At 40.0% G+C, this 144,179-nt stretch overlaps 1 long non-coding RNA gene across 1 annotated transcript; it reads left to right on the forward strand.

Annotated features, from left to right (window-relative positions):
• Positions 1-28,685: 28,685 nt before the first annotated feature.
• On the forward strand, positions 28,686-114,216 carry LOC134738611 (uncharacterized). Its single transcript, XR_010124474.1, has 3 exons — positions 28,686-28,818; positions 42,579-42,769; positions 114,034-114,216. It is a non-coding gene; the product is annotated as an uncharacterized LOC134738611 (long non-coding RNA).
• The last annotated feature ends 29,963 nt before the right edge of the window (positions 114,217-144,179 follow it).

Consider the following 144,179-nt stretch of genomic DNA (forward strand, 5'->3'; position numbering starts at 1 on the left):
TCCTTTGCAGTGGAGCTTGCTGGCCTCAACTGTTATGAATTCTGAATGTGGGAGACTGTATTTTCCAAGTATGTCCATAGTAATATCTCCTATCCCACATTTCCTTTCTACAAAATGGCCTTGGCAATTTCATTTGTGGGAGTCTAGTTTCCTTCTCTTGGCAATTTCATTTGTGGAGGTCTAGTTTCCTTCTCTTGAATCTAGTTTCCTTCTCTTGAATCTTGTGACCATAGTAGAAGTAATTCTATGGGACTTTAGAGACCAGGTCATAAAAGGCAATACAGCTTCCATCTGCATCTGTTGGGATGGTAACTCTTGGGACCCAGCTGCCATGCTGTGAGGAAGCACAGGCAGCCACATGGAGTGGCTTTTCGTAGGTGTTCTAATTGACAGCCCTAGCTGAGGTTCTCACCAACAGGTAGCATCAACTCCAGATGTGTGAGTAAAGCAGCCTTCATAGGATTCCTGCTCCTACTATCAAGTTACCCCAGCCTGAATCTCCTAGCTGAGGCCTGAGACACTGGAACAGAGACAAACTGTACCTGCTATGCCCTTTCCCAATTCCTGACCTAGGGTCTATGAGCACAATAAGATGGTTGCTGTTTTACACCATCACATTTTGGGTAGTTTATTTCACAGAAGTAGACAACTGAAACAGGTACTTAGTGTCTTTATTGTCAGCTGTGGGCACTGCTGGTCTCTTCAGGCACAGGAGGATGGTACTCAAGTTCTAGTACGATTTGAGTTAAACAAGTTAACCTAATGGAATCCCAGAGACATGTCCTTAACCACCAAGATAAACATGCAGGCTAGACCATTTAAAGAGCCAAGCTGGGTGAAAAAGAGGCAGATGATTCCACTCCTGTGCGGGCCTCACTGATAGACAACCAGTGAGCCAGCCTCTAATGTGCCTGCACTGTCTACCCACTGGCCTTCATGATGGCTTTGAGAATGTGACCCCTCTTCCATATGTCCCCTTCACAGAGCTGAAGACAGGCATCATCTTCTTATGTCCAGTATTAGGTCATTCTCGCATTGCTATAAAGAAATACCTGAGCCTGGCCGGGCGCAGTGGCTCACACATGTAATCCCAGCACTTTGGGAGGCTGAGGCGAGTGGATCACGAGGTCAGGAGATCAAGACCATCCTGGCTAACATGGTGAAACCCCGTCTCTACTAAAAATACAAAAAATTAGCTGGGTGTGGTGGCACGTGCCTGTAGTCCCAGCTACTCGGGAGGCTGAGGCGGGAGAATCGCTTGAACTCGGGAGGTGGAGGTTGCAATGAGCCAAGATTGTGCCACTGCACTCCAGCCTGGGTGACAGAGTGAGACTCTGTCTCAAAAATAAATAAATAAATTAATTAATTAAAAATACCTGAGCCTGAGTAATTTATAAGAAAAGAGGTTTAATTGGCTCATGACTGTATAGGCTGTACAGGAAGCATGGTAGCATCTGCTTCTGGGGAGGCCTCAGGGAGACTTGACTTGTGGCAGAAGGCAAAGTGGCAGCAGGCATATCACATGGTTGGAGCAGGAGGAGAGAGCGACAGGGGAGGTGCCACACACTTCTAAATGACCAGATCTCACGTGAACTCCCTCATTATTGTGAAGACAGTATCAAAGAGGATGGTGCTCTGCCACTCATGAGAAATCTACGTCTCACCAGGCCCCACCCCCAACACTGGGGATTACATTTCAATATGTGATTTGGGCAGGGACACACATCCAAACTACATCATGATCAAACCATGCTATTTTACTTGCCAGTCATTGAGAATAGTCTGCAAAGGCCCCAACTCAAAGGATCTGTTCAAGCTATTTCTGCCCACGCCTTAATGCCTGCACACAAGTGCAGCCTCCCCTCATAATCCCCTGTGCAGTTTATAGCACAGAGATTAATAACATAGCCATGGGAGATATTCTACCTGATTCAAATCTTTACTCAGCAGCTTAATTGATCATGAGTACATTACTTAAAATATCTAAGCTTCAAGTTTCTTATGTATAAAATGGAGATGATAGTACCTATTTCATGGCAATATTGTGAGAATTTAAAAATGAATTAATTTGTAAAAACATTCAAAATAGGATCTGGCTTATAGGAAGCACTATAGTAAATAAATAAGATATACATTTATATATAATATATAGGAAATATATAGAATAGGCATACATAGTTATAAATACCTATATAACTATACATGAGATATGTATATACAATATATGCTTATATATGGTAAATATAAAGTGTGTGTGTTTATATATTTTGTTTTTCTTAAAGCTCTTGCTACCCTCAATATTAATTGTATCATAGCCACGTGGTTATACATATTCTTTACCTACCCTGAAAATTCTTTGATATGAGTAAAGCAGGTCTTAGTCATGGTTGTTTTAACTTGGAACCAGTGAAATACTCTGCCTCCTCTCTCACCTCTGTGTGCAGAATCCAGCACAGGCTTGTCCACTGTAAGAACTCTATAAATATTGCTCGAACTAATGAATGGCTAAGGGATCCATCTGGGATGTGTCAGAGGATGTGCAGCCTAATGCTATGATGTTGAAAAATCAATCCCTTCTTCCATGAGCTCTCTGAACGTGCATTGTCTCAAGTGGCAGAAGGTCTCAGACAAGCCCCAGTGATCTGGCATGTCAGCCTCCAGGAGGGAGCCAAAGTCAGAGAAATTTGAGGCAGTCATTAAACAAGAAGGGAGGGCTAAAGCAACAAGACCTTCTCCTGTGCTGTGACATCATCTTCTATCCATTTATATGGGTGAAAATGGTTTACCAGTGGTCCTGGGAATTTATAAAAAAACACCTCAACTTCTCCATACATTTAAGAATATTAACGGCCCCAGGAAATGACTTGGGTGCTGAGGTCATTTCCTAGATGGGCTTGCAAATTTCATTTGTCGTCAGTTTCAAGGCAAGTGCAAAGAAACTGGAAACTGGATGTGAATAGTTCTGGGAAGTGAGGGGGACATGGACACCATGCATACCACCCAGGGTCCAAGGAGGAACTTTTGAAACATGACATCATACGCCTGGGACCAGGTCAGGCTTCAGTGATAAGGCACTTGAATGTGGAATATGAAAAGAGAAACTCTCTCCCAAGTGAAGTGCTATGATGTGTGGTCGTGTAATAGATTCACATTCATTTAAATATTTTTTAATACACACTCTCTGCCAGACAATTCTGAGGACACAGAGATCAATACAATCTCTGTCCTCAGGAAACTCACTCTTGTGAGACACCAGCATACAAGCAAATAATCACCAAACATGTTCTAAGTGTGATGAGAGAGGGAAGCAGAGGTGCTGAGGAAGCACAAAGGAGAAGCTGGATCAAATCTGCCAGCATGAATAGTGACTGCCAGTGTGGAAGAGGGGGCTTTGCTTATGATATCCCACACATTTGCCAGGGTGATTTTTTAAAACTGCAAATGTGGCCATGTTGTTTCCTTCTTACAATGCCTTTTTTAAATGATAATTTCTATTCACTAAATATTTGTGTCTCCCCGTAATTTATATTGAATCCATAATCCCTAATAAGATGGTATTTGGAGGTGGAGCCCATGGGAGGTGTGTAGGATGAGGCCAAGAGGGTGGATCCCCTGTGATGGGATTGGTGTCCTTGTAAGAAAAGACGCCACAGAACTTGCACTCACTCTCTCTGTCTTTGTCTCTGACTCCTCACCATGTGAGGACACAGTGAGAGGGTGGCTGTCTATAAAGCAAGAAGAAGTCCTGCACCAGAACCCAACCATGTAGGCACTCCCTCTCAAACTTCCAGGCTCAGAACTGTGTGAATTAAATTTCCGTGGTTTGAAGTCTATGGTATTTGTTATAGCAGCCCAAGCTGACTAAGACAATCATTTAAAGTAATCATTGCTATCTCGAGTTGTCCCCCCCACTTCCGGATTGAACCAACGTAAATCTTACATGTATTGATTGATGTATTATGCCTTCCTAAAATGTATAAAAGCAAGCTATACCCCGACCACCTTGAGCACATGTTGTCAGGACCTCCTGAGGCTGTGTCACGGGCTCGTCCTTAACAATGGCAAAATAAATTTTCTAAATTGACTGAGACCTGTTTCAGATATTTGGAGTTCACAAGGTGTATCAGTTTTCCTTACAAACCATTCAACGTTCTTCGTAGTGCACCTCTGGCCATTGCTCTCCTGTTTCCTTTTCTACCACTTCCCCATGTGAACCTTGCCCCACAGACATGTTCAACTGCTTGCACTTTCCCTGAAGAAGACTGCATGCTTTGGCATCTGCTGTTCTGTCTGCTTTCATGGTGCCTTTCTGCACCTTGTCAGCTAGATCTGTTCCTAGTCATCCTCCAAGTCTCAGTGGACCGGAGTTTCCTCTGGGAAGCTTTTCCTGCTCTCCAGGACAGAATTCACAACCCTGTCCTCCGGGCCTTTGCTTATGCCACTCTAGTGTCCTGAAATGCTCTCTTTCTGGTTGTCATCAACTAATCTTTCAAAACCCATCTCCAGAATTATCCCAGGTGTGAAGTTTTTGCTGACTCCTCTGAGAGAAGCAGCCATGCTTTCCTTGATGTTTCCACTCAATAGACTTCCCTTGTTCCACCTGTGACATGGAGCTCTGCGCTCCTTGAAGGCAGACGCTGTGATTCTGTCTCCAAATCCTCAGCCCTTGGTACATGTTTGGGAAATGAATGGATGGATGCATTTATCACATCACATTGTAATTAGCCTGCCTGTGTAACTTTGTATACCACTGTATATCGTGAGCCCCTGAGGGCAGGGATTTGTTCCTCTAATTTATTCTATCTTTTCTTTTTCTGTGTTTTCTCTCTAGCACTGCTATCCACACAGACTAAGTAAAAGGCAATGTTTGTTAGATGGGTGAGTAAAGGCTCAGGCAACTCATCTGGCTGCATTTGTGTTATTTTTAAATCTTACACTAAATGAAGTGACACAATTAAGAGTCCATGCTGAATTCAAAAGAACACCTTATAAGAAACCCTATGTTCTGACCTTTATATCTTTATATCCAGAATCTTTACTCTGACCTTGGCCAGTCACTCACTCACTTTGAATCTATTTTCTTGGAATGACTTATCAGCTAGACTAATAATATCTAACACACAGGATGGTTTTGAAGATTAAACAAGACAGTATACACAAAATGCTTGGCACTTGAAGGTGCTCAATGTTCATTTCCTTTTACTTGGTTAATGTCATAATATGGCTTCAATTCGATTAGTTCCTTAAAAGCAAAATTCTGTAGGTCTTTGAGAATTATAGACACAGTCTGGGTTATGTCCCCCAGTCAGCTGAATGTTAAATGGTGCCCTTGAAACCTGACACTAGACTTTGCCAGGAAGATATTAACCTACCTCCGACTCATGCTATTTTGGGATTTGATGGCTTTGGAAAGAAGATAACAGCTGACTTTTATGCAGATAGAGGATAGCTGTGTTCTGAAAGAAAGTGCCAAAACCTCAACTAATGCCACTTGGAAAGAACTCAGCACACTCTGAAGTTGGGCATTCAAAGGCTATTATTTGTATGCCAACACAAGAGTATATTCAGGAAGTTGCAAAAAAAAAAAAATCAAATCTAGTAGCAGTGGACTCCAAGGGAACTGGAAAATTCTTTCGCCCTGCTGCTCGTATGTGTTCAGCAGCCGTGAAGATGGAAATAAGGGTATATTTGTTAGAATAGTCTATGTTATGTTGTAGTTACAAATAACTTCAGATTTCCAGTGACTTGAAGCAGCAAACATTTTATTTTCTTTATGCTACATGTTGCTTATGTGCAAGCAGGGTTCTGCTCCATGTTGTTCTCACTCAGGAGTTGAGGCTGACAGAGGCTCTACCAGATGTAAAGCCCTATTCATTGTGGCTGGGGGTATAGGCCATGGTGAAGCACACACTGAGTTTTACAACTTCTGCTTGATAGTGACATCTATCCTATTAACACAGGTTTCATTGCCCAAGCCAGTCCAGGATGATGTCTTGATTCCTCATTTTGATGATGGGGTAAAGATGGTACAATCCACTGAAAAAGATATAGTCAGTTTGGGACATGTTACATTTGCTCTGCCTGAAGACAAACAGGAGCATATATCAAATAAGCAGTTGAATGTATGGATGTGGAGCTCAGGTGAAAGATATAAGCTTGAGATAAACATTTGGTGGTCATCAGCTCAGAAGCGGTAGACGGAGCTAAGGGAGAATGGATAGAGTAAAAAATCAATAAGAAAAGTATGACAGTGTCATGTATTGGTAAGGATGTCAATAATTGGAATATTTATGCAATGATGATGAAGTACAAATTGATACAACTATTTTGAAACACAATTTTCAATTAACTATTAAAGATGTGCAAACGCTCTCACCCAGCAATACCAGTTTTGGATATATAGCCTAGAAAATTTCAGAGAAGATACGGAAGAGACGTTTATAGCAACAAAAAAAAATTGGAAACAACCCAAATATTCATCAACAATAGAAAAGCTAAAGAAATGTGGAGTATTCATACAATGGAATAATCCAGCAACAAAAAATTGTAAGGCAGAGCTGCAGAAACAACATGTATGAACCTTATGAACATAATGTTAAGTGGAAAAATAAAGTTTCAGAAGAGAATATCCAGGATGATTCTTTTTATATAAAGTTCAAAAGCTTGCAAAACTAAACACATGTGGTAAAACTTATAAGTGAGGAACTGATAAGCACAAAAATCAGGATAGCGGTTGTCTCTGTTGGGAAGGGGTTGGGGATAGGAACCCAACAGTACACAGGAGGTTTCAAAGATGAGTGTAATATTCTATTTCTTCAAAAGGGTGGTAGGAACAGGGGTGTAAGTTGTACATGTTTCCTTTATATCCTACGTGTATTTCACAAATGTTATTTTGCTTCTACTTAATACTTGTTACCACTTTATTTTTTAAAGTAACATTCTAAAATGTAAAAACAAACAGACGAAAAACAAAATAAAGGAGGATTAAACCCTCAGGCATAATACATTTTAAATGGTAACCAGAGGACAAGGAACCTTTAAAAGGGACTCACCCAATGGCCAGAGAGACAGCCAGGACGGAAGAATGTCTTGGAAATTAGAAGAAAGGTAATCATCATCGCTATCATTGATGAAGCATCTTCTATGTGCTAGACACTTGGCTAAGCACATTATAAATATATTTCACTTAATCTTTTGACAATACTAAGACATAGATATTATTATGTTCTCTTAACATATGAGGAAAATAAGAAACAAGAAAGTAATTAGTCCAAGGTCTTATATCTGTATAAGTGGCAAACTTGGATTGGAACAATGTCTCTGATTAAAAGTCTGTACTCTTAACCACAATGTTATGTCCAAGGGAATGAGGATTTTGAGAAGGAGGAAGGAGTCAGAAACATCAAATGTTGCAGATAAACCAAAATAAAATGGAGCAGAAATGCTTCCACTGGATTTGAAAGTGAGGAGGTTATTGGTTTCTGTCCACAGGGTCAGCAGTGATCATGGAGTAGTGTTAGTGAAATTCAAATTGTATTAGATCAAAGCATGAATTGGAAGTGAGAAAGTAAAAATAAATCACATAGAATATTCCTCGAAGGAGAAAAATAGCCCTAATATTCCTCAAAGGAGAAAAATAGCCCTAAGCAAAGGTCATCTTACGTTGATGATACTAGAAATTTGGGTAAGAAGGAAACTTATAAGTGGTTTGCAGAATCAGGGACCTGATTTGAGTCAGGAAAGCGAGGGAGGGGAATATGTGAGCAAGAGGGCCACAGAGTAAAAGACCAGGGTAGACAGAATGTTTTCACTTTCAGCCCTGATCAGGTAACAAGACATGAACTTAACCTGCTCATAAACAATAAACAACGGGATCAATTATGTGAAGGAACTGATTTCCAACATTGGACAATAGGTAGTGCAGGGCTATGATCCTTAAAAACAAGTAAACAAATAAGGTGAGCCCTAAAGCGGCTCCAGCTTTCTGCCTGCAGGTAACTTCTAAACTGTGAACTTAGAGAGAACCTGAAAGGAGCCTGGAGACCCCACTTGAGGACCATATAAGAGATGAGGAAATTGAGATATTCAAAGTTTCTGTGGCAGAGCTATAGAAAGAATGGATCTAGGTAAAGAAAGATCCCCAGAAATCTGCATAGGGTCCCCTTAAGTCTTTGCTGAGTAAAAAAAGTCACATTTGTATAGAGTGAGGTGGCACAAAGCCAGGCAAAGAATGACCAGGAGTTGTAATCAGAACAATTCCCAGAGGTCCCAGAAGGCAGAGGAACATTCAAACTTCCACCAGTCAAATTGCAAAAGCCTTGGTGATCATCTGGGACATTCAGTGAAAACCCCAGAGAAATCATACCATAGTCATAGGCTGAACAACCTCAGCAATAAAGCCTGTTCTGGAACTGCACCAGAAAATCTTACAAACAGGTCTCTAAGGAATCAAACTGATCCACAAATAGTTTAACTACTTGTCAAAATAAAGCACAACACTCTTTCAAGGAAAACAGAAAACTCCAGAACCTCATTGACATAATAGTCAAAATGTCTAGAATCTAGTAAAATATTTACAAGACATAACAAGAAAGAAGAAAATATGACTTTCAGCTGGTAGAAAAAAAAAATCAAACAAATGAACACTAATCCATTAGTAGAAACAGACCCAGAAATAACAGAGACAATTATGAGCTATTAGAGAAGGACATTAAAATAGCTATTATAAGGGCCAGGCACGATGGCTCATGCCTGTAATCCCAGCGCTTTGGGAGTCTGAGGCCGGCGGATCACCTGAGGTCAGGAGTTCAAGACCAGCTTGGCCAACATGGCAAAACTCCCATTTCTACTGAAAATATAAAAAATTAGCTGGGTGTGGTGGTGGGCACCTGTGTTCCCAGTTACTTGGGAGGCTGAGGCATGAGAATCGCTTGAACCTGGGAGGCAGAGTTTCAGTGAGCCAAGATCGTGCCACTGCACTCCAGCCTGGGTGACAAAATGAGACTTGGTCTCGAAAAAAAAAAGCTATTATATCAACGTACAGGTATTAAAAGGCAAACATGGAGTTAAGCAGAGAAAGAGAAGATATAAAATAAGACCCAAATGAAATTTCTAAAAGTTAGAAAAAAAAATCCCAATATCTAAAATGTAAATTTCAGTGAACAAGATTAATAGCAGATTAAATATTAGACAAAAAAGATGTCAACTTGAAGCGAACTTGAAGACATAGCAATAGAATCTAAGTTGAAGCACAGAGAGAAAAATTCTCTGAGGAACAAAAATCAGAGTGTTAATAAATTGTGGAGTATTATTAAGTAGGCTAATAAATGTGTAATTGTAGTACTGGAAAATAAAAGGTGGGGGGAGGGGGAGGGACAAAAAACGTGAAGAATAATGGTCAACATTTTCCAAATTTGATGAAAACTCTAAATGTTCAAATTCAAGAAGATCAAGGAACCCTAGCACGTGAGCACACACACACACACACACATACTCACACACACAATCACACCAAGGTATATAATAATCAAATTGCTCAAAACCCAGAGATTAAAAAAATCTTAAAAGCACTGACATGAAAAGATTCTATGTATATAGGAACAAAGAACGGCAGCATACTTCTTTTCGACACCAAAATATAGTGCTATGTATTTTTAAGTGTTAAACAACATTTTTTAAATGTTAAAAGAGAAAAAGTAGTAAACCTAGAATTCGATGTTGAAAGTGAAAATATATTTCTTTTTTTTTTTTTGAAAGAGTCTCACTCTGTCACCCAGGCTGGAGTGCTGTGGCACAGTCTCGGCTCACTGTAACCTCTCTCTCTCCTGGGTTCAAGTGATTCTCCTGCTTCAGCCTCCCGAGTGGCTGGTATTGCAGGCGTATGCCACCATGCCCAGCTAATTTTTGTATTTAGTAGGGACAGGGTTTCACCAGGTTAGCCAGGTTGGTCTCGAACTGCTGACCACAAGTGATCTGCTTGTCTCGGCCTCCCCAAAGTGCTGGGATTAAAAGCTTGACCTACTGTGCCCCTCCCTGAAAATATCTTTCAAAAATCAAGGTAAAATTTTAAAAGTTTTCAAAAATCAAAAGCTGAGAGAATTTATTAAGCAGTAAACCTGCACTAAAAAAGTCAAAGGAAGTTCTTCAGGGAAAAAGGTATCAAGTGGTGGGTAACTTAGATCTATACAGTGAAATGAAGGATACCAGAAATAGTAAATATATAGATATATATTACATACATTTTTTCTTATTTTAAAAATAGGGAAATTGAATATGAAAAACAACATGCATGACAATAGTACCATAAAGGGAAGGGTTGGGGATGAAACTAAAGGTTTAAATGGTCTTGACGTCATATACTAGGTGGTATATTACTTGTATGTAGACTACACTATGTTCAAGAAATATATTGGAAACCCTAGTTAAAATATTGAAAGTTAAAGAAGTTTAGCTAAGAAGCTAATATTGATTATAAAATAGGATAAAAATCCCCAAATTATTCAAGGAAACCAGGAAAATAGGGAAAAACAGACACAGAAACAGAGAAGAAAAGTAGAAAACAAATAGCAAGATGGTAGATTTAAACCCAACAGTATCAATATATGTAAATAGTATAAATGCTACAGTTAAGAGGCAGGGATTGCCATAGTGGATAAAAAAACAAGACACAACTATATGCTGTTCACAGAAATCCACTTAAATATCAAGACACAGATATTTAAAGAATAGATGAAGATATACCATGCAAATACTAAGCATAAGCAAGCTGGAGTGGCTATTTAATATAACGTGAAGAAGACTCCAAAACCAATACTATTGCTGGAGAAAAGAGGCATATTATGGACTACATGTTTGTGTCTGCCCCAAATTCATACGTTGAAATCTAATCCCCAGTGTAATGGTATTTGGAGGTGGGGCCTTTAGGAAATTATTAGATCAGGACAGCGGGGGGCCTCATGATTAGTGCCCTTATAAGAAGAGCCTGGAGCGCTAACTCCATCTCTTTTTATCATATTCATATACAATGGAAAGTCAGCAGTCTGTAACTTGAAAGAGAGCCTTCACAGAACCTACTGTGCTGGCACTCTGACCTCAGATTTTTAGCCTTCAGAAGCGAGAGAATTAAGTTTCTTTTCTTTATAAGCCACTCAGTCTACGGCACTTTGTTGTAGCAGCTTGAACTCACTAAGACAGGGAATATATGAAAAATTTACAGCTATGTAAAAGTGTAAGACAACGCTTGCCAACCAAGATTGGGAATGAACAGTGAATACCCAGTCTTACCACTTCTATTCAGCCTCAGATTGGAGTTCCTATACAGTGCAATAACACAAGGAAAAGAAAAGAAATAAGAGGCATACATATTGTATAGTAAAAAGTAAAGTGTCTTTATTCATACAGTATATGATTGTCTATGTAGAAAATCATAAAGAATTTACAGAACTAAAAGGTAAATGTATCAAGAATAAAAGATCAATATAAAAAAGGTATGTATTTCTATATACTAGCAATGAATTACTGGAAACAGATTATTAAAAAGGAAATCCATTCACAACTGCATTAAGAAAAGATGAAATACTTATGGAGAAATTTAGCAAAATATGCATAAGACCTGGACAATAAAAAATATATTACTGAGAAAAATTAAAGAAGACCTAAATAAATAGAGACGTCAAGTTTGTGGAATGGAAAACTCAATATTGTTAAGATATATATTTTTTCCCAGATTAATCTATGGATTTAGCACAATCAATCACCCTAGCAGGCTTTTTATCAAGATTGACAAGCTAATTTTAAAGTACCTATAGAAATGCAAAGGACCTAGAATAGACTCATATTTTATAAAAAAGGTGAGCAAAGATGGAACATGTTACTCAATTATATATATATTTTTTCTAGATTCATGGGGTACATATGCAGGTTTGTACATGGGCATATTGTGTGATGCTGAGGTTAGTAGTAAACATGGTACCTGATAGGTAGTTTTTCAACCCTTGCCCTCCTCTTCTCCCCCTTTTCGGAATCCCCGATAGTTATTGTTCTCATATTTGTGTCCGTGTATACCCAATGTTTAGCTCCTACTTGTAAGTGAGAACATGTGGTATTTAGTTTTCTGTTTCTTCATTAATATGCTTAGAATAATGGCCTCCAGCTGCATTCACATTGCTGCAAAAGACATGATTTTATTCTTTTTTATGGCTGCATAATATTTCACAGTGTATATATACCACATTTAAAAAAATTCAAATCACTGTTGATGAATACCTGGGTTGATTTCATGTCTTTGCTATTATGAATAGTGTTGTCTGTAATAAACATATGAATGCAGGTGCCTTTTTGGTAGACAATTTATTTTCGTTTGTGTATATACCCAGTAACGGGATTGCTGGGTTGAATGGTAGTTCTATTTTTTTTTTTTTTCCCCGAGACGGAGTCTCGCTCTGTCACCCAGGCTGGAGTGCAGTGGTGCAGTCTCCGCTCACTGCAAGCTCCGCCTCCCAGGTTCATGCCATTCTCCTGCCTCAGCCTCCCTAGAGGGAAGCTGGGACTACAGGCACCCGCCACCATGCCCGGCTAGTTTTTTTGTATTTTTAGTAGAGACAGAGTTTCACCATGTTAGCCAGGATGGTCTCGATCTCCTGACCTCATGATCCTGCCACCTTGGCCTCCCAAAGTGCTAGGATTACAGACGTGAACCACCGCGCGCGGCCGGTAGTAGTTCTATTTTTAGTTCTTTGAGAAATCTCGAAACTGCCTTCCACAGCGGCTGAACTAATTTGTATTCCCACCAACAGTGTATAAACTTTTCCTTTCCTCTTCAACCTCACCAACATATGTTACTTTTTGGCTTTTTAATAATAGCCATTCTGTCTGGTGTGAGATGGTATCTCATTGTGGTTTTAATTTGCATCTTTCTGATGATTAGTTATGTTGAACATTTTTTCATGTGTTTTCTAGCCACTTGTATATCTTCTTTTGAGAAGTGTCTGTTCACTTTGCCCACTTTTTAATGGTGTTATTTGATTTTTTCTTGTTGATTTGTTTAAGTTCCCTATAGATTCTGGATACTAGACCTTTGTCAGATGCATAGTTTGCGAATATTTTCTTCCATTCTGTAGGCTGTCTGTTTACTCTGTTGATAGTTTCTTTGGCTGTGCAGAAGCTCTCTCATTTAATTAGATCCCAATTGTGAATTTTTGTTTTTGTTGCAATTGATTTTGAGGACTTGGTCATAAATTTCTTGGCCTAGGCCAATCTCTAGAAGAGTATTTCCTATGTTTTCTTCTAGGATTTTTATAATTTGAAGTCTTACATTTAAGCCTTTAATCCAGCTTGAGTTAATTTTTGTATATGGTAAGAGGTGGGGTGGGGGTGGGGGTGTAGTTTCATTCTTCTGCATATGGTTAGCCATTTTTCCCAGCACTATTTATTTAATAGGATATCCTTTCCCTACTGTTTATTTTTGTAGACTTTGTTGAAGATCAGTTGATTATAAGTGTGCAGCTTTATTTCAGGAGTCTATGCTGTTCCATTGGTTTATGTGTCTTTTTTTTTTCTTTCTTTCTTTTTAACCAGTACCCTGTTGTTTTGGTTACTGTAGTCTTGTAGTATAGTTTGAGTCAGATAATGTGATGCTTCTGGCTTTATTATTTTTGCTTAGGATTGATTTAGCTATTCAGGCTCTTTTTTGATGCCATATAAATTTTAGAATAGTTTTCTTCTAGTTCTGTGAAAAATGATGAAAATTTTATAAAATAGCATTAAATCTGTAGATTTCTTTGGGCAGTATAAACATCTTAATGATATTAATTCCTCCAATCCATGAGCATGGAATGCTTTTTTATTTGTTACTGTCATCTATGATTTCTTTCAGTAGTGTTTTTTAGTTCCCCTTTTAGAGATCTTTCACCTCCTTGGTTAGATGTATTACTAAATATTTCATTTTATCTTTGTGTGACTATTGCAAATGGCATTGTGGTTTTGATTTGACTCTCAGCTTGAACGTTATTGGTGTATAGAAATGCTACCAATTTTTGCATATTAATTTTGTATCCCAAGTATTTGGTGAAGTTGTTTATCAGGTATAGGAGTCTTGGCAGAATCTTTAGAGTTTTCTAGGTATATAATCATATTGTCAGTGAAGAGGGATAATTTGACGTCCTCTTTTCCTATTTGGATGCCTTTTATTTATTTCTCTTGCCTGATTCCTCTAGCTAGGACTTCCAGTACTATGTTGAATAGGAGTGCTGAGACTAGACATCCTTGTCTTGCTCCAATTCTTAGGGGGAATGTGTCCAACTTTTGCCAATTTGGTATGATGTTGGTTGTGGGTTTGTCATAGATGGCTTTCATTATTTTGAGGTATGTTCCTTTGATGCCTGGTTTACTGAGGGTTTTTTTTTTTTTAATCATAAAGGGATGTGGGATTTTATCAAATGCTTTTCTTCTGTACCAGTGGAGATTATCATATATATGGCTTTTGTTTTTAATTATTTTTAAGTGGTAAATCACATGTATTGATTTGTATATGTTGAACTACCCTTGCATCCCAGAAATAAAGCCCACTTGATTATGGTGAATCAACATTTTTATATGCTTCTGGATTTGATTTGCCAGTATTTTGTTGAGGATTTTTGCGTCTATCTTCATGAGGGATATTGGCCTGTAGTTTTCTTTTGTTGTGTCTTTGCCAGGTTTTGGTATCAGGATGATACTGGTTTTGTAGAATGAATCAGGGAGGAGCCCTTTCTCCTTGATTTTTTGGAATAGTTTCAGTAGAATTGATATGAGCTCTTCTTTATATGTGTGATAGAATTCAGCTGTGAATCCATCTGGTCCAGGGTTTTTCTGGATGGTAGCTTTTTTTTTTTTTTTTTTTTTTTTTAAATTATGGTGCAGACTCAATTTCATTACTCATTATTGGTATGTTCAGGATTTCTGTTTCTTCCTGTTTTAAACTGGGGAGATCCTTTGTTTCCAGGAACTTATCCATTTCCTCTAGATTTTCTACTTCGTATGCATAGAAATGTTCATACTAGTTTCTTTCAAAAACCCAACTTTTCATTGTGTTGATTCTTTGTATAGTATTTGGGGTCTCAATTTCATTTAGTTCTGCTCTGATTTTAGTTATTTCTTTTCTTCCGCTAGCTTTGGGATTAGTTTGCTCTTGTTTTCTAGTTCCTTTAGGTATGAATTTGGGTTGTTAATTTGAAATCTTTGTATCTTCTTGATGTATGTGTTTAGCAATATAAACTCTCCTCTTAACATTGCTTTTTCTACATGCCAGCAGTTTTGATAAATGGTGTCTCTATTTTCATTTGCTTCAAATAAGTTTTTTATTTCTGCCTTAATTTTATTGTTTTACCCAAAAGCCATTTAGGAGAAGTTGTTTAGTTTCCATGTATTTGGGCTTGAGGGTTCCCCTTGGTATTGATTTCTATTTTTACTCCACCATGGTCCAAGAAATGCTTGTTTTTTTTTTTTTTAAATTTGTTGAAACTTGCTTTATGACCAAACATGTGGCCAGTATTGGAGTATGTTCTATGTGTAGATAAGAAGAATGTATATTCTGTGGTTGTTGGGTGGAGTATTCTGTATTCTAGTAGATCTAATTGGTCAAGTGTCAAATTTAAGACTAGAATTTCTTTTTTAGTTTTCTGCCTTGATGATCTAATATTGTCAGTGGGGTGTTGAAGCTCCCTACTATTATTATGTGACTGCCAAAGTCTTTTCTTAGGCCTAGAAGTAATTGTTTTATATATATGCATGCTTTAATGTTGTGTGTTTATATATTTAGGATAGGTAAGTCTTCTTGTTGAATTAAACCCTTTGTTATTATTTAATAAAAAAAATTATTTGTCTTTTTTTTTTTTTTACTGTTGTTCATTTAAAGTTCATTTTATCTGATACAAGAAGAGTGACCTCTGCTCTATTTTTGTTTTCCATTTGTATGATAGATCTTTCTCCATCCCTTTACTTTGAGCTCACAGGTGTTGTTATGTGTGAGATGGGTCTCTTGAAGACAGAAGAAGAATAGATCTTTTGATTTTTTAAGGTAATTGTCCACTCTATGTCTTTTAAGTGGAATGTTTAGGCCATTTATGTTCAAGTTTAATATTGTTTTGTGAGGTTTTGTAATGTTGTTAGCTAGTTGCTTTGTATTCTTGATTCTGTAGTTGCTTTATAGGATCTGTGGGTTGTACACTGGCATGTGCCTTTATGGTAGAAAGTATTGTTCTTTTGTTTCCATGTTTAGAACTGCCATAAGCATCTCTTGTAGGGCCAGTCTGATGGTGATGAATTCCCTTAGTGATTGCTTGTCTGAGAAACACTATTTTTCCTTAGTTTATGAAGCTTAGTTTGGTGAGATATGAAATTCTTGGCTGGCATCTCTTTTCTTTAAGAATGCTAAAATGGGCCCTCAATTCCTTCTGGCTTGTAAGGTCTCTGGTGAGAAGTCTGCTGTTAGTCTGATGGGTTTCTTTTTATAGGTAATGTGACCCTTTTTTCTAGCTGCCTTTAAGATTTCTTCTTTCACGTTGTCCTTGGATAATCTGATAACTATGTGCCCTCGGGATGGTCATACTGTGTAGTATCTCATAGGAGTTCTTCAGATTTCTTGTATCTGCATGTTGACCTCTTTAGCAAGGTTGGAGAAATTTTCCTGAATTATGGCTTTGAATATGTCTTCCAAGTTACTTACTTTCTCTTATTCTCTCTCAAGCATGCCAGTAAGTCACAGCTTTGTTCACTTCACATAATCCTGTATTTCTTGAAGGCTTTGTTCATTTTTAAAAATTATTATTATTATTTTTATTTCTGATTGGGTTGATTTGAAGGACAGGCTTTTGAGCTCTGTAATTCTGCTTGCCTTAGTCTGTTATTAAGGCTTACAACTGTATTTAAAAATTTCTCTCGTACATTTTTCAATTCCAGAAGTTCTGTTTTGTTCTTTCTTAATACAGCTATGTCATCTTTCAAATCTTGAATCTGTTTTTTGGCTTGTGTTGGATTTCAGCTTCCTTTTTGATCTTGTTTTCTTCATTATCCATATTCTGAATTCTGTATCTGTCATTTCAGACGTTTTATTCTGGTTAGGATCCATTGCTTGGGAGCTACTGAGATCCTTTGGAGGCAATGACACACTCTGCCTTTTTGTATTGTTGAAGTTCTTGTGCTAGTTTCTTCTCATCTGAGAAAGCTGACACTTTTTAAAAATTTGATATCGTTTGGATGGGGCTTCTTTATTTTATTTTATTTATTTAGTTTTTCACTCATGGGAGTATGGCTGTGGTATATATTTGCAGGATTGATTGGCTTCATTTATGGGTGATTTCAAGGTACCAATGCTCTGCACAGGTTCCTTAGTTGCAAATAAGTTGCAGTGGCTTTCTCTAATGCATACCCTCCCCCAGGTATGCATTTGCCTTCAGTGGGGGTGGAGCCACTGGAGAAGCCTGAGAAGCAGTCTCCTTTAGGCTACACTCCCCAGGCCCTGACAGGAAGACCCAATACCAAGTCTGCAACAGTGTACTGAGGAAGGGGCTGGGATATGAGATATGACCCCTCTCCACATCTTCTCCTGGGCTTTGGTGGTGCTGCCTTCAGTGGCTGATGCCATGCTCGCCTTTTCTTTGACCTAAGGAGGGCTTTGGCAGGTTGTGTTCCCCTGTCCTTAGGAGCAGACTGCATTGAGGGTTGGATCTCCAGGGGAGTGGGGCCCCTCCTTCTTCTCAGAGCTGCTGGGGCCCTGTCCCTCAAAAGAGCTAGGGAGCAGTCTGAGGCCCCCAGCAATGACACCCACAGATGGGTTCCAGGTCATAAAGCTGTCCCTGGCTGCAGGTCTTACTGCCCAGGAAAAACAGCTTCAGCAACTCTCCTCTTGCTCCAGTCCTGTGATGGACAGGCTTTTGAGCTCTGTAATTCTGCTTAATTTCAGCAGCTACTGCTGGGCCACTCTCCACATTCCCTGCTAAATTCTGGCTATGGGGGCCCTTCTACCATTCCAGAGCAAGTTCTCCAATCTCTGGCCCAAGACTAAAATGTCTGTTGTGGCTGCTGCTGCCAGGTGGCCAAACAATATCTCTAAATTCTCAAAACAGTGCCATATGTAGGCTTGTGACTGGAAAGAGTGGGGCCCTTCTCAGGTGGAAACAGCATGGGCAAGAAACTGTGTGGAGTGTGATCTGTTAAAGTCTCAGTCTCACAGCAGCTCCTAGCAGGATGTTGGGCATTGTCTTATGTATGCACAGGAGAACTTGGCTTCCCGGTCCCTCCTTGGCTGGGTGGTGGTTGCAGCCGTATCAGCTTAAACTCAGGCTGAGGGTTGTTCTAAAAGTAGTACCATGAGCCTGGGACTGGAGAGGGTGGAGCACCACACAGACAAGCAATGTGAACAAACTGTGGGGAGTGTGTTCCATTAATGTCTCATCCTCAACAGCAGGTCATAGCAGGGTGGCAGGGACCCTCCAAGGGTTGTGTACAAGTGCCTGTTCTCTTCTCTCTCTCCTTGGAGAAACACAGTGGCTGCAGCCATGTCTGTAGATCACTGGTATGTGAGGACTCTCAAAATGGCACCTGGCTGAGGCTGCCCTGGGCTTGAATACCTGTGGAATTTTGTGTGGGTTCTCTTTCTGAAGCAATGTCCCTGTGCAATCTTTAGGCAGCTCCCTATGTCAGAAACAAAGGCCTCTTGGGTTTAGGGTCTCTCCCCGAGTTGTGGGGATTCCTCTTTTACTGTTTTCCTGTGTCCAGGAATACATATCTACATCGTAGAATAATCCAATCTGGGTGGTTAGTGTATCCATCACTTCATGCATTTATCATTTCTTTGTGGTGAGAATATTCAAAAGCCTCTCTTCTAGCTATTTTATAATATACAATATTTTGCTGTTAACCATATTCACCCTACTGTGCAATGGAACACCAGAATTTATTCATCCTACCTAATCGTGACTTTGTACCCACTTACCAACCTCTCCCTATCCTCCCCGCCTCTCACCACTCCCCATCATCTGGTAACTACTGTTCTACTCTGCTCCTATGAGATCAACTTTTTTTTTTTTTTTTTTAACGTTCCACATATAAGTGAGATTATGCAGTATTTGTCTTTCTGTGTCTAGATTATTTCACTTAACATGATGTCCTTGAGGTTCATAAGTGTTGTTGCAAATGACAGGATCTTATTATTTTTTATGGCTGAATAGTATTCCATTGGGTATATATATCACATTTTCTTTTTTTTTTTTTTTTTTTTTGAGACAGAGTTTTGCTCTTGCCTGGGCTGGAGTGCAATGGCACGATATCGGCTCACCGCAATCTCCACCTCCCAGGTTCAAGTGATTCTCCTGCCTCAGCCTTCCCAAGTAGCTGGGATTACAGGCATGCGCCACCAAGCCCAGCTAATTTTGTATTTTTAGTAGAGATAGGGTTTCTCCATGTGGGTGAGGCTGGTCTCGAACTCCTGACCTCAGGTGATCCGCCTGCCTCGGCATCCCAAAGTGCTGGGATTACAGGCGTGAGCCACCGTGCCCGGCCCACATTTTCTTTATCCATTCATTTGTTGTTAGACACTTAGGTTGATTCCATATCTTAGCTATTGTGAATAGTGTTGCTTATAGACATGGTAGCGCAGGTATGTCTTTGACACACTGATTTGATTTCCTTTGGATGTATACCCTTGACACACTGATTTGATTTCCTTTGGATATATACCCAGCAATGGGATTACTGGATCATATGGTAGTTCTATTTTTAATTTTTGAGGTAATCTCTATACTGTTTTCTGTAATGACTGTATTAGCCTGTATTAGCCTATAACTCTATCTCTGTTTTCTGTAATGACTGTATTATCCTACACTCCCACTAATGGTATCCTTTTTCTCCACATCCTTGCCAACACTTGTTTTCTTTTGTCTTTTTGGTAATAGCCATTCTAATTAGAGTGAGGTGGTATCTCACTGTGGTTTTGGTTTGCATTTTCCTGATTATTAGTGATAAGCATTATCTTGTATACCTTTTGGCCATTTGTATGTCTTTTTTGAGAAATACCTATTAAAGACTTTTGTCTGTTTCTTAATTGGGTTGTTTTTGGGTCTTTTTGCTATTGAGTTTAAATTTCTTGTCAAACTAGGCTTGGGTGCACAAAGGTACAGCCAGCCTGGCAGCTGTGGTGCTGTCTCTCTGGGGAGGCAGGGCTACCACTAAGCTGGATGTTGGACCAGGTGGGTGTGCATGGGTGCATGATGCTAGATAGCCCAGTGGTGGTCTGTCAAGAAAGGCAAGGCTGCTGCTGACCAGCTGTTGTGCCATTGTGGTGTTGCAGGGCTAGGTGGCCATGTGGCAGTCTGTCCCGAGGGTGAGGGTGATGGCTGGACTGGCATTCTAGCTAGTCATGGGCACACATGGACTGGGTGGGCTGCCTGCCTGTGTGGTGTGGGTGTGGGCAGGCAAGGATGCTGCCTGGCTGTGTGTTGGCTTTTCCGCTGTGCAGGTCCGCCTTGTCCCTGGGGTGGTGGTGTGCTGCATCAGTTTAGACACCAGGGTCTTGGTCATTATATCTGGCCTAGGCTCTGGGCAGCCAGCAGGCAACCATGTGAATGTGATGGAATGACAGTGGGGCCTCAGGGATGGAGACAGTCAGTTGCTACTAACCCCCAGGGAAGGACTGATGCTAGTAGTGGTTCCAGTTTCAAGATGGTGCCAAGCTGTTTGTGGCAGCTTAGCTTATAGGGTGGGAGATGCTCAAGGCAGGCTCCTACTATGATGCAAGGCTGCTGCTTGAACTCCTGGCTACCCTCCAGATGGAATTCAGTGCCTGCAAGGACTGGAGGACTCTCCTATAGTAAGGTTGGCTGGTGTTGGTAGTGACAATGAAGACTACTGGGGATCTCCAGCTTACCATTTCCCTGTAAGAAGTCCCCTTAGCTCTGAGCCTATCCCAATGGAGGAGGCAGTGTGGGCAGAGGCAGAACGCCTTGCTCCCCTCTCCGTGGCACTGTCCTGGGTTTCCTGTGCTCCACAGTGATATCAACTTTCCCCTAGTGCTCTCCAGCATGCTTTCTTAGTCACTCTGGTGACTAAGAAAGCATGAAATATAGTTGTTTATTTGTTGTTTTGGTCTCGTGAAGGGGATGAGCACCAGGTAACCCTAATTAGCTATCTTGCTGAAGTCTGTTCTCCTTTCAGTCAATTTTTTTATAAAGGTGCTATGGTAATTCAATGGGAGAAAAGATAGTTTTTTCAATAAATGGTGTTGAAAAAATTTTTCCTCATGTATTACCTATATGAGGAAAAGTTCACCTCGCTCTTTTCATTATACCATACATAATAACTAACTGAAATGGATAAAAACCTAAATGTAAAACCTAAAACTACAAAACTTCTAGAAGAAAGGAGAACATTTTTTCAATAGGATTGGCAATGGTTTCTCAGGAAATAAAAAGCATGACACTTAAAAGGAGAAATTAGGCCAAGTGCAGTGACTCACACCTGTAATCCCAATACTTTGGGAGGCTGAGGCAGGAGAATCACTTGAGATGAGGAGTTCCAGACCAGCCTGGGCAACATAGGGAGACCCTGCCTCTACAAAAAAATTTAAAAAATCAGTTGGGCATGGTGGCAAGTACCTGTGATCCCAGCTACAAAGGAAGCTGAGGTGGGAGTATCACTTGAGCGTGGGAGGTCAAGGCCACAGTGAGCCATGATTGCACAACTGCACTCCAGCCTGGGTGACAGAGCAAGACTCCATCTCAAAAAAAAAAAAAAAAAAAAAGGAGAATTTAATTTCACTAAAACACTCAAAAACACTTAAGAGTATCTCCAAAAACACTGTTAAGAAATGAAAAGGCAAGCCATAGACTAAGAGAAAATTATTACAAAACATATATTTAACAGAGGCCTTGTATCCAGAACAAAGAACTTGTGCAATTCAATAATATTATTACCAATTTAATTAAAAAGGTGAGCAAAAGATTAGAGAGGATTTTTCATAAAACAAGGTGTACAAATGAGTAATAAGCACAGGAAAGGGTGGTCTGCTTCGGATTCACTTTTCACATCATCCTTCATGTGTTATTCCAAGATTTCTTTGCAAGTCCTCCCAAGTTTTCTAGTCTCTACCACAGTGTCTTGCAAAAACACAACATGAGTGAAGCAGTATCATGTGAGTGTTGAGCTATAGTCATGGATCTTACCTATTCAGTCAGTAAAAATTTTTTTCTCATGTAGTTGTTAAAACAGACAAACTTATAAGTAATTAGAAAAACATAAAACAACAATTAGATACTACAACACACCAATTGGAATGATTGTAATTCAAAAGATTGATGATGCCTAATGTTGGTAAGGAAGTGGGGCACTGGAACTGTTGTCTATTAGTGGCTGGAATGTAAAATGGAACGCCTATGTTGAAAAACAATTTGACAGTTTCTTGTAATGTTAAACATATGTTGCCAACTAGGCAGTTCCACTCCTGAGTATTTACCTAAAAAAAATGAAATCAGGAGGCTGAAGTGGGTAGATCACCTGAGGTCAAGAGTTTGAGACCAGCCTGACCAACATGGTAAAACCCCATCTCTACTAAATATAAAAAATTAGCTGGGCATGTTGATGCATGCCTGTAATCCCAGCTACTTGGGAGGCTAAGGCAGGAGAATCACTTGAACCCAGGAGGCGGAGATTGCAGTGAGCTGAGATTGCACCATTGCACTCCAGCCCGGGCAACAAGAGCGAAACTTGATCTCGGAAAAAAAAAAAAAAGAGAGAAAAGAAATCATAGCTCAAAGACTTGTACACAAATGTTCATAACGTTTCTATTCATAATATCCCAAACCTAGAAACAATCCAAATATCCATCAGCAGATGAATGCATAAACAAATTTTGGTAAATTCATACAATGAAATACTAGTTAGCAATAAAAAGTAAGGGACTATTGAGGTATTCAACTCAACATGGAAGAATCTAAAAATCATGCTAAGCAAAAGATAATGTACACAAAGGACACATACCGTATTATTCCATTGATAGGGACAGAAAGAACATCGGTAGTCACATGGCATGTGGGAGTGGGGCATGTGGAGGGAACAGGGTAGGAAAGTTCCTCATCTTGAGGGCCTGGATTACAAGGGAAACTTGGAAAGGGCACAGGTCAACTGTTTGGGATTATGGAAATATTTTATACCTTGGTTGTGGTGATGGTTTTATGAGTTAATACACTTGTCAAAATTCATCAGATTGTGTTATTCAAATGTATGTTTCATTGTATATAAATATCTCAATGAAGTTGATTTTTTTTTTAAAGGTCAGAGTCTAGACTCCAGAGACTTCCATGATGGATAGGTGACAAGGCAGATACTGAGAATTAAGTTCTCCTCCTTCACTTCAGATAAGATTCCTCTTCTTTCAGGACCCATATTTTCCCAGGTGAAGGCAAGGTACCCTAAAATTCTATGTGTCCCACTGCCAGCACAGGGCTCATTGTAAGTGCTCAAGATGTATTAACAAATCCAGAGTGATGCTGAGAGGCTAGCCATTAGCTTCAATTTTGCTTTTTGGCAATTGTCTCTTGGTTTATTAAATAGTTTTATTTGTTAAAACTTCAAAAATTTCTCTTCTAACAGAACAATTTAACTTAGGATCCATCATGAATATCAGTCAATTTTTAGAAACACATTATGACTGGAGAAGAAAACTATCTCAAATCAAAACACTGTTAATTCCTGAGTCTCTGTGTACATAATTATATCCTAAGATAATAAATAATAACCCGCTTCTCAGGTCAAGTAATTTAGCTCCATGGCTTAAAACTCTTCTGTGGTTTCCTATTGTTTATGAGATGAAGTCCAAACTCCATGGCCTGGCTCCTTAGATCCTTCATGATCCAACCCTTGCCATTCTGTTCCATCTCATTACTTGCCACCTCTCTCATCAGGCTTTAAGCTTGTGGTTTTCTATGCACAGCACTCTGTCAGCTCTATTACTACTCCATGGAATATCCCTTTCTCATTTGTTAACCTGGCAAAGGCATACTTGACTTTTAAGACTTAAGTCACATGAGAGCTCCTTCCAGAAGCCTTTCTGACCTCACCCTCCTACATTCCCACCTCCCTAGATCTGGGATACATAAGGCTTGTTCAGTGCTTCCACATACTCTGTGTCAGGGGTGTTCAATCTTTTTGTTCCCTGGGCCGCATTGGAAGAAGAATTATCTTGGGCCACACATAAAATACACTAACACTAACAATAGCCGAAGAGCAAAAAAAAAATTGCAAAAAGAAATCTCATAATGTTTTAAGAAAGTTTACCAATTTGGGCTGGGCTGTACTCAAAGCCTTCCTGGGCTATGTGTGGACCGTGGACCATCGACCGTGGGTTGGACAAGTTTGCTCTTTGTAGACCTTGATTGCTGCATTTCTTTAACCATGTGAAATGATTTCCTTCTAATCGTTCTTCTTCATCTTGTGCACATGGATTATTCATCTCTGGATTTGTAAAAAGATAGTTATAATGATGTATTATCCAACTCCTGGACTCCTCACTTGAGTCCAGGAGTTGAAGGATGCAGTGAGCTATGAATGTGCCATTGCACTCCAGCTTGGGTGACAGAGTAGGACCCTGCCTCTGAAAAAAAAAAAAAAAAAAAAAAAGAGTGACAGAACCAGAATTTCAACTCAAAGCTGTGCAACTCTAAAGTGTATCAGTTCATGCCCTGCCCATTTTGCCTCTGCTCCAAGAATCAATAGCAAGAGCTGGTTTGGCCCATTGCTCACCAGTTGATACCATGTACATGTGTTTCACTGGTTAAGTTTTGAAGTGAATTGTTTCTCCCAGCAGTCTTGTTAAGTGACCAAGCTAAATTTGAAGTCAAGTGTCTTTGGTGTCATGAGAAGCTCCAGTCCAGCTGGTCTCTGTAAGAGTTCTTCCTAGAACCTCCTCCCGGACTGGTCTACTACAGGAGCCATGAAGTGCATTGGTTGGCACCTTAGTGGATACCATTAAATACTTGTTGAATGAGCAGACCCAAGAATTACATACTTTATAGCTTACAAAAGGAAACCTCTCCCCAAACTATTCTTCAATAGAGTGAAATACTCATCTATACCCTCATCTTGTTTCCAGTATTTCATGTAGAGTCTTGAACAGAGAAGGAATTTAATTAATGTTGGCATCTTTGTTGAAACGTACATTTATGATAAGTTGTCTTTAATAATTCTTTTTCTTTTAAAGTTAAAAGACTTTAGTTTTAGCTTTGGTTCTGCTATCCTTGTGAACTTAAATAAGCACTTTCACCTTTCTTAGCTTCACTTTCCACATCTAAATAAAGGAAATGATAAAACTTACCACAGAGGATTATTTTGAGAATGAAATGATATATCATCTAGATCAAGAAATGTGGCATTCGAAATGGTCAGGGAGGTCTTTCCTAAAAGGTGATATTCACAATTATTCAGAGATGGCCAAATCTGGAGAGCCTGGGGATGCTGGCTCAGAAAGGCTGCATGAGATATTTAGTCAGTTTTGGGGCCGATGGCTGAAAGATAATCTTGAAAAATCAGAATGGATTGTGGTACAGCAGGGAGAGGCCATAATCTTTTCTTGCCCTCTTTCTTGCCTCTGGAGACTTCTATCCACATCTGGCTTAGGTCATCAGGCAAAATTAATGTGTTGGTTTCACCCTACTGACATCTGTTTCTGTCAGTGCAAGCCCTCAGCAGCTTGGGTGCAAATGAGCACAGGTGTCAGCCCTTTCCCCAGGGAGACCCAAACAATGTGCCTGAATTGGGAAGGAGATTTGGGCATGAGTGATACACCATTTCATGATGCTGTCTGAAAATATATTGAGGCCACTAAAGGACAAAATTTGGGCAAGGGCTACTTCTGCATTTTATGGCAAGTGTCAAACCTCTTGCCTTGCAAATAGTAACAAAACAAATCAAAGACAAATGCTTTGGTTCCTTTCTTATTTAAAGTGGAAAAAGTTGGATGAAAGATTATCAATGATGGTCGGGTGCTATGGCTTATGCCTGTAATCCCAGCACTTTGGGAAGCTGAGGTGGGCAGATCACCTGAGGTCAGGAGTTTGAGACCAGCCTAGCCAACATGGTAAAACTCGTCTCTAAAATATAAAAATTAGCCAGGCATGGTGGCTCATGCCTGTAATCCCAGCTACTCAGGAGGCTGAGGCATGAGAATCACTTGAACCTAGGAGGCAGAGGTTGCAGTGAGCTGAGATCACGTTGCTGCATTCCAGCCTGGATGAAAGAGTGAGACTCTGTCTCAAAAACAAACACACAAAAAAACTGTCAATGATAATAACTATCCTGTTACAAATGTACGCACCCTTTTTCTCTGAAAGTAGCCATTCATTTTCTCATTTGATCCTCACAGCAAGTCCTTGGGGGCAGATAGGGCAGGTTTTAACCCTATTTCATAGCTAAGAAAAGAAATACTTAAGTTCACGAGGGTTAAATTCCTATCCAAGGTCACCAGCTAAGAAGTAGGAGATGTGGGTCTTGACCCTAGTCTTCTGATTCCAAATCCTCATTGAGTGACGCAAGCTGTTTTCTCCTCCACGTCTTTGCTCATGTTGTCCCTTCTGCCTGAAACAACTTAAAGCAAAGAAAGAACTTTCCAACAGCCACATTATCCAAAGAAGGAATGAGGTAATGAGCTCCTCATTGCTAGAGAAGGGTAAGCAGAGGGGAAACCAATTGGCAGGGATATTGTAGATGAGATCCAACTATTGAATTGTAGATTGGACTTGACAGTCCTAAAGTCCCTTCCAAACCTGTGATTCAGTATCATTAGCCTAAAAATACTAAAGCTAGCATATAATCCCTGGACATGGAAGCCAGGCTGAGAGAGCAGAAGTGTGGAATATGGATTCTGAACCAGAGGGAACCCTTCAATTCACATAATCTCAGAACATCATAGCCAGAGGGGGCCTTGGCTCAGGTCCCTGGGTCAACTGTCTAACTCCCCTCCCAACAATTACCATTGTGCTAATTAGGACAGCCCCAGCAATCTGAAAAAGAAGAAGTTCAAGGACTGTTCTGGCTCTGAAAATCTGGAAAAAGGTGCATCTTGATGGCTCCTGGAGTAGACCAGTCTGGGAGGAGGTTCTAGGAGGGACTCTTACAGAGACCAGCTGGACTACAGCTTCTCTTGACACCAAAGACACTTGACCTCAAATTTAGCTTGGTCACTTAACAAGGCTATTGGGAGAAACAATTCTCTTCAAAACTTAACCAGTGAAACACATGTACATGGTATCAACTGGTGAGCAATGGGCCAAACCAACCCCTGCTACTGATTCTTGGAGCAGAGGCAAAATGGGCAGGGCATGGACTGATACACTTTAGAGTTGCACAGCTTTGAGTTAAAATTTTGGTTCTGTCACTGTCTTTTTTTTTTTTTTTCAGAGACAGGGTCCTTCTCTGTCACCCAAGCTGGAGTGCAATGGTGCATTCATAGCTCACTGCATCCTTCAACTCCTGGACTCAAGTGATCTTCCTGCATCAGCCTCCCAAGTAGCTAGGATTACAGGCATCTGCCACCACACCTGGCTAATTTTTTAATTGTTATTTTTTGTAGAGATGGGGCCTTGGTGTTTCTCAGGCTGGTCTCAAATTTCTGGTCTCAACCAATCCTCCTGCCTGGCCTCCCAAAATGCTGGGATTACAGGTGTGAGCCACTGTGTTCAGCCTCTGACACTGTCTTGTAAAGTGACTCTGCAAATTAGTCACCTGTCTTTCCCTGTTTTCTTATCTATAATTTGGGAAATATGTAGGCACCCCTCTAAGAGAAATGAGTAAAATAACGTATATATATTCACAGGGTACAAAATAGGTGTTTAATAAATCCCAATTTGTTGACCAAGTGCTGTGGCTCACGCCTGTAATCCCACCACTTTGGGAGTCCAAAGCGGGTAAATCACTTGAGGTCAGGAGTTTGAGACCAGCCTGGCCAACATGACAAAACCCCGTCTCTACTTAAAATACAAAAATTAGCTGGGTGTGGTGGTGCATGCCTATAATCCCAGCTACTCAGGAGGCTGAGGCATGAGAATCTTTGAATCTGAGAGGGTGGAGGTTGCAGTGAGCCGAGATTGCACCACTGTGCTCCAGCCTGGGTGAGAGTGAGACTCTGTCTCAAAAAAAAAAAAAAGAAAAAAAAAAACCCAATTGGCTGCTCCCATCCCAGATAGTAACAGCATGTCCAATTACTAAAATATAAATGTTGTATAACATTTAAAGATACATGAAAACGCTAAGAAAAAGAAATTTAAGAAATTGCCTACTGTTTTCTTAGACTATTTGAGTGAGACCAAAGGGCTAACATTTATTATCCACCATTCAGTACAATTTGAAACAAAACAATGGGAGCCTGTGGGTCATTAATTTGGCTCAAGGGGTTATCGTGCCCAAGTCTAACCCAGTGTTCTTCACAGCTTTGCCCAACACTGGGTTTTCCCCTGCACTCTCCACCCCACACCCCCTGTCAACATGACTGATGAATTCAATATCCCCCTCTTTCCAGCTGACGAGTCATTGAGCTGACTCCAATCAGCAGGATCCCCTGGTCGCCTGACTCAGGCCTCCCCAATCAGAGGTAGAGTCTGCGGTGGACAGACAGACAGGTCTGGAGAGGCTGGTAAGTAAGAACTCCCCGAGTGCCTCTGCCAAGAACTGATTTGATGAGGCTGCCATTCACTCCGTCGGGCTGCGTGTGGGATTCATCAGGACCCAGCCTCGATCTCTTTCACCCCCATCAATGTGTCCTAAGGATTTTTCTTTAAACCTGATTGCTTGGAAGGCATTGTAAGTCCACTGCTTTGTGATTCATCAATCCATGACAGCTCATTATTCCAGAAGCATTTAGGCCCGAACCAGGAGAGAGGGAAAGGTTTCTTGGTGCCCTAACGGGACAAAGTTTCACTGGCTTATTGATTCATGCGACAAATATTTACTCAGCCTGCTATTTAACTATGGAGATGAACTAGGAGGTGGATATTTGCTGGTGGGCCTCACTATAAAGAAATCCCACTCAACAAAGTGGAGTCCAGAAATTCTGACTTAAGTATTGTTAATATTGAACTTCTGAGAAAAGCATTTTGTATACATCACCTGACTGACTCTATGATGTCTCTGTATGTAATACAGTATCTTTATTTTACACATGAGAAAACAGAGGCTCACAGGGGCTCAGTGGCTTATTCAAGTTCCATAGCTAGAAGGCAGCAGAAATGGGATTCAACCTGTCTGACTCCAAATCCCATGCACTTAACCATTTTTTACTGCATTGCTTGTTCCCACATTTTTTTTTAGTTGTTGATAGGTTAAAAGGAAAACAAAGCTGTTTATGGAAGCATTTGAAAAATATAATACTCTCAATTGTAAGAGAATACTGTAGTATTGAGTTATCTGGAATTGAACGGGATGTAACATTCAATGGACAATGGAACATTTGGTGGCCTGACCTCTCTTCCAAGTTCAGGAGGCCTCTCAAGTTTCAGTCATCAAGGCTCCCTTGGAGCCCTGGGATTCTGAACTATTTCCTTATGTACTTCTCCTGGGCTGAGGCTCCTGAGTGTGGCTGAACCTGGTGGCACTCTTCTGCCACATAGAGATGAGGTCAACCTGGACACTGCCCTGGGGTTTTAATCTAAATAACCACTGGATTAGGCTGCATTCAAGCTGGCAAAAATGTTTATTTCTTATATCTACTTGAAGTAAGCTTCCTTTCCAACAGCCCCCACTAAAAGAGAAGGGATAGAGGGCTTGTCTGTGTTCAGAGAAATCTCTCTTGTATTCATTAGCTATTGGTAATAGAGGCTGAGTTTTTCAGATTCAAAAGACATGGAGATAGGATATTAAGAGACAATATGGAGTAGCAGAAAATGTATTGAGCTGGGAGTCTTACTCTAGGTCAGAGTCCCTTGTATTCAATACTTCACTCACTGTGTCATTTTGGGCAAGTTGCTTAACTTCTCTGTTTTCATTTTTACATCTACAAAATGGAGATGATAGTACTTTTTTATCTTACAGACTTATTGTGCAGGTCATATAATAATTTTATTCATTCATTCATTCAGTAATTGCTAGAAACTTGATATAATGATGAATAAGACAGTCATAGTCTATGCTCATGAAGCTTACAGTGTAGTGGGAGAGTAGACATAAATCAATCTTGATGGAGAGGTAGCTGTTTAAACGAAAGTTATGAAAAATATTATAAGAAAGGAATATAGGGTGCTGTGAGGGCCTATGGCTGAAAGTGTCATTGAAAATGAAACTAGAGGGATGAGTCATAGGTGGTGGAATTAAAGGGGAAAGGAAGGGCATTTTGCTTAAGTAAAGCAGCATGCATGAAGTTGCAATGGAGTTTTGCACAAACCAAGAATGGAGAGAAAGTCGATACGTAAGGTGACCATATGGTCCTGTTTTCTGTGGATAGTCCCTTTGTAAACCCAGTGTATTCATTAACAGAGCTTTTTTGCACTCCCTAAAGCATCTCTACTGGATGGAGAAATAATACAGTTGTCTTATTAATATGGCTGGTGTGTAGTGAGCAAAGTAGGATGTTAGGCTAAACAGGTTCACTTAGATAGACCCAAGCTTTGTAGATCATATTAAGGAGTTTGGTCTTTACTTCAAGAGCAGTAGGCACCAATTGGAGGGTAAAAAATAGATCAGAATACTAGTTAACATTTATTTAGTATTGCTACATGCCTGTATTATGAAATATGCTTTAGAACAGAGAGGTGCCATTGCAATCTCCATTTTATATACGAGGAAACTGAGCCTTGTACAGATCAAGGGACTTGCCCAGGGCCACATGACGGTTAGTGGCAGAGTGCTGATTTAAAAAGCCAGATGTCATTCCCAAGACTAGGTATTTAATCTCTCTGACACTGACTCCCAGTGTGGAAGCCTTTAGCTATAAATGCATTCTGTTCAAAAGCTACTTCTTTTCTGAGCACTTAGCCAACTTTCATATAGGCATGTTGAAGTAAATTGAAGCCTTCACGGCAACATCTCCCTACTCTATGAAACAGTAGAACTGAGTGCTAGAAGGGACGTCAAAATAGCAGCAATGAAACCCACTGTGGCATCAGTATTTAGGATTTAGGCCCTGGTCCTGCCAGCTGTGACCTGAGTAAAGCCACTTCACTTCTCAGAGTCCATTTGACAACTCTCTAACAGGACAAACCTAATCCTTTACCAGGAAGAACACACCAAATGTGAAAGGGCCCTGCAAACTGGAAAATGCAATAGTGATAATAACAAACAAACCCAAGAAAAACCTTTGTTAGGAGCTTTCTTCTTACCAAAGGACTGTGTTAAGTGATTTATGGAAATTTTTTTCCATTTAACCTTCAAAATTACCCCACAAAATAGGCACTAATATCATCACCATTTAACACATGTGTAATCTGAGGCCTAGAGAATTAAGTAACTTTTTATTTATTTATTTATTTTTTTGTAGAGGTGGGGGTCTTGCTATGTCGTTTAGTCTGGTCTTGAACTCCTGGCCTCAAGTAGTCCTCCCACCACAGTCTCCCAAAACATTGGGATTATAAGCATGAGCCACTGCACCTGAAAATAATTAAGTGACTTGTCAAAGGTCACAGGGTTGGTACTAAGAGCCACCAAGCCAGGGTTCTTTGCCATTATATAAGTTATGAAACAGTTTTATGAAAAGTACTGTAAGAAAGGAATATAGGGTGATGTGAGGGCCTATGCCTGAAAGTGTCATTGAAAGTGAAATGGGATGAGTCATAGGTGGTGGAATTAAAGGGGAGAGGAAGGACATCTTGCTTAAGTAAAGCAGCATGCATGAAGTTGCAAAGGAGTTTTGCACAAACCAAGAATGGAGAGAAGGTCTATGTATAAGGTGGTCATATGAACAGGATATACCCTGTTTTCTGGGGATAGTCCCATTTAAACCCAGAGTCCTTATTAATAGGGCTATTTTGCACTCCCTAAAGCATCTCTACTGGATGGAAAAATAATATAGTCATCTCATTAATGTGGCTGGTGTGTAGTGAGCAAAGTAGAATATTAGGCTACAAGCTTTGTCCAAAGAGGACAACATACCACAAAAGGCTCTGAACCATTTTTCCCGAGAGCTTAAGAGCCCCAAGGATGAGGATGTTCAAGAAGAGAAGAAGTGGAAGGCAGAGAGGCACTGGCTTATGGGAGTCTGTCCAGGAAGAGAAAGTGACCTCAGGTTAAGGGTCACTCACAGGGTGTTGAGGGAGTCCTGAGATGGCCAGGAAGGGCCAGAGAGGAATCGATGATGAGAAGTAAATTTGTTAGGACACAAATGAAGGGTTTTGTTTGGAAGATAGATCTCTTTTTTGCTCTGAATAGCATAGTAAATGAGAATATGACTACCATTTTGGTGAGTTCTCAAGTGGATTATATTGAGGATGGTACAACATTGCTATGTGTTTTCTCTCATCAATCAATCAACAAATGCTGCACAAACCAAGACTCAACTAATGTGATAAGTGCCATATTTTGAGAATTTATTGCCTGTCAACTGTCATTCCATATTTTTTATACATATTACTCCATTAAACCTTTAAATCAGGCCCTGTTTTACAAGTGAAGAAACAGCATAGGAAGTGAAATTCTAAGCCGAAGTTCCCATAGCTGGTAAATGGGTTTGAATCAAAGTTGTTCCACCTCAGAGTTTGCATTCTCAATCACTGGACAAGGTCACCTTCACTGACATATACCAAGTAGAGTGGTCTCAACTCATATTTATAAAATGCCTGCTCTGTCCTGGGCCCTATGAGTTGCTTTTATATAACTTTATTTAATTTGGCTTTGCCATATAACCCTGGACATGGCACTTAACACTTTTGGTCTATTTCCTCATCTGTAAAATGAGCATAGTAATATTACTTACCGCAGAGGACCGATAAGAGAATTAAGTGAGATAAGCAATGCAAAGCACTTAGTAGAGAGCCTGGCAAGCAGAAAGCACTGGAAAAGTGTTTGCCAAATCAATATTCTGGACAACTGCCTTGTTCTATAGTTACTTTATCTATTATTCTAATTTTAGCCTGGAGCTGAGAGCCATAAAGAAGGCAGAAGACACTATTTGCTTGCCTCTGGATGATGCAGAAGAGCGACTCTTAGCATCATAGCTACTATTGCTTCTTCTTCCTGATCCTCTGCTGCCTCCTCTTCCTTCTTCATATACAGTAAACTGCACATATTGAAAGCATACAATATGATACATGTATATATACACCTATGAAACTATCAAAAATAATTAAAATAGTGAGCATATCCATCACTCCCATATGCTTCCCTGTACCCCTTGATGGTCCTCTCCTGTCCTTCTCTACTTGCTTCCTCCAACCTCATTCCCATCCCCATCCACATCCCCATTTTCATCTCCATTCCCATCCCCATCCACATTCCCACCCCATCCCCATCCCCATTTCCACCCCATCCCCTTCCCCACTTGCATCTCCATTTGCATCCCCACTCCCATTCCCATCTCCATCCCCATCCCCTTCCCCAGCCCATCCTCATTCCCATTCCCATCCCCACTCCCATTCTCATCTCCACTCCCATTCCCATCTCCATCCCCATCCCCTTCCCCAGCCCATCCTCATTCCCATTCCCATCCCCACTCCCATTCACATCTCCATCCCCATCCTCTTCCCCAGCCCATCCTCATTCCCATTCCCATCCCCACTCCCATTCTCATCTCCACTCCCATTCCCATCTCCATCCCCATCCCCTTCCCCAGCCCATCCTCATTTTCATCCCCATCCCTGTCCCCAAATCCATCTCCATCTTCATCCCCATCCCCATCCCCATCTCCATCTTCAGGCAACCATGGATCTGCCTTCTGTTACTGTAGATTATTTTGTATTTCTAGCATTTTACATAAACAAAACCAAACAGTAAATATTCTTTTTAAATTCTGCTCTTTTTAATCAGCGTAATTATTTTGAGGTTTACCATATTATTCTATGTATGAATAGTTCATTCTTTTTATTGCAATACTATTTCATTCACAAATCCATTTACCTGCTGATGAACATTTTGGTTGTTTCTAAATTTTAGACATTACAAATAAAGCTGTTAGGGACAATAGTGTTTGTATGGACATATGCTTTCAGTTCTCTTCGTTAAATCCCTAGGAGTAGAATCGCTGGGCCACATGACAGAGGTGTGTTTAACTTTACAAAGATGTCAAACTGTTTTCCAAACTGATAGTAACATTTTATACTTCTCCCAACAATGTGTGAGAGCTCTACTTGCTCCGTATTTTCTCCGGCACTTGGTATGTTAGTCTTTAAACATTTAGATATTCTAGTAGATGATTAGCATATCTTACTGTGCTTTCATTTGCATTTTCCTAATGACTAATGATGTCGAGCATCTTTGCATGTGCTTATTTGCCATTTGTATATCTTGTTTTTGGTAGAGTGTTCAAATATAATTTTCTTTTTAAAAAATGAATGATTTTAATTTTTGTTTTTTTATTTTTTATTTTTTGAGACAGGGTCTTTCTCTGTCACCCAGGCTAGAGTGCAATGGTGTGGTCGTGGCTCACTGCAGCCTCAACCTGGGATCAAGCCATCCTCCCACTTTCACCTCCCAAGTACCTGGGACTACAGGCACATGCCACCACGCTGGCTAATTTTTGTATTTTATTTTATTTTTTTTGTAGAGGCAAGGTTTTGCCATGTTGCCCGGGCTGGTTCGAATCTTGGGCTCACCCACTTCGGCCTTCCAAAGTGCTGAGATTACAGGTGTGAGTCACCACACCTGGCCTGGTTTGATTTTTCTCATTACTGAGTTTTGAGAATTCTTTATAAATTATGAAAATATTTTATCTTAGTCTGTGATTTATTTTTCCATTCTCTAAATGGTCTTCTCACATAACTTAGTGATGATTCATTCATTTTTTTTCTTTTTTTTAGTTTTTTCTTCTATGTTTTGTTTTGAATAATCTGCATATTCACTGTCTTTTTCAGGGTTGGATTTGCCATTAAACCATACAGTTCGTTTTTCAGCTCGGATGTTGTAATTCAATTTGGATCTTTTTACATCTTTCATGTCTTTACTTAATATGTTTGACCTTTCCTCTGGCTTCTTGAGCGTACAAAATACCCTTTCAATAGCTGTTTTAATGCCCTCGTCTGTTTATTCTATCATCTGGGTTACTGTCATTTGATTGATTTTTTTTCTCATAATAGATTGAGGTCCCTTCCTCCTGTCTCAGGTAGTTTTCTTTACATGCACATGCTGCTTGTAAAGAAAAATTAAATTGTAGAGAATTTCATCACAAAAAAGTTGTTATTTGTTTATGTTCTCCCATGTTGGCAACATTTTATATAGGCTGTTCTCATGGCCTAAGATGCAGTATCAGCTGAATACTTAAGGGGAACTGTCAGCACATCTCAGGAGTTCCCTCTCTCATTGGCCTTTCTTTCTAAAATACTACCCCTCGAACCCTAGTCACCTTGGTCTCCCTAGACTATCAGCTTTCTCTCCTCAAATCAGGGCGTCCACCCAGCCTCCATCTGGGTGCCGCATCCTATGCTATGGCCTAGAAATTCACTCAAGGCTGTAAGCTGGGGCAATCATAAGACGTACCTTCTTTTCCTGTTGCTATAGTTTGGATATTTACCCCACCCAAATCTCATATTGAAATGTAATCCCCAATGTTGGAGGTGAGGCCTGGTGGGAGTGATTTGATCTTGGGGGCAGATTTTTCATGGATGGTTTAGCATCATCCCCTTGATGCTGTCCTCATGATAGTGAGTGAGTTCTCATGAGGTCTGGTCACTTAGAAGTGTGTGGCACCTTCCCCTCCACTCTCTCTCTTGCTCCTCCTCCTGCCAGGTAGTGGGCCTGCTCACCCTTTGGTTTCCACTGTGATTGGAAGCTTCCCAAGGCCTCCTCAGAAGCAGATGCTGCTATGCTTCCTGTACAGCCTGCAGAATCATGAACCAATTAAACCTCTCTTCATATAAATTACCTAATCTCAGGTATTTCTTTATATCAGTGCAAGAACAGCCTAATATAGCTGTCTTGCAAGAATCGTTGTCCTACATTACCTAAGCGTCCAATGTCTTGAGAACCATTGTTTTTGTTGTTGTTGTTGTTGTTTGATTTTTCAGTTGTTTCAGTAGGAGAAAAAAGCTGGTCCCTCTTCCTCCATTTTGGCCAGAAGTAGATATCTCCATAGTTTCTTTAGGACTCTTTTAGTCCTTTGTCAAACCTCTTATTTTTACAGATTAGGAAACTGAGGAACTATACATCTATTATCTATAGTAGATAATTTGGGATTTAAGGGGCAAAACATGCAATATTTGGTATTGAGGTTGGGGGGTGAATGTCACTAAGGCTGAAGGGGTAGGAAGAAGACAGAGAGTAAAGAATGTTGAATGCCATGTAAGTAGAAGGGATTTTATTTTGTGGTTGGTGAAGGAGGAACTGAGGAAGCATTTTAAGTCTAGAAACAGCAGAATAAGACTTAATGGCCTAATTAATATTAACACATCCTTTTTTAAATGCAGTTGAACTGTAGTTACCTCTGATACTAGAAGGGAATTGATAGAGTGAGGAGCTGTGTTTGCTGAGCTCTGGACCATATTCTGATCCTATCTGTGTGACTCTGAGCATATCAGTTTATCACTCTTAGGCCTCAGTTTCCATGTCTGTGAAAAATTAATTGATAAAACTGAGGGTCAATGAGGTTGTTTTGAATGTGGTAACAGAACAAGTAAGGAGCAGCACCGAGGCTCCAAATCAGCTCTCAGATAGTTTTCCATGCCTATGATCCTTGAAAGCAGGATTTCATCCAAGAGAGGTAGTAATGACTGGTTGAGGCAAATAGCCACAGGGCCATAAAGATATACATAGCGGTGGTGAAGAAGTCTCCTCTGCCCACCAGCACTCCTTGACCCAGCTGTTATATCCCAACCTGACATGATTTTCTGACAATGAATGTTGAAAGCTGTTGAATGTCAAAGAGTTACACTTAACCAGCTGTCTGCAAATAAAGAATCAGAGCTCGACTGTGGTGTGCAAAGGTTTATGGTCATATGTTTTAACATAATGTTTTGGGAAAAATTAAATTGTAAAGAACTTCAATACACACACAAAAGCTTTTATTTGTTTATGTTCTCCCATGTTGGCAAGATTTTGTATAGGCCATTCTCATGGCCTAATTTGCATATCCAGTATCCACAGTATTCCTTATATGTCTGATTGGAGAACACGCACTCTTCCTTCAATTCTCAGATCAGATACTATTAAACTTTTCCTGACTTCCCCAGGCAGATTATGTATTTTTTTCCTTTCTTGATTCCTCTGCATTTTGCAAATATTGTCATTTTCATAATTGACTGTTTTTTTTTCATTCTGTTTGTCTGTGTCACCCACCAGACTGTGAACTCTGTAATGATAGCTATTCCTCATTTGTTCACTGTAGTATCCCTAGAACCTAGGACAATTCCTAGAACTGTTAATGCTCAATAAATATTTTTAGATAAATGAATGAATGAATGGACATTAGTAATAGAAGGTGAAGTGATATATGTAAGATCCCTGCACATGGGCGTTCCCCTTTTCTCATTTGCCTCCCTTGTGCCAGCCTGAGCTTTCATGGGGTATATAGGATGTCTTGCTTATTTCTACATATTTACCTTGATAGGTTGTTGCAGAACATAGCAAGGGCTCATCAGATGCTGAATGAACAAACACACCAGACTGCAGCCTTAGTTGCTTATCTGTTGCATGAAATAGTTGAATTAAATTTCATAGTCACTCAACCAGTATCTCCTGAACCTCTACCATGTGTCAAGCGCTGAGCCAGGCCTGGGACAGAGGCTCACGCCTGTAATCCCAGCACTTTGGAAGGCTGAGGTGGGCGGATCACCTGAGGTTAGGAGTTCGAGACCAGCCTGGCCAACATGGCGAAACCCTGTCTCTATTTAAAATAAAATATTAGCCGGGCATGGTGGTATGCATCTGTACTTCCACCTACTCAGAAGGCTGAGGCAGGAGAATCACTTGAACCCAGAAGGCAGAGATTACAGTGAGCTGAGATTGTGCCATTGCACTCCAGCCTGGGGAAAAAAGAGCGAAACTCTGTCTCAAAACAAAACAAAACAAAAAACACTGAGCCTGCATCAATCATGGACAGTGGCATTAAGACTACAGACTAGTAGAATTGAAACAGGGACTATAATGCAAGGTAAAAAATGAGGGGTCACATGTTGAGATGCAGCTGAGACTGACAAGGAGTGAATGATGGGCAGGTTTCATGGTGCAGCTACAATTATGGAAAAAAAAAAAAAAGGTTCGAATATCAACTCCTCTACACCACTCAGCCAGAAGTAACCTTTTTTCATTCAAAACACTAATAGGCCTCTCTCTGAATCCCTTTTAGAATACCAATCCCTTTCTTGGAGGTTGTGATGTTTTATGTGTCAACTTGACCAGGCCAGATATTTGGACAGACATTGTGCTGGGTGTGTCTGTGAGGGTGTTTCTGGATGAAATTAACATTAGAATTGGTAGCCTGAGTAAAGTGGATGGCCCTCCCTAATGCAGACAGAACACATCCAATCAATTGAAGACCTGAACAGAACAGAAAGGCTGAGTGAGGGAACGCCTCCTGCCTGGCACTTGAGCTGAGACACTGATCTTTTCCTGCCTTCAGGCTCCAGCTGAAAAACTGGCTCTTCAGCTCTTGAGTCGTGAGTTGGCTTTCAGACTGGAACTTACGCCATTCACTCTCCTAGTTCTCAGGCCCTCAGACTCAGACTAGAACCACACTATTGACTTTCCTGGGAATCCAGCTCACTGACTTCAGATCTTGGGGCTTCTTGGCTTTCAAATCATGTGAGCCAATTTGTTATAAGTCTCTTTATACACTCATACAACTGTCTATCTGTTTATCTATTATCTATCTGTCCATCCATCTATCTCCTATTGGTTTTGCTTCTTTGGAGAACCCAGACTAATATAGATGATAAAAAACAAAACAAACAAACAAACAAAAACTTACACTTTCTTTTTTTTTTTTTTTTTTGAGATGGAGTCTCGCTCTGTCACCCAGGCTGGAGTGCAGTGGCATGATCTCGGCTCGCTGCAAAATCCACCTCCTGGGTTCATGCCATTCTTCTGCCTCAGCCTCCCAGGTAGCTGGGACTACAGGTGCCCGCCACCATGCCCGGCTAATTTTTTTGTATTTTTAGTACAGACAGGATTTCACCGCGTTAGCCAGGATGGTCTCGATCTCCTGACCTCGTGATCTGCCCGCCTCAGCCTCCCAAAGTGCTGGGATTACAGGCATGACCCACCATGCCCAGCAACTTACCCTTTCTTGAGCTAAAACATGACAGGTACTGGGCTAGGTGATTTATAGCCATAACCTTATTTAGTCCACATAACACTCCTCTGAGGGTGGATGTAATTTCCAGCTTATAGATGAAAACTTTGAGGCTCAGAGGAGAGGTGCACCATTCCCAAGGTCACACAACAAGCAAATGACTAGTTAGGTTAAAACCCTGTTTCCTCTAGTTCAATACTCCATGCTATTTCTCCTCTACTCAACCACATCCTTCTGTGCATGTTTTGTTTCTCGATTAGGCAGTAAGTTATCTATGGGCAAAAATTAAGCATAATAATTATTATTTTTTTCTATTTGTTCACTTTTAATTCTTGTGCCGATCATGGTATTTGGCACATGAAGGTGAGGAGGGGGCGGTGGCCTCAGGAATTATTGTATGATCTACTTGGGTCATGGGACTTCTCTGCAGGGAAAGACTTTAGAAACCATCTAACCCTTTCCACCCCTCCCTTTGTTCTTGTTTCTAGACTGATTCCTTTCTTCTCCATGCTGTTAGTAATTAATATATGGCATGTATTCCCCAAGGAATTGCAGGACATCCTGAAGTTTGCACCAAAAGTTTGGGGAGCATACCTCCTCAGGACACACTTCCACAAGCCCCTCTTGGCACCTTGGTTTTCCTGCCACCTGGGCCTGGAGCCAGATCTGCAGTTGGGCTGGAGCAGGGAGTAGAGAGTGTGAGCTAAAGAGCACACAGAGACCCTGACAGGCTCCTGGGACCCCAGTGGTTGAAGTCTGGTTATAAATAGAAGGAATATGAAGCAGAATGTCTTTTTAATATGCACATGGAATTCATTTATTTAATGAAGAATTTTCCTGGAACAGAGAGCTTGCCGTCAGAGCTGAGCTATTTTTGAGTAGGATGTGAAGGAAAAACTCCAGAGAATTATTTGCTGTTTGGATTTATGCTTTTAAAATAGGTTGTAATAAAAAAGCAAAACTATAGGAACAGAGTTAAGATCAGTGTGTGCCAAGGGTTGGAGGTAGGTGCAAGGGATTGACTGGAAAGAGGTGTGAAGTGACTTTCTGGGGTGATGGCAGCATTCTGTATCTACTGTGGTAGTGGTTACAAGGCTGCGTATGTTTGTCAAAACTTGTAGAACAGTTCACCTAAAATGTATGAATTTTACTGTATGTAAATTATACCTGACTTACAAACAATGTGTCACCATGTTCTTTCTGAGGGAGAAAAAGGAGTGGGGAATGAATGCTTTCAAACATCTCCTTTGGGTGGGGTTCTTTGTAGCTTCTTTACATTATTCTATTTAATACCTGCCAAGCACTATGAGATAGAGATTATTATCCACATTTTACAGATGAGAAACACCTGAGGTTTTGAGAGCTTCAATTAATTGCCCAAGGTCACACATCAGCTTCTAGTGAGAAGCGTTTCCAAATTCCACAATGACCTCCCTCCACTTACCTGATGTTCATGTAGATGGAGCTTAGAATTAAAGCCTTGAAAATAGAACTGAGTTTTTGCTCCTTGAAAAAAATGCTTCAGACATCTCCATGCTTTCTCTCCAAAATGTTCCCCCATTCTATGTTCTTTGGCTGTTTCTGGCTGCATATGGGAAAAGGTCTTAATAAGGTGCTAATGGTCTTTAACAGCTTTATTTAGTGCCCTTAGATCTCCCTTTTTATCAAGCATGCTTGGCTTTGGGTATACTTTGAAATCTTAAAGGGATGGGAAGTCTTCTGTAGGATCTGGTATCATTCCTGGATCCCATTCCCATGGCTGGCATCATTAATCAATCATGATGCTCTATGAACCCTGACTTGCCCTTGTGATGCTCCATAACATGGTCCTCTGGGCAGTAATTACTAACAGATTTGAGTTGACATTCAAGATATCAAAGCCTATTTTGCATACTACCTGTGTCGCTAGGCCTAACCTAGGTACATTTATAAATTGAGGGTGAAATCTTATCTTTTCACTCCTTAGACCTGGAACCCTGATAAGAGTTAATGTCTAGATCTAGAGGCAAAAGTCAAAAGAAAGAACAGGGATTCGAAAATTACAACTGGGTTTAGAGATCAGCTCTGTAACACTTTCCTCTATCTCATCCCAACACTCATTTTCTTCATCTGTAAAATGAGGATAATCATAATAATAGCTATCTAAAGGTGTTGAGGTGAAGCTCGTATTGAATGAGATAGCACCCAGAAAACAGAAGCTCATTATATGCTAAGAACTTTCACATGCATTACTTGTTCAACCTTACAATAAAGTTATGCATAGGAAATTTAAATCTACATTATATAGATGTACTTAATTTGTTCATGTCACACAGTAAAGGTTAAGTTGAGAATTGAACTCAGGCCTGACTCCAAAGCTCATATTGTTAATGACAAGCTACACTGCCTCTTGTTCCAGGCATGGAACAAACAGTATTTGGGATAGTCCCTCCTTTATTCCAGGTCTGAGAGGATGGGCAAGGACTCAGATCAGGGACTACTGCCACATTAGGCTGGTGCAGGCACTGAAGAGGTGGAAGTAGTCCAGTGTGGCAAGAAAATCTGGGAGTGGTGGTAGGTACAGGTACCAGCACACACCTGTGTGAAGGACCTTATATCTGGAAATGGTTCTTTCGGGGTCCTGCTGGTCTATTTGGTGCCTTCGTGTGAATTAGAAAAAAATGCTCCCTTTGGGCAGATGAATCATATAAGGTTACTCCCTCTGGAAGAACACAGCTCAAAAGAATCAAGGCTGAGTGTTTGGATTACAAAATTCTTCTGAGCAGAAGAATTAGTACAGTGTGGACCGGATCTCAGCAAGCATTCAGCCCCTCAGCTAATGTGTCTGTGCTGAACATAACTTATACAGCAGTACAAAGTGGTCCTGGGTCTTGATGGGAGGGAAAGGTGTACTCTTAAGGAATCTAGGAACAGAAAAAAGATAAAGGTCCAGGGAGCAATTTTGTTGGGGAGTTAACGCCATTGGCCTGAACCAGAATCGGATCCAGCTCTAAACAATTCCAAAGCCAGTGTGACTGATCATGAGAATCACTTGGGGGGTTGGGGGAGTGCGTCTTGGTAAAAATGCAGATTATCTGCTCCTTCTCCTAAACAATCTAACTCAGTAAGTCTGGGGTGGGCAATTCTAATGATCAGAAAAGTTTAGGAAATACTGCTCTATCTCATGCTTATCACACTGTGTTGTAACTGTCTCTATTAGCAACCCTGGTTACCATCTGGTCGGCTGGACCATGAGTGTTTCAAGGGCAAGGCCATGTCTGATTCAATTCCACATCCATAGCACGTAAAGCAACGTCTGGCAGAGCAAAGAACTGATCCATCAATTGAATGACATCATGACCAATCTACGAATTCTGGCTTACTTGTCATGCTATTATCACATCTGCCAAGGTAACTAAAACTGTGTGTATTCTTTCCTGCCTCCTCACTGCTTCCTATTTCCCAAACCACCATCTATTACTCAACCTAACCTGAAAAAGGACAGGCCTGACACTATGGAAGACGCTTTCAGACTTAAATCTAGAACGTGGCATGTTTCCTGCTATCCACACCTATGTTTGGGTCTGGGCTCCACGATGGTGCATATTTGGGCCTCATTTCTCCCTCTATAAAATGAAACAGTTTTGCAACATGATTTCTGAGATCTCTTCCAACTCTGACATGCTAGAGTCCTCTGACAGGAATCTAGAGTTTCTAGTAAATTCTGTGAAATGTGAAGGCCTTCTTCGAGGCCTCCATATTGGCATCCTTCAGCTTGCTGGTTGGAGCCCAGATGACGGACAGCTGCAGTCTGGGATTTTACTGAGGTCGACTTCACTGGTGGGTAGGCTTCGATTACTGGACATGTTCCAGCAGGCTCAGGGCACCCCTGTGGGCAGGTCAGTAAATATTGGCTGCCTGACGATGTCTTGTATGGGAAGCCAGTTGGATGAGGGATGTGTGCGAAGTCCTGGAAAACATAGCAGTTCAAAGGCTGTGCTGAGTAGGTTTCCAAATGGACTCACCCTCTCAGACTTTGAATTCCAGCTCCATCAGAAAAACACAAGTGTTTGATTCCAACGGAATGGCTTCTAGTAATAATAATAATAATAAAAAGGGCTTTGATGGCTTCTTGGAAATCAGTTTCTATAAAATCGTGTTTTGAGAATTTGAGTGCAAGTCAAGCAGAAACATGGATTGAAATTCTTCCCTTTCATACCCATTCTTTTAAAATATTTTATTTTTAAATATGAAAACAATGTGTGCATATGATTAAAGAATGCAAACACTACAGTAAAGTACAAAATAAAAAGTGCAAGTCTTTCTTCCTCCCTCCCTTCTCATCCTGTCTCATGTGATAATAATTTATTTCTTTGTGTGTGTGATTAGTATGTGAGTTAAAATATATATTTTTAAATTTTATTGTGGTAAATATACATAACATAAAACTTACCATTTGACCACTTTTAAGTGTCCAGTTCAGTGGCATTAAGTATATTCACATTACTGTACCTATCACCACATTCATCTCCACAACTTTTTTCATTTTCCCAAACTGAAACTTTGTATCCATGGGACAAAGCTTCCCATTCTCCACTGTTACTAGCCCCTGGTAGTCAGCACTCTACTTTCTGACTCTATGAGTTTGACTGTTTTAGGTATGTCAGATAAATGGAATCATATAATATTTGTCTTTTTGTGACTGACTTATTTCAAGTACCATAAACAAATTTTGTCTTTTTTTTATTTAGGTACTAACCTATATTTTCTTTATTTTTGACTATTTTTTTTTTATTTAGGTACTAACCTATTTTTACCATAACTCTAATTATATGCTTATATCATGTCACTTAACCTCTAAAACTTAAACAGTATTTGTTAATTCCTTGCAATGAAAGATTTAGCATAATTACCTCACATCCAAAATTCCTTTACACTCTTCATCTCTCATGCTATTATTTCTAGATCTTCAAGTAGGTGTTCCTTTCTTCTGAACGCCAGACTCATACTCAACTGCCTGTTTGCTATCTCTACCTGGCAGTCTAATAAACATCTCAAACTTAAAGTGTCCCCAGCTAACTAAATTCATGGTCTTTTGCCTTATCCCACTTGCCCTCTCCAATCTGTCTCCACTTTAGTCTTCCCCACTCAGTGAATGCCACTTCATCTGTGTAGTTGCTCAGCTCTCAAATCTTGTAATCATCTTCCAGTCCTTTTTGTCTTCTTCACATCTCACATCCAAAGTGATGAAAACTTCTGCTGACTTTGCCTCAAAATATATCCAGACTCTGACCATTTCGTACTAACCTGCCCTAGGTTAAATCACCGTCACCTCTCACATGGATTACTGAAATAGTCCAGCTTGTCTTCTGCATCCTCCTTTTCCCTCCTGTAGTTGAATTACAAAATAGTAACCCAAGTGGTTCTTCAAAAATGAAAGTCAGATCATGTCACTCCTGTGCTCAGAATCAGCCAATCACTTTCTATCTCACTCAAACAAAGGTCAAAGTCTTTATGATGGCCCAGGGGGCTCCATACCAGTGATTTTCAAACTTTAATGGGCATAGGATTCAACTACGGATCTTGTTAAAGTGCAGATTCTGATCCCAAGGGATCTGATGTTGCTGGTTGGAGGACCACACTTGTATTGCAAGACTACACGATCTCCTGTTCAGACCTGCAATTGCAATCCTCTTGCAAAATCCAGCCTTGGGTCTGCCCCCCATTGCTCTCCTCCTCCCTCTTCTTGCTCCAGCCTCGTGGTCCCTTTGTTGCATGCTCCCGCCTCAGTCTTTGCACTTGCTGTTCTCTCTGCCCAGAACATTTCCCCCGCCAAGACATGAGCTCTAAGGCTCACTCCCTCCCCTTCTTCAGCTCCTTGTCCAAATATCCGTTTCTCCCATGGCCTTCTCTCATCTCCCTGTTTAAAATGGCAACCCTTCTCTTTATGGCTCTCCCTAGTCCTCATCCCTGCTTATTATTATTTTTTATAGCAATAGTGTGCAAACTATGACTCATGGGCTGTGGGTCAACTTGAGCCCACTGCTTGTTTTTGTAAGTAAAGTTTTATTAAAACTTTAAAGTTTTATTAAAACAAAGTCACACATATTTGTTTATATATTGTTTATGACTGCTTTCCTGCTACAGTGGCAAAGTTAAGTGTGTGACAGGGAGGACTTGTGGCCTGGAAAAATTTAAAATATTTACTATTTATTTGTGTTTTACAGAAAAAGCTTGCTGACCCCTGCTTTGTAGCATTGATCACCATTTGACTTACTATAAATAGATAAGTCAATCATTTATTTGTTTATTGTTTCACCTCACTAAATGTAAACTCCATGATTAAAGGGGCTTTGTCTGTTTACTGTTATATTCCTAATACCTAGAAAGATGCCTAGCATAGTCACTTAGTAAATATTTGTTAAATAAATAATTATTTTTACAAGTTAAAAAATATATATTTAAACTTTTTTTTGTCAGCAGTTTAGACAGCATCAACTGACTTCCTACCAAGTGAGAGGACACTCTTGGACTGCACTTTCTCCCCCTCTCCTTCCACCTTTCCTGACTCCTGATGGCCAACATCATTTTTATATTTTCAGTGTTTATACCAATTACATCCTTTACTATCGTTATTACTAAACCTTACTTGTTTTGCCTATAGGTTGATTCTAAATATTCCAAAGAAGCCATATCAAATATTGTAATTGGGCAAGCAATATTTACTACAGAATCTAGGTATGTGATTGAACCCATGGAGAAGAAATGATAACTCTAAGCCATGGGCATAAAGAGCAACATGTCTGTTATCAGGGGTAATGGATTCTCTTTTCTAACTCTGTCAATTGCTTAAAATCATACATATTTGGGGCATAACTTTTGTATATGCCTTCTAATCTTTCCCAAAGTTCCTAATTAATCTTTTTTTAATTAATAGAAGATATAAATGTCTTCATCAAATATTTAAGATCCTGTGCTTCTCAAACCTATAATGTTTGAAATGGAATTTACTTTCTCCTTTAAGATTTTCACAAAACCTTTAGCTTTTTGTTTTAATTTTGGTGGAATGCTTGTTAGATCTGTTGCATAGCTGTCAACCCTGTCTTTACATTTACTTCTGGATTACTTCCATTGTATCTTGTATCATGTACGTTTCTCCTTCTTAGCTTCTACTTTCATTTTGCTAGATTATATCCTTAAGTAATTGTTTTTTGAAGTGGAGTTTGGGAGGTAACTCTAGTTGCTCTAACACATTACCACAAATTTAGTGGCTTGAAACAACTCAGATTTATTATCTACAGTTCTGTATGTTAGACGGCTGACATGCATCCCACTAGGCTAAAATCAAGGTATCCATAGGGATAAGCTCTTGTCTGAAGGCTCTTGGAGTAACTCTGTTTCCTTGCCTTTTTCAGCTTCTAGAGGTCACTGGCATCCCTTGGCTTGCGGCCCTTTCCTCCATCTTCAACACCAGTAACATTACATGTCCCTGACCATGATTTTGTAGTAACATTTCCCTCTAACCACAGTGTTAAAGGTTTATTGGTTTTTAAAAAAGACATTGATTCTTTTAATTGACTAATCAAAATGGTATATATTTGTGGTGTATAAAATGATGTATTGAAATATGTGTATACTGTGGAATGGCTAAATCAAGCTAATTAACAAAGGTATTAAAGTATCCTGCTTTTAATGACTCATGTCAAGGTCTTTAATTTGATTGCATCTGCAAAGTTTCTTCTGTAATGAAAGGTAACATATTCACAGTTTTCTGGAAATACAATGTGGATAACTTTATCCGTGGTGGAGGCTAAGAGGAGCCTTGTTTTTTCTATGACCTAACATTTCAGAATCCTCCCAAATACTGGAATTTCTTTAATTAAGCTTCACACTGCTTATAGAATTCTAGGTTCAAAAACATGTTTCCTCAGAACTTTGGAGACACTTGTCCTCTGTCATTTGGGGTCTCATATTGTTGAAACAAGATCTGAGCGCAGTCTGATTTTTGTCCTTTGTAAGTACATTTACACTCACATCCTTTGACAGCTTTTAGGACTGTCTCCTTGACATTTTATCAGACTATGACTGGGAGTGGGTTTTTGTTTTGTTTGTTTTTTACATCCATCACATGTCATATTGGAATAGCTCTATCAACATGAATAATTGCATCTCTATTTAAGATAAGAAATATTTTCTTCCTGTTTTTTCTTTGATAACATTGGAACTCTCACAGCCTTCACTAATTTCTCCACCTAGTTTTTTCATGTCTGAAACTCTTATTAAAGGAATGCTGATCCTTCTGGATTTATTCTCCATTTAGTTTCAGTTTTAATTTTCTTGTATTTTCCTTCTCCTCACCTTTTGCTACATGTTCCAAGAGATATTTTTGACTTCATTTTTCAAATTACTAATTTGGTCTTTAACCATAACTAATCTATTACTTAGCACTTCCACTAAATTTAAAAAATGTTGACAAACATAGTTAACATTTCCAAGAACCCTTGACTCCCTCTTTCTCATAGCAACAATAACTTCAAATTTCTCAGAGATTACACATTAAATTTATTTTGAAAGTTCTCTTTGTTTCTTGCTTATTTCTATTCCTCCAGATTCTGTTGTTTGCATTTTCTTAATGTTTGTCTTTCTCTTTCTCATCAGTTTTCCTCAAAGGTGGACCCAGTTGACTTCCTTTTATTTGTGACTCTCTTGCTTGATAGCATACGTAGCTGGCATAGGTTCCCTTTGTAATCCTGCAATCCTGCAGGTTGTTTACCCAAAATGCCTTTTCTCTAGATTGGTGAGCTGATGGTGAGCTCTGTGCAGATGAGTGTGTCTTGCTGAGTGACAGGCTTGTCTTCATTGTGCATGATGGGGAGGAGGCCAGTTTGCTTGCACTCCCACAGTCTCCACGGTGAGTTGATCCTTGGGTTGGAGCACTGCAGCACATTTCCCTTCTTGATAGAAGCATCCTTCCTCTTTTTTATCAGTTCAAGGAAAGGTTGGGGATTTACGCTGGACTCTTCTCTGTCTCCATCCATAGCCCCTGTCCAGACTATGGGCCATCTCCAGCCTAGGCTTGACTCCCATGGCCCATTCCATAGCCTTCTTGGCTATCCTGTTTTTTCTTCAATAAGATCAGCACACTCATGACCTTTCCTAGCTGACACCTTTCCCGGGCTCCATCAGGTGACACAGCACACACCACAATCCTCTGCTTGTGTCTTGCACTGAGTTCTTATGCTCCAGTTTAAGCCTCAATGATCCCGTTTGCTTTCTGCCCTCCATGGAAACCCGAGTAAATCTCTGTTGTGTGGGTATCATGCTCTTTTTTTTTTTTTTTTTTGATTAGAACTAATAATGATTTATGTATTCTATTTTGTACAACTTTGTTTAATGGGCTCTTATATGAGTGGATTGCCTTATCTGCTATCTTGAACCATAAACCTGAAATTCTGAAAGTCTAAAAACTATTCAATTTGAAGGAAATAACATGTATCTCCTCCATTAAGGAGGTTTTTTCTCCCCTCCTCTCCACCCAGATTGGTCAAGACCCCTCGTTGGGGCTCCCATGGGAGCATCTTGTGCTTCTGTTTACCATACCACATCACATTACTATTTGACTCTCTCTGTAGTGGCTGCACCTCCAGGTTATAAGGCCTTTGAGTATAGGTTACATGTTCATCTTTAGATCTCTGGAGCTGCACATATAGTAGATGTGCAACGAATATTTCCAGATTGAATGCATGCACATCTACTCAATAAACATGGGGAATCAAAGGTGGCATCATATAGCTTTAGCTTTCAAGGAATTCAAGGCATATGGAGGAAAACAGACATGAAAACAAATAATCTTCAGACAGTGTAAATAGGGCAGGTACAAAGTGTATGGGCCCACAAGCAAGAGAACAGATAACTGTGCCTGGGGTGGATATAGAGGTCAGTAAAGGCCCAAAGTTATGTTATGTTAGTTTTGAAGGGCACATAGGAGCTGTCAGGAAACAAAAGAGAAATTCAAAGTTAATTATGGCTGGGGTGTAAAGTATAATGGGGGCAGTGGCAGAAATAGGAAGAAATAAGAAATAGGAAGGGGCTAGAGCATACCAAGAACATTGGCAGCCCAGGAAACACTTGTCTTTTATCCTGGGTTGAGACACCAGAAGGCTTTAATCAGAGAGTGGCATGATCATATTGATATAAAGATTTCGACTGCAATATAGAGGATGGACTGGCAGAGTCCTGAAGATTTGGGACTTGAATGCAGTAGTACAGGGGAGATGTGATGAGGGATTGAACAGGGAAGTATGGGCTGGGATGCAGAGAGAGAGACAGATTTAAGTGATGGCAAGAGGCTAGAATGGGCAGGGTTTGGTGGCTGCTTGGTGTTAGGGGTTGCTGGAGAGGAAAGGGGGCAAGCATTCTGAGGGCCCTTCTAGTGCTGGGGTTCCAGGATCAAATGACTACAGAAAGAACATGAGCTATGTTGGTTTTCAGTCAATGTAAAGTGAATGGCAGAAAGGCTGTGGCTGGAGTAATTTACGAGATTCCATTGGGTTGTTTCCATCTTTTCTGAGGCTGCAGATTCTAGCTGAAATGAGAAAAAGGTGCATCTTCAGTTCTGTTTTGACAGCCTGTCTACCCACTTCATTCCCAGGAGGATGTCCTGGTAACATATATAATATCAGCTTCTTGTCAATTTGGTTTAATTTTTAAAAATTGGATTAGCATCCAACTGAAATGGATGTCAACTGCTTGGAATGCGTCTTTGGATCTGAGTGATTTTGATATGAACCAAATGTGATCGCCTAATAAAGGTTTTATCTATGCAGAACCATCTTGATGTTTCAGCCACATCCCAAATTTAACTCTTAGGAACCCAGCAAAGAAAGAAATACATTTCAATGTTTTGCCTTTGTGGATTATACTGTATCATGGTGATTATTTACTGTCCCTAACAATGACAACACCACACAAAAACGTTCATGAAAAGAAAGGGAATAGGTCTTACCATATACTGAGTGCCTTCTGTATGTTAGGCATGTCCACTAATATTATCGCATAGATTCTCATGAGTTAGGAGGTGGGACTCAATGCCGGAAGTGGGTCTCAGACACCCAACCAGATTGAGGACTAGCTAAAACAGGACCAGGGTGGAAGCAGCTTTGCAATCAGACATGCCCACCAGTGTGCCGTGTCAATTTATCATTGCCATGGCAACACCTGGGAGTTACTGCCTCTCTCCATGGCATGACCCAATGCCCCGAAAACTACTACCCCTTCTCTGGAAACTTCTGCATAAACTGCCCCTTAATCTGCATGCAATTAAAAGTGGGTATAAATATGACTGCAAAACTGCCCTGAGCTGCTAACCTGTGTCTGTGGGGTAGCCCCGCTCTGCAGGGGCAGTCATGAAGCTGTAACACCACCAGAGATGTAACAGTGCCTCTTCAATAAAGCTGTTTTCTTCTACCTCTGGCTTGCCCTTGAATTCTTTCATGGGCAAAGCCCAGAACCCTTGTAGACTAAGCTCCACTTTAGGGCTCGTCTATCCTGCATCACTCACAACCACATTAAAGATAAGTATTATGTCCATCTGATGGATCTGGAAATTAGATCTCATAGGGGTCTCTAAGTTAGTAAATAGAAGAGGGGAATTCAAACTCAGAACCAAGTGATGTATGGAGCACCTATTATAGCCTGACATTATACTCACACTTCTTTATTTAATCCTCAAAGCAATGTAAAATATAAAGGCTTAGAGAAGCTAAATAAAAAGAGGCTTAGCAAGATTAAATAACTCCCCCAAGGTCACTCATCAGAGACCTATGCTTTCTTTTTTCCTCTTTATTTGCACACCAAAGGTAATTATTCTATACATAAAGGTGTGTTAACAAATACATGGGCAATATTATGTCATTGCTAGGAAAACTTCTTATGATGCTTTTCAGATAAAGAGAAAGAAACCTTTTTCAGAAGCAAAAACTTCTGTTTGCTAGAGAGCCATTCACAGAGCCTTTAAAGAGGGGGCCAGGCCTCTTTAAAGAGGTTGCTCCAGGCCCTGTATTAGACTGCTCCACATGCCACATGTAATTCTAACACCCCAAACAAACCTTTGGGGTGGATGTAATTATTCCTGCTTCCCAGATAGAAAAAAACTGAAGTTCGGAAAGATTATGTAAAGGTTAAGTAATTTGCCCAAGGTTCCTACCCAGGTCTCTCTGACCCAAAGCCACAGATTTTCAGGATAGTGCTAACTTACTTTGAGGGCAGTTATTTAGAGAAATGTGAAAAGGAAGAAGGTGATCAGAATGTAAGCTCTGCCATTGGCATTTCATTTGGCCCCTGATGTTTCCCTGGGTAGGTGGTGAATAAACGACCTTTGATGAAATTTGCAGATGATTCTAAATCAGGCCCTGGGTAAACATGAGCAGCATAGAAAAGCAATACAAATGATCCCAAATGAGGGAGGTTAGAAGTGCAGGCAGGAAATAACATGATGAGACTGATTACCACACGGGAAATTCTGAATTAAAACATCTGGGTAGGCCAATGTGAAACAGGCCACTAACATAAGCACCTTTCAGTAGCTCCAGCTCTGCAGTTGGAAGGGCCTGAGTCAATCCTCTCAAACCCTGTCAGTGCGTTATTAGCTGAGTTTATGTAATATTCTAGATCCTTTGTTTTCATGTCAATCATGTTCATGGGATGTTCACCAGGATTAGATTGTATCTTAATGAACTGCTTTCTTTGCTCATTCATAAGAAGCAACTTCTCATCTGTTCAAGTTTTAGCATGAGATTACAGCAATTTAGTCACATCCTCAGGTTCCACTTCTAATTCTAGTTCTTTTTCTATTTCCACCATATCTGCTATTACTTCCTCTACTGAAGTTTTGAATTCCTCAAATTCATCCATGAGGGTTGGAGTCAATTTCTTCCAAATTCCCATTAATTATTGACCTCTTCCCATGAATCAAAAATGTTCTTTATGGCATCTAGAATGGTGAATCTTTTCCAGAAGGTTGTCAATTTACTTTGCCCAGATCCATCAGAAGAATGACCATCAAGGGCAGCGATAGCCTTATTAAATGTATTTTTAAAATAATTCTTGAAAGTCAAAATTATTCCTTGATCCTTGGGCTACAGGAGAGATGTTGTGTTAGCAGGCACGAAAACAGTGTTAGTCTTGATGTACAGCTGTATTGGAGCCCCTGGGTGACTGGGTGTATTGTCAATGAGCAGGAATATTTTGAAAGGAATCTTTTTATCTGAACAGTAGGTCTCAACAGTAAGCTTAAAGTATTCAGTAAACTCTTTTGTGAATAAATTGTGCTGTCATCCAGGCTTTGTTGTTGCATTACTAGAACACAGGTAGAGTAGATTTAGCATAGTTCTGAAGAGCCCTAGGATTTCCCTAATGGTAAATAAGTATTAGCATTAGGAAATGTTAATGCTCAACGTAAGTCACCAGCTGCATTAGCCTCTAACAAGAGAGTCAGCCTGTACTTTGAAGCTTTAGAGCCAGGCATTGACTTCTCCTCTCTAGGTAAGAAATTCCTAGAGGGTATCTTCTTCCAACAGAAGATTGTTTACATTTACTTCTACATTGAAAATCTGTTGTTCAATGTAGCCACCTTCATCAATGATCTTAACTAGATCTTCTGAATTACTTTCTGCAGCTTCCACATCAACATTTGCTGCTTCACCTGGAGATAGCTTCTTTCCTTAAACCTCATGAACCAACCTCTGCTAGCTTCCAACTTTTCTTTTGCAGCTTCTTCACCTCTCTCATATAATTGAAGAGAATTAAGGCTTATGCTCTGGATTAGGCTTGGGCTTAAAAGAATGTCGAGGCTGGTTTGATTATCTACCCAAACCATTGGAACTTTCTTCATGTGAGCAGTAAGGCCGTTTCTCTTTCTTATCACCCGTGTGTTCACTGGAGTAGCATTTTTAGTTTTCTTTAAGAACTTTTCTTTTGCATTCATAACGTGGCTAACTTTTTGGCACAAGAGACCTAGATTTTGGCCCCATGTTGGTTTTTGACATTGTTACCTTACTAAGCTTAATCATTTCTAGTCTTTGATTTAAAATGAGAGATATGATGTGTGACTCTTATTTGAACACTTAAGAAGCCATTGTAGAGTTATTAATTGGCCTAATTTTAATATTGTTGCATCTCAAGGAATAGGGAGGCCTGAGGAGAGGGAAAGAGATGGGAGAATGGCCAGTGGTTGGAGTAGTCATAACATGCACATTTATCAATTCAGTTCACCATCTTGGATGTGGTTCGTGGCACCCCCAAATAACCACAGCAGTAACATCTGATCACAGAGCATTGATCACAGATCACCATAAAACATATAATAATGTAAATGTTTGAAATATTGTGAGGATTACCAAAATGTGACATGGAGATATAAAGTGAGCACATGCTGTTGGAAAATGGTGCTGATAGATTTGCTTAAGGCAGTGTTGCCACAAACTTTCAATTTGTAAAGAATGTAACATCTGCAAAGTGCACTAAAGCAAAAGTGCAATAAAATGAGGTATGTCTATAAATCATAATACATGATTCTCCCCTAAACATTTGAATGTCTTAATTCACTCAATTCTTATAGCAGTACTGTGAGATAGGTACTTTTAAGTTTTAACAGGTACTTGGGGAATGGACTGTTACTAACCTATCAGTAAATCAAATCAAACGTGAAATGTCAAGTAAAAGTAATTTGCAAACTTCAAGCTCCATAAAAATATAAGTTAGCATTTTAGTTCTTCTATTTCTCTACTTTGAGGTAGGGGGCACACTGCTCAGGCTTATAAAAAAGGGAGGAGAATAATTTATAGAGAATTCACAAACATTGTCCTTCGCTTATGTGATTTCATTTAATCTTTAGTACAGCTATTTGAGGAAGAGATAACTAGCCTATTTTATAAATTTGGAAACTGAAGCTCAGGTAAATTAAGTAATTTAGTAGCTTGCTCAATAGCCACCCAACTATGAAGTGGCAAAGTTATGATCCCAACCCAAGTTGGCTGTCTCTAAAGCCCTGGTGCTTCCGGAAATGGCTAGCGAAGAAGAGGAGGCAGGGAAATGGAGAGCAGAAAAATAGGAGGATTCTGATGGGTTTACAGGGCTCCACAAGCAGGATTGGATTACAACAGGGATTAAAAATATCAAGGCAGGGAGAGGTGGCTCAGGCCTATCATCCCAGCTCTTTGGGAGGCCAAGGCAGGCAGATTAATTGAGACCAGGAGTTCCAGACCAGCCTGGCCAATATGGTGAAACCCCATCTCTCCTAAAAATACAAAAATTAGCCAGGTGTGATGGTGGGCACCTGTGATCCCAGCTACTCTGGAGGCTGAGGCAGGAGAACTGCTTGAACCTGGGAGGCAAAGGTTGTAGTGAGCTAAGATCGTGCCACTGTACTCCAGCCTGAGTGACAGAGCAAGACTCCATCTCAAAAAAAAAAAAAAAAAAAAAAAAAAAAAAAAAAAAAAAGAGAACTGGAGCATTGTATCTACTCTGCTTTCAGCACTGTCTCAAATGTTTTTCTTATTCTGAGAGTCAGAAGCAGATGTCCTTGAAGTACCCCTGTTCTCAGGGAAAGGCTGATGAGCACTCTGAAGGGAAGAACAAGGGTTGAGGTGTATGCCTGTGGGCTCTATGAACTGTGAACACAATGATTGCTGTGCTTGGGTTTTACTTTTTGTTTTTGCCCCCAAGCATCAGCAAGAAAGCATAGTGCAAGTAGTATGAATACCGGACCAGAACTTAGGTGATAGCACCTGGGAACCTTGCTAACTTGCTTTCTGCCCTTTGGCCCTCCCCAGTACCTGCCTCTAGAGGATCTCCTTCTTAACTGAGTAAGAGTGGACTGGACTAGCTGACATGTAAAGGCTGATCTATATCCTATGGTCTTAATTTATTGTTTTATATTCTAACTTCCTATATCTTAAAAAGGGTGATTCAGGTCTAACTTTGAAAAAAGAGGTGGCATTCTGGTCTGGTATTTCTGAAGCATACCTTTATTAATGTCACATCTATGCTTAGCTCTCTTGTATGATACTTTTGCAGGTTTCTTACACTATGTGTTTCAGGCCCTGTACTCAACACTTTAAATGCTTATATTATTTAATTAGATGGTATAGGGTGGTAGTGAGGGAAATGGGGGGAGAAATGCCTGAAAGGTAGTTTCCCTGTTTGCAATCCAAGGTTCACTTAGTACTAACTGTAAACCTTAAACGAGTTACTAACCTCTCTAGGCTTCAGTTTATCCTCTGTAAAAGAGGGTAATAATAGTACCTACTTGATTGAGTTGTTGAGAGGAGTAAATGAGTCTGTTTTTTGGAAAGCACATAGAAGAGTGTCCAGCCCATAGTAAACACTCAATGATACATTATTTTTTAAATAAATTCTTACCAACACTTTCATTTACACACGAGAAAATGGACCTTCAGAAAGTTTAAGAAACTTTCTCAAGGTCCTAGAATAAGCAGATGCTAGGAATAGTGATGGCCGTTTTAGGATATTTTGATTGTATTTCAACCACGGACTTGGAAGTGCTTGTATCATGACTGAAACTCTCTTATCTATGATATTCTACAGCCAGAGATTTCCAAACCACAAAGCAGGCCAGGCCATTCTCAGATTAAACCCTGCACTGGCTCTTCCTTGTGAGGAGGAAATAAATCTGAGCTCCTTAGTATTACACACGGACTTCCTTTTATTTATTTATTTATTATTTTTAACTTCAATAGGTTTTTGGGAAACAGATGTTGTTTGTTTACATGAATCAATTCTTTGGTGGTGATTTGTGTGATTTTGGTGCACCCATTTCCCAAGTGGTGTACCCTGTACCCAATGTGTCAGACTTCTTTCTACCTCCCCAACCTCACTGTGGCACTCCAACCCATCCAGACATCTTTGCTTTCAGGCCTTCACTTAGGACTTTCCCTGTGCTTAGAATGGTGTTTCTCCTTCTGTACTGACCAACTCCTTCTTGGCCTTCAGTTTTCACTTAGATGTTAGTGCTTCTAAGAAGCTATAGCCCAAGAATCCCTTCCATTGTCCACTTGGAACCTTCTCTCCCGTCACTTCCCCCTGTCTGCTTATTTGTCCTTATAACTTCTTTGCTGAATCCTATTCAGACTGATATGCCATTTCATTGTGGGATGGATCAGTCTCCAATTTGGAACTTTTGGAAGGTGCCATTCTCGTCTCTCTAGGCCATTCCTGCTTACCCAAGGAAGATGAGTGAACAGTCAGCACTCAGTTTATAATACGAGCATGATGAACTGATACAACTCCAGCCAAAAATGGTGGTAAGAAAAGTCCTTTTCAGTTCTCTTAGCATGGTGGCCCTATTATGGGTACAATATGATTTCCTTGAAGTCTTGTAAAATTTTGACAGGATCCCCTGAGCTGTTCTTTGGGGAATTTTCTCTAGGACTTTCTTCACAAGGCTGAACCTCAAGGCTCTTAATTATGCCTCAGGACAGCAGGGAAGCAGTTGAGGAGAAGAAATTAATGAAAAGGATTCTTATCATAAGCTCCCTCTCTAATTTGGGGAAACAGAAACCTCTGCATGTTTTCTCAATAAGCACTCTATCAGGAGCCTTCTTATCCTGACAGGCTTCACTCTTTCATAAACACAGCAAAAATAACCTCTGGACACTGGCCTGCCATAGTCAAGTATGAAAATGTGAATTCCATGGGTCACTGTTTTTGCAGCCGCCAGATGTGGATGAAAGAGGAAGGGTGTTTTATTGTGTTTTCTCAAGAAACAGAGAAAGGTCTGTCCTGAGATGGGCCTACTTTCCTCCCACACAAGTGGCCACCATGTGGCCAGAGGACAGCTAGCTAATTTGCAAGATTAAGCTTTTCCAAATATTTGGAATTGGTCTATTCTGTCTTCAGCTAATAAAATGGATTTTTGCTCCAAAATGGATTTAGGAAGCAGACAGAAGAGCTCCTAAGGGCTTGTTGGCAAGTTACCTGTTAACAGGGTCTGTCAAATGGATACACAATGGCTAGGCTCCATATGGACTGTCTCCAACTTGATCTCTCTAGGATGCCTGCCTTCATGCAGCAGTTCTGCCAATGGCAGATGGTATCCAGTGCCAACCGATGCTGAAATGCCCAGGATATAAGCTTCTGTTCTTTGTCATTCACTCACACTTAAGAAGTGAATACATTGAAACAAGCATACATTAGAAAAACACATGCACAAGTGAGGAATCCACATTAATTGCAAATATCTGACTTAATGATTCATTCATTAGTTTAATATTGGGTGTCTACTATGTGCCAGAGACTTTGCCAGGTATTAGGGGAACAGATGAAATAAGACGTGGCCCCTGCCATAAAGGAGCTTATGGTTTATTTGGGGAGACAGAGTTATAAACATCTATAATATAAAGTGCTATAAGCTGCAAAAGAGCTTTGGAGAAGGAGCCCCAGGGTCTGTCTGGGAGAGGCAGGGGACGTTTATAGTGGAAGTAGCCCTCGCATTGGGTCTTAAAGAATGAGTAGGCAGTTTCCAGTGGGGGAAGTATGTTCAGGACAGAAGCATAGACCCTTTAGAGAGCATTCTGTCTTTGGAGAATGACAAGTTGTTCACGTGGCTGGATTGTGAAGTGGGAGGGAAGGCAGAGGTGGCTTGGGGGAAGACAAGGGCCAAGTCCTCTGGGCATTAGTCATGCTAATTAATTTATATTTGGCTCTGTAGGCAATGAGGGGACACGGTGGCGCACTGAATCATATTAGTGGAAGAGCAACATGATCATGCTACAGTGTAGAAAGTGGTTTAGAGGTGAGTGGGGCAATAAATATTTAGTCCAGAGAGTGAAGCGCAGCTGCCAACAACTAACTATAATACACGGTAATGAGCTTTAATACAGTGAGCTGGGGCTCTTCCTTTCACTCCTCAAATCATTCTCTCCACTCTTCACCACACTCTGTGCCCCAGGGGGGATGACCTGTATGGACTGTTCCAATGGGCTTCCTATCCCTCTGGGTCTAGTTGGGTTCTGCTCATAGAAGCACAGGAGGGAGATGGAAAGGAGAGAGGAGAGTGAAGTCAAGGTATTTATTCCCTCGGGTGCTTCCCTGAGGAGTTACCTTGGGCTGATTTTGTTCCTTGATGGAAGTCATAGCTTCTCTTAAAGAGGCCCTCTCCACAAAACTCTTTCCTTCTGCATTCCAGTAACCCCTCCTGTCCTTACTCCTTCAGGGGTAGAGATGTTAAAAACCTTGCTAGCATTTGAATATGCTGCTATTCCTTGTGGTTTCTCTACATTCTGCACACACCTTCCTAGATCATCCTTTATTAAATCCTGTTTGCATTGTCCAAATTTGAGTAGGTTGTCATTTCATGGTGGGGCCCTGACTACTCTGTATAAGGTGGCACAGGAGTAGGGGGCACAGAAAAGTTAGTTCTGCCTGGGGCAGGGAAGAAGGGATCAAGAAGAAGAAGAGGCGGCACTGGAGCCCTGTACTGCAAGATGAGATGGAGTTTCCTAGGCATCAAAAGTATGAAAGGCATCCTGGACTGAAGGAACAGAGTAAATAAGTGAATGGCAGAGTGAAGGAACAGGGCATTTGTAGGGAGCAGTGACTGAGAAGAGAGGAGGGGGCTGACAAGGGAGGTGAGGTACTACAGGAGATGAAGGGGCAGAGATGAAGTTGAGTCAGAGTGGAAGAGCTTTGAATGCCAACTTAGGAGTTTGTGCTTTCTTCCAGAGGAAAAGGAGCAAAAATGGTGACCACACTGGGAAATGAGTCATATGAGGAGTGATAGGGGATGTGTGCATGTTTATCTTGGAGAAAAGTCTTGGGAGTATGATCGTCATCTTCAAATATGTGGAGGATCTGGATAATGATATGGCACTATGTATCATGAGTTCATAGTTTTTGGCCTGGGAATTCTATGTCTAGGAATTTAGCTGAAGGAAATAATCCAAAATGCAGACAAAACCTCTGGCCAAAAACATCCATTGCTGCATTATTTATAATAACCAAGAATTGGAAATAACCTAAATGCCCAGTGACAAAAGAGTTGTTAAATGAGCATGGCAGGTCTTTGCAATAGAATATTATGTGGTTGTTAACACAGAGTATACAAAAAGTTTAAAGGTGCAGGAACATGCTTTTAATATGTTAAGTGAAAAAATAGGATATAAAATGTCTATATAAAATGATTCAATAATATATAAAAATAATATGAACTAAATAAAGATGTCAAAATCTTATTCATAGCTATTGCTGTTGATGACATTGTGGGTGACCAATATTCTCAGGCTGTTCCAAAGATCATTCGTAAATAGGAGTTGGGAGCTGGTAGTATCATTAAGATAAGTATACAACTTCCCAAGTGAAAATCATTGAATGGGACCGCTACCATTTAAACATATATTTTATGCTGTTGTTTATCACCATCATCACCACCACCATTGAATTTATTGAACGCGTACCATCTATTAGGCATCTACTATTTTTTTCCTACAGAGTATGTCTCTTTATCCTTTTGACTTTGTAAAGTTTTATTTTTACTTGCATTTGTGAGACAAGAAAACCAAAGCTCAGAGAGGTCAAGCAACTTGTCCAAGATTATTCTACAAGTAAATTTCATAGTTGAGATTTGAACCCAGGACATGTGACTCCAAAGTATGAGGCCATACTGCCAGTGCATTACTTTTGCATAGTCACATCATTGTCTCCAGTCATATGTCACTGGCTAGAAGTTTTTCACAATAATGAACTCCAAAATGGTACATCTTCTTGGTAATACCTTATAGATGCTGACTGCATTTTAAGTAGGTGACCCAAGTCGGACAAAGTCCTATGAACAGGAGAAAGATTCATAGTAAATGCAGTAATAACTTGTTTAAGAAAAGTGATAAATAATATTGATGAGCTCTTATCATGTGTCAAGCAATATTCTAAGTTTTTTTACATTAACTTTTATAGCACTCTGTAAGCTTAGTACTATTACAGTCTTCATTTTACATACGAGGACACTGTGTTTAAATAATTTGTCCAAGGTGACACAGCTAGACAACATATACAGCTGACTACGCTTCTACCATGCAATACTGCCTCTGGATACTTATGTAATGAAGTAAAAAAGGAATTTTTAATCTTAATGGCTAGTCCCAGAATTTTTTTTTCTTTTTTTTTTTTTTTTTTGAGGCATAGTCTCACGCTCTCTCACGCTGGAGTGCAGTGGCGCGATCTTGGCTTACTGCAACCTTTACCTCCCGAGTTCAAGCGATTCTCCTGCCTCAGCCTCCTGAGTAGTGGGGATTACAGGTACGTGCCACCAAGCCCAGCCTTATCTTTCTTTATTAAAATACCTCGATAGGCCGGAAATAGTGGCTCACACCTGTAATCCCAGCACTTTGGGAGGCCGAAGCGGGCACATCACCTGAGGTCGGGAGTTTGAGACCAGCCTGACCAACATGGAGAAATCCCTTCGCTACTAAAAATACAAAATTAGCCAAGCGTGGTGACGCATGCCTGTGATCCCAGCTACTCGGGTGGCTGAGGCAGGAAAATTGCGTGAACCCGGGAGGCTGAGGTTGCGATGAGCTGAGATCGTGCCATTGAACTCCAGCCTGGGCAACAAGAGCGAAACTTCGTCTCAAAAAAACAAAACAAAACAGAACCCTTAATAAACTATTTTGGAATAAAAGTTTTAGCAAGAACTTCAGCAATAAAAGAACAGTCAAGCTTCTCTGCCTGAGAAAGTGAGAGGAGTTTGTTTTTCGCTCTAGAAAAGGAGAAGGGAGGGAGACGTGCAGAGATTGCAGCATGGGTGGGAAAGCCAGCAAGCGGGAGCAAGGGGCAGAGATGGAATGCAGGGAGGCCAAGGGCATGAGAGAGCAGGTTACACCTTCACTTCAATTTGAAGTTATTTGTGTCTTAAATGTAAATTTCTCCCTCCAAAATGTCAGTAAGTACTACTATGCTCACAATGTATGATTATGTTGTTGTTGTTGTTATTGGAAATTGAAGAAGGGCCTGAATTTTATATCTGGCTCAACACTGTGTGAAACAAGGTCCACAAATTTAAACTGGGATCCTAGAACCACATACATACTATCAAGAAATGCCCCTGGAATTTGCAGAAATGTGTGTGTGTATGTGTATGTGTGTGTGTGTGTGTATGTGTGTGTGTTTGTGTAGGGGTGTGTTTAGACTTTCAGTGTCTGGAACTGGGGGCTCCAGGAAATCTTTTTTAGATGTCTCAAGGAACAGAGGCCCCAGCCAACACCTGAGTTACCTACTTCATCTGGTTTAAATCTCCTGACCATCCTGTAATCTCTCGCTCCGGTCATTCTTTTTTCAAAAGAAATAAACTGTGTTCAGAGAAGGTACAGAACTTCTTCAGGTCCACAAGGAAAAGGAAGTGCTGGGATTCAAAGCCAGTCGGGTCCAATGGATTACAAAGCCCGTGGCTTTTTGGGACCCTGGCTGCCTCCTCTGTCTTGGTTTTGCTTTTCTGTTGAACCTCTCGAGGAGACCACTGCAACTTCAGTGTGGAGATTCTGTATCTCTGGGTATTGGGATAGTCTAGGTCTTAGTCCATAGGCCAGGCCTTAACACTAAGTCAGCAACCAGGGGTGGACCTCCTCATTTGGTTATACAGAAGAGCAGATGACCCTAGGCCCCTGTGAGGGCTAATTTGGGAGAGCAACAGGTTATTGATAAAGATTTTAAAAGTAATAGTTTCCCAGTCTTACAAATGTAAAAGACACATTTTCCCAGTTTTAGACCTGCAAATTCTTATTAAGAGGTGCTCAGCCTTATAACTGAATTTTCATAATTTTCAAATATTTTAAAAATTGAAAATGAATACTTGTTGAACACTTGAGAAATACAAAAAAGAATAAAAGACAAAATCTTAGGAATTTTAGCATGACATTAGCAGTAAAAAATACCTTTGACAATTTGGTTCATAAAAACCATCACTTACTGTTTTAATTTGCATTGCTTTGAATACTCAGGGAGACTCCCACACCTTTCCATACATCAATTGACAATTTGTTTCTTCTCTCATAAATTGCTTTTTTATTCCTTTGGCCCCTCTTTTTCTGGATACAATTTTTGTTTATATTGAAAATAGAGTTCTCTTACAAGCCATGAAAAGAGGCGATTGTCCAAATATCTTAGCACTTAACCTACATAATAACTGTCTTTCTTTGGCTTCCCCATGTATAAAGATGAGGGGGAAGTGAGTTAGCATAATCATGATAGAGAGCAGTATTTCCCCAATTGTGTTTTCTGGAACAATAATTCAACGGGAAGCTAGTGGGTGTAATGGGGGAAAGGGCTCAAATGAGTTGGAAAATGCTTTATTAAATAAAAATAAACTGTTTCCCAATTGCAGTAAAACTATAGAATATGCTACAGGCTTTTGTTGTTCATAGGGACCAAGACTTCTGTAGAAAGGGGTAGAAGATAACATTTCCCACTCAGCATCTCAGGCACTTTGGACAGCCCTGGTGTGGAGGAAAGAATGTAGGAGAGGGTGGTGGCCAAAGACCTGTTTTTCTCTAGGTTTGATACTGATATGTTTTATGACTGTAGGCAAATTCCAACATCCAATCACTGGTAAAATAAACAAGGATATGTTTGAGATGAGGCTTGAAGTATGCACAGGGTTTTGATGGGAGAAAAGAGGTTTCAGGTGGAGGCAATTGAATGGGCAAAGTCCAAGATGCTTTTCTACCCAGAGTGATACCAAACCAAATACTGTAATTCTGGCTCCTGTTTTGTAACAACTCCACCCTTTGAGTAGAAAACAGATGTGTTTTTTTCTGAGGCACAGTTTCACCAAGTCCCAAGTTTTTTTCAGTTCTGTTTCAATGCTCAGAAACCCATCTGCCTTTTCCGAAGTATTCCTGCCCACCTAGATAGACCACATCATAAAAATTCACATTTGAAATAGGAAACCTCACTGCTTCAGTCACTTTGACAGCCAGACTTTGGGCTTATGGAGAAATTACAGATGAAAGTCTTTAAAATCCAGTGAAAGACTTTTATGATCCATTACTTGAATAGCAGGTCTAGAATTTTCAAACATGGTTTATTTATACAAATTGTATAAAATATCCATGCAAACTCATTAGAAAAGTATCTGTTTTATTAAGGTGGGGTGGGGGGCAGCATGAACCAAAAGATTATTTGGATTGCTAATTGTGAAATAAGTTACTCATTTTTAGAAAAATCTTGAATTTGCAGTCATTGTATTACATGTATAATGTAATACATTTCAATTCACTCAAATTTCCCGAACATCTCTTTTGCATCTGGCACAGCGCTGGAGCATTCTTGCTATCCAAGAGCTCACAGTTTGTGGGAAGATGGACTAGAACACAGCTAAAAATAATCATGCAGTGCCCCCAAAGCTATGTTAGTGTTCACAACAAAAAAATCCTACAGATCCCAGAGAAAAGAGTGACCGTCTTGCTTGGGGAGACACAGACAATTCCACAGAGATAATATTTAAGCTGCCTCATAAAGCTGAATAGGATTTTCTCCTTAAAAGGAAGGATATAAAGGCATTCCTTACTCCAAGAAGCCTTCCCTGATTTCCATAACCAAGTCAACTTTTTCTACCATTACTCTCATAAACAATGTTCTTCCCCAGTGAAGCATGTACCATCTCTGAAGTTCCCATTTCTTTGTACCATTTCCTAGTTCATGTCTGTTTAGTTTATTTAGTTAATGTTAGACCTTACATCCAATGAGGGCAGGGGCCATATCCTTCTTTTTACCCTAACCAGAACTCAGGTCAGAGAAGGAGCTCAGCAAATGTTGAATGGACAAACAGCATGAACAAAGACAAAGAAACAGGCGATAAGGGCACTTTAGAGGAACACAGAGCAAGTTATTCAACACGTCTGGAGTAGGATGCAGAATGGGACCTGGAACTGGCAAAAATTTGAGCAAAAATGTGCTAGCTCTTAGCTACCAATTTTGAACTAAAGTAACCAGAGGAAAGTGAAAGTTAGCTAAGCAGCATTTCTAAATGGCCAGGTTGACTCTTTCCAACACCCTGAGTCCATCTGTGGTTTCCTACGTCCTGTCTTGTGGTTGAAGTCCTTGTCTACTCTAAGTCTGCAGGTGGGCAGACCTTTGAGCATTTTTGGTTTTTAAAATAACTCCTTTTAGTTCAAAGACATTTTATTCTGTCTAGTCATTCAAAGTAAAGAGGAGCTTTGGGGATAACAAAATCCTTCTGAACCTTCCAAGTGAGGTTCATGTTCTGCCTCATGGAGTTCTTGAGCCTCAGAACTAGAAGGGACACTAGGAAGCTGAAGAAATTGAGGCTCAGATTGAGGAAGGGACTTGTCGAGAGCCACGCAGCTAGGAAGGAGCCAAGCTAGGTTTGGACCCCAGGTGTGTCTGACTCCATTCCGTCTCATCATCCACCACTTTTCTGAAACTGCTTGTCTTTCATTCAGAAAACTTCTGCATTTCCAGGCTTCCTGCCCCAGAAAAGTTTCCTGTTTCACCTCCAAAGCCATTAGCAGGCCTTAGGCCCCTGCCTAACATCTGGTACTTGACAAGGATGTTCCCTGCTTCCCCATCTCTGCAGGGTGCTGAAGGGGTGGGTCATGAGTTATGCCTTGATTCCATACAGGCAGAGTGCAAATAAGCAAGAGGGGAGAGCACATGTGTGAATGGAGAGTGTATGGCATGTCCTTCTCTTTGTGTGGCTGTCTGCAAGACAACCTTCAGTGGCTTCTTTCTGTAGCTGCCTCAGACTTTGCCTTAGCAGGGGTTCCTTGAGACTAGGCCACTATCTGTGCCTTAAATATGGACCCCTCCTAAATCCTCTCTCTCCTCTCCTGTAATACAGAACTGTGTGTGCTTCCCATAGTGTGCCATGTTCCATCATACTGCCAGATTTTCCATTTCGTCATCTCTCTTGTTAGGAATTCTCTCTCCTGATTTTTGGGCCTTTAGAAAGTTCAGTTTAAGAGTTACTTCCTCTGCGAAGCAGCCTTAATTCCTCCAAACTTGAGGGCTTCTTTACCCATTTTTATTCTGCACTTTCAACTCTTTGTAAGCCCATCATTGCATCTATCTTTTTGGATTATACTATCCATCTCCCCCATCAAAAATATAATAGCTACCATTAATAACTATAATTTGTTAGGCACTGACAATGTGCTGGGAAATGCATGAAGAATTTCACTCATGTTATCATAGTTAATCTTTGCCATAACCTTGTAAATTTGATGCCTTAATTTGAATTTCCCTCAAATTGAAGGTTGATACAAGGATTTAGGAACCAGTACAGGGGATCTCAAGAAGCAGGAGCGAGGGACAGGGAGAGGGAGACGGGGGAGGAGGAAAAGATAAAATAAGTTTGTTTTGTTTTTGAGGTCACTGCTGTAGGCAATGGGTGTTAAATTCTGTCTCCTAGGAGAGTGGGAGGCTGGTGCATTCACTCATCAGCCACCATGCCCTGTTGATCACGAGCTGTCCTGAGGGCTGGGAGTTGTTAATGCCCCTGCACTTCTGGGCTGAACTTACCTACACAAGTCAAGCAGATTATGGCAACACTGGAGAAAGTCCTGGGACAGAATGCTGAAAGATGGGAGCTACTTGCTTGATATGGGAAGCTGATAGTACAAGGTGATTCTGAGTTGGCATGGAAATATCTATCACAGCTGCAGCTAGAACAAGGCATAGGTCAACAGGATGTGATGAGGGTGCTATAGCAGATAGCCTCTGCCATAACAGATAGCCCCATTTTACACACGAGGGAACCAATGTCTCTGACTCTAAAGCTTGGGCTCTTTAGTAGTATAGTAGATTCTAAGTGCCTAGAGGGAGAGAATCATGTCTTCTTAGTCTCTGCAGCTTTAATGACTAGCAAAGCCCTGGCACATTCTGGGTCTTTGGAAGATGATGGCTGAATAAATGAATGAGTTGCCAGAGTGGTAATTTGAGGCTCTTTAGGGTTGATTCTTACCTTAAACATTCATCCAACTTAAGATAAGCAACCTAAGAAGCTTGTAGCCAATCAGGAAAGGCAGATAGTAAATGAGTATGTTTTAAAAATCTGACGAGTGTTTTAAAAGTAGAACTCTGTGTTATGGGAGCATGCGGTGGAAGGGCTTATCTAGTTTGTGCCTCAGGAAGGCCTTTTTGAGGAAATGAAATTTAAGCCAATACTTGAAGAATAAATAAGAAATGGAGGATGAGCGGGAGGAGGAAAAGCACATTGAGAATGCCTGGTAGCGTGGAGAGGTTGGGGAGCTAAGAGGAGATCAATAGAGCTCTTGTATGGTGGGGAGGGCCTGGTTGTGGTAACTAAGGCTGGAGAAGTAGATGGGGCTAGATGACAGAGGACTTCTTTGTAAGCCAAGTTAGAAAAGAGCATTCTGGCTATGGTAAGAAAAAGGTATTGGAGAGAAGTGAGCGTGGAAGTGGGAAGACCAGTTAGGAGATGGTAGCTGATGTCCAGAGGAAAAATGATGGCAGCTTAGTTTCATGTCTAGGGGTGGTAAGGATTGGAGAAGTTGGTGAATTCTGGAGATATGTATGGAGTTGAGTGATTAGGAATTGTGTCCACTGGAGGGAGGGGAAGAGACAGTCGTGTCAAGGATGAGTTCTAGGATTCTGGCTGGAGCAAACAGATAGGTGGTAAGTGGTGGTGTCATTCCCTGTGATCGGGAGTATAAGAGGACAAGGTTGTCAGTGGAAGGTGGTAGGATCCATTGTAATCGTGATGAACTTGAGAGGCCTATAGATCAATGGCCAATACACAGGCCTGAGGGTTAAGTGTCAGGACTAGAGTTAGGCAAGCAGGCATACAGGGACCAAAATGTAAGGAGGCACTCACTCTCAGGGTCCTGTAAGCACAGGGTTAGCATGTGAGAATGAGTGTCTCCCTAAATATTGTACCCTAGGGGCCTTGCTTATCTCACTGTAGTCCCAGCCCCATAGGAGATAAAGGAGAGAAGCTCTGGTTGAAATTATAAGTTGGGACGATAGCAGCATCGGTGATGGAGTGGACATTTGCCATTGTTTAGCTTCCCAGCATTGATTTCTGCTTCCTAACAGCACTTAATTTCATTGGGGAAATTTCATTAGCTTACACCATTGTGTGTCTTGGTGGGACATTGTGTGGGAAATAGGTGCCTTGCCTCCCACAATAGAAACCTGAGAGGGCCTGGAAGGACACACTGAATATCAGAGCTTGAATCTAAAGTCCATTGTTGTACTCAGTGTAAATTTTGATATAATGGTTCCAGCTCAACAGTTAAGCAAGACATTCAAAGAAGAAAATGAATAACTATAGGCCATTTCAGTTTGCTGGCCATCATTCTGTCTTCTGGTCTCCCTATTGCCATTTTTAAATGCAATATTTCAATATATTTTTCAATAGAAGAAAATATCACCCTTTTCTAAGAGTGTGATGTGTGAGGATTTGAGGTCTGTACCCACTACACCAATTTTTCTTATTATCAGTGAAGCCCCTGAAGCTATTTTTGGGCTGGCATTATGGTAGGCTGGGGGCATACAGAGCAGTTGGGGGACAAGGACATGTAGAGTCTTGGAATAAAGCAGACACCATAGAAGGCAGACCAGAGACAATGAAAGAAATTGCATCTTTGGTGACATTGTTGGAAACTTCTGGATCAAGTCCACGGAAAGGATTGTGTTAGTAAGTTAGAGATTATGCTGCTATAACAGACTCTTCAATATAGGGACTTAAATGTCGTAGAAGTTCATGTCTTTGTTAACATAACAGTCCAGAAGTCTGCCATCTGCAACACATGGCTTGGCATCTGTAGGTTCATAGTGATTGCCCTAGCTGACCCATTTCTCAGCCAATGGGAAGAGCAAAAGAAGAACTGGAAAGCTATCAGCTTCTCTCTTAAAGACAGTGGCTTGAGAATTGCACTTATCTCTTTAATTTACATTCCACAGCATGGTCACACCTAGATGCAGGGCAGGCCAGGAAAGGTAGACTCTGGAGTGTGTATGAAACAGATGAGTGCAACCTTTGGGTCTTTGGAGACAGGATGATCTATTACAAAAGGAAAGAAAAGGAGACAAGCCTTTGAGGGTATTGATCAGTTTTTGTCAAACCAATAAATTATTTTTTTCTTCCCTCAATCCAATTGGAGTTTGGGTTTCTGTTCTTAGCAATGAAAATTCCCCCAATATGAGACAGGATTTGTCACTGAGCCTTTGCTCTTCCCATCATACTGCCTCTCTATCATCTCTAAGGGACAGTCCAATGCTGTGCTTATTTGAATGCAGTCAAGTTTAATTTGTTAAGGAAAAAAGAGGGAGGGCAATAGCCTGAGATTATACTACATGCCAGCTACTGTTCTACAATGTTTATATATGTAATATCTGTTAATTGTCAACATACCTGTTTGCTTTCTTTATCTCTGGGTTGCAGGTGAGAAAAATGAGGTGCAGAAGGGTTTATACAAGTGATACAATAGTTAATAGAGCTGTGATTCAATCCCTGTCTGTCTGATTTTGTAGCCCCTGTTTTGTGTACTCCATCCCCACTGTGTCATTTTGGTATTGAGGTGCTTGATGGCGTAAGAATTAATGGGGACATGGAGGGAAAGATTGGCAGTAGGGAGATAATGGTAAGAGCACAGGGAAGAGTAGGGCTAGGTGTCACACGTGTGTGTACGTGTATGTCTCTGTGTGGTCATCCACAGAGGTGAGGAGGCAATCAGGAGCCAGATATGTGCTGATGGGACTGGTGAGAGATCATCCCACAGTCATCACTATTCCAAGTCCCCTTCTTTGTCAATGGCACTCTCAACTCCTCCTTGACAGGAATTTACTTGATTGGGTGTTTACTTGAATGAGGTGGACTGCAGACCTAGAGCCTTCTTTGCTCTGACAAGCTTGGGGAGGCTGGTTGCAAAATGGCTGCATTACACAAAGGTCTGGGATTTAGTGCAGAAAGTCATTTGAGGCCCATCCTGGCTGAAAGTGCCATTGGGAAGAAGTTACATAAGCAGAGGAAGCAGCAGCTGGAAGTGCAGGGCATTGAGCAGGGGCGGAAGAAGGGCGGGGCGGCAGTTTGTTAGTGAGATGAATTTCCAGGAAGGAAAGTCCGCCCTCCACCACCCAGGCTGCATTAGGGCTGCCACAGGATGGCTCATTCCTGAGAAAACCCTCTCATAAGAATTCTATTGTCTGATCTTCAGGAATGCAAGGAAACTTGTTCCTTAGCGGGCACAATGAGAACACCAGCAGCCAAGGGAGGAAGCGAGGAGTCCTTGAATTCTCTAAGAATCTACTGCAGACTACCTTTTGGCAAGTGTTCAGGGAGCTGTGCTCTAGGAAGAGTTCCTGGTCGAGCAGTCTGGCCTGGGAATGGTGGTGAAGCACCAGCCCTGTCTTCTTGCATCTTGGCTTATAACTGGGAGTCTCCAGTCTTCCTTCTGCCACAGCCCAGTGTGCCTTATTCTGAGCCAGGCAAAATGGCTCACCATCCCTGAAGAAACAGCCCACTTACACTCTCCCAAGGTCGCTGTTACAACCTTTCTTTCTCTACATATCTGCGCATCCTTCAAAGGCCTGATCAAATGTCACTTCTTTGGGGAAGCCTGCCATCATGGATACCTACTTTCTACTGAGCTCATATTACTTTTACCTGCATACCTTCACACCTAACTTATCATCATACGTTTTGTAGGTGCCCAGTAAATATATGTTGGTAAAACGAATAGTCCTGATGTACTTTAATGTTATTTTGGATAAAAGTCATACATTAAATAAACAAATAGGATTTCGCTGTATAGGTTTCTGGATGAAATTCACAAGAACTTTGTTGAACTTTGTGTTGTTTTTTTTTTTAGTTCATGGTGTATGGTTAACCTGCATTCAAATGACATGGTAAATGAATCACATGTCACTCACTCATTTCTGACTGTGTGTTCCTTAGGACGGCCACTCTCTTGATTTCCATCTCTAAATAAGGGTTTGGGAACAGGTGACGCTAAAGCTTCTTCTAGCTGAAAAATGTTATGTCCGAGGTCTGAAATATTTAAAATGTGGCCTCCCAGAAACATTTGCATTTTAAAGGTTCATTTAATTGGAGGCAAGAAGCCTTAGGGGTGGGACTTTAGTGGAGGATGACATAGCAAGCAGAGTTCCAAAGGCAAAGATCCAAAGAACTTTCTCCAGAATGACAAGGTAAAGATCCTCTATTCAGCTTCCTTCGAGTATCCTTATTTGACTTGATATGAATGTACCTATCCTTTTAAAAATGTAACCAAGGAAAAGACATGGAGACTATTTAAATGCATGTTACTAAGTGAAAGAAGCCAGCCTGAAAAGATTACAACTGGTACAATTCCAACTATATGATTTTCTAGTAAAGGCAAAACTGTAGGGACAATAAAGAGATCAGTGGTTGCCAGGGATTCAAGGAGAGGGAGGGATGATTAGGCAGAGCACAGGATTTTAAGGACAGTGAAACTACTCTGTAGGGTATCATAATGGTGGGTACATATCATTATACATTTGACCAAGCCCATAGAATGCACAACACTAAGAGTGAACCCTAATGTAAACTACAGGTTTTAGTTAATAGCAGTGTGTCAATATTAGCTCGCCAATTATAACAAACCCACTACAATAATGCAAGATGCTAATAAAAGGGCAAATTATGTGTGACAGGAAAGAGGTCTACAGTAATTCTTTGTAGTTTTTGCTATATTTTTCAGTCAACCTAAAACTCCTCAAAAAATAAAGTTTATTAATAAAAAATGAACCACACATCTTCTTAATCATAGCTAACATTTATATAGCACTTACCACATACCATTCACTGTTCTAAGCACTTTGCACATATTAATTCATTGGAAAACTTCTCACATCAAACTTGTGAACTATGTATTATTGTTATCTCAGTTTATAGAGGAGAAAATGGAAGCACAGTGAGGTTAAGTGAGTTTGCACCATGCTACACTACACTCTTTCAATCTGTACCATACCATATGCCATATGTGTACTTTATATGCCCAGGTGTCACCTCTTCCAGGAAGCCTTTCAGGCCTGCCACAGGCAGGGGTAGGTAACACCTCTCTATGCTTTTATAACATCCTGGCCCAACTCTGCAGACATATTCCATTTAGCATGTTTTTGTTGAATGTGTATTAAGGGATTTCTAAAGAAGTGTTTGGCACATGTTTTGTTGAATCCCAGAGAAGCTAAGAACTTCCACTAAACTGACAACCCATAACTGTTCACAGAAAGGCAGCAGGTGAGTTTGCTGTGGCATGCTCTGTGCACATTTATGCCATCTCCTGGTCACCTCTGCTTCCTTCTCTGATATCCTCAGACCTCCCCTTTGATCACCTCATCTGCATCATTGCTTGGTCCCAACGTCAAAGCCACTGCTGAAGTTTGCTGTGTCTACTACTTTTTTCTCATTTTTGGAAATGAAAATAATGTTGGTTAAGTTCCTATCCTTTTGTGCTGTTCTCGCTCTTTGTGTGTCCTCAAAGGCCCATTTTTGGGATGGAGTTCAATACCAGCCAAGGAATGAGAACTCAATTAGAAAAATGAAGGTTCACTTATAGTACCCCAATCTCCCGGAGATGATTTTCCTGGCCAGAGAAGAAAAAGGAGTGGGGTGATTCAATTTCCCCTCACCATTTCCTAAGCATTACACCATTGGTCCCAATCAGTAGGCTGCCTTCACATTCCCAATTCACCCTGATTCTTCTATTCACAATAACCGGACTGTGGAGATATGGGTAAGTGTGGTCTGAATTATTCAACTTGACAAATGGGTTCCTGGGAAGAAGCTGTGGCTTGACTGGGACTCCTGAAGGTGGGTTAGGGCTAGGGTCTCACTGAGGACTGTACGTTGCAAAGCATGGAGCCGAAGGACGTCTGAAAACTGTGTGGTGTAGAAAGCTGGAAGTGAGTGGAACAGCCAGCCCTCCCCGTGTAACCTGGCTCTGCTGCAGTCACGTTTCACCCCACTCACTCCACATCCTCTGGGACCCAGTTACCTTGAGCTCCCTTTATGCCCCTTGCTCCCTGCTCTCCCTTCCCTTGGCTAACTCAGCTTCTGTCCAGTCTCAGCTGAAAGGCCAATGTCTCCAAAGATCCTCTTCAAAGATTCTCCAAAATTCCTCTTACAGGTTAGAGTGCTGGCTATATTTCCTTATAGGGTCCTGCCTTCCCCTAGCAATGCACTTGTTATACTTAGTAGTCATGAGTATAAGCCATGGTTTGACTTCCTTATTAGTTTATAAGCTGCATAAAGGAGAGAGAATGGCTCTGTCTTGCTTGTCATTTTATCCTTCACTGTAGTGCCCGAAATAGGAGAAGCACTCATTAAATATCTGTTGAATAAATGAGTGAACTCTAGAGCACCACTCTAAAGTGAGTGTAAACAAAGATGGCCACTCCATACAAAGTCACAGGCCAGAAGCCGCTGTCAGTAGGGCAGCAGCAATAGCCTATGCATTTGTTAGTTTCTATGCCCCCAAAATGTGTGTTTAATAAATGAAAGAGTATTGATTTCACTGTGCTTGGAGTTTGAACCACCATATCCCCCCAAATTAAGTAAACCTCTAATGGAGTAAAACACTTTCTCCCCAAGAATCAGAATGGCCTCTGCTAATAAATTTTGGCAAGTGCTGGATCACAGATAAAAAATTGGAGTTTTTCCCCCTTCAAAGCACTTCCTTGAGGATGCACTGAATCATAGTGAATGGTCAATTGAACCACTAGCATGCCCATTAGAAAGTGGGTTGTCAGAGACTCGTATTACGTAGGATTAATATTAGGCATCTCTGTCTCAGCCCAGTGAAAGGCCTCAAGTGTCCTTGGAATTTCAGCTTCCTTTTCCCATCAATGATGACATTGTTCTCCAGGCTCGATGGCTTAATTCATAGGAAATGCAACACACTCCTCATCATGATTGCCCACCACATCTGGGATGGGGTCTGGGGGCCTGGGAATACTGAGCTTCAGACACAAAAATGTTACATTTCCCTTGCATAAACTTCCCAGGCTTTGGGAGCTCCTGAGTGTTTTTTTCTGAATATCTCGACAATCTTCCCAGGGGTCTTAGCTGAGAATTAGGAGGCAATTGCACAAGTTCTAGGAGCCTAGCAGGTCTTAAACCTGTCATCAGCAGGCTCCTCTGATCCAACAGGGCGTAGCTGCAGTTGACAAAATCACCTAGAAGTTAGGCAATATTAGTAGGATCCAAAGCCCATACATACCATTTTCATTTGGGGAAATCACAATATCACTAATGGGTTGTTGGCATGTTTGTTTCTAAATCTTCTTTATACCCTTAAGAGTTTGCTATTGGTTAGCTTTCACTTTACAAAAGAGGGGGCTGAGGTTCAGGATGCACAGCAATTAAATGGATTGCTGGGATTCAAATGTAGGTCTGCTTGATTTCAAACAGCAGAGTGAGTGGTGATGGTACCTATTGAACGCCTAGTTGTATCACACAATGTACTGGGGGTTTTAGATTCTTTTTCTTGTGTATTTCTCGTTGCAACCTTGTGATGCAGAAACTGAAGCTAAGACAAGTTTGTTACTTTTGTTATGGTGCAATGCAGCATTACTAGGCAAAATTGGCAGCCAAAGCAGGGAAAATGAGTGACTGGGTGGTGCAGAATGAGTGATCTGTAGGCTGGTGAGAGGAAGGCCTAGGTTGGAGAGGGAGTGAGGGCAGTCTGTAAAAGCAAGGATGGGTCTTATTTAAGGTGAGTCTTCTGCCTGGAGAGTGACTGGCACTCAGAATATGTCTTCTGAATAGATGTGTGAATGCTAGCAGGAGGCTGGTGGACAGGGAAGGTCCTGGAGGATCCAGTGGGGTCTAACAGAGAGTCTTCATTTGGCCACACTTTAGTCAGTCTTCTAAACCTTCTCCTAGGCCTATCTGTGCTCTTCGTTGTAAAATCTAGTTTTAGCAAGAATGCTACTAAGTCAGTTTTGCAAGAACTCCCTGCCCTCAATAGCTGATCCCTCTTGATATCTGGTAGGTTCCTCATCCTGCACCACCAGGTGATGACTGACCACTCTAGTCTATCTTCAGCAAGAATCCTGTTAGGTCAGTTTTGCCAGAAATCCCCCTTACCCTTGATGTTTCTGCTTAGTGATTTTCCATCCACTGACTGCCACCCTGCTTTCTGGCTATAAATTCCCACTTGCCCCTGCTATATTTGGAGTTGAGCCCAATCTCTCTACCCCACTGCAAAATCCCATTTCAGTGGTCCCTCTATGCGTATGGTAATGGTCCTGGATAAAGTCTGCCTTACCAATCTTTAACAAGTGTCACTGAATAACTTTTCTTTAACAGGCCTTAAAGCATTAGTTTTGAGAGTGAGCTGCTAGGAGTTGAGATCCTATAGTGGAATGGTGGGCTTTAAGGGTCTTAGAGGGGGAGACATTTGCAATGATGACAAGAACCAATGTGGGGTTGTGAGCCGGGCAGCTGCAGAGACATGTGGCAATGGCCCCTGGCATTGAGGAGCAAGAGGCTAAAGAGGGCATAGCCTGGGGTGACTCCTTCCACTCATTTCCTGAGTATTTCACACTCTTCTGGGTGGTTGGTGTACACAGGGGTAGGATGGATGTAAATCCTCACTTTGAAGAGCCAAGTGTCAGGTTTCTCCAAAGCTCAGTTTCCAAAAGGGAGACAAGGCTGTAAACATCTTTATATCAAGGTCTGCTTTGCTCCTGTGATGTTAGTGCTGCCTGTGGTGTGTAACCAGGAAGCTCAGATGCGGGTAGTGGTGCCTCCCACTGTGGCTTTCTCTGGATTCAGTGGAAGGTAAAGACAGAGTTAGTTTATAAGTACATTTTCTTTTTCATCCAGGCTCTGCCTTTACCCAATCAGCCCTGGCTTCCTGCAGCACAGATCTGGGCTGTAATAGATCTGGCCTTATTTTATTTTTTATTAAGTTCATGAACTTTAGAGGAAGGAACTTGAAAAAAATGGTCTCATTACCTCAGGAATGAAGGCTCAAACTTCTTTTAATGCCAGACGTTGGCGTGGCCTTGCTTGTTATAGCCACAAATAATCCTGGCGGAAAATTGCAACAGAGTGGCCAGGCACAAACAGGATGGCTTCTTGGGGTGAAGCAGGTGGGGTGGAGGAAGTGGAGGTCAGTGAAGGGTCAACCTAAAATGGAAAAGATCCTGAAGTTGAGGCTTGTAGATTTCAACTATGGCTAGCCATTCGTATAGATTGGCTGTGGGAGGGCCAAATCTACCATTGACACTTCCAGATGCTAGGATACTGGGAAGAGCTTGGGCCTGGATTCGGATGGACCTGATTCAAATTCCCATGCGGCTACTTATTATAAGGTACATGACAGTGTACAATTTTTCCGAACCTCTTGTGCTTCAGTTTTCATTTTACATGTCAGTAAAATGCAGAAACTATCTACCTTGCAGGATTGTTAAAGGGATTAGAGGAGAACGTAGGAAAATTGTCAGGCTGTGAGTCTATAGAGGAAAATGTGGTACAAGCAAAATTCTTTAGTAAAAGATCTCCTTGCATAACCCAGGGCAACAGTTCCCACGGTTTAATTGTTAACTGACCAGGAGACTGACCACGGTGCTGGAATCTCCCTCCTCTGCAAAGGGTTGTTGGAGGAGTGCTGAACATCAGGGCCCAAAGATCATTGTTTGCCAAAATTCTCTGATGATGAGAATCTCCTGAGGGTGTTTGTTAAATATTACAAGTTTCTGGCTTCATCCCAGACCCATTGAATAAGAAGCTCTAGGAGGACCAGGAACCTGTGTTTTTAATAAGAGGCCCTGACAATTCCTATCATCAGGGAATTTGGGGAAACACAGTTATTGCTTACTGCACTTCTGAATGATTGGTGATAGGAAGCTAGTTTTGTCTCTGTGTGAGTAAAATACATGTTTTCTACACAGATGACCTCCAAGGTTTGGATTTATTAAATTTCTTAAACCTTGTATTTGACTGAATTTAGGGGAAGAATGCATCACGTTTTTAGGGGAAAGACACTCTGTCATTGCTCCCTGCCTTTGCCGTTGCTGTTCTTCCTGCTTGAAATTCTCCCCCTGTCTTGTCTACCTGGCAAATCTTGCTCCTTCTTCAACAGCCAGATCAAGACATTTCCTCTGCAAAACTTTCGTGATTCTTGCTTCTTCCTCTGTGTTCCCTTTGTGACTTTGTGATATGAGAAGTGATTATAAGATGAACCATTTCATATTATGTGTTTGTTTTTGTGTTTCTTCCCACACTAGCTTATACGTATAGGAGTCAAAAAGAGTCACAGTACCTATATTTGAATCTTATGAGTCAGGTCCGGCAAAACACTTGAATAGAGAGTTGAAAGAGTAAGAGTCGTCCGGATTAAAATAAAAAAGGTGATTCCCAGTGAACAGCAGATGCAAAGGTGTGGATATCAAAGAAAAACAGTTTTTTCCCCCATCTTGAACCATTTTTAATGAGATTTTTTTTTTTTTTTTTTGAGATGGGATCTCGCTCTATCACCCAGGCTAGAGTGTAGTGGCATAATTATAGCTCACTGCAGCCTCAACCTCCTGGGGTCAAGCAGTCCTCCCACCTCAGTCTCTGAAGTAGCTTGGACCACAGATGTGTGCCACCATGCCTGGCTAATTTTTTAATTTTTTGTAGAGATGGGATTTTGCCATGTTGCCCAGGCTGGTCTCAAACTCCTGGGCTCAAGCAGTCCTCTTGCCTTGGCCTCTCAAAATGCTGGTATTACAGGCATGAGTCATTGCACCTGACCAACCTGAGAAAATCATTTTTGCAATGATAACTTTTGAGGTCTTGAACATTTTTTAGTAAGGCCATGATTGGTAGTTTTTCGTTACGATTTAGTTACAAAGGCCAGAAAAGGGACTATTCTAATTCTGAAAATAATGTTTTTAATTGTTAAAATTAAAAACAGCCCAAATTTGTCCTTAGATAACCCATACACTGGATGGCTTTGCAAAGTGTGATATGATTCTGAAAGTGTATGAAAGGCTTTGGCTTCGGACATACCTGGTCACATCATGTCCTTTCGACCTCTCATTGGGTGGCCTTGAGCAAGTTACTTAGATTCTTTATGCTTCAGTTTTCCATGTGTAAAATAGAAAATGAACACCCTTCTCCTTTCCTTCTATCCTTTCAAAATTGAAAGAGGAAATTAAAAAATAAAAATAATAAAGATTTTTAAATAATCCTGATAGGCTGGAGCACTGGACTAACACTACTTAGATAAAATTTTAAAAAGATAAATATTGGCTGGGCGTGGTGGCTCACACCTGTAATCCCAGAACTTTGGGAGGCCAAGGCGGGCGGATCATGAGGTCAGGAGATTGAGACCAGCCTGGCTAACATGGTGAAACCCCGTCTCTACTAAAAATACAAAAATTAGCTGGGTGTGGTAGTGCGTACCTGTAATCCCAGCTACTTGGGAGGCTGAGGCAGGAGAATGACTTGAACCCAGGAGGTGGAGATTGCAGTGAGCCGATATCGTGCCACTGCACTCTAGCCTGGGTGACAGAGTGAGACTCTGTCTCAAAAAATAATAATAATAAAATAAATATATATATATTAAGTCTGGAATTCACATACATAATAGAAATACTGGCTTGAAGTGAATTAATTTGGTAGCAGCTCATGTCAGAAGCACTCTCCAAAATTATTAGAAATTAAGTTCAATCACACCAATGGGTTAATGGGACACTAAAAATGTACTTTTTCCTCTGGCATTATAACTAGATTGGTAAAAAATTTGATGTGTGATGTGATGTGTTATCAGGGAAAAGCGGATTGGGAACCCTTATGCACTGCTGTGGGGAGTAGTACAGTCATTCTGGAGAACGGTCTGGTACTACTAAACAGGTGAAATTTGTGTATGCCCATCACTCATCAGTTTCACCCTTGGTTTGTGGCAAATTTTACAAATTAGTTCACCCAACTTCCTTCTCCCTCACCATAGAACATGGTTTCCTGCACACTAGGGGATACAAAAGTAAAAATCAATATTTTCCAGATGTCTTCATTGTTCAGGGTGCATTTATTGAATTTTACCCTTTTATCCCCTAGTGTGCATGAAACCATGTTCTAAGGTTGTACAAATGCATGCATGTGATGTTTGGAAAGTGCAAGTGATTATCATGAGGCAGAGACCTTGCCTTTGCTGCTTCTGCTGTTTTTGCTAGTGTGCATAATCACAAAGACTTTAAATTGCTGCAATTTATTTTTTGGAAGATGTAGCAAAGTTCCTAGTGTCTGTTTCTAACATGGTGGCATTGAGAAGCTGGACACTGGACATCCCTTTTACTAGTTGGGACGGCAGTAGAGGTGGTGTTGGTTTCCAAGCCCCATAGCCCTCTAATGGTGGCAGAGGCCATTGGTTATTGGTGTACCAGTTCAGTTGTGTATTTCTGGGGGTTATTCTTGGAAGCTCAGTCAGGATATTACTTTGTTTTGGCCATTTAAAAATGAAGAATTCTTTTACACAACATGGTAACTATAGTCAATAATAATGTATTGTATACAGACATACCTCATTTTATTGCACTTTGCTTTAGTGTACTTTGCAGATTTTGTATTTTGCACAAATCACAGATTTATGGCAACCAAGTCTAATGGTTCCATTTCTCCAATAGCATGTGCTCACTTCATGTCTGTGTCACATTTTGGTAATTCGCAAAATATTTCAAACTTGTTTATTGTTATTATATCTCTTAGGGTAATCTGCACTCAGTGATTTTTGCTGTTACTGTTCTGGTTATTTTGGGGCACCATGAACCTCATCCATATAAAATGGTGAATGTAATCAATAAATTTGTGCATTCTCAATTACTTCAAAGAGAATAAAATACCTAGGAATCCAACTTACAAGGGATGTGAAGGACCTCTTCAAGGAGAACTACAAACCACTGTTCAACGAAATAAAAGAGGATACAAACAAATGGAAGAACATTCCATCCTCATGGATAGGAAGAATCAATATCGCGAAAATGGCCATACTGCCCAAGGTAATTTATAGATTCAATGCCATCCTCATCAAGCTACCAATGACTTTCTTCACAGAATTGGCGAAAACTACTTTAAAGTTCATATGTAACCAAAAAAGAGCCCACATTGCCAAGTCAATCCTAAGCAAAAAGAACAAAGCTGGAGGCATCATGCTACCTGACTTCAAATTATACTACAAGGCTGCAGTAACCAAAACAGCATGGTACTGGTACCAAAACAGAGATATAGACCAATGGAACAGAACAGAGCCCTCAGAAATAATACCATGCATCTACAATCATCTGATCTTTGACAAACCTGACAAAAAGAAGAAATGGGGAAAGGATTCCCTATTTAATAAATGGTGCTGGGAAAACTGGCTAGCCATATGGAGAAAGCTGAAACTGGATCCCTTCCTTACACTTTATACAAAAATTAATTCAAGATGGATTAAAGACTTAAATGGTAGACCTAAAACCATAAAAACGCTAGAAGAAAACCTAGGCAATACCATTCAGGACATAGGCATGGGCAAGGACTTCATGTCTCAAACACCAAAAGCAATGGCAACAAAAGCCAAAATTGACAAATGGGATCTAATGAAACTAAAGAGCTTCTGCACAGCAAAAGAAACTACCATCAGAGTGAACAGGCAACCTACAGAATGGGAGAAAATTTTTGCAATCTACTCATCTGACAAAGGGCTAATATCCAGAATCTACAATGAACTCCAACAAATTTACAAGAAAAAAACAAAGAACCCCATCAACAAGTAGGTGAAGGATATGAACAGACACTTCTCAAAAGAAGACATTTATGCAGCCAAAAGACACATGGAAAAATGCTCATCATCACTGGCCATCAGAGAAATGCAAATCAAAACCACAATGAGATACCATCTCACACCAGTTAGAATGGCCATCATTAAAAAGTCAGGAAATGACAGGTGCTGGAGAGGATGTGGAGAAATAGGAACACTTTTACACTGTTGGTGGGACTGTAAACTAGTTCAACCATTGTGGAAGACAGTGTGGTGATTCCTCAGGGATCTAGAACTAGAAATACCATTTGACCCAGCCATCCCATTACTGGGTATATACCCAAAGGATTGTAAATCATTCTATGATAAAGACACATGCACATGTATGTTTACTGCAGCAATATCAACAATAGCAAAGACTTGGAACCAACCCAAATGTCCATCAATGATACACTGGATTAAGAAAATGTGGCACATATACACCATGGAATACTATGCAGCCATGAAAAAGGATGAGTTCATGTCCTTTGTAGGGACATGGATGAAGCTGGAAACCGTCATTCTCAGCAAACTATTGCAAGGACAAAAACCAAACACTGCATGTTCTCACTCATAGGTGGGAATTGAACAACGAGAACACTTGGACACAGGAAGGGGAACATCACACACCAAGGCCTGTTGTGAGGTGGAGGGAGGGGGGAGGGATAGCATTAGAGATATACCTAATGTAAATGATGAGTTAATGGGTGCAGCACACCAACATGGCACATGTATACATATGTAACAAACCTGCACGTTGTGCACATGTACCCTAGAACTCAAAATATAATAGAAAAAATATATTTAAATAAATAAATAAATAAATAAATAAATGAATAAATTTGTGTGTTCTGACTGCTCCCCTGACCAGGTGTTTTCCCATCTCTTTCCCTCTCCCCAGGCCGCCCTCTTCTTTGAGATGCAACAGTATTGAAATTAGGCCAATTAATAATTCTACTGGCCTCTAAGTGTTCAAGTGAAAGGAAGAGTCACACATCTCTCATGTTAAATCAAAGGCTAGAAGTGATTAAGCTTAGTAAGGAAGAAATGTCAAAAACCAAGATGGGACAAAACCTAGGCCTCTCATGCCAAGCAGTTAACCAAGTTTTGAATGCAAAGGAAAAGTTCTTGAAGGGAATTGAAAGTGCTACCCCCATGAACACATAAATGATAAGAAAAAGAAACAGCCATATTGCTAATATGGAGAAGGTTTTAGTCTTCTTGATAAATGATCAAACCAGCCTCAACATTCCTTTCAGCCCAAGCCTAATTCAGAGCAAAGCCCTAACTCTTTTCAATTTTATGAAGGCTGAGAGAGGTGATGAAGCTGCAGAAGAAAAGTTGAAAGGTAGCAGAGGTTGGTTCATGAGGTTTAAAGAAGGGAGCTATCTCTATACATAAAAGTGCAAGGTGAAGCAGCAATGCTGATGTAGAAGCTGCAGGAAGTTACATAGAAGACCTAGCTAAGATCATTGATGAAAGTGTCTACACTAAACACCATATTTCCAATGTAAAAGAAACAGCCTTCTATTGGAAGAAGAAGCCACTTGGAATATTCACAGCTAGAGAGGAGAAGTCAGTGTCTAGCCTCAAAGTTTTAAAGAACAGGGTGATTTTCCTATTAGGGGATAATACAGCTGATGACTTTAAGTTGCAGCCACCGATCTACCATTGTGAGAATCCTAAGGCCCCTCAGAATTATGTTAAATCTACTCTGTTTGTATTCTATAAATGCAACAGAAAAGCTTGGAAGATAGCACATCTGTTTGCAGCATGGTTTATTGAATGTTATAAGCTCACTATTGAGATCTGCTGCTCAGATGAAAAGATTCCTTTCAAAATATTCTTGCTTATTGACAATGCACCTAGTCACACAGGAGCTCTGATGAAGATGTACAAGGAGATGTATGTTGTCATCATGACTGCTAACACAGTATCCATTCTGCAGTCCATGGATGAAGGAGTAATTTCGATTTTCAAGTCTTATTATTTAAGAAATACATTTCACTTCTCAAAAGAAGACATTTATGCAGCCAAAAGACACATGAAAAAATGCTCATCATCACTGGCCATCAGAGAAATGCAAATCAAAACCACAGTGAGATACCATCTCACACCAGTTAGAATGGTGATCATTAAAAAGTCAGGAAACAACAGGGGCTGGAGAGGATGTGGAGAAATAGGAACACTTTTACACTGTTGGTGGGACTGTAAACTAGTTCAACCATTGTGGAAGTCAGTGTGGCAATTCCTCAGGGATCTAGAACTAGAAATACCATTGGACCCAGCAATCTCATTACTGGGTATATACCCAAAGGACTATAAATCATGCTGCTATAAAGACACATGCACACGTATGTTTATTGCGGCACTATTCACAATAGCAAAGATTTGGAACCAAGCCAAATGTCCAACAATGATAGACTGGATTAAGAAAATGTGGCACATATACACCATGGAATACTATGCAGCCATAAAAAATGATGAGTTCATGTCCTTTGTAGGGACATGGATGAAATTGGAAATCATCAGTCTCAGTAAACTATCGCAAGGACAAAAAACCAAACACCGCATGTTCTCACTCATAGATGGGAATTGAACAATGAGAACACATGGACACAGGAAGGGGAACATCACACTCTGGGGACTGTTGTGGGGTGGGGGGAGGGGGAAGGGATAGCATTAGGAGATATACCTAATGCTAAATGACGAGTTAATGGGTGCAGCACACCAGCAAGGCACATGTATACATACGTAACTAACCTGCACATTGTGCACATGTACCCTAAAACTTAAAGTATAATAATAAAAAAAAAAACAAAAAAAGAAATACATTTCATAAGGCTTTAGCTGCCATAAATAGTGATTCTTCTGATGGATCTGGGCAATGTAAATTGAAAACTTTTGGGGAGGATTTACTATTTTAGGATACCCTTAAGAACATTCATGGTCCATGGAAGGAGGTCAAAATAGCAACATTAGAAGGAGTTTTGAAGAAGTTGACTCCAATCCTCATGGATGACTTTGAGGGGTTCAAGGCTTCAGTGGAGGAAGGAACTGCCAATGTGGTGGAAGGATCAAGAGAACTAGAATTATAAGTGGAGCTGGAAGACGAGGCTAAATTGCTGAAATCTCATGATAAACTTGAATGGATGAGGAATTGCTTCTTACGGACAAGCAAAGAAATACAATGTACTCATGGTGAAGCTGCTATAAACATTGTTGAAATGACAACAAAGGATTTAGAATGTTACATGAACTTAGTTGATAAAGTAGCATCTGGATTTGAAAGGACTGGCTACAGTTTTGAAAGAAGTTTTATTGTGGGTAAAATGCTATCAAACCGCATTGCGTGCTATATAGAAATCTTTTATTAAAGGAAGAATCAATTGATGCAGCAAACTTCATTGTTGTCTTATTTTAAGAAATTACCACAGACATAAAAAGGAATGAAATCATGTCATTTGCAGTAACATGAATGCAGCTGGAGGCCATTAGCCTAAGGAAATTAACACAGGAACAGAAACCAAATATGGTGTGTTCTCACTTATAAGTGGGAGCTAAACAATGAGTTCTTATAGACATAAAGATGAAAACAATAGGCACTGTGGATTTCTAGAGGGGAAGCGTGGCTGGGTGACTAAGGTTTGAAAAACTATTGGGTACTATGATTAGTATCTGGGTGATGGGATCAATCATACCCCAAACCTTAGCATCATGAAATATACTCAAGTAACAATCCTGCACATATACCCCTTGAATCTACAATAAAAGTTGAAACTATTTTAAAAGAATCTTAAAAAATGCACTGTTCAATAGGAATACTATGTGAGCTGTGTATTTTATTTAAACTTTTCTAGTAGCTACATTTTAAAAAGCAAAAAAGAATGTTAAAATGAATTACAGCAATATATTTTAGTTTACCTAATGTATCTAAAATGTTATCATTTCAATGTGTAGCAATATAGACAATTATTAATGGAAGACAAGGAATTACCACAGCCGCCCCAACCTTTAGCAACCACCACCCTAATCAGTCAGCAGCCGTCAATGTCGAGGGAAGACCCTCCACCAGCAAAACTATTGCCATTCGTTGAAGGCTCGGATCATTGTCAGCATTTGTTCACAATAAAGCAATTTTAAATTAAGAGATATACATTGTTTTCTAAGACATAATGCTATTGCACTCTGCTATAAACATAACTTTCATATGCACTAGGAAACCAAAAAATTTGTGACTTATTTTATTTATTTATTTATTTTTTACAATGGTCTGGTACCAAAGCTAGTATCTCTGAAGTATACCTGTGTTTCCAAAAAAAACAAAGACAGTAAATTCTTTTTTTTTTTTCTTTTTTTTGAGATGGAGTCTCACTCTGTTGCCCAGGCTGGAGTGCATTGGGGTGAGCTCTGCTCACTGCAACATCCGCCTCCCACGTTAAAGTGATTCTCCTGCCTCAGCCTCCCAAATAGCTGGGACTACAGGCCCAGGCCACCATGCCCGGCTAATTTTTGTATTTTTAGTAGAGATGGGGTTTCGCCATGTTGGCCAGGCTGGTCTTGAACTTCTGACCTCAAGTGATCCACCCATCTCAGCCTCCCAAAGTGCTGGAATTACAGGTGTGAGCCACTGCACCCTGCCAAAGACAGAAAATATCTAATGTGTCATTAAATCAAGCTAACGAACATATCTATTATCTCATTTAGCAATCTTTTTTATGATTGGTAAATGAGGTAATAGATATGTTCATTAGCTTGATTTAATCATTCCACATTGTATACATATATCAAAACATCACATTGTACACCAAAAATGTATATAAAGATTTGTCAATCAAAAATAATAGTAATTAAAAAATAATGAATTCTCTTCATTAGATATCCTTTTGGTTATACTAGGTTGAGGAGATTCTGACAACTTCAAATGATTAAGGAGAACCTCTTTTAAAGGGGATATGAATGAGGATGTCTACTACAATGTTACATGCAGTAGCTGGGAGTTAGAGGCCACTGTTTACCAGCATTGAGGGGATGAATTTATAAAATGAGATGGGTGGACGCTCAAGAATACTATGCAACAATTAGAAACAAGGAGCCACATTTCCACATAGTAACATGGACAGATCTTAATAGCACTTAGTTAAAAAAAAAAAAAGATGATGTCTATAGCATAATGCCATTTATTCAAATTGAGAAACACATGCGTAAAAGACAATGATATGATTGAAAATGACATACATCCTTAAATGATCTTTCCTGCAATAGAATGAGTGACTAATTGGGGAAGAGAAACAAAAGCAGTGAATGCAGAAACAAGGAATAAATAAAGAAGAAACCCTTTCACATACTCTTGAGGAACTTAGGAGAATGATTTAAAAAATCTTTGCACCTAGGATGGGGGAGGGAAAGAGAACCAATGTAATATATCACAAGATAAAATACTTCTAAGTATCTCTAACACCACATCATAATGCAGTATAAACTTTTTCTGTGCAATAAAAAAGGAAGGACATTGACAAAAAATAATGCCCATGAGGAAAGAGAGTAGGATGATGACAGGGCCGTGAAATATGTCATGAAACAAAGTTTTAAGACCTTGAGGATCTTCAGCCTGGAGACAGACAGAGAAGAGGGTAGGTGACCAACTCTCCTGGTTTTCCTGCAACTTCCTCAATCTTAGCATTGAAAGTCCTTTCTCCCAGGAAATCCTTTAGTCCAGGGCAAACCAGGATGGTTGGTCAACCTAGTGAGGCATAATTGCTATCTTCAACTATGCAAAGAACTTTCATAGAGAAAGAGGAATTAAACTGGCTCTATGCAACTTCAGAGGGCAGATTTTAGACCACCGAAAGTAACCATGTTAGAGAAAAAAAAATTGGCTGAAGACATGGAGTATTTTTTATTTTATTTTATTTTTTATATATAATGGACTTAGTTTTGTTTTTTTTATTTTTAAGTTCTGGGATACATGTGCAGAACATGCAGATTTGTTACAGAGGTATACATGTGTCATGGTGGTTTGCTGCACCTATTAGCTTGTCATGTAGGTTTTAAGCCCCCCATGCATTAGCTATTTGTCCTAATGCTCTTCCACCCCTTGCTCCCCAACACTAACAGGCTCTAGTGTGTGTTGTTCTCCTCCCTATGTCCATGTGTTCTCATTGTTCAACTTCCACTTACAAGTGAGAACTACATGGAGCATTTTCTAATGACAAATTGTGAATCAGTGAGCAGGCTATCTTTGTCTACAACAATTAGTAATGTTAAATATCGTAAAAATTGGAGTTTACTAATTATACAACAAAATAATGTAATGTATGTGACCTGGTTTAATAGATCTGTTAAAGAAAGACACATTCACATACTCTCCCACTTACCATCTTTATGATGGTAGTAGATAAAAACAGATCATGACAGTAGCTGTCATACTATTGACCACTGCTATTCAGTGAGTACCTGTGAGGTACATAATCTCATGAGATCTTCACCATACTGCATTTAATTTATGATGAAACAAAGTAACTTTCCCAAGGTCAGGCAATTAGGGATTTGAACATAGTGCTATCTGACTCCAAAAAGTCAATGTTGTTAACCACTATCTTTTAAGACAATTTAAAACTTTCAACACCAAGATGGTAAAATTAAGTGCTACATTGTATGTTACAGACTAACAATGCTCAGAAACTCAAGAGGTGAAGAATTTCAGTGAAATTCAATGTGCTTTCAGGGAGAAATTGTGACTTGATGTTGAAAATACTTGATTCTCCTAAGTCTAGCACAGACACAGTACTGAAAGTCTGTCTCTGGATGGAAAGCTCAATGACAATTGATAAGGAAAGAGCTTTGAAGAGCTTCCCTATGTGCTAACTACAGTAGCTCATGATAGACTTTCCTATTGTTGAGCCTTGAAAAGCAAATGCAGTTTGTTTGTTTGTTTGTTTATTTATTTATTTATTATATTTTGAGTTCTAGGGTACATGTGCACAACGTGCAGGTTTGTTACATATGTATACATGTGCCATGTTGGTGTGCTGCACCCATTAACTCATCATTTACATTAGGTATATCTCTAATGCTATCCCTCCCCCCTCCCTCCACCTCACAACAGGCCTTGGTGTGTGATGTTCCCCTTCCTGTGTCCAAGTGTTCTCGTTGTTCAATTCCCACCTATGAGTGAGAACATGCAGTGTTTGGTTTTTGTCCTTGCAATAGTTTGCTGAGAATGACGGTTTCCAGCTTCATCCATGTCCCTACAAAGGACATGAACTCATCCTTTTTCATGGCTGCATAGTATTCCATGGTGTATATGTGCCACATTTTCTTAATCCAGTGTATCATTGATGGACATTTGGGTTGGTTCCAAGTCTTTGCTATTGTTGATATTGCTGCAGTAAACATACATGTGCATGTGTCTTTATCATAGAATGATTTACAATCCTTTGGGTATATACCCAGTAATGGGATGGCTGGGTCAAATGGTATTTCTAGTTCTAGATCCCTGAGGAATCACCACACTGTCTTCCACAATGGTTGAACTAGTTTACAGTCCCACCAACAGTGTAAAAGTGTTCCTATTTCTCCACATCCTCTCCAGCATCTGTTGTTTCCTGACTTTTTAATGATCGCCATTCTGACTGATGTGAGATGGCATCTCATTGTAGTTTCGATTTACATTTCTTTGATGGCCAGTGATGATGAGCATTTTTTCATGTGTCTGTTGGCTGCATAAATGTCTTCTTTTGAGAAATGTCTGGTCATATCCTTTGCCCACTTTTTGATGGGTCATTTGTTTTTTTCTTGTAAATTTGTTTAAGTTCTTTGTAGATTCTAGATATTAGCCCTTTGTCAAATGGGTAGATTGCAAAAATTTTCTCCCATTCTGTAGGTTGCCGGTTCACTCTGATGATGGTTTCTTTTGCTGTGCAGAAGTTGTTTAGTTTAATTAGATCCCATTTGTCAATTTTGGCTTTTGTTGCCATTGCTTTTGGTGTTTTAGTCATGAAGTCCTTGCCCATACCTATGTCCTGAATGGTATTGCCTAGGTTTTCTTCTAGGGTTTTTATGGTGTTAGGTCTTACATTTAAGTCTTTAATCCATCTTGAATTAATTTTTGTGTGAGGTATAAGGAAGGGATCCAGTTTCAGCTTTCTCCATATGGCTAGCCAGTTTTCCCAGCACCATTTATTAAATAGGGAATCCTTTCTCGCTTGCTTGTTTTTGTCAGATTTGTCAAAGATCAGATGGTTGTAGATGTGTGGTGTTATTTCTGAGGGCTCTGTTCTGTTCCATTGTTCTACATCTCTGTTTTGGTACTAGTACCATGTTGTTTTGGTTGCTGTAGCCTTGTGGCATAGTTTGAAGTCAGGTAGCATGATGCCTCCAGATTTGTTTTTTTGCTTAGGATTGTCTTGGCAATGCAGGCTCCTTTTTGGTTCCATATGAACTTTAAAGTAGTTTTTTCCAATTCTGTGAAGAAAGTCAGTGGTGGCTTGATGGGGATAGCATTGAATCTATAAGTTACTTTGGGGAGTATGGCCATTTTCACAATATTGATTCTTCCTATCCACGAGCATGGAATGTTCTTCCATTTGTTTGTGTCCTCTTATTTCATTGAGCAGTGGTTTGTAGTTCTCCTTGAAGAGGTCCTTCACATTCCTTGTAAGTTGGATTCCTAGGTATTTTATTCTCTTTGTAGTAATTGTGAATGGAAGTTCACTCATGATTTGGCTCTCTGTTTGTCTACTATTTGTGTATAGGAATGCTTGTGATTTTTGCACATTGATTCTGTATCCTGAGACTTTGCTGAAGTTGCTTGTCAGCTTAAGGAGATTTGGGGCTGAGATGATGGGGTTTTCTAAATATACAATCATGTAATCTGCAAACAGACAATTTGACTTTGTCTTTTCCTAACTTAGTACCCTTGATTTCTTTCTCTTGCCTGATTGCCCTACCCAGAACCTCCAACACTATGTTGAATAAGAGTGGTGAGAGAGGGCATCCCTGTCTTGTGCCAGTTTTCAAAGGGAATGCTTCCAGTTTTTGCCCGTTCGGTATGATATTGGCTATGGGTTTGACATAAATAGCTCTTATTATTTTGAGATACATTCCATCAATACCTAGTTTATTGAGAGTTTTCAGCATGAAGGGCTGTTGAATTTTGTCGAAGGCGTTTTCTGCATCTATTGAGATAATCATGTGGTTTTTGTCATTAGTTCTGTTTATGTGATAGATTACGTTTATTGATTTGTGTATGTTGAACCAGCCTTGCATCCCAGGGATGAAGCCAACTTGATCGTGGTGGATAAGCTTTTTGATGTGCTGCTGGATTCGGTTTGCCAGTATTTTACTGAGGATTTTTGCATCAATGTTCATCAGGGATATTGGCCTAAAATTCTCTCTCTCTCTCTCTCTTTTTTTTTTTTTGTGTCTCTACCAGGCTTTGGTATCAGGATGATACTAGCCTCATAAAATGAGTTAGGGAGGATTCCCTCTTTTTCTATTGATTGAAATAGTTTCAGGAGGAATGGTACCAGCTCCTCTTTGTACCTCTAGTAGAATTTGGCTGTGAATCTGTCTGGTCCTGGACTTTTTTTGGTTGGTAGGCTATTAACTATTGCCTCAATTTCAGAACCTGTTATTGGTCTAGTCAGAGATTCAACTTCTTTCTGGTTTAGTCTTGGTAGGGTGTATATGTCCAGGAATTTATCCGTTTCTTCTACATTTTCTAGTTTGTTTGTGTAGAGATGTTTATAGTATCCTCTGATGGTAATTTGTATTTATGTGGGATCGATGGTGATATCCCCTTTATCATTTTTTATTGCGTCTATTTAATTCTTCTCTCTTTTCTTCTTTATTAGTCTTGCTAGAGGTCTATCTATTTTGTCGATCTTTTCAAGAAACAAGATCCTGGATTCATTGATTTTTTGAAGGTTTTTTTTTTTTGTCTCTGTCTCCTTCAGTTCTGCTCTGATCTTAGTTATTTCTTGCCTTCTGCTAGCTTTTGAATGTGTTTGCTCTTGCTTCTCTAGTTCTTTTAACTGTGATGTTAGGGTGTCGACTTTAGATCTTTCCTGCTTTCTCTTGTGGGCATTTAGTTCTATAAATTTCCCTCTAAGCACTGCTTTAAATGTGTCCCAGAGATTCTGGTACGTTGTGTCTTTGTTCTCGTTGGTTTCAAAGAACATCTTTATTTCTGCCTTCATTTCGTTATGTATCCAGTAGTCATTCAGGAGGAGGTTGTTCAGTTTCCACGTAGTTGAGCAGTTTTGAGTTTCTTAATCCTGAGTTCTAATTCGTTTGCACTGTGGTCTGAGAGACAGTTTGTTGTGATTTCTATTCTTTTACATTTACTGAGGAGTGTTTTTACTACCAATTATGTGGTCAATTTTAGAATAAGTGTGATGTGGTGCTGAGAAGAATATATATTCTGTTGATTTGGGGAGGAGAGTTCTGTAGATATCTATTAGGTCTGCTTGGTCCAGAGCTAAGTTCAAGTCCTGGATATCCTTGTTAACCTTCTGTCTTGTTGATCTGTCTAATATTGACAGCGGTGTGTTAAAGTCTCCCATTATTATTGTGTGGGAGCCTAAGTTTCGTTGTAGTTCTCTAAGGACTTGCCTTATGAATCTGGGTGCTTCTGTGTTGGGTGCATATATATTTAGGATAATTAGCTCTTGTTGTTGAATTGATACCTTTACCATTATGTAGTGGCCTTCTTTGTCTCTTTTGATCTTTGTCGGTTTAAAGTCTGTTGTATCAGAGACTAGGATTGCAACTCCTGTAAAAGCAGATGCAGTTTCTGTCTCTAAAGACAGAGTAGATAACTAGAGTAGTTACAACTGCATTTAATAATAATAATAATTAATAGTAACAATGGCTATCTTTTTTCATACATATACTATGTGCTAAGCATGGTGCAAAGTGCTTTGCATGCATTCAGAGCCAATCACAGGGATGCAATAGACTGTCCATAAATATTTGATGAGCAAGTAATCTCATTTAGTTTTCTGCTGCATAGCCATACCTGGAGACCCTACACAACTCTAAATAGCAGGTCCTATTATTATGCAGTCACTGAAGATCAGAAAAGAATCTTATTGCTACTGTCATCTTCTGTTTTTCCCTACTACCACTGTAAAAATGTTAAGTGGGAGAGTATATGGATATACCTTCCTTGAACAGATTTATTGAACTAGGTCACATACATTATTTTCTTGTATAATTGGTAAACCCTAATTTTTGCAACATTTTAGTATTACTAATCATCACACTTCTTCTTTTAGGTTTTTAACCCATTTCTCTTCCCAGTGGAGATATTTTACATTTTTGCTCTGAATTTATTTTCATAGTTTTATTCATTTTTTGGATGGAGATATTTTAAACTTTATTTTGTCATCTATCATGGTTTCCAAAATCATGTCTGATGACAAGGATTACCCGGGGTTCTTATTTACAATGATTTGTAGGCATGCCTCTGGAGATTCTATCTCAGAATCTGTTCATAGCTCCATCTCATTGTATTGTGTTATAATTAGTTATTTATTATGCAGTGACTTTCTCAAGGCACACAATTCTCAACACTAGTTTGTTGAATGAATAAATGTATCATATAGACTTACCATGTAAATACTCGCCAAGTAATTTGTACAGTTGTTAAAGAGAAAAGGCAAAGAAGTGATGATGATGTTTTTGTTCCAGAATAATTTTAATTTATTCATTAATACTATTCATTCATTGACAAATTTAATCAACTACAAATGTGTCTAAATGGCATTATCTTCCTGCTAATTTTTTCTATCTTTTTCATGTGAACGTTATGCGAGATTTGTCAAATGCTTGAGCAGGAGAGAGAGTTTGGCAGCATCTGTGATTTGAATCATTTATATCCCAAAATGACTTTATTTTTAAAATGCTCCTAAATTTTGCTAGTAATCAGTGAGTCTGCCCATAGTCTTTTAAATTCATCCTTAGTTGTCTTTTAGAAGATAAACACTTTTTCCATCTCCTGTCTTGTGGCATTTCTCTAGCCCTCCAATATTTTAAAAATTCCTGAAAGTGTTTCTAGTATCTCAACTCAGGGACAGATTTAACTTGAACTGGATTAGTTGAATAACTTTAATCTTCTAGTTAAGCATTCATCCATTCTTTCAGTTTATTGCCTTTGTTGAGTATCTGCAATATGTCAGATTTTGTGCAAGATACTTGGGAAATGGCAATGAATAATGATGTGGTCCTCACAGTTTAGGCAGGGATAACAAAACGAAACACTTGATTATATTATGATGAAGGTAAGCTGGAGCTGCTTACAAGAGAACAGTGAAGGGGCCTTCTACATTAGCTTGGCATCAGAGAAACCTACGAGAGCTGATTCTTGGGCTCTGGCTTAATGGATTCTCAGGCAGAGACATGGGAAAGGACATTTTAGGCAGAAGCAGAACATTTGCGAAGCATGGAGGCAGAGTAGGACTTAGAGGAAACTGAGGAAGAGAACTAGCAGGAATTGGGGCCCTTTCTCTCCAAGACCCAATGCAAGATCTCTTAGGAAGCATAGTCATTAAAGAATCCTCTCCTTGTCCTCTACTTGAACTCCTCTAGTGGTGGGCAATTCTCAGCTCACGAGGTAACCACTCAATAACAATATATTGGCATATGATGAGGAATTGTATGGAAACAATATTGCCCCAACCAATGATCTGAAAGACTCAAACAGATTCCAGTGGGGCTGATGGGAAAGAATGAGAGATTTTATAAAGTGGATTCTGAAGAAGCCCATATGCATTTAAGTCTTATTGCAAGCACATGCCTTGTATAATCATTTTAGTTAGTGCCGTGTGCTCCTTATCCCACTCACAAAGCCGCCTGGAAAGCTAGGATTTATATTTATCCATGGTTGCACCGTCTGCAATCCAGAAGCTTTGCCTTTGACTCTTGCAGCAGTTTTCATTTAAATAAAAATAAAATTGAAATCAAATGCTGCATTTTGAGCTGCTCTGCTTTCTTTGTCATTTACTAATCAGCCCTTCTAATTATTTAACCTCAGAAACCAGAGCCGCTGAAACTGATGCATGGAACTGCATACCTGCCATCCATTTGTTTATTAACTTTACTTATTCTCTAGTTTCCCTATGAAACTCTCCCACATGTTAGTTTCATGTAGTCCAGCTAAACAAGTGTTTCTCAAGGTGTGGACTCCAACACATACATACATCAGAATCACTGGAAAGTTTACTCAAAATGATGATTCCCCAGACCCCACACAGACTTTCTGCATCAGAATTTATGGATTTAATGCCCAAGTATCAGCATATTAATCTCTGGTTGATTCTTATTAATATTCACCTATTATGTGCATCTACTCTGAGTACTGTGAGTACCAGTGCTTGGGGTTCAAAGTTGAATGAGACACAGTTAGTTCTGGCTCCCAAGCCACAGTCTTGTTGGTGACAAATGAACACTCTCATTTTGTCCAAACTGATAAGTGTAGGGGTGAAGCACACGCATTAGATTAATAAGCACTATGTCAAGGCATGATGGTGGGTGATGGAACAGGAACTTTGCTGCTATTGATTAGAAACCTCAAAGTTCATTAATTATTTTAAATAAAATGTACATTAGGTTAGATTCAAGGTTTCTTATGTTAGCATATTTTTATTATGAAAACTTTCAGACATACACAAAAGCAGTATGACTGTAACAACAACAGTAGAAAGAATAACTACAGTGTGATAATAGTAGTGTTGTGTAATAGTGTAATGAACTCCATACACCCGATACACACATAAGAACTTTTTCTCCCTTGCTTCATCAACCCCTCCACCCCCAGTTCTGCCCAATTATTTGACTTTTCGAATCCCAGATTTCATGTCCTTTCATCATACAGAGTCCAGGATATATCACTTAGGAATATGGACATTGTCTTAGCTAACCATAGGATTATGATCACATCTAAAGAAATTCACTATAATGCCTGGTGCAATATTCAAATTCCTCCAATTATCTCAAGAATGTGATGTTACTATTGACTTATTCAAGTCAGGATCAAACAAGATCCACATATATTGCATTTAGTTGTGTTTCTTAAGTCTCTTGGAATCTAAAACAGCCTGTCCTCCTTGCCCTCTTTCCCTGACCCCTCCATTCTATTTTTTATTGACAAAACCATGTCTTATAGAAAGACTCACATTCTGAATTTTCTGTTTGTCTCTTTGGGGTTTCATTTAACTGATTTGTCTATCTCTCCTATTTATAGCAAACTTTAGAAGTTCATACTAAAGTCTTGATTTGATTTAAGTCCAAGGTCTATTTCTAAGAATATTTAATTGTCAGGGCTGTGTACTTCCTTGTTGCATCATATTAGAGAGCACATAAAGTCTGGTTGTCCCATTTTTCAGGATGCTAATTTAATCAAGTGTTCAGATGGTGACAGTCTGGTATCTCTATTCTAAAATTTCCCTTTAACCTTTCATCAGATGGTTTCCTCTATGGGTAATCTTTGCTTGAGTCAATTATTTCATTAGGGATTGAAAAGTGACAGTCTCTCTAATTCTAATTCCTTTTTTACATTTATTGGCTATAATTCTTCTGTAAAGAGCCATTATGCTCACGAGCTATGAATATCTGATTACCCTCAAACATATTTTATAAATGAAAAATAGGATACATTTTTTTCCCCTTTTAATCGGCAATTAAATGCCGATTTTCACAGAGTTTGTGCTTAGTTAAAACTAATGATGGTTGAGTGTGGTGGCTCATGCCTGTAATCCTAGCACGTTGGGAGGCCAAGACAATAGGATAGCTTGAGCCCAGGAGTTTGAGACCAGCCTGGACAACATGATGAAACCCTGTCTCTACAAGAAACATGAAAATTAGCTGGGTGTGGTGGCACATGCCTATAGTCCCAGCTACTGGGGAGGGTGAGGCAGGAGGATCACTTGAGCCTAGGAGGATCACACTACTGCACTCCAGCCTGGGTAACGGAGAGAGGCCCTGTCTTAAAAACAACAACCAAAAAAGGACAACAACAAAAGAACTAAAACTAATGATAAACACTGAGAACATGGAGGTTATTTTATTTTCCTATTATCATTATGAGTGCCTGGGTCTTACATGCAGTGTTTCAATACATTTCAGTCATCATTACTTTGGCCCTAAGTTCTTTTATTACTTCCTTGCTAGTCTTTGATAACTTCCCTATCTTCTGGTAAAAGAAGTTCCTGGAACTTTCTCTCTCCAGACCTTAATCATCATTGAGTCGTGGAGAAGTTCCTGTTTCTTTTGGACAGGAATAGCATTTATAAGTCACAATTTGGGTGCTAGTTATGCTCACTGCCATGGGGTTGTAATTGCTTTTAGGCCCTTTTAGTAGGCAGAGCTAGAAAATACCTATTTTTAAAAATTCACGAGTTTAAACTAATAATTTTCAACTCAAATATAGCAATATATGGTTTAAGTTTATTGAATTTACATTTGGATCTCTTTTCTCCCATACTGAAAATCTTGGTTCTTGATAAAATTCACACAAGTACTTATATATCATGTCCATAATATATTCTTATTCTCTTTTCACTCTCACTTGCATTCCAATATAATTTCTTAACTGGGAGTCAAAGGGGGAAGGTTCCAGCTGGCATAATGCTTGCTAATATTTGTCAGGTGCATATTAAGCGATGGGAAAATTTTAACTGGCCCATGTTTCAGTTGTTAAGTCATTTAAGCCTCACACCAATCCCTGGAGATGGGTACTGTAATTATTCCCATGTTAGAATTGGGGAAACCAATGAACTAAGAGGTTTAGTAAGTTGCTCAAGTTTACACAAATGGTAAGTGGTAGAGCTGGACTTTGGATAGACTAATCAGGCTGTAGAGCTTCTACTCTCAACCATGAAGAAACAGTGCCTGTATGAAGCCATCTGCTCTGGGTCATAGAAAAAGAGGTTGAGAAATCTAATATCCAAGGCTCTTCAGTCCACACCTACCACTTCTTTCTCCTTCAGTACTGACTAAACCTAATCCATTTTGTTCTCTATGCTTTGCTATTGAAGATTGTAGAAATTTAATAAATACTTTCAGATCTACTTGTAATCATTTATTCAGTAAACCAGTAACTCTGAAGACAATCTGATTTGTATGTAGGCTAAACTGGAAAGAAGGTTTATTTTTGTTGTATTTCTAGGAAACAAGTGTACTAAATATAAACTTTGTTTTTTAAGAACAAGCCCATGTTCCAGCACAAAACTATTCCACTACTGTACCAATCTCCTTTGATTTCATCAACTCTTAGAATTGAGTCTGGGTGGTTTAGGGGAAGTGCATAGAAGACTTGGGCCCTCATCATTTTAGTTTTCACATATGAGAAGTTGGGGGAAGCCCATCAGAGGCTCTGACCACAGGAGTGCTTTGGGGTTAGAAGATTCTGGGCCCAAGTTGTGCAGCAAGGGTATTTACTTAAAACTTGAAGCAGCATAGCTTAAGTGATACTAAGACTGTCCAGGGTAGCCAAGAAATATATTAGCCAAAAAGAAGAAAGAAGCATTAAGGCAACCTGTTAAGGCAAAGAATGCAAAGAGAAAATAATAAGTCAGTAGTAGTAGCGGGATAGAATCAGGGACAAGTGTTGGATAAGAACAATTCTGAACTATGGTGGTGGATGAAAGAGAGAAGTGTGCTGGAGTCTCATTTACATGCTGTTTAGTGTGGATTTCCCAGTGGCTATGGAAGTTTAAAGCCTTGCTGCACTATCTCTGTTTCATCTCAGGCCGACTGGATCACTCTAATGTGAGGAACACATTAGAGTTTGAGGAGCACAGATCTAAGGAACTCTTCCAATGGCAACTGTGTGATTCAGGGAGGTCCATTTCCCACTGTGGGCCTTCAATTCCTCATTTGTAAGATGCAAGAGACACATTTAAGCTTCCAAAGTACTTCTTAACATTGGAATCTCTCTTGGACTGTGCTACGGATGCTGTCTCCTCCCTAGCACCAGGATAGAGCACAGTATGAAGGAGCTGGAGCATTTGGGTCCAGCCATGTTGGCAGAGCTCCCTAAGCCATCTTAGGTCACGAAGCCCAGGTCTGCCTTGCCCAGAGGGCCCACAAGCTGGGCTGAGCCACATGGAGGCACCTCTCCATTGAGAGAGATGAAATGCTCCCTGATCAGCTATCTAGGGGCTAAGTGACACAACCCAGATACGTGGGGAGTTAGCTCCCTCCCAGGTGTACTTGACCAATGGGAAAAAAGAGACCAGGATGAGCAAGGCAGATGCATTTCTCTCCTCTATCCCTTCTGCAGAGTGCTCTGAGTTGTGGTGTCTGCATGAAAACCTTCTGGAAAGTCATATCTGCTGAAGAACTGAACAAACCTTTGTAGAATGAGCATCTCTTTGCAGCTCATTGTGAAGAGCTGCATCACATCCATGCACATCTCACGTTCATCCAAACATTTCCCCCTCACTTCTGCTTTCTTTCTCACACTGGCCTTGCCGGGCTTGCAACTACAAAATGAATTACCAGCACTTTTATCCCTAACTGAGACCACTTTCTAGAGGGCAAAGTCTAAATTAAATGTCAAATACACCATGTTGTTTAATTGGGGGAAGTGCTGTCACCCCATTTTATAGAATATAGACAAATGATGAGTGTAAGTTGTTCAAGGCCACGTGATCAGCAAGTGCCAGAACAGGATCTTTATCCTAAGTCTATTGGCTCCGAATCCATGTACTTCTTTACTCAGATGTAATAACATGACAGTTTTCCCACTCAATCCTTACAACCATACCAGAGGATAGGGATTATTGCCCTCCACTTACAGATGAAGAAACCAAGGCTCAGAAAGTTATCAGATTTGCCCAAGATCACACAGAAATCAAGTGGTAGAACTCAGCCCCATTCAGAGGTCTGCATCATTACATAGCAGTTAACAAATCATTTATGATACCTGTGAGCCTGTGCAAGGGTTCTGTCCCTATATTAGTGTGACTTGTTCACAACCAAGCCTGATTAAATGATATGAAAATCACTGCAACAGAAAGCATTCTAATACACAAATCTTAGAAAAGAGGCTCAAAGTAATTTTTAAACGAGCTTTTCTTGTGGTTATTACTCTCATTTCACCAAAATGTTTCCTATGGAGTTCTTCATGGTAACAGCCTGTAGCAGTCTTGAGTGGTCCCCACACTCACTTCTACCCCACATAAAAAGATAAACAATTGGAATTGTCAAAACACAATAGATCAAGATCCATGGAATATATTTTGATATGACTTCAAATAAATACCAATCTATCTGCACAGTGTTCCCTACCCACCCCTGTCTCTGATCCCCTTTCCGTGGATGGTACAGAATTATTCCAACAATCACTGGCTTTTATTCCTTTTCTCTTCTTTAGCCACACCATTTGTGGGGAAAAATTATAGGAAGAAAATATCTCCACCCCGTCTGGGGTGCTTGAAAATCTGCAGGTTTTGAAGTCTGGCCTGGGTTGGAAGAAAAATAAGAGGAAAATGTCCTTGAAAATGGATTCAGAATACTTCATGAGAGCCATGCCATCTACCATGGTGGACCTGTGGAATAATTCCTTGTAGCCAACAGCTACAAATGAAACTGAAGCCACAGCAGATTATAGGAGGCCATGCTGATGGTCCCCTCACACTGATCACAAAAGTCCCCTTCTTATGCAGGTTGATGGGGAACTACATGTCAGCCTTTCTACTTGAGCTTTCCTCCATCTTTGTACTTAGCCTCATTGCCTGGACCAGTCCCCTATTTATTTTCCCTGCTTCCAGTATGACCCTTCAAAATCTGATCATGTCATAAAATCCATTACCATTCCTTCAGGATAAAATACAAATGCTTGAGTATCTCATAAAAGGCTAGCACTGACTCCTGCCTCACTTTGCAGCCTCCCTCGGTTTGCTTTATATTTTAGAAACATCAGGTGTGTACAGGTTAGGAGAAGTTAAGCTGCAATAACAAACATAAGTTCAGTGGATTATGTCTTGCTTATGCTACATGTTCACTGGGTGTTGGCTGGGGCCCCTGCTCCATGTGTCTTTCATTCATGTGACCAAGGTAGCAGGATCTCTACCTGCTATTCTTGTGCTGTCCAACACAGTAGCTCCCAGATACATATGGCAACTGAGCACTTGAAATGGGGCTAGTCCAAACTGAGACGCTCTGTAAGTGTAAATTACACACAGCATCTCACAACAACTCAGTACAAAAAAAAAAAAGCTCATTGATAATTTATATATTGATTACATATTAAAATACTTTGAATATATTGGGTTAATATATTTTCTATATTATTAAAATTAATTTCACCTATTTCTCTTTACCTTTTATTTTAATATGGCTGCTAGAAAATTTCAAATTAAATGTACGGATTACATTATATTTCCAATGGACAGTGCTAGTATCTCTAGTCACATACTGGGTGGGTACTGACTCTAAAAGCCTTCCTTGCAGAAATGACAGCTGTCACTTCTATTCGTATTTCATCAGCCAAAGCCAGTCCCAGGCCCCACCTAACTTTAAAACAGCCAGACAGTGCTGTCTTAACATGTGCTTGAAAGGAGAGGAGATGAGGGGTATTCATGACCATCCCCTAATGATTACCCATTAACTCTTAGTGGATTTCAGAACAGGGCATGGATGACTTTGACAGGCTATTGCTTTTGGCTAAAAGATCCTGCCTTCCCACATACATTTGGCCAACTCCTATCCCTCTTTTAGAAGGTGGTTCAAATGTAACTCTTACTGGAAAGTCCTCCTGGACCCCATCTACCCACCAACCCAGCAATATACATACCTTGTGAAGGGTTGCTCACACTATTCTCCTGGCTGAATAGGACCTTAAATACCTCATCTAGTTCCTGAGGCTTTTAACTGCCACAGCTACCTGGGAAATCTACACTAAGCATCATTGTAGATTAGACTTTAGCACACTTCCTTCTTTCATCCACCACTTTAGTTCAGAATTGTCCTCCTTGTCCAGCATGTGTTCCTTAGTGATGTGTTTCTGCATCTGTTGCCATGACAAGCTCCCTGCTTCACCCATTGCTGTATCCCCAGCACCTCTCTCACTGCCTGGCAAGGGAAAGCACTCAGAAGACACTGAATGACCAAGTAGAGTGATGGGTTGTACAGCACTGTTACTCCTTTTCCATCTCTGTGTCCCATGTGAACCTTATGGCACCCATGAGAGGGCGGTTGTACCAGGTTTATTCTTTCTAGTTTACAGATGAGAAAACAGGATCAGAGTGGTGCAGATATTGGTCTAAGTCACAGAGAAAGTGAATTGTAAAAGCAGGAACAGAACACAGGCTGCCTGACTTCTGGTCCAGTGCTTTTTGCTCAAATTGCCTCTTATTTCTCAGGTTATTCTTGAAATGGCAGATGGGGATTCTGTTTAATGAAACAAAAGTGACAATTCATTCTTTCTTGGAGAGGAGGTGGAGACAGGGTCTCACTCTATCACGCAGGCTGGAGTGCAGTGGTGCAATCATGGCTCACTGCAGCCTCAACCTCCTGGGCTCAAGTGATTCTTCCACCTTAGCCTCCTTGACTCACTGGGACTACAGGTGCACACCACCATACCTGGCTAATTTTTAAAGTTTTTTGTAGAGACAGGGTCTCACTATATTGTGCATTCTGGTCTTGAACTCCTGGTCCCAAGTGATCTTCCTGCCTTGGCTTTCCAAAGTGCTGGAATTACAGGCATCACCCACCATGCCTAGCCTGAAAATTCTTTCTATGTCCTTAACGTTTTCTTTCCCAGTATTTCTCCATCCATCCATCTATGCACCCATTTATTTCACAAATATTTATTGAACACTTCCTATGAGCCTCCACGGACTGTCTTCTGGAACAAAGGCTCTTGAGTCAGAATGGATCAAGAAGCTCTCCCAGTTACTAGCTGTAAGGTCATGGTGAATTTAACCATTCTTTGTCTTAGTTTCTCAGTAAAATGGGAATTCTAATGATTCTTTGCTCACAGGGCTGTGTTGAGGATTTTCTATGTTCTACTGCTGCTCTAACAAATAACACAGACTTAGTGCCTTAAAAATAACACCCATGTATTATCTCACAGCTCTGTGGCTTAGCCATGTCTCTGCCCTGGGCTTTACAAGGCTAAAATTGAGGTGTTAGTAGTCTTGTGCTCCGTTTTGGAAGCTCTGGGGAGGAATCTACCTCCAGGCTCATTTAAGTTGTTGACAGAATTTAGTTCCTTGTGGGTATAGGGCTGAAGCTGCTGTTTCCTTTCTGACTGTTGGCCAGGAGTTGTTCTCAGCCTCTAGGGGCCACTTGCAGTCCTTGGCTTGTGGCCTCTTCCTCTATCTTTAAAGCCAGCAACATGTCAAGTCTTTCCCACACTTTGACTGTCTCTGACTTCCCCCTCTGCCTCATCTCTCCTACTTCCAGTTGGAGAAAGTTCTCTATTTTCAAGGTCTTGTGTGATTAGATTAAGCCCATCCAGATAACCCCCACCTCAAAATCTTTAACTTAATCACATCTGCAAAGTCTCTTTTGCCATGTAAAGTAATATTTACAGGTTCTGAGGATCAAGGTATGGACATCTTTGGGGGCCATTATTCTTCCTGCCATAAAGATTAAATGAAATAATGCATGTAATACACTTGGTAACATGCCTGGGCACACTGTAATTACTCAATAAGTGTTAGGTATTATGATTGCTATTGTTGTATTGTTATTACTTTTATCATTAGTAAGGCAGGGAAGGGGGTGTTACCCTTCATTATGAATAAGGAAATAGAAAGGCAGAGATGTGACTTAACTAGTTCGCTCTGATGGTACGGTGCATCACTGGGTGTTCATCTTTGCATTCCCAGTGCCTAGCATGGCATCTGGTAAACCATAAGAATCACTACTTTTTGAGCACTTGCTGTGTTTCAGGTGCTTTGCAAAAGCGTTTTTTCACTGGCATAACCACCCTGGAAGGCAGACATTCTTAACCCATTTTGTAGTGGGGAAATGGAGGGTGAGATGTGTTAAGTAAGATCCCAAGGCCTGGAGCTCACAGGTAGTGAAACTGAGACTTGAACCCTAGTCAGTTTAATTGTAAACCCTGCCTCTTTCTGTCTCTGCATACTGACCCTCTGGTTTGCCTTACTCCAACAGGAGATATTCCTTGATCAGCCCCATCCCTTCAGCATTGCTATTTTTACTTTTTGATGCAGATATGAGGTTCAAATCTCATATTGATACAGATATAAGGGTAGATGAATCACTCAAGGTCATAGAGGTACTAGATAGCAGAGATGGGATTTGAACCCAGGTTTAGCCTAATTCTGATGTCCTTGCTACTTCTACCACTGTGCTGCTCAGGATATTTGCTGAGCTGGGGCTCAGCACCTAAGTGTTTTTTATTTTTTTATTTTTTTTATTTTTTATTTTTTAACATTTAATTTATCAAAGCAACACACTGACATCAATTTGCATTTAGTGTTTACCATGAAATGCTTTTCTTTATTATTATTATTATTATTATTATACCTTAGGTTTTATGGTACATGTGCGCAATGTGCAGGTTAGTTACATATGTATACATGTGCCATGCTGGTGCACTGCACCCACTAACTCGTCATCTAGCATTAGGTATATCTCCCAATGCTATCCCTCCCCCCTCCCCCCACTCCGCAACAGTCCCCGAAGTGTGATGTTCCCCTTCCTGTGTCCATGTGTTCTCATTGTTCAATTCCCACCTATGAGTGAGAATATGCGGTGTTTGGTTTTTTGTTCTTGCGATAGTTTACTGAGAATGATGATTTCCAATTTCATCCATGTCCCTACAAAGGACATGAACTCATCATTTTTTATAGCTGCATAGTATTCCATGGTGTATATGTGCCACATTTTCTTAATCCAGTCTATCATTGTTGGACATTTGGGTTGGTTCCAAGTCTTTGCTATTGTGAATAATGCCGCAATAAACATACGTGTGCATGTGTCTTTACAGCAGCATGATTTATAGTCCTTTGGGTATATACCCAGTAATGGGATGGCTGGGTCGAATGGAATTTCTAGTTCTAGATCCCTGAGGAATCGCCACACTGACTTCCACAAGGGTTGAACTAGTTTACAGTCCCACCAACAGTGTAAAAGTGTTCCTATTTCTCCACATCCTCTCCAGCACCTGTCATTTCCTGACTTTTTAATGATGGCCATTCTAACTGGTGTGAGATGGTATCTCATTGTGGTTTTGATTTGCATTTCTCTGATGGCCAGTGATGGTGAGCATTTTTTCATGTGTTTTTTGGCTGCATAAATGTCTTCTTTTGAGAAGTGTCTGTTCCTGTCCTTCGCCCACTTTTTGATGGGGTTGTTTGTTTTTTTCTTGTAAATTTGTTGGAGTTCATTGTAGATTCTGGATATTAGCCCTTTGTCAGATGAGTAGGTTGCGAAAATTTTCTCCCATTTTGTAGGTTGCCTGTTCACTCTGATGGTAGTTTCTTTTGCTGTGCAGAAGCTCTTTAGTTTAATTAGATCCAATTTGTCAATTTTGGCTTTTGTTGCCATTGCTTTTGGTGTTTTAGACATGAAGTCCTTGCCCATGCCTATGTCCTGAATGGTAATGCCTAGGTTTTCTTCTAGGGTTTTTATAGCACCTAAGTGTTAAATGAATTAACAGCCCATTCCAGCCGTATTCCTATCTTCATATTTCACAGGAAAACAGCCAACAGGTGCTGTTGCTCTAGAGGACTTCATGACTTGGGATAGTAGCTGGTTTTTTGAGGGCTGAAAGTGATAGACATTTTCCTCTGGGAATGAGAATTCTGTGAGGGACGCACACTGCCAGTGGTCTCAGCCTGCTTTTTCTTAGGACTTGACAGTGGGTCATTGTGGAGTTGCCTGTCATGGGTGCTGGCAAGACAATTACTACATTATTTTCCACTGTTTGGGATTATTTTTAAAAGGCCAGATAAAGACCAGAGGAAAAGGAGTATAGGAAGTGGTGAAGCCCTGGTGTTACCCACAGCTTGCCTCCTTTTCTGTCTTATTTCTGTTTATGGAAATTCAGTCAGTCTAAGGCCTCTGGTGCTTGTATGCACGACAATGGTTTCAGGGGACTTTAGCCATCAAGAGGGCAAGAACAACTTTGTGTCAGTAACTGCTGATTGACCTAAAAACATATTGGAGGGTTTGTTTGGGCAACATAAAAACATGAAGTCATAAATATTTCTGACAATGATAATTGACACTTATCTTGGGTAACCCCATTTGCTCCTCTGATCCTCAGTTTTCTCATCCTTAAATATGGATAATAATATCAAATGACTACAGCTACTTGGGCATCAAATGACAAAATGTAAGAACAATGCATAAAACTGGGGCTAGCAGGGAGTAGAGGCTCAAAGTGGCACTGTGATCCTTGCACAGCCACATCACCTGCTGCTGTGGGAGAACATGTGATGTGGGCAGGCTCACCCAGCAATGAGAGGCAAAACAGGTGCTGGCTGTCTTAATTCCAGAGGTTCTAATGCAGTCTCCTGCTGACTGAATCCTCTTCTCTGAGCCCATTCATTCACTGTCTCTGCCAGCTCTTTCCAAGTGTGAACCCAGTGGAGACCTTTTCAAACTGTAGCCATGAAGCAGGTTGCATGAGGCAGACCCATCTCCTGGCAACTGTTTCCATAGATACAGCCCAGTTTCGGTCTGCATCCCTTACCTAGGTAAGTACGACCGTTTCCTAACCGCTTTCCCCATTTCGTTTTGGTCATACACTACTGCTGGAGCAACATTGCTAAAAATATTTACTTTAAAACCCTTAACCATCACTCAAGACCTCATCCACCCCAGGCTCACACTGGGGAGCAGGGTTTTCATTTCTCTCCACCTATCCTTACCTCACAGTACTGGCTGAGGGACGTGGTCTTTCCAAAGGATCTTGGAAGGTAAACAGTCCATTCGCCCCTCTGGATGCTTGAGGTTCCCTTTTGGAATCAAGCAGAGCCATCCGAAGGTCAGTGAACTGTGCAGAATCAAGCTGCGTTATGTCTTCATGGCCTGTGTCCCACATTGGGACACCATTGTGAATATTGTTGACTATATCACACAGTGCCTCCTGTGTGAAGCCCATGGAAGAAATTCTTTTAGAATTATCCTGGGGAAATAATTATGGATTGGCTCTCCTTTGTGCTTTGGCTGCCGGGAAACTGGAAGTCACACTTGAAACTGTACCATAGCAGTGAGTGAGACTTTATGATCTGGGCTTTTCGGCTCTGTGTTCTTTCCCCATGTTAATCAATGATTTTATGTATATTTTCTCTCATTCTTACTCTTTATGCTAATGAACCCAGTCATAGGATATAATTGAAATAAGAAATAAAGTGTCCGGTATTATAGAAGTTAATTTGTGAAGTAATAAAAATAATAACACTTATCGAGTAATTGCTATATGTGAGGCATTGTTCTAAGTCCCTTATATGCATTTTTCCATTTAATTTTCACACAAACCTTAAGTGGTAGGTGATATTATTGCCCCATTTTTACAGATGAGGAAACTGAGGCATGAAACGATAAGTGATTTGCCCAATGTTATGCAGCAAGTAATTGGCAAGGTCAGACTTTGATGATGGGATAGTTTGACTCCAGAACCTAACACCTGAACAATTAGGCATTAAGCTTCCCAAGAAACAAGAGAAATGGGCAGAGCCTAATTAAACCTTAGGTATCTTTACTTTGCTTATAAGAGAAATGAGATGTGGTGTAGGGAAGAGGTTGCTAAGGTTGATGTACACATAGGAGCAACTAGAAAAGTGAATAGATCTGAGTGAGGCATCAGGCTCTGGAAGACCCCACTATGTTTCAGTGTGTTCTGGAATGGGGACATCTGTGAGCAGAGCCAGGGATTATTTCAGGTCAGGTAACCTCATCGTATATATCCTACCTGCCTCTATAACTTAAGTTTCAGTCAGGCCAATTATTTTCAGTTCCACAGCCCTGCCAGCCAGCACACCCTCTTACCCTGGGTGTGAATACGCTGCTCCTCTTTCACTTCCAGGCTTAGCCTTGTAACCCAGTCCATTTTTCAGGAAACAGCTCAGAAATCCCAGGGTGCTTTCTTGGGTTAGATGTCCTGTCACAGTCCCCAAACTTGCAAGTTGCTCTCTTTTTCTTTTCAACAGTGCTGAATGTACTATTAAAAAGGCCTGTTTATTGCTCTGCTTTCTCCTGTAGAATCTGAGATTCTTGAGGGCATGCGGCATGTTTTATTCTGCATTGCATGTTGGAGTCATTATGTTTGTTTGTGTGCATACACTCTGCATGAAGATTTGTCAGGCAGAAAATCGTATCTGCTCTGTAATTCTATTTGCATGAATATTCAAATTATCATACAGTGTTATTTTACCGTGTGTGGTCTCACGCAGGCCTCATTGTGAAATAAAACAGTGTATAAACAAGCAAGCAAGCAAATAAACAAATACATGCAACTCAAATTTGCATAGTGCTTTATAGTTGAAATCATTTAATATCAATTATCTCATTGGTTATAACACTCTCATTTTGCATGTGAGGAAAGAGACTGCTCAGGATTGCTCAGCTTATAAGATAATTTAGGGCAGGCTCAAATCCAGAACAGGGGCTTTGGATAACACAGGTCCTGGGCATAAAGCCTGACCTGACCACTTGAGGGCCTCTTTGAAATTTAATTTTCTCATTTCTAAAATGGGAGTAATAATAGAACCTAGGGTAGCAGTGCAGATCCAGAGAGTTATGCTAAGCACAAAAGCTGCATAAATGATTGGTGAATACATTAACATACAGTTTAACTCTGTAGAAAACTTTGCAACAAATGCCAGGTTGTAAGAAAGCACTGGAATTCCTTGTGTGTTCCTGACTGCTCTCATTCTTCCTCCCAACTTTCTGCTCATTCACTTCCCTCTAGATCTTGCAGTTACTAAAGAGCCTTAGTTTTTGCCACGTGTACATTATTTCATAATTCTTGGCCTTGTTTTGGATTCCCACTCTCCCTGAGCTCGGTCTCCAAGACTTGTTCTTTTGCTGAGTTGGAAAACTTCCTTCTCCTCTTGCACAACTTCTCTGATTCCACAGCTGCGACACTCCACCTGGCAGGGAGCTCTGCTGTGGACACAGAGCTCACTTGGGGGCCTCAGCCAGGAACACAGAGGCCTCACTGCCTTGACCCAGCAGAGAACACCTTCCTCTGATTCTAGGAAATGCACGAGAGGACCTGCATTGTTTCAAAGCCAACATTTTTCAGGCATTGGACAATTTGATGGTGGAGTTCATTTCCCGCTTCCATCTGGCCTGGTTCAGTTTGATCTGTCAAGTATCCTTGGGGCCAGAAAGATTGCCAGATTGGGTAATTTTCTCAGAAAAGAGCTATAAAGATGAGGGTTTCAGATGTGCTTTCAGCATGAATCACGAGCTGCAGGCACCAGGGCCAATATGGAGCATATGTCCATCAATGAGGATGGGGCAAAGCAAAGTGGGAAATACATGTGACGTCCTTGGGGCTGCCACAGTTTAAAGGAGAGTTCTGCACCTGTGAATTTTTAGTACTTTTAAAAGATATTTCCATAACCCTTTAGATTGAATTCACATTGTTGTTCATTCAACAAAGAATTATTGAGCCTTGAAACAGATAGATATGGACCTGACAGTCTAGTTGGAAACATTGGCCTGTAAAGTGACAAGTAAAATATAGTGTGATGAGGGCTGTAGTGAGGGAAGCCCAGATAGTTATGAGATGCTGTCTGAAAGGCCCTCTATCCAGACTTGGTGGGGGGGTCGTGAAGATGGAGGTGACAGGTGGCAGGGAAAACTTGTCAGAGGAGTTTATCACTTAGCTAAGATCTAAAGAATGAAAGGAAATTAGCTAGTTGAAGAATAATCCAGGAAGAGTAATCCAGGGACAAGAAATAATATGTGTAAAACCCTGGAGGTGAGGGAGCATAACGTGTTTGAGAAACACAGTTTCTGAGTGGGACTGGGGTGTAGGCAAAGATGAGGTGAAGACAAGAGAGAGATGTGGGCACTCACTCCCAACTTTTTCCCTCTTTTCCCTTTACAATATTTTCAGGCAAATATTGTATATTTGCCTGAGCAAAATGTGCTCAGGAATATATGTGTTAAATGAGAAATTCCTTACACTCATAGATTTAGAAATTCTTAACGTTCGAATGGGACTTTAAAAGCTACCCATTCAGAAAGGAGGCTATCTTAAGGGTGAAACATCCATAAATAAAGAGGCAACTCAGAACTTTCCTGGGTATGGCAGGATTTTGCAGGATTTGGATCCCAGGATTTGGGCTTATTACTAAGCCATTGTATGAGGCCCTAGCAGAGCCAGAGCATGAACTGCTAGGAGGGGTTTGCACGTAATAAACCATACCTGCTGTTCTTATATTAACAATCAGGGTTAGCTGAACTGCAAGTTCAAAAGATTTACCAACAGGCTATCTGGCTACATAGTTTCAATAACCCCAACTACTCAAGCCATTTGGGACTCCATCAAAGAGTACCTACCAAGTGTAACATGGTTCCTAACTTCCTGGGAACTTTAATAGCTATCTTATTCCTACTAATCTTTGGTCCTTGTTTGTTTAGCTTCCTTGCAGTTTGTGTCTTCTAGGTTGCAACAGTTCCATGTCAAAATAATGGTCATGCAAGGATTCCAATTAACGGCTGCCTTGGATTCAGACTCTTTTGATGACCCCTGCTGGGAACACGTAGACCAGGCAGACAGAGATTTCCATGCCCTCACTAGGCAGGGCCATCACCCCTAATCAGCAGGAATTAGATACAGAAGACTAACATTCTCCCTCATTGACCCTTAAGAATAAAGGGATGGAAATCTCTGCAGTGGAGAAAATGAGACAGGAATAATACAGGGTGGTCGCAGGAGAGTAGAAAGTTCTAGGCAGCAGTTTCACATGACTAGCAAAAGGAAACTGTTAAAATAGCTGCGGAAGCTACAGGCTGATAAGACTGTGAAAAACCAGGGTGTGGACCAAGCTGGCTAAGACCGACTGGACACAACATGGCACTGGAATTGATCTAGTTTTCACGTAGGACCTCATTATATGCTCATTAACACATTAAATCACACACCCACCAGCACCATATCAGTACGGGAACACCTATAATTGGTATAAAAATGGATATCATCACAGTTCTGAGATATCCTCACCTTTTTTCCAAGAATCTTCCTGGCTAAAAAAACCCATAAAAGTGGAAAACTCAAACTCCACAGTGCGAATATCTCTTGAGTCTGCCTGCACTACCCTTTCTTGAGTGTGTATTGATAAGACTTCAAATGACATTTTAAGAAATTTAAATTTCAACCTGAAGTCAATAAGAACACATCAGAAGTTTTCAAAGGAAGGATGGAGTCTGTTGAAAGAACCGGTTGGTAAAATGAGAATAAATGGATTGAAGGAGGTGAGTCCAGAGGCAGAGATACTATTTGAAGTGCAATTTCAATAGTCCAAGGTAGAGAAAATGACCATACGAACTAGAGCATTGACAATGGGGATGGACAGGGAGGAAAATTCTGAAGAGACTGCTAAAGTGAGATCTATAATAATCTGCACCAGACTGACCTGTTGCTTTTTCATTAATTAGGGCAGTGGTCTTATCCCCGGCTAAACATTAGAATTTCCAGGAGGAGAAGCCTAGAAGGCCTAGACTGTACCAGAAGGCCTAGACTGTACCTCGGACCAACTGAATCAAAATCATTAAGGGCAGGGTCCTGATTCTCAGGTGATTCTCTTTGTTTAGCTCTGGTTGAGACCAGATCATCCTAGGGAGAGTTTCCCAGGCCTTTGCTCTCTGGCCTGGGAGAGATTTGGCATTACTTACATCAGGAAAGCTAGAAATGGAAAAGTGCACTGTTGCATGGATGAAAGCATGCAATATTTAATATATATCTAGACAGAGCTATCTAGACTTAGAACTGTTACATAATTTATCACCCAGGCAGAGAAACTATTAACTGCATGGAACACTGGACTATGGGTGAAAACTGAGATTGCCATGGGTGAACCAAAATAAATGGCAACCTTATATTTTGTCACCAATTCTACTGCTCCCATTCTTTCTAGAGCCTTCCCCCAATGAGGCTTTCACCCCATTGTTCATAAGAACTTTTATCGTCCAGGTCACCAATTTCTATGTGGTTGAACATAATGGTCAATTGTCTGCCCACTTTTTATTTGGTCCAACAGTTGATTTCGTTGATTCTTTCTTCACTTAGCTATATACCACACTCCTCTGGTTTTCCTCTCAGCTTACTGGCTAGTTTTCCTTTGTGCTGGCTCCTTATAACTCCCTGACCTTTTAATATCAAAGCGTACCTGGGTTCAGTCCCAGGCCCCATCTTCTTTGTCTCTCTCCACCCTTTTGACAGTGTCATCCAGTTTCATTGATTGGAATGTTATTGTTATGCTGACAAGTTCCAAATTTATGTTTCTAGCCCTAGACCTCTTCTGTGAATTCTAGACTCTTCTTCCAAATGCCAATTTGACACCTCACCTGGGTGATAAAAGAACCTGACTTCAGCTTTCTGGCAACTGAACTCCAGCATCCCCCTGCCCTTGCACAAGATCTGTTTTTCTCACAGTCTTCCTCATTTTAATAAACACTAACCCCTTTCACCTAGCTGCTCAGACCAAAAACTTATTGCCTTTCCCATGTCCTCTCTTTTTCCTAATCCCCACATTTAATCTGTCAGCAAGTGCCGTCATAACACACCCAGCATTTGCCCACCTCTTATCCCACAACTGCCTTCATTCTGTGCTAAGCCGCCATTATTTAGTGCCTAAATGATTTCATCAATACGTCTCTGTGCTTCTGTTCTGGTTCCCCTGCTGACTCTTCTCAACTCCACAACCAAATTAATGCTTTTAAAATACATGCCAGTTGATCTCACTTTGCTGTTCAAAATCTCCAATGGCCTCCCATCCCATACAGAGAAGAGGTCAATCTTTACAATGACCTTCAATGCTCTGTACTCTCACCTCCCATCTCTGGCCTCATCTGCTCCCACCATCTCCTTCACTTACACTGCTCTACCTACACTTGCATCAGACTTGATCCTAAAATACACCACTCTGGGTGACTTAGACACTTTGGGCTGCAATCAATAAATTTCTCAGGAGTTCTGGAGGCTGGAAGTCCCGGATCAAGGTGGCAGTTTGATCAGGTTCTGGTAGGTGCCTTCTTCTGGGGTGTGGGCAGCCAACTTCTTATATACTCCTATGGAGTAAGAGAGCTCTCTGGGGGTCACTTTTGTAAGGACAGTAATCCCATTTTTGAAGGCTCCCCCCATGATCTAATCACCATCCAAAGGCCCCACCTCCTGGTACCATCACATTGGGGGTTAGGGTTTCAACATATGGATTTGGGGAGGACACATTCAGGCCATTGACTGTAGCAGATGATCATTTTCTCCAACTTGGACCCTTAACATTACTGCCACCTCTGGGCCTTCGATGTTTCTTCTGCTTTAATGCCTTATACCAGGTATCCCTCTAGTCACTCTTTTATTTCCTTTGAGTCTTTACTGCAAAGGCAACTTCCATAAGAGGTCTTGGAGGAACACTCCTTAAGGTATCACCTTCCTTCTCCCCCAGCACAAAATGTATACTCTATCTCTTTTTATGCTATTTCCCCATAGTATTTTTCATAACTTGACACACTTCATATTATACTTATTTATTATTTGTCTTTCACCCATTTAAATATAAGTAAACATAGGAGCAAAGATTTATTTTCTGCATCCCTAGTGCTTAGGAGAGTGTCTAAAATATGATAGGTGCTCAATAACTATTTTACGAATAAGTAAATTGAATTAGAGGAGTTGGAGTGAAGGCTGAAGTCTGGTTTTCAAGAGGATGGCATCATGATGCTTTTGTAGGGGCCCACTGTGGGAAGCTAAGGGCAACAGAAGTGGATCTCCTGTGTGGATGGATCAGGGGTCATTCAATTCAGCTAACATTTATTGAGGGCTTATTCTACATTAGGAGAGTTTCAGAGCTGCTTCTGACCTGGAGAAGCTCACATGCTACTGAAAGACAGGAATATAAACCATGATGTAAAGCAGAATCATGTGTGCACAAAAAGGAAGGATAAACATGGGGAGTAGAAGCAGAAAGGGAGGAGAGATTTGTTCAGAGGAGGAAGGGAGACTTACCAGGGAAACTTCCACAGAGAAGGTGTCATAGCATTGCTTTTGTATCAGATGAAGAGAACTTCAATAGAGGGAGGGTGGAGTACAGGGCACAGCATGGAAACAGAAACGAATAGGATGTGTTTGGTCAGTGGGGAAGAGATCATCATGAGTGCATCATGAAGTAAATGGGCAGAGTTAGTGAGATACAGACAGGTAGGTGAAAGCCAGACCATTTGGGTGAGGGGAGCAGTGCCGTGTTGGAGAATTTGGCTGTTATTCAGTAGAGAGCTGATTACATTTTGGAGACCTTAAGTGATGTGATGTAACTGACTTTGTAACATAACTCAGTCTGAAGCAATGGAAGAGACCAGAAATTTCAAAATCAGTTAGGAGGCCATTTCTCAGATGAAAGGTTATGAACTTAAGGTGAGTAATGGACATCTGCTTGCCCATTGTCTTCATTCTTCACCTACCTAAATCCTTACCACCTTTTAGATTGAACACTTCTTCTAGGAGGCCTTCCTGAGTTCCCCAAGATCCCTTTTTGTGCCTTTCATCTGTTAATTTGTTCGTTCATTTAGTCTACAAATATTGAGTAAACATCTCTTTGCTACAACTGTGACAAGTGTAGTAATGCAATAATAACAAAATAGATATGGATTATACTAAGGGCTAGGAAGGAAAAGAATAAAGGGGGATATAAGGAAATAAATAACAGGAAAACTTAATTCAATTTAAGGTCAGGAAACTCCTCTCTAAGGAAGCCACATTTAGATTCTTTGACTGAAAAGCAGATGCTGACCAAGTGAAGCTAGGAGAGGAAAACTAAACCAGGCAGAAGAGATACATGTGCAAAGGCACCACAATGGTGGGAATAGTCTGTTTCCCTTTCTAGAATATAAGTACTATATCTTTAGCACTCAGTAGAGTAGCTGGGGCATAATAAGTGCTTGGAAAATATTAGTTTAGTGAATGATTCTAGCCATGAGTCAAGTCTAAATGTGATTGGCTATTTAGCAGACACCTTGGAGCCTCTCTCTCTAAATACAGTATTATTTCATTCCAGTGTGGCTTGTATTTAATTCAATTATTGATATGGGCAATAACAGTGATCACCCCTATTCTTGGATGCAACCTGGAAATAAACAGAAGAAACCTGGTGTGTGTGTGTGTGTGTAACCGAATTGTAGAGTTACTTGCTTGATTATAACACTAGCTCTCATAAATGATTTTTATTGCAAAATTTTTTTGGCGAGGAATCAGCTTAGGAGGGTTTCAGAGCTGAAAACAGCTCTGGAAATCAGGTTTCCTAACCCTTTGTTATAAATTGAGACCTAAAAAGGCTTACTGTCTTGTTTGTGGTTGGACATATGGTTATGCAAAAATAGTAAGGCAGGGATATTGGAGGTTTGAGGAAGTTTTCAAAGCCTGAACAATAGTTCCTCAATGCTCAAAAGGCTGAGAAAGAATTCTAATGGGTAGTGGGGCGGGAAGCGGGTGGGGAGCAGGATTCTTGGTAAATGATTTAAAAAAAAAAAGTTCTGAATTTACTCCCAAAAAGAAGGAACTAAAAAGGAATTGTTTTTTTCTTTTTTTTTTTTTTTTTTTCCAGACATGGCCTTTAAGACTGTGAAATAACAGAAAACCCAAATGAATCTAGTTTACTTCAGAGAGCTGTAAAGATTTTACAGAGGAATTTTCATTAGTCTTTGCTTTTTCTCCAGGACCCAAGTGACCACCTGGTAATTACTTCAACAGCAGAGCGACTCATACAGCCAGCAGTCCACTTTGTTGTGATCTGTAGATCCTGCCTGTGGTGTTGGATCTAACAGCTTCTTCCCTGACCCAAGATTATGAAGGATTTCTCCTGTGTTCTCTTCTAAAAATTTTACATTTAGGTATATAATCCATTTTGAGCTAATTCTTTTAAATAGTGCAAAGTATGGATTGAAGTTCTTTTTTTTTTTTTTGCAGATACATATTTAATTTTTCCAGCACCATTTGTTGAAAAGACTAATGTTCTTGCCTGAATAGCCTTTGCATTGTTGTTGAAAATCATGTTCACACATGTACACATTCCACTGAACTATTTGCCTCTTTGTGAAAATACTACTATTTTGATTAATATAGATTTATAGGGAGTCTTAAAATCATATCTTAAAAAGATAGTGGAAGTTATTTAACCTTACTCTTGTTTTTAGAAATTGTTTTGGATAATCTAGATCTTTTGCGTTTCCATATAAATTTTATAATCAGTTTGGCAATTTATTTAAAATATTCTTCTGGGATTTTGATGGACATTATGCTGAATCGATGGATCGCTTTGGGGAGAACTGACATCTTAACAATATTGAGTCATCTAACATATGATCATGGAAATTGCTCCAGTTATTTAGATCTTTCACATCTTGAAGCAGTGTTTTACAGTTTTCAGTGTATAGATAGTTAATAGATTTAAAAATATGATCCCTAAATATTCAATGTTTTTGATGCTATTGGAATTTTAAAAAATTAATTTCTGTTCTGAGGAAGGAAAATAATAAAAGATTAAACAAGAAAAATAAAAAGAAAATAAAAGATAAATCATTGACAAATATAAAAAAATAACAAAAATAAAATACAAAATTAATTTCTTATTTTTTTGCTAGTATATGGATATGTAATTGATCTTTGGATTATTGATTTTGTATCCTGCAGTCTGGCTAAACTCATTTACTTCTAATACCTTTTTTTGGACAGAATCAATTGGATTTTCTACATAGATGATCATGTCATCTCTGAATAAAGTCAGTTCATTTTTTAATTTTAATTTTAATTTTTTTCTTTTAGAACTTTCTTTCTTTTTTTTTTTTATTATACTTTAAGGGGGAATTGAACAATGAGAACACATGTACACAGGAAGGGGAACATCACACACCAGGGCCTATTGTGGGGTGAGGGGAGGGGGGAAGGATAGCATTAAGAGATATACCTAATGTTAAATGACGAGTTAATGGGTGCAGCACACCAGCATGGCACATGTATACATATGTAACAAACCTGCACGTTGTGCACATGTACCATAAAGTCAGTTTAACATCTTCCTTCCCAATCTTGATGTCTTTTATTTCTTTTTGTTGTCTGAAAACTCTCTTAAGAAGTAAACCAGGGCAATCATGGGATTCAGCTTTTTTGTTTCTCATGTCTTAATGATTACTCTCTGCTTTTGCCTGATGTTCACTGCTTTGAAGACCATTATTTCACATACATAGTCTGGTTTTTGATTATATATGGCAGGAGGGTAAATTCAGTGTCTTTTACTCCATCTTGACCAGAAGCAGAAGTTTTCCCAATCTGCATTTAAGATAAAGGCAAAAGATGAGATTTTAAAAATATTCTTCAGATCTTTTGGCAAATTCATATCCACTGCCTGCAGAGCTTCTTGAGTCCATGTGTTTAATTTCTCATGGGAGCAGATCAAGCATGGAGAGATGCTCTTCCTAAGGGAGCCACAGGGGCCAGAAGGTCTAAATTATTTTCAAGGTCATAGTGATAGTAACAAAGCAGTTCCTTCCATATGTGTAGTCTTTCATGGTGTATAGAATGCTTTTGCATTCATGAGCTCAGTTGAGCTTCACAGCATCATTAGACAATAATGGCTATGAGGGGGTGGGCAAGTATTGACAAAGAATTGGATGCTCAGAGAAATGAAATGAATTTCCTAAGAATATGCAGCTAAGGAGAGGAGCTAGGGGAGCTGCTACTCGAGTCCTGGGTTGTCTGACTCCTTATCCAACTCTTTTGTTTTTGAAGACAATTTTTTTTTTTTTGAAAAACCACATTTTGTTTATTCAACAGTTGCTGGACATGCAAAAAACACTCTTTTAGCTATTTTGAAATTTCCACTTTATGCATATTATAAACACTACTGCCATGAACATTCACATATAGGTTTTTGTGTGGACATCTGTTTTCAGTTCTCTTGGGTATATGCCTGAGTGGAATTATTGGGTCATATGGTAACTCTCTTTAAATTTTTGAGGAACTGCCAAACTTCCAAAGTGACTCCACCATTTTACAATCCTAGGAGCAATGTGTGATGGTTCCAATTTCTTTACATCTTCACCACTTGTACTGTGTCTGTGAGTCAGTCTAGTAGGTATGAACTATCTTTTCGTGTGTTCATTAGCCATGTTGGAGAACTGTGTTCAGATTCTGACCATCTTTTGTCTTTTTATTATTGAATTTTAAGAGTTCTTTATAATTCTGGATATAGGTCCCTTATCAGATACAAATGCTTGTCAATTTAGGATGGGTTATGTCCTGGTATACCCATTGTAAAGTTAAAAAATCTCAAGTTGAGGCCAGGCGCGGTGGCTCAGGCCTGTAATCCCAGCACCTTGGGAGGCCAAGGCAGGCGGACCACGAGGTCAAGAGATCGAGACCATCATGGTCAACATGGTAAAACCCCATTTCCACCAAAGATACAAAAATTAGCTGGGCATGGTGGCGTGCGCCTGTAGTCCCAGTTATTCGGGAGGCTGAGGCAGGAGAATCACTTGAACCCAGGAGGCGGAAGTTGCAGTGAGCTGAGATTGAGCCACTGCATTGCATTCCAGCCTGGCAACAGAGAGAGACTCTGTCTCAATAAAAAAAAAAAAAGGAAAAAGGAATCTCAAGTTAAACCATCATAAGTTGGAGGCCATTTGTATATGATTTGCAAATATTCTCTCCCATTCAGGGGCTGACTTTTCACTTTCTTGATGGTGACCTTTGAACAGAACATATAAGTCTTTAATTTTGATGAAGTCCAGCTTATCTGTATATTTTTCTTGTTGTTGCTTGTGCTTTTGGTGTCATCTAACAAACCACTGCATGATCCAGGGTTATGAAGATTTACTCCTCTATCTTCTTCTAAAGGTTTTATAGTTTTATCTCCACTCTTTGGTTTTCAAATATTCTCTTTAGAAATGCCCAAAGACCTTTCTGCCAAACAGAGAAGTCAAGAATCCATGGTGTCCCTCACTTGCAAATGAAGTAATATGAACAACTTCTCACCTAAGAGTCCCTGTATATACTGCTTTTTATCTACTTTCTGATCATGTGCTCAGAAAGGACCTTAGTTCTTAGTGTGGAACAAATAGAATTCATTAAATGTAGTAGTCTAGGAATATTTGCAGAGCTTGTGCTATGTGCTGGGCAACAAACTAGGTGCTGGGGATACAAGTGAGACCACTGAGGTCTTCAAAGAGCTCACAAGCAGTTGGTAACGATCAGAAACAAGAAACTACAGGGTCACCAGAACTGTGATAAAAAAAAGTGACCCCTCATGGTACCATTCCTTCTGAAACTATTCCAATCAATAGAAAAAGAAGGAATCCTCCCTAACTCATTTTATGAGGCCAGCATCATCCTGATACCAAAGCCGGGCAGAGACACAACAAAAAAAGAGAATTTTAGACCAATATCCCTGATGAACATCGATGCAAAAATCCTCAATAAAATACTGGCAAACCGAATCCAGCAGCACATCAAAAAGCTTATCCACCATGATCAAGTGGGCTTCATCCCTGGGATGCAAGGCTGATTCAACATACGCAAATCAATAAACATAATCCAGCATATAAGCAGAACCAACGACAAAAACTATATGATTATCTCAGTAGATGCAGAAAAGGCCTTTGACAAAATTCAACAACACTTCATGCTAAAAACTCTCAATAAATTAGGTATTGATGGGACGTATCTCAAAATAATAAGAACTATTTATGACAAACCCACAGCCAGTATAATACTGAATGGGCAAAAACTGGAAGCATTCCCTTTAAAAACTGGCACAAGACAGGGATGCCCTCTCTCACCACTCCTATTCAACATAGTGTTGGAAGTTCTGGCCAGGGCAATCAGGCAGGAGAAGGAAATAAAGGGTATTCAATTAGGAAAAGAGGAAGTCAAATTGTCCCTGTTTGCAGATGACATGATTGTATATCTAGAAACCCCCATCATCTCAGCCCAAAATCTCCATAAACTGATAGGCAACTTCAGTAAAGTCTCAGGATACAAAATCAATGTGCAAAAATCACAAGCATTCTTATACACCAATAACAGACAAACAGAGAGCCAAATCATGAGTGAATTCCCATTCACAATTGCTTCAAAGAGAATAAAATATCTAGGAATCCAACTTACAAGGGATGTGAAGGATCTTTTCAAGGGAAAATACAAACCACTGCTCAGTGAAATAAAAGAGGATACAAACAAATGGAAGAACATTCCATGCTCATGGGTAGGAAGAATCAATATTGTGAAAATGGCCATACTGCCCAAGGTAATTTATAGATTCAATGCCATCCCCATCAAGCTACTAATGACTTTCTTCACAGAATTGGAAAAAACTACTTTAAAGTTCATATGGAACCAAAAAAGAGCCCGCATGGCCAAGTCAATCCTAAGCCAAAAGAAAAAAGCTGGAGGCATCATGCTACCTGACTTCAAACTATACTACAAGGCTACAGTAACCAAAACAGCATGGTACTGGTACCAAAACAGAGATATAGATCAATGGAACAGAACAGAGCCCTCAGAAATAATGCCGCATATCTACAACCATCTGATCTTTCACAAACCTGACAAAAAACAGGAAATGGAGAAAGGATTCCCTATTTAATAAATGGTGCTGGGAAAACTGGCTAGCCATAAGTAGAAAGCTGAAACTGGATCCCTTCCTTACACCTTATACAAAAATTAATTCGAGATGGATTAAAGACTTAAATGTTAGACCTAAAACCATAAAAACCCTAGAAGAAAACCTAGGCAATACCATTCAGGACATAGGCATGGGCAAGGACTTCATGTCTCAAACACCAAAAGCAATGGCAACAAAAGCCAAAATTGACAAATGGGATCTAATTAAACTAAAGAGCTTCTGCACAGCAAAAGAAACTACCATCAGAGTGAACAGGCAACCTACAGAATGGGAGAAAATTTTTGCAATCTACTTATCTGACAAAGGGCTAATATCTAGAATCCACAATGAACTCCAACAAATTTACAAGAAAAGAACAAACAATCCCATCAACAAGTGGGTGAAGGATATGAACAGACACTTCTCAAAAGAAGACATGTATACAGCCAAAAGACACATGAAAAAATGCTCATCATCACTGGCCATCAGAGAAATGCAAATCAAAACCACAATGAGATACCATCTCACACCAGTTAGAATGGTGATCATTAAAAAGTCAGGAAACAACAGGTGCTGGAGAGGATGTGGAGAAATAGGAACACTTTTACACTGTTGGTGGGACTGTAAACTAGTTCAACCATTGTGAAAGTCAGTGTGGCGATTCCTCAGGGATCTAGAATTAGAAATACCATTTGACTCAGCAATCCCATTACTGGATGTATACCCAGAGGATTATAAATCATGCTGCTCTAAAGACACCTGCACACATATGTTTATTGCGGCAGCATTCGCAATAGCAAAGACTTGGAACCAACCCAAATGTCCAACAATGATAGAGTGGATTAAGAAAATGTGGCACATATACACAATGCAATACTATGCAGCCATTAAAAATGATGAGTTCATGTCCTTTGTAGGGACATGGATGAAGCTGGAAGCCATCATTCTCAGTAAACTATCTCAAGGACAAAAAACCAAACACCGCATGTTCTCACTCATAGATGGGAATTGAACAATGAGAACATGTGGACACAGGAAGGGGAACATCACACACTGGGGTCTGTTGTGGGGTGGGGAGAGGGGGGAGGATAGCATTTGGAGATATATCTAATGTTAAATGACAAGTTACTGGGTGCAGCACACCAACATGACACATGTATACATATGTAACTAACCTGCACGTTGTTCACATGTACCCTAAAACTTAAAGTATAATTTAAAAAAAAAAGTGGCCCCTCATAATGCAGTGGGGGTGGGGTGGAGGGCATTCTCCAAAGTGAGTCCTAAAGGAAAAAGCACATGCAAAGGCCTGAAGCTGACAAATACATGGTATGTATTGAGAACTGCAGAGAGTTTATTATGACAGGGTGATCAGGAGCAAGAAGCGTTCAAGAGAAACAGATATTCTAGAGAGAAGTTAGCCAGAAAGGTAAAGCAGCTACCATGACCATTGTGTTGTGCTAGATGTTGTGGATACACAGTGAACACCTGGCCTTTTGGTGCTGGCACCAGTTAGCACAATTTCATTTCATGCAACTATAAGACCAAGTGGTTAACCTTGGCCTTTGAATATTTTTAATTGACAAATAATAATTGTAGGCTGGGTGTGGTGGCTCACACCTGTAATCCCAGTGCTTTGGGAGGCCAAGGCAGGCAAATCATGAGGTGAGGGGTTTGAGACCAGCCTGGCCAACATGCTGAAACCCCGTCTCCACTAAAAATACAAAAAATTAGCTGGGCATAGTGATGGGCGCCTGTAATCCCAGCTACTCAGGAGGCTGAGGCAGGAGAATTGCTTGAACCCGGGAGGTGGAGGTTGCAGTGAGCTGAGATCATACCACTGTACTCCAGCCCAGGCAACAGAGTGAGACTCTATTTCAGAAAAAAAAAAAAAGACAAATAATAACTGTATATATTTATGGGACACTATGTGATGTTTCATTACATGTATACAGTGTGGTATGATCCAATCAGGCTAATTAATAGATCCATCACCTCAAATATTTATCATTTCTTTGCGGTGAGAACAATAAAAAAACCCTCTCTCTTGGCTGGGCACTGTGGCTCACACCTGTAATCATAGCACTTTGGGAGGGTGAGTTGGGAGGATTGCTTGAAGCCAGGAATTCAAGACCAGCCTGGGCAACATAGTAAGATCCTACCCCTACAAAAAATAAAAAAAATATTGTGAAGACAATTTTTTAGAGAAGTTTTAGGTTCATAGCAAAATTGAGAGGAGAGTGCAAAGATTTCCCATATAGGCCCTGCACCAACACATGCATAGCCTCCCCCATTATCAACATCTCTCATTATAGTGGTACATTTGTTACAATTAATCTATATGAGGAAAGCTATAAAATCCACATTTCATTAGATTTATACCTAAGTATTTCATTTTTAGGAGTGCTAATGAAAGTGGTATTGTGTTTTTAATTTCAAATTCCACTTGTTCATTGCTGGTCTATAGGAAAGCAATTGGCTTTTGCATATCAACCTTGTATCCTGCAAACTTGTTATAATTTTTTATTAGTTCCAGTTTATTTTGCCAGTTCTTTCAGGTTTTTTATATAGACAATTATGTTATCTGCCAACAAAACCAGTTTTATTTCTTCCATCCAATCTGCCTTTTATTTCCTTTTCTTGTCTTATTGCATTAGGTAGGGCTCCCATTATGATGTTAAAAGGAGTGGTGAGAGGGGACATTCTTGCCTCGTTTCTGATCTTAGTGGAAAAACTTCTACATTCTCACTATTAAGTATGATATTAGCTATAGTTTATTTTAATAGATATTATTTATCAAGTTGAGGAGGTTCTTCTCTATTCCTAGCTTACTGAGGGTTTTTGTCATGAATGGGTATTGGGTTTTATCAAATGTTTTTCTGCATCTATTGATTTGGTCAAGTAATTTTTCTATTGGGCCTGTTGATATGATGATTACATTAATTATTATTTTTTTTGAGACACGGTCTCACTTTGTCACCCAATATGGAGTGCAGTGGCTCAGTCATAAATCACTACAGCCTTGACCTCCTCTGCTCAAGTGACCCTCCTGCCTCCATCCCCTGAGTATCTAGGACTACAGACAGGCACATACCACCACATCTAGCTAATTAAAAAGATTTTTTGTAGATACTGGATCTCACTTTGTTGTGCAGGTTGATTTGGCCTCAGGTGATCCTCCTGCCTCAGCTTCCCAATGTGTTGGGATTACAGGCATGAGTCACTATGCCTGGCCAATATTAATTGAATCAGCCTTGCATTCCTGGGGAAGAAAAATCTCACGTGGTTACAGTGTATAATTCTTTTTATACATTGTTGTATTCCATTTGCTAATATTTTGTTGAGGACGTATACATCTATATTCATGAAAGATATTGGTCTGCAGTTTTCTTGTAATAGGTTGTTTTCCTGTAGTGTTTCCCAGTCTGGATTTCACTGATTATACCTCTGTGGTACAGTTTAACATGTTCTTCTGTCTTCTGTAGTTCCTAAAAATTAGTTTGGTATTTCACTCTTTTTTGAAAAATAAAAACTTATTATGGAGAATTTCAAACGTACCAAAGTAGCTAAAATTGTATAATGAATTCCCACATATTCATCATGTGGCTTTAATAGTTATCAACTCCTGGGCACTCTTTCTCCATCTGTACCCCCATCTACTTACTGCCACTTCATACTGATAAATCTCAGCTGTAATATAATTACACAGGTAAATATTTCAATATGTACACTAAAAGATAAGGGGTATGTAAAAATATATACTCATAATACCATTTTATGTCTAACATTAGCAATGATTCTTTAATATCATCAAGGGTGCAGGACATCTAAAAATTTATAGTGGTCTCAGAATGTCATAATTTTTTAAATAGTAAATTTGAATCAGGATCCAGTAAGTTCCTCACATCGTAATTTTAATGTATATGTTTCTTCTCCATCTTGTTTTCTTCCTTTTGTAATTTATTTGTTGGAAAAAAAAAAAAAAAACAGGTTGTTTGCCTGTAGTGTTTCCCATTCTGGGTTTTGCTGATTGTACCTCTGTGGTACAGTTTAACATGTTCTTCTGTTTTCTGTAGTTCCTGAAAATTAGTAGTTGTAACTAGAAGTTTGATCAGATTCAGGTTTAATTTTTTTAACAAGACAACTTTATAGGTGGCACTGTGTTCCTCCTCAGTAGGCACATAATCTCTACTTGTTTTTTGTGATGTTAGCAGCCATTGATGCTTAAAGCCTTAATTCATTGTGGGCTGCAAAATGGTAATATTCTAATTCTATCACTTGTCTGGAATTTTTTTCCTTTATATTCTCATATATTCTACAAAGTGACTTTGAACATATTAGCTTATCTGCTTGTAAATAACCCTTAAGGTAGGACAGATGTGTATTAGGCTGCTACAGAATGGCCCTCCAGAGAATCATGTTTCTCTGTGACCGTGGTCCTTTTTGCAGTTTGATTTTGCCTTCCTCCCATCAAATGGTTGGGGTGGATTCTCTTTTCCTTGCCCTTGATTCTGGGCTGGCCGTGTAACTTGTTTTGACCAATAGAATATGGAAGAATTGATACTGTGTGAGGCTATGCTACAAGAGACTATATATTTTCTGGTTTCCCTCTCTTGGAACATCATTGTCATGTAAAAAGGCCCAGTCTCACTCCTTGAGTATAAAAGACACTATACAAATATAGATGCTTAGAATCTTAGCTGTGTCCCTTGAGCCTAGATCTCAAATGACCCACCAGTTAAATGCTGCTCCACGAATGGGCCCAGGCAAAATCACCAGAACCACCCAACCAACACAGAACTGTAAGACATAAACTCCTGATGTTTCAAGTTACTAAGATTTGGGGTGATTTGCTGTGCAGTAAAGGCTAATGAAATGGAAGGAGGTTATCTACATTTTACGGATGAGAAAAATAAGGCCCAGATAGGGGATACATCCAACCTACAGGGCTGTAGGACAAGATAAGAGTTTAGGAATTTTAACTCCTAATTCAGTGTTCTTGCCATTTATATTTTCCTTTGTCTTTCCCAAATTTACTGGCCATCTTAATCTAAACTCTGTTATCTCACAGCAACCTCTGAGGCTTCCCAGCACATCAAGAAACCCTATGAACTGACCTGCATTTAATAACTAGCTATTAGCTGGGGCTCTAAAAACTTTGTTAAGGAAAATAGAAACTGAACATCTTTAGTAAAGTTTCAACCTGGGCTCTACTTTTAATTCCTATCATCATTCAATCTTTGGAAACAAAAACTTGAAAATTACCAAATTGGGGGTGAATATGAGGAAAGGCTTGCAATGTGCATAGCGTTAAGGGCTTAAAAAAAATACCCAAGCATAACAACAACTCTCTGTGTAAGTCAAGTAAGTGTTGACTGATTCTATCAATTTGTAAGTCCAAACAACTTCCAGATGGTTCAAATAATAATAAAAGTATCTTATATTTGATTAGTGCATTTCAGTTTACAAAGCGGTTTCACATCTGTGTCTTCATTCCAACCTCACAATGGAGCCTGTCAGGAAGGTAGGCTAGGGGTCATCACTTCCGTTTTTCTAGATGAGGAAACTGAGTCCTATAAGAAAAAGTGGCTTGCACGAAGCCAATGACTAAGCAACTAGAAGAGGCAAGATTAAACCAAATCTTCTGACTTCATGGTCAACAATTTTTCCACTACGTTGCCTTTATTCTTGCCTATAAAGTTTCCTGAGAAAATCCTCTATCCGTTTCCATTTTAATAACATGAAAGACGTAAGCAAAAATGATAAGAACACAAAATGGAGGAGCTCACAGTCTGGCAGAGCAATAGATATGGAGACACATCCTTAGGACAACAACAATAATAGTAACAGTTAACATTAATTGAGTGCTGTATGTCTAATCCTGTTCTGAAAGTCTTACATATCTGATTGAATTATCAAGACAATTGTATAAGGCCTGTACTGCTAGTATCCTCATTTTATAGATGAGACAACTGAAGCATAAACATATTTTAAGTAAGGAACCTCTTAAATACAACTTGTATGTGATAGAGCTGAGATAGTAAGTTTCATAGTAAAAGCTTGTAGAAGGTGAACAGGAACACAAGGAAAAGGATTCCTAGTTTCTCAGGAAAAGTCTGGAAAGGCTTCATTGAAGATAGTTTACATGGATTAGGACATGAAGGATCTTGGGTTTGTCAGGAGCCATGGGCAGTGTGATGGGCAGGTGGCATGTTAGAGAATGGCACGGTCGTGGAATCAGGAACAGTTCAATATGCTGAAACTTACTAGCAAAGTGTTACTACACAGAGAGATACATAAACAGACAACCACAAGGACAATTGCAACTCATATGCTTGTACAATAATGGGTGGTTTTGGTATTTATCAATCTTTTTCACCTCAGCACAGTAGAACTCTCAGACCAGGAAAGCAAGGCTAATGTGTTTCTCTTGTTCAGTTTCTGCTAGGTTCATTAGCTTGCTTCTGTATCCTTGGGCCAACTTTCATTTGGGTTGTTTACTCTACAGTTTCACGCTAGTCCATGCTTGGCAGACCACTTCTCAGTATCAGTGCTAATTATCATTATTATCAAGAATTTTAATTAGTATAATTACCACCAACATACATTTTGATTAATGCTAATTAACAGTAATTTCTAAGTTTCATTATTATAACTGAGATTTAATAATTTAATTAATATACCAATTAATAACATATTTATATGGGACTTAATTTGCAAAGTAGTTTCAAATATAAAATCCCACTTGATCCACCCCGAAACTCCAGATAGTTGTCAGGGTGTGGGTTATTAATCCCATTTTATAGACGAGGAGGCTTAGGTAAGAGAAACACCAACACCCATTCAGTTTCCTGCCTCCCGGTCTAGTTCTATTTCTTCCTCAATCTCTCCATCTACAATTACTTTGAGTTTCACCCCAAGGTGAAGACTTTCTGCCGCCGTGGCATGTCTCATTCATTGTCCTACCTACAGGAAGATAGCAAGAGATTTAAAAGGAGTGCAGGCTACAGATCCAACTTGGGTATCATTTCTGCTGTGCTGTATGTGAGCTGGGTGACTTTGAGAAAAATCACTTAATCTCTCTGAGCCACAGTTGTCCTGTAAAAAGATGATTGTGTTGTCTACCATATGTAGAGGTAATATATTTAAAGCAGTAGTCAATAAATGGCAGCCATTATTATTGTCTCTTTTGTGTCCTAACTGCTGGTGCCCATGAGGAGCATCTCTCCTATAACTAACTGCCTTCAATTTAATGCTCACAAATGCAATAGGAGAGCCTTCATGATACTAAGTGAGAGAACAGACCATCTTCTGGGCTAACAGCCACTTTGGAGCCTGACTCCCAATTTTCTCAAATACCTACCCGCTTTGGCCAATTTTTTTGTATCTCACAGACTGTAGTTCTCTCTCTCAGGCATTCGTGGTCTGGGAAAAAAAGCTAACACAATGAAGATCCTTATAACTGAGTGGGCTTTGGTGTGTAATTGGCCCTATAAAAGGAAACAAAACCACCATGTATTGATATCTACATGGATGATTCAAGCATTTTGCATATCTTATTTAATTCTCAAAAAAACATGTAAAGAAAAAAATTGTTTGTCCAATTTTCATATGGAGAAACAGGCTGAGAGTAAGCGATTTCCCCCCTAACACAAAAAGTCCCATGAGTGACATCACTAATGTTTGAATACAGGTTTTTCTGGCTCAAAAAGCTGGTGCTCTTTTCACATACCACCTGATAAAACTTTCTCTCCAACCATCTTTCTGCAGGTCCTGGGCTTTCTCTGCTAGAAGAGGCTGAATCCCTGGAGTACCTAGAGTAGAGAGCTGGTGAATGACCTCTTACCTCCCTGCTCTAGCCTGTCCTATGTAACTTGGTCCCAGCCACCTCTCCTGTGGACTTTTCCTTCTTCTGAGCTTTTCCAGATGCTGCGCTGAGCGCAGATTCTGGTTTGATGGCATCTAGTCTGTAGGAAAACATAGTTTGGTTTTGACCAGCACCTGATAGACTCTTCTGCTCTTTTGGACTAGTCTTCTAGACACTAATGGCAGTGGAATTTGACCTTCTGGTCTTCCTTTTATGTTTGCTAAAATAAATGAAGCCAGTAATCACAACAGATAACCCAGTATTCCCACCACATGACTCAGGACTGCACCCATTCGAGGTCTGTGATCCTGAGCATGTTTCACCAACAAATATACCACTACTAATCATTAAGGTGATGGTTTACTGAAATCCTGCTGAATACTAAGCCAGGTGCTGGTTGTTTCACATAACTTATCTCCAATCCTTTCATCATTCTGCAAGATAGTAATTAGTATTGCAATTTAACATTTAAATGGAGGCCCAGAGAAGTTAGGTAACTTCTCAAGGTAACACAGCACAACACGTCATTAGCTTCCTTTCATACCTTTTCTGTATTTCTTCCTGATTCTTTTTTCCAAATGTATCTCTAAGGAGCTCTCCTTAGCCCTGTCCTCCTCTCTCTTGATGATTTCCCCTGTATTATACTTTCTTCTGGCTTCTACTCTTATATCTATGTGGATGACTTCTAAAATGGCAGTTCCAACAGTGGCCCCTCTATGTTGTCCAAGAAAGGCCTTTAGAAGTTCCATTAATGTCTTAACATATCTTAACCTATCACTTGTCTTTACCCTTAAACCTGCTCTTTCTCTGTCTTTGAGAACACATCCACTTTCTGGGCAGTCAGGTTCACAGTCTTGGTGTTCTTTTTTTTTTATTATTATTATTATGCTTTAAGTTTTAGGGTACATGTGCACCATGTGCAGGTTAGTTACATATGTATACATGTGTCATGCTGGTATGCTGCACCCATTAACTCACAGTCTTGGTATTCTTATGAGCAGATTCTCCTTTTCACTCACCTAATCTGACACTCAGTCATTAAGTCTGTCCCTTCTCCTCCATTCTCTTGATGGTGACTCCTATTCAGGATCTCATTATCTCCCACCTGGCTGATTGCAATAGCTTTCTTCAAATCTGTCTGCTGTGATTCTCCTTTTCCTCCTCCTTCTTAGACCCTGTGGCAAGACTTTGTCTTGGAAAGACCTCCTTGCCTCAGGAGCCGCTGGTAGACCAGCAGCCTCCGTGATCCAGCCCAAGCTACTTTCCCAACCTAGTTCTCCATGATTCCCCCGCATGTCCCATTTGTACCAGCAAACCAAGCAACTCACTTTCCCAGAGTATGTACTCAATTCTATTCCCTGAGCGCGTGCGCGCGCACACACACACACACACACACACACACACGGAGTGCAGTTTTGCTTATGATGTCATGGAATGTTCACAAAGGAGGTGACATAGGAGCCAAATCCTTGGGAAAGGAGGAGTTAGCCAGCTGTCAAAGAAGGGGCAGGGTATTAAAAGCAGAGAAAAGCATTTGCCAAGACAATGGTGAAGTAAAAAGAGCATGGTTCATTCAGGAGACTACCAGGATTTCAGAATGTCCATGTGGCAGAGCAAAGTTTGGGAGTCAAATGGACTTGGGTTTGGGTCTTAACTCTGTCACCTTTGTGGTCAGCTGTGTGATCCTGAACAGGTTTCTTAACTTTCTGAATCTCAGTATAATAAAGGTAAAAATATCTCATAGGAAGTTTCTGAGAACTTGTGAAAAACTTTTATGTAGGAGGTATATAGAAGGTCCTCCCTAAAATTTGGCTATGTTAGTGTCATGGTTATGAGGAGGTTGGATCCTGGTGGTAAGATGAGTGAAACTGGCAATGTCATATTAGAAGGATATGCAGAAGCTAAATTACAGAGAGTACCAGTAAGTAACTGGGACTCTATTGTCTAGCAGATAGCAGCCACAGAGATTTTATAAGCATGGCTGACATGGTTATATCAGTATTTTAAGATAATCATCCTGAAAACAGTATGGAGGTGAAGGACTGTTAAGAGGCTGTTTAAACTCTCCTGGGACAGAGATGCGAAGGCCTGGGCTAAGGCTATGACATATTGATGGAGAAGAAGACACAGGCTGGAGACATTCCAAGGAAGTCCATCACCCGGCCTACTGCCTGATTGCATGTGTGGTTTAGAAAGACGATGCCACAGTTCCTAGTTTGGGCAAATTTGTAGCTGATGGGCTATAAACAAAATGTTGGCTGACAGAGACTTTTCATGACTCTTGCAGTTATTTCCTAAGGATGGAGATTATTCCACAGAGCCTTAATTCCTTTAAAAAGTGCTATCTGAGACATTGCAGTAGGGTAAAATTTGGCCAAATGAAGGAAAAACTTTATTTTGTTTGTTAATCAGTACTTCACAGCATGAGAAAGTTCAGCATAAACCAATTATAATTCAGTATCACTGAACTGGGTGAAATGAAAAAATAAGCAGAGACCAGGTGGTGTCAGCACAAAATGAATTCAGAAGAACAATGTTTATGTCTGTTTTAAAAAACCAGGAAGAGCCCAACACTGGAATCCAGGATAAATTAACTCTGTTCTTGTTTCCTCAGTTAAATTCTGTCAATCTGAGTTCTAAAAAAAAATAGCCTAAAGTATTTGTCTGTCTGCCTTATTGGCTCTTCCAAACATATTATTTCAAAGGACAGATTTTATTTAAATATAGAAAGTCTCAAGATCATGGCACGATAGAATTATGTGAGAGAAAATAATAATAGCTCACCTTTGTTTTGCATGGAGGTTTTCTTAAAGCACTTTTACTTGTCTTAGTCTCATTATCAGAAAAGTAGACAAGGCAGAAATTATTTTTCGAACTTTGCACACAGTAAAACTGATGCACACACTTTGGGAGGCTGAGGCAGGTGGATCACCTAAGGTCAGGAGTTCGAGACCAGCCTGGACAGCATGGTGAAACCCCGTTTCTACTAAAAATACAAAAATTAGCTGGGTATGGTGGCATGCTCGGGAGGCTAAGACAGGAGAATTGCTTGAACCCGGGAGATGGAGGTTGCAGTGTACCGAGATTGCACCACTGCATTCCAGCCTGGGTGACAGAGCGAGACTCCATCTCAAAACCAAAACAAAACAAAACAAAAAAACAAAAACACCGATGCATAGAGAGATTAGGGGTCTTGTCCAAGGCTACACAGCTTACCAGTGGCAGGGGTAGATCCCAGGACTTCCAGGTTATAGCCACTATTGCTTTGCTTCTCATGGAGGCTAAGGCGTAAGGCAGCAGTCACAGGAAGTAGAGAATAGTTAAGTATGGGAATTAAGCACAAGGCTTTGGAATCAGTGTCTAGGATTTACATCTCCATCTACCACTTACTTACTGCGGGACCTTGAGCAAATTAATTGGGTTTTATGAGTCTCAGTTTCCATATCTATGAACTGGAGATAAGCACTACCTCTCGTGCTTGTTGAGAAAATCAAATAAGGCAATGATAGAACTAACATGCTTTCTCAGTTCAGGGTCTGGGGCATTTGTAATCTCCCACAAATGGTGACTACTGTTATTAATTAAGTGGATACCCTCTGGAGTGGCTTTTGACTCACAAAGAATTTTGGAGACTGACCCTCAATATGCACGGATGGCGTGAGCTCCCCAGTAGCTTGTGTTCCTACTCATAGCTGATGCATTGATGGGTAAACACGTGACCCACACTGAGCTAATCAGAGGTTTTCCCTTGGATTTCAAGCCCAAAAGAGAGAGTGGGTCTCTCTGTAGCTGTGAGGCTCCAGAACTGAGGGCAACCAAGCTCCCACCACATGGAGCAAGAAAGAGTCCATGGGCAGAGGGTTAGACAAGAAGGGCAGAGGGTCTTAGCAGGCCTCGTTCCTGAGGGCCAGGTGGATTCCTGCCTTTCCTCTGCCTGAGTGCTCAACATTTCCTTCATTATGTTGGTCAATTCTGACATATCTACTATAAGCTCTCCCTTTGACCTAATCCAGTTGAAGTTGAGCTCTTGTTATTTACAGATAAGAGTCTGGACTAATGCAATTATTGTTTGCCAGTCTTGATTATTTACTTCTGGTGGGACTAGAAAGTCCTTGGAAATAGAGGCACAAGATGATTCCAGAAACCAGGCAGAAAGAATGGAGTTTGGATGCTGGCACACTGCTTACTAGATGTGTGACCTCAGACAGATTCCTTCACCTTCTGGTACCATAGTTTCTTTCTCTGTAGAATGGAATTCTACCTGAAAATATCTGGCACCCAGATATTTTCAACAAATATTAGCCCCTTTTCCCTCTCCTTTTCACTTCTCTTCCCTTCCGTGATAACGCAGTCATCTGCTGTGTTAATAGACACACCGGAACAAATCTTCCACTCTGACCTACATGAGGGTTTGTCATCAGAATAATGTTCCTCAGTATTATTATTTTTTATTACCAACTCCACTCCCTTTAACATTCCCACTTTGTCTTGGTCTTTCCTTTACCCCCTAGTCCCCATAACACATACAAGTGCTTGCAGTTTCCCAAACATGTCGTGTTCTCTCTCATCTCTGGATCTTTGCATGTTTAATTTCTTCTCTGTGCACTAGTCAATCCTTCATCCATCAAATTCTTTTGCATCCCTCAACTGTCCGCTCAAATATTCTTCTTCTAGAAAGTGTTCTCTGACCACCTTCCACCCTCAAGCTAGGTAAGCTGCCCTTTCTCTCTTCTTCCATTGCACAGCGTTTTACCCTATCATGCCACTGAACCATACTCTATGATTAGTTACCTACTTTACTTCTGTCTTTCTCTCCTATTTTTCCCCAGCTTATCTCCCACAGTTGTCTAGTTATTACTTCTTCAGGAAACTTTATTTGACTTCAATGACAATACCAGCACCCCTCTCCACCACCCATTTTACCCACTAATGGTTAAAACTCCTTACTGTGTGAGGGTCTTTCACGAAGGTCTATCTCTGGTTTTCGCTCACCCCTTTGGCATCAGCACCTTGCACATAGTTTGTCCATGAACATATTCATTGGCTGACTAACCTATAGAACAAAGGAATCTCTGAATTCTCTAGAACTAGCATAGGGCCTGTGACACAGAAGGTACTTGCCACTGCCCCATGCTGCCTGCCAAAATGTGGGCAAAACAAAAAACAATAGGCTTTTGTGGAACACAAGACAAAATGGTGGCAAAAATAAGGTAATTCTTTTTTTTTTTTTTTTTTTGATGGATTCTCACTCTGTTGTCAGGCTGGAGTACAGTGGTGTGATCTCGGCTCACTGCAACCTCTGCCTCCCAAATAGTGGTAATTCTAACTGACCATTGGATTGACAATTTTGGGGTGATGGGGAAAGAATGGAGGTTTGAGGATCAGAGATACTGGGTAGGAATTCTGGTTTGGCCACTTACTTTTGGTATGATAGGAAAGCAATGTAACTTTTCTGATCTGAAATTCAATTTTGTCTCTGTACAATGGTAAAGAGAAACGGTAGTGAGGTTGTGACATACTATATGTAACATTTTGCTTGTAGAACAAGCATTCAACTATGGCTGCTGTAACCTGGATAGTTTTTACCCATACATAGCCAACTGGGCCTTGACATCTGGATGATCTTCTTCATTTTTCACTCTGTTTGGAACTGTTGTAGCCTCCTAATAAGCAGGCAAGTTTTCCACCAACTCCAACCATGGATTTGTCATGAAAGACTGTTTACTGAACTGCAACCACTTTGGCTATATGCACCAATGATCAACATGTCTCTGTGGAAAGAAGCTGAGACTTAAATTCTTTATACTCTAAGTGTTCAGAATGAAAAGAGATCCAAATGATTAAAGGCTCCAGAAACCCAGAGACTGTAAAAGTGAGCTGTAAAAGAAAGAATGGTGCATCATGGATTTTGCTACTCCAGGTTCCATGGAGGATGTAGTTGGTCCAGGCCACCAAATGTGTGAGGGATTTTATCATTTGGCAAGCTGCACATTGTCTCTCTCTGGACAGAGCCAGGTTCTTAGGATTCAGAAGGAGTGCTGAGGCTTGTCTCCCACAGATTAGGCTATGGGAGATTAGGAGGGCCACTAAGCATTGATAGATGGAGACAGCATACATTGTATAGCTGGGCATTTGCCTGTGCTGTTTTTTTCTGCCCAGAACACTGTTCCCAACTTCTCCCCACATAGAAAGCTCTTGCACATTTTATGGAAGGCAGCAGACCAATAGTCAATAAAGAGCATGGGCTTAGGAATCAAACTGTCTTGGGTTTGAATCCTGACCTTGCTGTCTCCTAGCTGTGTGGAAAGTGACTCATCTCTCTACACCTATTTCCCTGCCTTATAAACAAAAAAAACCAATGGGTAGTGGTATTCTACTTATCTGAGAAGGTGTTGTGAAGATTAAATGAGACAATGCATATAAAGTGTTTAGCACATTGTAATGCTAATAAATGATAGCAACGTTTACTCATTCTTGATTCTCAGCTCAGCTCTCTCTCTTCTTTGTAACTGGTGGCCTCAAACACTCCTCTTTAATGTTCTCACAGCTTTTTGTCCAACCCTCCATCATGGCACTTTCCACATTCTATTGTAACAGCCAGATTTTACAATTCAAGCCTTATTCATCAGGCTTAGGATATGTTTTCATATCAACCACCTCAATCTATGACTTCATCTAATCTTCTCCACCCCGTCTCCTCTTCCTATGAACTATTTACCAATTTATAAAATGAGGCTATTGGGCAACTCTTTATGGTTTCTTGCAACTTCAAGCTTTCTAGAAACTTGAACCAAATTATGACGGATGCCAACGACCCCCCCCTTCCCAAATCACAATATCTTTCCTTCTGGAACATTTATTATTTATACACCAGTAAGCCTAGATCAGCCATTTTTCAAAAAAGTGGCACAAAGTGAATTCTCCATCGGGGAAACAAACGACCAATTGAAAGAGATTTCACGCCTGAATGCTCTCATTCTGCTCACGCCTGGACATCATGGCTGTTACCTTTCTGTACATTATCAAGGGAACTGGGGTTTGTCACTTGCACCAGACTCTGGCCTCTCCCAGAGAACCTCCAGAGAAGGCCTCAGTGGTTACCGTAGAAACGTCTTCCTTCCTGGATGCAGACCCACGAAGTCTCAGGCAGCCACGACCCAAGAGGGGCCTTGTTTAAACAGGAAAGAGCAGACAGTTTAATGGGTAGCTTTGCAGCTCAGATTCCTACACAGTTTACAGTAGTTGGAGTAATAAATTCATAATGAATGTTTCTTTATTTTACAGCTAACTTTTTATGTTTGTTTTCTTCTTCTTTTGTTGTTTTTTCTGAACATTATCCAACTGATGGTAGGCAGTGACGGTTTTTATTTTTTTCATTTTAATTGCTAGAAAAATAATATAGAGAAAGATTGTGCTTTATGGACATTTATCTCATTAATTCTTCATGATATTTCTATGACGTTTGTAATTATTGTTAATACTTAATAAAATTGAGAAAATTAAGAGTCAAATAGCTTAATTTACCAACCCAGGGACACATGGCTGTTTGTACAAAGTGGAACTTTCAAACGGATAACCCTCAAAAATCCATTTTGACTTCATTAATAAGTTAGGAATTAAAAAGTGGAATTTTCCATAAGTAAAGACCATTTGTAATTTGATCCACAAAAAGCATAACATCTAGCTTTCAGGTACATTAATTAGTTACTATTTCAAGGAAATAGTCAAAGAAGCCAATTATTACATTTTCTTTTGGAGAATTTTGTCCTCAGTTGCCTTTGGAAACTTGAGACCTCACAATTTCTCAGAAAGTATACGGTGCATGGTTGAAACCAAGGTAAGATCTAGAATAGTCGCTGACCACCATGGGTACTTTACCCATGCTACCTTCTTTAACTACTAATAACCCTATGGAGTAGATACTACTATATCCATTTTACTGATACTGTAAATAGAGCTTTGGAAAGGTAAAAGATAAGTTATTCAATGTGAGGGTTAATTTTTTTTTTTTTATTTTCAAGCACAGTGCTTTTCTGGCACATCATATTTTGTCTTCCCAAAGGAAATTCTTATGAGAAAAATGAAGAGCTATTGTCTCAAGATAGAAGGGATTTCTTTAAATGTAGGAAGCCTCAGCTTCTTACAGCTCAGGCCCAATTCCTTAGTAGATGACCTGCCTTTGAGATTTAAAGGCGGGTATACTGATGCCTTTAAATGCCTCTGGTATACTGCAGTATCCAGTGGGCACTGTGGATGGGGACTGAACTTACTCTCTCACATTCATGGAGTAGGAAAATAGCAGTTATTACCCTGGAAATGTCCCAGGAAAGAGCAGGCAGCTGCGGGGAGTTATGAACTGTGAGAACTGCCTGGAGCCAGGAGGGCAGGTCATTTTAAAAGCCAATGGAGAGTTTTATCAGGCCATGGAGAGTTTTAATTGGTGGAGACACTCTTATACTCAGGACAGTTAACTGTCCTCTACCGTGCTCAGTAAACCAAGAGCAAGAAAATTACTGTGTGTTTGCGTGTGTGTGCCTGTGTGTGTGTGTGTGTGTGTGTGTGTGTGTGTGTGTAGAAGAGAAGAGTAGAGATTTGGGGGCAGGTTTTATTGAAAACGACCTGTGGATTTATCCCACATGTCCAGAACCCATACTAAGTATGAATCAGCATTTGCCGAATAAATGATGAGTAAATGGGTGAATTATAGTAAATAAAGATAGGAAGGGAAGTGGCAGATCACAAGGTTTAGGAGCACCATAACCTTCCTCTCTGCACTCAGTTGCCCTGAAGCAAGGCATATTGGAAACTCTCCAAGCTCCCCGTTCTGTCCCAAGACTTTCTGCCTTCACACAGTCCTGATCTTTCCAGGATGTCTTCATCAATCCTCCATGCCAGACCTTATTCACATGGTAGATGCCTTCCTTTTTCTTCTAGAATCTTTCTCTTCTAGGAAGTCTCCTTTTCCTTCCCCATTTTCCTACTTTGTTGCACATACCTCCCTGAGAGCAAAGCAAGATTGTGTTGTCTATTTGATATTTGTGTACCTTAATTTGCACTACAATATGGACTCCTGAAAGGGAGAGATAAGAGCTTTTATGTCTTTAACACTTAGAATATTTTCTTTCACACAAGAAGTGCTCAATGAGTATTTGTAAATGAATGAAAGAATCAACGAATGAATACACTAGGCAAATCCTCTTACTTCAATCAGTAGCCTAATCTGAAAATAGAAAAGGTACTGTGCTTGCACAGAGAATATTGACATGGGGTTCAGGGGACGGGGTTGAAATCACACATTGCCCACCAACTTACTGGCTGATTTTGGGAAAGTAACTTACCATCTCTGAGCCTCACATTACCTGTGGGTAACATGAAAGAGTTGGATTACATGATGGTTAGTGCCCTACAACCACCAGCATTCTAGAACTTACAGTTTTAGCAAGAGTCTAGGTAGATTAAAAGCCATCTCCATGTCCTAGTTGTTACTATGAAGGCCACACCACTGAACTTGTGTTTTGCAGTGCATTGGTCCCACAAAATATTTTTAGGTCTTCTGCAAAAGGGAACTATAGTCAGTACCTGGAATTGGTGGAGAGAACAAAATTAAGGATGTGTTCTGCTGCAGGTGTTCTTGGTTTACTTAATATGCAGATGGATATTGGGTCACTTTAAAATGGACATATTATATTTGGTATTGCACTAGTGAATACTCTGTGGAATAAGTAATATGTACAAGTGTTGGAAAATCCCTGTGCTAATGTGTAAGGAGATCTCACCACTGCCAAGATTCTAGAAACTCCAGATTTTGACTCATACTGAGTTAGAATAAGGAAGCTGTTAGTAGTGAACAAAGTTATTGTTTTTGTGTGGTATCAGAGTGGGCAGAAAGGCAGAGTTAGGGCTCTGGGATGGTTGGACTATGTATCTAACTGATTCATTCTTCTCCCTAATGCTTGAATTAACACGGGGATCTAGATTTGGTATAGACCCTAGAAAACCTTCATTTGCAGGTAGAGTGAAAGAACCATGGAATATGGTGACTAAGCAGAAAAGGACTAATCATTATTGAACATCCACTGAATACTACATCTCATTTAATTCTCACAACAAATCCAAGAGATAGGTGTTGCTGTGCCATTTTACAGCTGAGATGATTGAAGCAAAAATAAGTTCAAAAATATGCCCAAGGTCATACATAAGACAGATGGCAGACCTACAATTTGAACTTTGGTCTTTTGGGTTCCAAGGCCTGAACTCTTCCATTACAACATGACTACATGGCTGTCATAGAAGGGCACTTTTTAAAAAAATGTGTTTGTTTTGGCCATGATTTTGTTGACCATTGCTCATTTATCCTCCTCTGTTGCCTGTGAGCCTCATACTTCTCCTATGTAAAATGAGAATAGTAATTTCTCTATTTCATGGAAGTTGTAGTGAGGATAGAATGAACATATTTTCTTCCTTCCTCATATTTTCCTTCCTCATTCAATTCTTTAAACTGAGGCACACTAAAAAAAAAGTTGAGCGTGTCATTTGTTTTTATGCAATAGGGTCAATCCTAAGCAAGTTGATGTTCAATGTAACTTACAGTTCCCATAATTTCCCATGAATATTTGGAAAATATGCTCACATTGCTTGTTTTAATAAAGTACATAAGTAGATGGTCATCAAATGTAAAAATCACTCTCCTCTCTCTGAGTGGGTTATAGGCACAAGTAACAAACTTTGTCTTTTTATTTATGTTATAAATAAAATTTATGAGGGGAGAAAAGAGCTCAGAGAGACTAATACTATATACATTCATTTTTTAGCTGTCCTTCTCAGTGAAGCCTGTGAATGAGAGAAATTCTGTCATCCTCAGGATGCAATAAGCCTTGTGATTAGTTCAGGTGAAATAACTCTTGTATTTCCTGAGTGAAACTCAGTAATCCAATTGACTTAACACTTTTTTGTTTTGCTTTTTGTGGGGCAAACTTGGTGGCTGGGTTTCACCTGACTTTGGAGTTATGCTATTGTTGGGGTTTTAGAGCATTGCCTTTAAGTGGATGTTAAGAAGCTGACCGAGCCCGGCGCAGTGCCTCACACCTGTAATCCCAGCACTTTGGGAGGCTGAGGCAGGCGGATCATGAGGTCAGGAGATCGAGACCATCCTGGCTAACAAGGTGAAACCCCGTCTCTACTAAAAATACAAAAAACTAACCGAGCACCATGGCGGGCGCCTATAGTCCCAGCTACTTGGGAGGCTGAGGCAGCTGAGGCAGGAGAATGGCGTGAACCTGGGAGGTGGAGCTTGCAATGAGCCGAGATAGAGTCACTGCACTCCAGTCTGGGCGACAGAGTGAGATTCTGCCTCAAAAAAAAAAAAACAATAAATAAAAATAAAAAAAAGCTGACCGAAAGAGAATGGAAGTAGAAATCCTTCATGTGTCATTGGGACAGTAATGTGGGTTGTTATCAGTGTCTACTGTTATTGAGGGTAGAAGATGAGGTAGGTTGACTATCATGGCCTGACTCGAATCTCATTTCAAACCTCTGCTCAATCTTTGTATAGTTACATGGGAGTCACCTTCTTTATGAAGTAGTCCCTGGCTAGCTCTTCCCATATGTGTCCTAGCATCAGGAGGATTTTGTATCCCGATTTCGGAATTTCAAATAACGTAACTCTGTCTACAATCACAGCATCTCTTTCTCATTGACACACACATCTACCATGGTACTTACTCCCTCATAGGCAAGGGCCATACCTGATTTTACTCTGTGTTCCCAGGGTGTGGCGCAGGGCCTAGCATGCTGTAATGTTGGAAATAATAGCAACTAACATTTCCTGAATGCTTAATGATCCAAGGCACTCTTAAGTGTTTAATATGGATTAATTCACTTGATCTTCACAACTCTATGGGGTACAGACTAATGTCATTTCCATTTTATAGGTGAAGAAACCAAGGGAACACATGACTAAGTGACACATTTGAGAGAGCCCAGGGAGTGGAGGTCAGAGTTCAGACTTGGGCACAGAGGATCCAGAGCCACCTTCTTGGTTATCGCATGGTACTGTCAAAGGTTGGGTTCTCTGGAGAAGAGATGGAGATAAAGTTTGTGATGGGATGTGTTTACTAGAGATTGACAACATCTGTGAGGAAGCAAGATCAGGCAGAGGGAGTGCTGCAGTAGATATTGTTAATGAGAGTTGATCTGACTTAGGCTTAGATGACTGGAGCTTTACACCCTTGCTTTGCTTAGTCTTCATACATGGGCTGCTCTAAGGAAAGGTGTGACCTTGGGCAAAACCGCTCCTTCTAGCTAACACACTGTCCCAGATGTTGCTGGCAGCTGGAGTCTGTGTGTTCTTCACACCTTTCATAGCTGGTCAAGTCCTTCCTTGAAAGGAATATGGACAACTCATACCCTTGTCAACCATATATCATAGTCTCTCAGAGGAAATATAATAACCATTTGTTAAATTAACAGAATGTTTATTAGTTATAATAACCATAATAATGACTGTAACTTCTTGGGTAGTTACTATGTACCATATAAATATGGGTACAATTTATTGAGTCATTAATCATCATTAGAATACACTGAGATTAAGACTATATTACATAACCTCATTTTACTACTAATAAAATAGAGATCTACTGAAGTTAACATGTCCAAGATTCTATAATGAATAAGTGGAAGAGCTGTGATCCTCTCCGAGTCCATCTGACACTGGAGTCCACACTCCTAACCTCTAGGTATGTATATTCTCAAATTGATTGTCGTGAGCTTCTCTGGAGCAGAGACCATCAATTTCATGATGACTAGCAATAGTAATGCCTGACACATAGTATGGACTGAGTATATTTTTGTCGAATGAATGATTAGTTGGTCTTCCATTAAAAATAATTTAATAATTTAGCAACTTTTGTTGAAAACAATTGAGCATTTAATCAGGCATATAAAGCCATTAAAGTTATCAATCTTTGTTTATTTAACAAGTCTAGTCAAAGCTAAGAATCGTTCGTGAAAAGAACAGGAAGAACACATGCAAGCACACACACACAGAGACACAAAGTGTGCAGAGGTGGCTAGCTGGCACATTGAGCAAATCAATCAAGGTAAATGAGAGGCTACATGCTCTTATAGAAAGAGCATTGGCCTAGAATTAGAGAGGTTTTAATTGCAGGCATTTCACTCAAGTGAGTTTGTCATTGACAAGTCACTTCACTATTCTTATTTCTGAAATGAGGAATTAAGTGTGGGAGATTATCCTCAAGTTTCCTTTATTACTGACATGCTATAATTCTCAGAACTTATTTGGAAGTGACAGCAGGCATTTTGTGAAGGAACAGAGAGTGGAACCAGAACTGGTGGGTGTAGATACAGGAAGAAAATTTCAGTTCCATATGATCAAGTATATTCTAAAGAACAGCATTGTGAGGAAGTGATTCCTCCTTAATTAAAAGTGTTTAAGCAGAAGCTGACCTCTGCTTAACACCATGCTGAGGAGCTCTGGGTGGGCTCTCTGTGTTGGGTCAAAGGCTGGATGAGATTCTTATAAAGGTCAATGAAATCTAGGAGCCTGTGGCTGTAAAAGGCAATAAATAATCTCAGATATCATCAAAGTGTCAAAGAGAGTAGAGTGACAGATTATGGCCCGGGACATAGTAGCTGCTGAATAAATATCTTGAAATAATTAATATTTAAAATCATTTAATAATAAATCAGTACTTAAGAGTAGGGTTGAATGTAATTGATATATACAACCTCAGATAGCTTGAAGTTAAAATGATAATATCGATGTGAAGGTGTTTTGCAACTTGGAAATGTCATAGTTTGGGTTTCCCCCAAAAAAAAAAACAAAAACAAAAACAAAACAACAACAACACCTGTGCCTGAGACAAAGACTAAGGTGCAGTTAATATTGTTGCATTCCCAATAATTAAAAAATAGTTAATAAAAATTGCTGAGTACCTATAATAGGTCCTAAATAGATAGTATCCATAGCAACTATTCCTACTAAAGAGTGAGGATTTTCCTGAGGATAAAGGAGCTCTAGGCAGAGGAAAAAGTATTTCAAAAGGACTGAATGTAACAGAGTAATTGGCATTCTCTAGGAAAGAAAGATATTTTTATTTCCAGCCTAGTCATGGGGAAATTGAGTAAGCCTAGAAAACTAGGCAAGTGAAGATTATAAAGGTTTTGTGAGCCGTATCTGAGATTGGACAAATTTAAATATATTGAACTAATGCAAAATATCCTTAAAACTGTGTAGAAAATAACAAAATTGAAGTCAATAAAAGATCAAGAGAGTAAAAAGAGTTAAATTCAAGTGATAAAAGTGCCCATGAAGAGCAGAAACTCAGGCATGAATAATATTTAAGCTTGACAGGCATTTTTTACACAAAATGCAGGGAAAGCTAATCTAAAAAGAATTGTGCCTTGTCTTTCACTTTCTTCACCTTTTTTTTTTTTTTTTTTGAGATGGAGTTTGCTCTTGTTGCCCAGGCTGGAGTGCAATGGCATGATCTCGGCTCACCGCAACCTCTGCCTCCCGGATTCAAGCGATTCTCCTGCCTCAGCCTCCTGAGTAGCTAGAATTACAGGCATGCGCCACCATGCCCAGCTAATTTTGAATTTTTTAGTAGAGACAGGGTTTCTCCATGTTGGTTAGGCTGATCTCGAACTCCCAACCTCAGGTGATCTGCCCACCTCAGCCTTCCAAAGTGCTGGGATTACAGGCGTGAGCCATCACGTCCAACCTCATTTTCTTCTTTTTTCTTTCCCTTTTTTCTTTTCCTTTGTTCTTTCTTCCCTCTCTTCCTCTCTCTCACTCTCTCTTTCAACAATATCAAACATGTTGGAAATGAGCCACAAAGTATAAATTTTAATCTGACCTTCTACTGTTGGAGATTCCCTATCAGTAAATGCATTTGTAATTTATACAAAATAAATATATGTAAATTTGAAGTTCAGAGGCAGGTTTATATCTATGTAGTGCACACTAAAAGCATCTTATAAGGAAAGAAAAGAACTTAGGTGATGTTTAGGAGTTATTATGTTTGAATATAAAGGACAGCTATCAACAGCACTTTAGTGATTACAGAAATCCCAATCTGATGCTGAAATATTGAGTTCCTTAGAGTGTCTTGAAGGTGCCATGCTGCTTCATGCCTCTGTGCTTTTGCATATATTCCTTCCCCAGACTGAATACCCAACAGCCAGCCTTAGCTGAGCACCAACTTCACCTATCCAGCTAATATGTGCATATTTTGTCTTGTTTATATCCCCACAGTACGCTGTACTTACGTTAGCATTGCCCTTAGCCCAGTGCTTCTCAATCTTTAATGTGTACAGGAATACCCCAGGACCTTGTGAAAATGCAGATTATAATTCAGTAGGTCTGGGATAGGACCAATATTCTGCATTTTTAACATTCTTTTAGATGACGATAATGATGTTGGTCCTTGAACCACACTTGGAGTGACAAGGTCATGGCTCATACCATAGCAATAATTAGATTACTTGTCTGTTTTGACTGTTAAAACCAAGAATTTTTTTTTATTCCTATTGCATAATATAAGTCTGGCACAGAATAAGATACTCAGTAAATTTCTGGTGAATGAATACATAACTATTATCTCAATAGTTCACTATAATAACCTAAATTACTAGTATTACTACTAGCCTTTTTCTTTTTCTAATGAGAAAAAATGACTCAGAGAAGTTAAATAACTAGTTAGAAAGTGATGGAACGAGAACTCCAACGCAGCTCTGCTAACTCAAAGTCTTGTGTGCTATTCACTCTGCCATTTGCCTTCCAAAATGCAAACACAATGCAGGTTAGAGCTGAGGAGTGGAGAGGCTTAAAAAACTAATAAAATACAACTATTCCTAATGTCTTGTTTAAGAGATTGGAACTTTAAAATTTTAGCCTTAGAGAATACAGACAATATAGAGTTGCAGGAAATCCTTGGTCTTGAGAGATTTGGACCACACTTCCAACTTTGACGTTCTATACCATTCTCACAGCTGAACAAATATGACATATGTAATTGTTGAGCCCACCACTGATTTTATGAATTAATTCTTGGGATTTATGGTGTTTTGTTCTCTCTTTTCAAAGCACCTTACAATCGTTAATTATTTAAGCCTCCTTACATCCCTCAGAGGAAGGACAAGAATATTATTCTGCCTGATCCTGGGGGGAGGTGGAGGTCGAGAGAGGTGGAATACCAGTGGTTGCCAGAGTCAAAGGGAGGAGAGATCAGGTTGCATCTGAGTGAACTCAGAAAGTTTTATTATTGAGGAAATCCTGCAGGCGAGATGGGACAGGGGCTTCTTTCATGGATTTTTGGGTTAGTAGATGACAGTGCAAAGGCCATTCTTGTTACCTAACCATAAGAATAATAGCTATCATTTTTTGAATACTTACTATTAATATATGGAGATGGTCTACCATGCCATTAAACATTTTTAGTTTAATTTCAAATGAGAAATGTGAGATGGCTGATGATAAAAATAATAGCTACCGTTTATTGAGAAGTTTGTTTTTTTGAGATGGAATCTCATTTTGTTACTTAGGCTGGAGTGCAGAGGTATGAACACAACTCACTGTAGCCTTGACTTTCCAGGCTCAAGTGATCCTCCCACCTCAGCCTCCCAAGGCTGAGGTCCCTCCTTGAACCACAGGCATATGCCACCATGCACAGCTATTTTTTTTTTGTATTTTTTAAGACAGGGTTTCACCATGTTTTCCAGGTTGGTCTTGAACTCCTGGGCTTAAATGATCCACCCACCTTAGCCTCCCAAAGTGCTGAGATTACAGGTGTGAGCTACCATGCCCAGCCCATTTATTGAGAACTTAACATGTTTTGCCTTTTTGGATCCTTGGAGCAACCTCATAAGGCTCTACTCAATTATAGTAGAGAATCGAATAACCCAAGTCACATACTTGATACATAATAAAACTGGGATTTGAATCTTGGATTTATCTGCTTCCAAAGCCTGAAGTCTCTCTGTTTAGTTCTATTGGCAAATCATTGACTATCTCTGAACCTCAGTTTCTTCATTTGTAAAATGGAGATAATAATATCTAAATTATAGGACATAATGAGGATTCACTATGATAATATCCTTGGCACTCAATAAGGATATGGTAGAAAGATCATGAGCTTTAACACAGTAAAGACTGGGGTTTGAATTTAATCTTAATACTTAATAACCATAATGTCTTACATTTGTTACTTAGCTTTCTGAATTTCAATTTTCTTATCTGTAAAATAGTGATAATATTAGCTACCTTACAGGTTTTGGTGAAGATTAAATAAAAGGATCCATACAAAGTGCCTAATTCA

This window comes from Pongo pygmaeus, chromosome 1, assembly GCF_028885625.2.
Source record: "Pongo pygmaeus isolate AG05252 chromosome 1, NHGRI_mPonPyg2-v2.0_pri, whole genome shotgun sequence".
NCBI lineage: Eukaryota > Metazoa > Chordata > Mammalia > Primates > Hominidae > Pongo > Pongo pygmaeus.